Source organism: Dermochelys coriacea, chromosome 3, assembly GCF_009764565.3.
Source record: "Dermochelys coriacea isolate rDerCor1 chromosome 3, rDerCor1.pri.v4, whole genome shotgun sequence".
Classification (NCBI taxonomy): domain Eukaryota; kingdom Metazoa; phylum Chordata; order Testudines; family Dermochelyidae; genus Dermochelys; species Dermochelys coriacea.
This window is the reverse complement of record NC_050070.1, coordinates 186,970,814-187,114,662: the sequence shown is the minus strand read 5'-3', so window position 1 is coordinate 187,114,662 and position 143,849 is coordinate 186,970,814. Positions and strand designations below refer to the sequence as shown.

General features: G+C 42.1%; 2 protein-coding genes and 2 long non-coding RNA genes across 9 annotated transcripts in view; 3 read left to right on the top strand and 1 right to left on the bottom strand.

The window, feature by feature from the left end:
- Positions 1 to 28,903: 28,903 nt before the first annotated feature.
- LOC122459676 lies at positions 28,904 to 29,628 on the top strand. The gene is made up of 2 exons (XR_006280500.1): positions 28,904 to 28,955; positions 29,569 to 29,628. It is a non-coding gene; the product is annotated as an uncharacterized LOC122459676 (long non-coding RNA).
- A 17,615-nt stretch (positions 29,629 to 47,243) lies between these two features.
- On the top strand, positions 47,244 to 91,559 carry PNPT1 (polyribonucleotide nucleotidyltransferase 1). Its single transcript, XM_038395591.2, is given in 29 exon segments — positions 47,244 to 47,513; positions 49,726 to 49,786; positions 50,070 to 50,144; positions 50,394 to 50,499; positions 55,138 to 55,187; positions 57,351 to 57,414; positions 57,502 to 57,549; positions 59,427 to 59,540; positions 60,873 to 61,059; positions 63,669 to 63,729; positions 64,273 to 64,321; positions 66,063 to 66,089; positions 66,092 to 66,158; positions 66,252 to 66,354; positions 68,737 to 68,807; positions 71,092 to 71,128; positions 73,491 to 73,557; positions 73,652 to 73,741; positions 74,209 to 74,262; positions 74,369 to 74,478; positions 75,410 to 75,481; positions 75,587 to 75,644; positions 83,653 to 83,742; positions 84,289 to 84,372; positions 86,155 to 86,261; positions 86,350 to 86,405; positions 87,504 to 87,582; positions 88,857 to 88,904; positions 89,327 to 91,559. Coding segments are annotated over 29 exon segments (2,397 nt in total). The 5' UTR covers positions 47,244 to 47,307; the 3' UTR covers positions 89,483 to 91,559.
- A 5,689-nt stretch (positions 91,560 to 97,248) lies between these two features.
- Positions 97,249 to 102,452, bottom strand: LOC122459675. Its single transcript, XR_006280499.1, has 2 exons — positions 98,077 to 102,452; positions 97,249 to 97,996 (listed from the first exon to the last, which is right to left on the bottom strand). It is a non-coding gene; the product is annotated as an uncharacterized LOC122459675 (long non-coding RNA).
- Positions 102,453 to 116,355: 13,903 nt separating this feature from the next.
- The window catches only part of PPP4R3B (protein phosphatase 4 regulatory subunit 3B), an 85,620-nt gene continuing 58,126 nt past the window's right edge, over positions 116,356 to 143,849 (top strand). For 2 of the 6 annotated variants that reach the window (XM_038395590.2, XM_038395588.2), the window contains exons 1-4: positions 121,593 to 122,017; positions 123,320 to 123,375; positions 131,815 to 131,913; positions 139,691 to 140,314. In XM_038395590.2, coding sequence (XP_038251518.1) covers positions 121,876 to 122,017; positions 123,320 to 123,375; positions 131,815 to 131,913; positions 139,691 to 140,314 — 921 coding nt within the window. In that variant the 5' untranslated portion in view covers positions 121,593 to 121,875. Of the gene's footprint in view, positions 117,842 to 118,178; positions 118,219 to 121,592; positions 122,018 to 123,319; positions 123,376 to 131,814; positions 131,914 to 139,690; positions 140,315 to 143,849 lie in introns of those variants that run through there. The other 4 variants (XM_038395587.2, XM_038395586.2, XM_043512331.1 and 1 more) reach the window with 3 other exon arrangements.

The window sequence follows — 143,849 nt, the reverse complement described above, 5'->3', positions numbered from 1 at the left end:
CCTCAGTAATGCATAACCATCTATCTGAGTTCATAAATTAAGTCTACATGTTGTAGTACAGGATAAACTAATTTTCATGCATTAAATATGTTAATGTAAACTCATAAAATAATGTACTTGAAGCAACAGTGAATTTCAGTATGACACAACACTTGAGAGTTCTGCATAATTAAATTAACTAAATAAAACACATTGAACTAGACAAACTACAATAGAATCTCATTCAGGTGTTCAGGATTAATCTACTCATATGACTAATTTTATTCTCAGTCACATGACTTTCCTCCAGTCTACATAAGAATATGTTGCATTCTGCACATCTCTTCCAACTAATGTGTTATGAACGAGACACTCATTGTCACTTAACAAGTTCCCTGAATATTTATTTGATCTGAGCCTATGTTTTAAATGACAAAACTGAATGTAAAAGACTTATTTTCATTAGTACTTATAGACAAATCTGCTTTGCGTATTACCTCACACTAAATTGATTTTTTAATTTTGCACATGTCGAATGTGCACAGATAAAGATTTTCACAAACAGGTAATCTGCAGCAAGACTCTCTCTCTCTCTCTCTCTCTCTCTCTCGGCATAGCTACAGCAGCACAAAGGAGCCATTAAAAAAGTTCAACCAACCTCCTGAAAAGTCCACCTGTGTAGGTCTGGAATCTCCACATGCTGTAGAACCAACCAAGTGGCTTTATGCCACCCCCATCTCAGCACCTAGTATGCTTAGTGTTCCCAAAGAAAAAGGTGTGGCCATGTACACTACTAATCCCCAGCTGCCAGAACAGTCCTTAGGAACCATGGACAGCTGATTGAAACTCAGAGTCATCCTGGGGCTATTTTAAGCTGTGCAAGAGTTCAATTTATCCCCAGCTAGCTCCATAATCAAGGGAATACATGTAAGGACACTTTTTTTCTCTGTGGACCAGATGATCTAGCCCCTGTCTAATCAGTATCTGTGCATGTACAAATGTGAAAACTACATGTAAGCAGAGTCAGAATGAGCTCTATCCTGACATCTGGTGGTAAGCTGTGGAAAAGGACTTCAGGGGCTGATCTCTTTGCATGGGCACGCCCACCCAGCCTAGCATGATGGACTGCTTGCCCAAATGGTCACTTTGGCTGCTGTGGGATTCCCAGTCCCTTTGTTATTGGGACAGGAGTAATAAAGGGTTGTTATCCTGGTTATGTGAATCAAGGACAGTAGAACTGTACTTGGTATTTTATGATGGAGGGACTCACCCTCAACTAAGTAGCACTTGCTAGGCAAGGGACATGGGTTCCAAAACATAGTGAATTGTGTGTATGCATAACACTACTTTGACCCTGCCCCTCCCCACTATGTAATAACAGAGCTAATTTTTGCTCCATTAGGAATCTCATTACATGCTGCAGAGCTGAAATCACTGATACCTAGGTCTAAGCATTAGACCTACTTTGGGCTAGTAGTGCACCAGCACTGAGGCTCCCCTACTACCAGCTAAATATCACTGAGAGCTGAAATCACTAAAGAGCTGAAGTTGCTGAGAGCTGTGTTAAGTGGGGTGGGGGGGGGGGGTTGAAGACAAGTTGGTGAGTGGACAGCAGGATGGCCAGGCAGCTGAAGGAGAGCAGAGTGGAGCTGCCAGCAGGACGGCTGTGGAGAGGTGCAGGTGGTGGTGAAGACTGCAGCAGAACCCCATGGAGAGGTGTGGCACTTGGCCGTTGACCCGAGCAGCGGAGCAGGTAAGATGCCCCCCATACCTCCCTCCACTTCCACCCAGGCTGTGAGGTAAACTCTGCAGATGAACTCCTGAACTCTGGGGGGCTGCACTGACCAAGGACAGAAACTGCATGGGAGAGACTATAGGGTTGCTGGACTTAAGACCCTGAGGGGAAAAGGACACTGGCAAACTTACTTGGTGGTGGGTCTTTTGCTCATGGTTGGTGTTATGAATCCTGTTTGTGGTGTTTACCCAACATAATGCTGCATTGTTTCCCTCTTTAATTAAAAGGCTTTTGCTACACTCAGACTCTGTGTTTGCGAGAGGGGAAGTATTGCCTCTTAGAGGCACCCAGGGGGGTGGTATGTAATTGTCCCAGGTTACTGGGTGCATGCTCGAGACGGTTTTGAATTGTGTTATTGAAATGGAACCCCTAGATATTGAACCCGGTCCTTGTTGCTGCCAACTCTGACAGGCAGAAGGGTTACATACATATACAATATTATAGGCCAGGATGAAACCTACTAATAGTTTATCTTTTTTTTCCACCAAATATAATATGCCAAACGTATTTCTTGATGCCCTTTTGCCGAGTGATAATGGATCTGGGAGCTTTATATGTCTTTTACCCCTTGGGATCAGAAATCAGTGACACAGAGCCAGGTTATTTCCTTAGTGTGATTTATTTGCTAGGGATTCCACACTTTGTTGCTTTTGCTGCACACACACACACATACACACTCTGTGTACTTCCTGCCATCCCTATCTCCATGCCAGGTGCTGTGTGTGTCCCCCATCTTCCCCAAGCTAGGATACCCCATTCTCCCCCCATGCCAGAGGCTCTGTACGCCCCATTTCAAATTTCACTCATGCCCCCTTCCCTTTCATACCAGACCTCTGTATATGTCCTAGTCCCCCTTTTCCCCAAATACCAGTGTCCCACCATTTTCCTCCCGAGCAGGGGTTTGGTGTGCCCTCCTTGGCAGGAGCTCTGTAAGAAATCCATTCCCCTCACCCTTTTTATTCTCCTTTCTTCCTCTTTCAGGCTGTCAACATTTTAAAAATTATATTAGGAGGATGGGCAGAGCTAAAATGAGGAGTATTGTTATGCTGGAATGTGTTAATAGTTGCCATTAGCCAGCAATTACAGAGATGGTTGAAGTGACTAACTCTGCTAACCAGTTTCTGTGGGCTTTCTTCACATACAGTGCTACAGCAGCTGTAGTGCTTTAGTGAAGACACTACTATGTTGACAGGAAAAGCTCTCCCATCAGCATTAGCGCCGACTCTGCAGGTGCTCTGGGGCTGAAGCACCCACAGGGAAGATATGGTGGGTGCTGAGCATCCACCGACAGCCCCACTATCAGCACTTCTCCCTCCCCTCCCAGCGCCACCTTCCCCCTGGCATTCCCCACGGATCAGCGCTTCCCCCCCCCATCAGCTGTTTTGTGGCATGCAGGAGGCTTGGGTGGAGGAGGGAGGATGTAGCACTTTCCAGGTAGGGGGTTGGAAGAGGCAGGGTGGGGGTGGACTGGGGGTGAGAAGAGGTGGGGAAGGGTGTGGCCTTGAGAGAAGGGGTGGATTGGGGTGGGGCCTGGGGTAGAGCCAGGGGTCAAGCAGCCCCCTGTACAATGGAAAGTTGATGCCTGTGCCCGTTAAGATAGTTAATCCACCTCCCTGAGAGGCATTAGCTATGTCGATGGGAGAAGCTCTCCTTTCGACATAGCATTGTCTACACAAGGGGCTAGGTCAGTATAACTGCGTTGCTCAGGGGTGTGGCTTTTTCACACTCCCTGAGTGATGTAGTTATACTAATATAGATCTGAGGGGTAGACCTGGCCTATGGTCTCCCCATTTCCCCCTTTTGCTTTTCCAATTTTCCTCAGAATCAATTGGATGCTAGCCATTGATGCCTAGAACATTCCCTGAAATTTTGGAAGTGATCAGAAATGGTGTTTAAAAATTGTCACATTTCATACAGACAGAGAAATGCCATCAAGTTGAATGTCAGGCTTTGCAAGATCATCCAATGTACACACATCCTGATCCCTTGAATACTGGTAGTCACAAACTGCACACAGACATCTCCCTGTCACAAAAACCTCAGCTACCACAGCACTGCTCGGCCTTAAGAAGCAGCTGTTTTAAGTCTCTGCCTCACTCTTGGACTCTTACTCACATCTTAACGCTTAACTAACAGTTCCCTCTTCCTGCTTCAGCCCCTGGGATTTTCACCTGGGGAAACTCCATCCAGCTCATGGCTCTTCACCTGGGACCATAGGGCCCGAAAAGATGAGCTTTGGGCTCAACCCTTCTAAGTGCAGCCACCTTGCAATACAAAGGTACCTCAAAGGTTTAACCTTCAGCCAAAGAAAAGTACTGTAACCTACACAATCTCCTCAAAGGAGATCTGGACTATTACATCAGTGACCCCTCAGCATACAAGCCATGAGCACCTTTCACCATAATGCTGTGTTCGACTTAATCAGTAGTATGTTGTGTGAGCATGGAGAACTGGGAAATAGTTGTATTATTTTTTTTATAAATACCATATGCCCCTCTGCTGCAGTTCATAGCTAGATCAAAAGGATTTGTTAAAAGAAACCAGGCAGGAAAGGTAAAACAATGGCCTAGATAAGAAGCATTCCCTCAAACAATAGTCAGGGCACGGCTATACTAGAGAGGTGTACTGCTGTAAACTCTCCAATGTAGTCATGATAAGCCGACGGGAGGGAGCTCTCCCATGGGCTTAACTACTCCAGTCCCCACGAGAGGTGGTAGCTATGTTGGCGGGAGAAGCTCTCCCACTGACATAGTGCTGTCCACACTAGAGCTTATGTTGGCGTAACTTATGTCACTCAGGGGGTGATTTATTCATAAATTATGTCAACATAAACTGTAGTGTAGCCTCAGATTTATAACTGTGAAGAGGGCTTCTCAGCCCCAGGTCTGATGGCAGAGCTGTATGCCAAGACTGAGAATCTGGAGATCAAAAGACACTGACCTGTAAAAAGGATCTGCCCTAGAGAAAGGAATGGAGGTGGGGAGAATTGTCAGCTGCTACAGACTGACACAGGTGGATTGAAAGCTAGGATCTACAGCTAGCAGACTATAATTTGGACCCCAGGGAGAACAAAGGAGCACCAGGGCTAAGTCACGTCTATTTAGGGACTCCAAGGGAATGCCAAGTATTGGCAGATGTGTCTATATCTGTTTTGTTTTAAGTCCACTTCTCTAAACACTGTGGTGTACCTTTTGGAAAAATAAATCACACTGTTTTGGAGAAGCTGCTTCTGTGTCACTCCAAACTGTTATAGGCCACAGGTTCCCACAGGGAAACTTTTGCAGTACCAAGCCCATTGAGCCTTCTAAGTGACACAGTTGGCAACTGGGGGGGTGGGGGAGAAGGTGTAACCCAGAAACCCAGTTGACGAGTGATTCATCTGTGAGGCCCCACTGGAAAGAGAAGTGGAGGCACAGGACTGCCACTTGAAATGGATGCACTCACAGGACTGGAAAAGGAGCCTCAGCCAGGGCAATCTGCACAGGGACCATGAGAGTGAATACAGTTTACTCTGTACTTCCGATACAGACAGCATTCATGAGCTCAGTCTGGCATGCACTGAGAAACAAAAATGTAAAAGATGCTACACATAGAATCACAGTATCATAGAATATCAGGGTTGGAAAGGACCTCAGGAGGTCATCTAGTCCAACCCCCTGCTCAAAGCAGCACCAATCCCCAACTAAATCATCCCAGTCAGGGCTTTGTCAAGCCTGATCTTAAAAAATTCAAAGGAAGGAGATTCCACCATCTCCCTAGGTAACCCATTCCAGTGCTTCACCACCCTCCTAGTGAAAAAGTTTTTCCTAATAGCCAACCTAAACCTCCCACACTGCAATTTGAGACCATTGCTCCTCATTCTGTCATCTGCTACCACTGAGAACAGTCTACATCCATCCTCTATGGAATTCCCTTTCAGGTAATTGAAAGCAGCTATCAAATACCCCCTCATTCTTCTCTTCCGCAGACTAAACAATCCCAGTTCCCTCAGCCTCTCCTCATAAGTCATCTGTTCCAGTCCCCTAATCATTTTTGTTGCCCTCTGCTGGACGTTTTCCAATTTATTCACATCCTTCTTGTAGTGTGGGGCCCAAAACTTGACACAGTACTCCAGATGAGGCCTCACCAGTGTCGAATAGAGGGGAACGATCACGTCCCTCCATCTGCTGGCAATGCCCCTACTTATACAACCCAAAATGCCATTGGCCTTCTTGGCAACAAGGGTACACTGTTGACTCATATCCAGCTTCTTGTCCACCATAACCCCTTGGTCCTTTTCTGCAGAAGTGCTGCCTAGACATTCAGTCCTTAGTCTGCAGTGGTGCATGGGATTCTTCCGTCCTAAGTGCAGACTCTTCACTTGTCCTTGTTGAACCTCATCAGATTTCTTTTGGCCCAATCCTCTAATTTGTTTAGGTCCCTCTGTATCCTATCCCTACCCTCCAGCGTATCTATCTCTCCTCCCAGTTTAGTGTCATCTGCAAACTGGCTGAGGGTGGAATCCATGCTATCCTCCAGATCATTAATGAAGATATTGAACAAAACCGGCCCCAGGATCGACCCTTGGGGCACTCTGCTTGATACCGTCTGCCAACTAGATATGGAGCCATTGATCACTACCCATTGAGCCCGACAATCTAGCCAGCTTTACATGTGTAGCTAAGGTTTTAGAAAATACTATTATACTGCAATAGTAAAATAGTTTGTGACCGTGCAATTCCAGACTATATCATAATGTATATGCAAGGAGACAAGGATATGTTTACAGATGTAACCTTAAATTATGTTTGGATTTTTTGACTTTTGAGTGCTTAACCTTAATATTCTCAATGTAATTTTGAATGGAATTGTGTGTATATGCGTATAATATTTCATACAATATATATATTAAATATATTTGAAGATGATAGCCATGCTGTGAATTGCAGAATTAGATGATAAGTTTTGGGTGGCATACGCACTTGATGTAGTATAAAGATTTTATTAGCACACATTTAAAACTACCTCTCTTCCTCATAAACAGCTAAGTACAGCAAACCAGGATAATTTTGCAGGGGGAAGGGTAGGTAAGGAGAGAGATATTTTCATGGCTGATTGTTTCTATTAGTGGTGGTCTTTTTAAAGTGGCAGCTACCTGAAAGGTGCTTAAAGGTTAGGAATGGTGACAGTCCCAAAGGACAAAGATTAGTAGTTAGAAGGCAGGTGAAGTGGTCAAAGGAACACAACAGATATGCTTATCACATGGGATATTGCCATCATGCATTTTGTATATACACACTTTCAATTGATCCAAGGGCACCAATAATAAAACATATTCCCTGACCCCTGCACATGTCTGTCTCCAGAGCTGGGAGGCAAGCTCCCAACATTAATGTATACATACCCTAATATTCCCCAACTTTAGCCCAGCCACAGAGGCTTATTGAGAACTTATTTCAAGTGATAAGAGTGACAAAGTAGGGGATTTTCTTATGGTTCTGCATGAATACTATGTGTGTCTCCATTTCCCCTCTGTGCTGCATGTTTAACAAGGCGGTGGGAGAGGATTGCAACCTCGCCTAGCAGTCAGGACTCCAAACAACAGCCTGGGTACCCTAGCAACCGGTGACTGGGAGGCCCACCCCATTTTGGAAGTCAGCCAGTTCTGGCCAGTGGGAGAACAAAGGGCTGAGGAGAGAGGACCCAGGTGACCTGTTTGCCTGGGATCAAGAACAAAGGGGGGGTTGTTGGGGAAGGAAATATAGGATGATCGGCTGGAAGGAGGGAGGGGGAGCAGGCCAAGTAGTCCCTTCCCCACGCCTGTCCCTCATGCCAGTTACTTCCGTTACCTCAGAGCCTCAGCAATAAAAGACTCCACATTCCCTTCTGTCTGTTTGATTTCTGGAGCAGTCCATTGGGAGCATGGCCCCTGGCCCCTCAGATTTCTGAAAGGTACTGTAGTTTTCCCCACTCAATTTCCTGCTGCCCTCTAAAAGTCAGCTAATTAAGTTCCAGCCCTTTCTCTGGTGCAGTGGCGGTGTTAATCAGCCAGCCAGCCAACCACTTGAAGGCCTCTGACCCAAGAGGAACGGTATTCCTTAGACCTTCACATACCAGCCCCCGCCCGCCCTCCCCCAGGTGGGCCTTACCACCGGGCCCCCTGACTTCTGTAGTTCTTAAAGGAAGTCTGCACTCAGATGGTCTTTCCCAGGCCAATGCTCTATTTGAAATTGAAAGAGTTGTAAGGCCAAGTACCAATGTGTCACACAGTCATTTGAGTCCTTCATGGTTTGGAGCTACCTTAGTGCTGCCTGCTCAGTGACCAAGATAAAAGGTGTTCCAAACAGATAGTAACTCAGTCCCTTTGTGGCTCATTGCAAGGCCAAGTATTCCTTGTCAGGGACAGAGTACTGGGTTTCCCAGTCTATGAATTTTCTACTTATATAAAGGATAGGTGCTCTTGTTCTTGGAAAGTTTAGGACAGTGCTGCACCCATGGCACAGTGGAAGGCATGTGTCTGAAGAATGAATTATTGAAAAATTATATCTGTGCAATACCGGCTTATTACAGAGAATCTGCTTAATTTTCTGAAATGCTTGATTACACTGGGGGGGATCATGTGTCTTGTGAAGGTGTGGCTAATAAGGCAAAGTCAGGCACAAATCTTCTATAGTACTCTGCTAGGTATAGGAAGGATCAGACCTGCTTTTTTGTTCTTGGGATGGGGGTGTTTGCTAGGTCCTAGGTAAGGCTATACTCTTACCGTTCCCTGCTAAATACCCCAGATATTTCATTTCTCTTTTCCCCTCTTTCACTTCTTTGGGTTTGCTGTTGAATGGGCATCCCATAGAGTTTGAAGGACGGCTACTAGGTTCTGAAGGTGTGTGGCCCAGGACTGACTATAGACCATAGCCATCAAAGTAGGCCATGGCATCGCGATGGTAGAGCCAAAACACCTGGGCAATCAGACTTTGAAAGGTGGCCAGGGTCCCATACAACCCAAAGAGCATGGTAACAAATTGGAATAGGTTCACCAGTGTAGAAAAGGCAGTTTTTTCTTGGAAGTCAGGAGTAAGCATAATTTCCAACAGCCCTTATTTAGATCTAATGCTGTGTAAATTGAACTTGACTGAGACAATCCAACAGATCATTGACTTGGGGCATCAGATATGCCTCAAAGTCAGAAATGATATTTATCTAATGGAAATCTACACAAAATCAGATGGTCACATCTAGCTTTGGTACCAAAAGAACCACACTACACCACAGGTTATGGGATTTGATACCCCTTCTGGGATTTGATATGATTTCCAAATAGGCTCAGCCCCGGCGAGTCACCAAGAAGGTTTGTCTCAATAGTGGGGAGAACACCTCTTTGTAAGCTCTCACGAGGTTGTTTATTTGCATTTGCTACAGATTAGACAGCTCCTCCCCAAGTGGCACCTCCTTTATCCCACTTTCAGCCAGTTTAGGAAACTCTTTTCCCTTCACTGGGTGAATGAAGAATCTTTGCTGTTCTTTCCAAGGTTTTAAACAGATTTACACGATAAATCTGCTTTTGTTTTCAACAGTCCAGGCACTAAATTTCATAATCTATCAGTCCCACCTGACTGAGTACTTCATACAGGCCCTGCCATTTGGCCAGGAGCTTGCTCTGAGCTGGGGAGGAGTAAGGAGCACTCGGTCTCCCAGCTGGAATTTCCTGGCTCTAGCCTCTTTATTATATTGCCCTATGTAAATCATCACATCCACATGGTTTGGAACTACTGTTTATAGGTTAACTTCAACATTTAAAAAATACATAAATATTCATGCTAAAAAGGGGAAAATATTGACTATAAAAATTCTAAAAAATTTCTAAACCTTCTTTTTAAATTTTCCTTATTTCAAGCCCTCTGTGCATCACCCCCATAGTATTGCTTCCAATGCAGATTTTAAAACCAACAGGACTTTTAAGTTCTGCTATTTATTCCACTAAAATCAAAATGGTTTTACTTTTCTTAATTGTGATTTTAAAAAGTTTAAAATGTGAAGTTGCAAAGACTGAGATCCTGTTATAATCCCTGAGGTAACGTCCATGCTATATAACATTCACTCTTGTTAAAAGAAAAGGAGTACTTGTGGCACCTTAGAGACTAACAAATTTATTAGAGCATAAGCTTTCGTGAGCTACAGCTCACTTCATCGGATGCATCCGATGAAGTGAGCTGTAGCTCACGAAAGCTTATGCTCTAATAAATTTGTTAGTCTCTAAGGTGCCACAAATACTCCTTTTCTTTTTACGAATACAGACTAACACGGCTGCTACTCTGAAACCTGACTCTTGTTAAAGGTTTATATTCCTTATTTCTTTTACTAGTTAACAATTTTCTTAAGAGGGTCTCAGAATCACTCCTTTCCAGAACCCCACAACCAGGGCATTCACATTGTTACTGTCTGCCCTCCTGAGTGGTTTCAATCAAGGTTCTGCAAGTAAGCAGCTTTAACGTATAGCTGATGCTTCATAGAAACCCTGTCAGAGGACATGCACTCAATATACCCCACCCACAGCTTGCGCTATTCACTCCCGTCCTGCACCCCATAAAATTACTGCCTACTGTAAGAAGAGACTGCAGTCACTTTCTGCCACCATAGCCTTTCCATACCTGTCTATTTAGGTATATGCCCCCCCGACCTCCACTTGCAGTATCTGAGGACCTCACACTCTTTATCATCACAACACCCAGGAAAGAGCTATTATCTTCATTTTAGAGATATGAAACTGAGGGACTAATTGACTTGCCCACTATCAGACTCACCCAGAAAGTCTGTAGCAGAGGAGGGAATTAAATCCAGGTTTTCCCACTCTCAGACAAGCTCCCTAACCACTGGACCATCCTTCTTTGATGGATGTTCTACTATAGATGTTCCACCAAATTCTACGCAGGCTGACCCCATGATTAGTGGGACCTGTTGTGTGTATATGCGTGGTTTTGCCTCCTTGCCCTTTGTTTATTTTTAAAGCTTTTTAAAATAAAATATCAGGAAAATTAAAAACAATACCAGCAGCCAAATCAATTGGTTACTTTAAGAACTGTGTAACTATTTTTAAACACATTTATATGATTGAATAATTCTGGCCTGACACTTCCACAAATGTATTTCAAATATTTAAAACAACAACTTTTACTTTAAACGTCCTTTTTCACCCCAGACCAGGATGTAATGCTGATTAATTACACTTCTTTGGTGCATTGGAATCACTGGTCTTTACCTCATGCCTCACTAACCACCTGAGTCATGTCATTAATCATTATTACTGCACATGCATGTCCTATCATATTGTTTAATTACCATCTCTGTTACTAATTCATCTGGTACCTTAATCCCAAAACAAAAGCCCTTCCATAAGTGTTTTGGCCCTGGAACAACATGTGACAATACTTCTGAATAAATTAGGAGTGAGACTGCTAATACAAAAGGTACACATCTCATTACCAGTGAAGGAATGATTGCTCAGACTCCACATTCCCTTGTTCTTTAACAAAACCATTCCCAAATAGGTTTTGATTGGACAACAATAATTCTTTAACATTAGCAGCAATAGCCATCTATCAATATTTTTCTCACATTCACAAGAGAAAAGAGTTGAAGAAAACATGTACAAAATAAAAATAGGCCAGGCTACGTTTTTTTGTAATTACCTTTAATATTCATCAGAAATCAAAAGGAACATTGAAATGAACTCCTGCTATCTTGTTGGCTTAAATATTCTAGGAAAAGAGGTGGCAGAGCAGACATTCAAGGCAATGACTGGTTCAACTTTTAAATTCAAAGACAAATGAATTTTCCACTTTACATGTTTATATTTTCATAATATATAATGCCCTTAATGATCACTGGGTCAGTTAATTATTGACTAACTAAATGAAGGACCCTTGGCTTCACCTGGAGCCTTTACCTCATCCAGCTGGTCATTAATCATCCAGAAAGTTACATCATTAAAAACCCCTTCAGCTTCAGTCATGAAGTGCAGTAACTTGGGACCAATCTGCAAGTCAGGTGATCTGGCTTTGAATCCTGGCTCTGCTACTAACTCAGTTTTGGACCTTGAATAGGTCACTTAGGTCAAAACTTCCAAGTGCCCACTAATACAGGTGCCTCTACTTTTGGATGTCCAGCTTGATACAACTTCACTTGAAGTTCATGGGAGCAGACTGTCCTCATCACCTCTAAAGAAATCAGTCCTTAGTTATATTCTGTTGAAAGAAGCAGAACGTGGGGCCGCCGGGCGGTCTCACCTCAGCAACTCCTCTGGTGCAGCTGTACTGCCCCCAGCCCTGTACTCTGGAGGGGTGTACAGACCTCGGAGAGGAGACGCAGTTGAGTGAAAGGGTTAGGGGTGAGACTGAGGGTGGTACAGTTGCAGGAGTTGCAGGAGTTACAGGAGCTGCTGGCATAAGTTCACCTGGTGACCTCACATTCTGCTCCTTTCGCTGCTGCAGTTCACGGGAGAGCCCTGCAGTTCAGCGGATACCAATTTCAGGGGATATCTGCATCCACGGATATAAATCTATATCCATGCAGGGTTTTAATCACAAAACATTTTTTGTGAGCAGGGGGTGGCTGGTGGGAGGGGCACAAAGGGTCATAGAATCATAGAATATCACGGTTGGAAGGGACCTCAGGAGGTAATCGAGCCCAACCCTCTGCTGACAGCAGGATCAATTCCGAACTAAATCATCCCAGACAGGGCTTTGTCAAGCCTAACTTTAAAAACCTCTAAGGAAGGAGAATCCACCACAATGCTCGGTAACCCATTCCAGTGCTTCACCACCCTCCTACTGAAAAAGTTTTCCAAATAGCCAACATAAACTTCCCCAGCTGCAACTTGAGGCCATTACTCCTTGTTCTGTCATCTGCTACCACTGAGAACAGTCTAGATCCATCCTCTTTGGAACCCCCTTTCAGGCAGTTGAAAGCAGTTATCACATCCCCCCTTATTCTTCTCTTCTGCAGACTAAATAATCCCTGTTCCCTCAGCCTCTCCTCATAAGTCATGTGCTCCAGCCCCCTAATCATTTTTGTTTCCCTCTGCTGGACTCTTTCCAATTTTTCCACATCCTTCTTGTAGTGTAGAGCCCCAGACTGGACACAGTACTCCAGATGAGGCCTCACCAATGCCAAATAGAGGGGAATGATCAAGGCCCTCGATCTGCTGGCAATGCTCCTAATTATACAGCCCAAAATGCCGTTAGCCTTCTTGGCAACAAGGGCACTCTGTTGACTCGTATCCAGCTTCTCGTCCACTGTAACACCTAAGTCCTTTTCTGCAGAACTGATGCCTAGCAACTCAGTCCCTACTCTGTAGGAGTGCATGGGATTCTTCCATCCTAAGTGCAGGACTCTGCTCTTGTCCTCATCAGATTTCTTTTGGCCCAATCCTCTAATTTGTCTAGGTCCCTCTGTATCCTATCCCTACCCTCCAGTATATCTACCACTCCTCCCAGTTTAGTGTCATCTGCAAACTTGCTGAGGGTGCAATCCACACCATCCTCCAGATGATTTATGAAGATATTGAACAAAACCAGCCTGAGGACCGACCCTTCGGGCACTCCACTTGATACCGGCTGCCAACTAGACATGGAGCTATTAATCACTACCCGTTGAGCCCAACAATCTAGCCAGCTTTCTATCCACCTTATAGTCCATTCATCCACTCCATACTTCTTTAACTTGCTGGCAAGAATACTGTGGGAGACCATATCAAAAGCTTTGCTAAAGTCAAGGAATAACACGTCCACACACTCTCCCAGGCAGCTAATGTGCTGCACTGGGCAGCATCCAGGAGTGGCTCCAGGCCTGGCCACCAGGAAGAGCAGCCGAATGCCAGGGGGATGACAGAGGACAGATAATGTGGGATAGGTAGGGAACGGGGAGAGCGTGGGGCTCCTGGGCTGGAGAGGAGTCATGTAGGGAGGTGTCAAGATGTTAACTCTAGGGTACAGATGTGGGGACCTGCATTAAAGACCCCCTAAGCTTTTTTTTACCAGCCTAGGTTAAACTTCCCCAAGGTACAAACTGTTTTACCTTTTGTCCCTGGACCTTATGCTGCCACCACCAAAGTGTCTAACAAAAATAACAGGGGAAGTGCCCACTTGGAAATGTCTCCCCAAAAAATATCCCCCCAAGCACTATACCCCCTTTCCTGGGGAAGGCTTGATAAAAATCCTCACCAATTTGCATAGGTGAACACAGACCAAACCCTTGGATCTTAAGAACAATGAAAAAGCAATCAGGTTCTTAAAAGAGAATTTTAATTAAAGAAAAAGTAAAAGAAAAACCTCTGTAAATTCAGGAAGGGAAATACCTTACCGAGTAGTTAGATTCAAAACATAGAGAATCCCTCTAGGCAAAACCTTAAGTTACAAAAAGACACAAAAACAGGAATATACATCCCATTCAGCACAACTTATTTTATCAGCCATTTAAACAAAACAGAATCTAACGCATATCTAACTAGATTGCTTCCTAACTCTTTACAGGAGTTCTGACCTGCATTCCTGCTCTGGTCCCGGCAAAAGCATCACACAGACAGAGAGGACCCTTTGTTCCCCCCCCTCCAGCTTTGAAAGTATCTTTTCTCCTCATTGGTCATTTTGGTCAGGTGCCAGCGAGGTTATCTTAGCTTCTTAACCCTTTACAGGTGAAAGCGTTTTTCCTCTGGCCAGGAGGGATTTAAAGGTGGTTAGCCTTCCCTTTATATTTATGACAGGAGGTCACATGGGGAGGTCATATAACCCCCCGTAGCTAATGCGTGTCCCTCCCATGAGTCTCTGTACCGGTAAGAGTTAAGTTCTACTTGCACCAAAGAGTGCCCAGCACTACTAGACCTTACTATGATGGTGCCCTTTATGCGATACCAGATTATAAATAGTCATCATGAAGATGGGCACCCAAACACTGAGGGATACCAAATAAGCAGATATGTTTGAAAATGTTGGCCTTCTCCATCTGTACAATGGAAATAGTTATGTTTACTCATCTTTATAAAGCACTTCGAGACTGATGGATCAAAAATTATATGTAAGGACTAAGTATTATAATTGTTTACATCTCTGGCCATATGATCTTTTACATTTAAAGAAGTTTTATGACTCTTAATTTGTGAAGATGATAATAATTAACTAAAGGAGATGCAAGTATCCTCTTAAACTTAAAAGAACTTGACTAGCCATGAAGATACCCGAATTTTAAGACAGTAGCCCATTCTAAAGCAAGAGGTTAAAAATGTAAACACAAAGTGAAAAAACATACACCAAGACTTTCAAAAATAGAAGCCTAACATGAGGCCCCTAATACCATAGCCTGATTTTAGAGAATGCTGAATGCCCAACAGCTCACACTGAGGTCACTTACTTAGGTGCCTAAATATGGACTTAGGGCAGTGCTTCTCAAACTGTAGAATCATAGAATCATAGAATATCAGGGTTGGAAGGGATCTCAGGAGGTCATCTAGTCCAACCCCCTGCTCAAAGCAGGACCAATCCCCAACTAAATCATCCCAGACAGGGCTTTGTCAAGCCTGATCTTAAAAAATTCAAAGGAAGGAGATTCCACCATCTCCCTAGGTAACCCATTCCAGTGCTTCACCACCCTCCTAGTGAAAAAGTTTTTCCTAATAGCCAACCTAAACCTCCCCCACTGCAACTTGAGACCATTACTCCTTGTTCTGTCATCTGCTACCACTGAGAACAGTCTACATCCATCCTCTTTGGAACCCCCTTTCAGGTAATTGTAAGCAGCTATCAAATCCCCACTCATTCTTCTCTTCCGCAGACTAAACAATCCCAGTTCCCTCAGCCTCTCCTCACAAGTCATGTGTTCCAGTCCCCTAATTATTTTTGTTGCCCTCCGCTGGACTCTTTCCAATTTTTTCACATCCTTCTTGTTGTGTTGGGCCCAAAATTGGACACAGTACTACGGATGAGGCCTCACCAATGTCGAATAGAGGGGAACGATCACGTCCCTCCATCTGCTGGCAATGCCCCTACTTATACATCCCAAAATGCCATTGGCCTTCTTGGCAACAAGGGCACACTGTTGACTCATATCCAGCTTCTCCTCCACTGTAATCTCTAGATCCTTTTCTGCAGAACTGATGCCGAGCCATTCGGTCCCTAGTCTGTAGCGGTGCATGGGATTCTTCCGTCTTAAGTGCATGACTCTGCATTTGTCCTTGTTGAACCTCCATCAGATTTCTTTTGGCCCAATCCTCTAATTTGTCTAGGTCCCTCTGTATCCTATCCCTACCCTCCAGTGTATCTACCACTCCTCCCAGTTTAGTGTCATCTGCAAACTTGCTGAGGGTGCAATCCACACCATCCTCCAGATGATTTATGAAGATATTGAACAAAACCAGCCCGAGGACCGACCCTTCGGGCACTCCACTTGATACCGGCTGCCAACTAGACATGGAGCCATTGATCACTACCCGTTGAGCCTGACAATCTAGCCAACTTTCTATCCACCTTATAGTCCATTCATCCAGCCCATACTACTTTAACTTGCTGGCAAGAATACTGTGGGAGACCGTGTCAAAAGCTTTGCTAAAGTCAAGGAACACTTTGCTAAAGTCAAGTTTGGGACCCCAAAAGTGGTTGCATTTTAATGGGGTCACCAGGGCCAGCATTAGACTTGCTGGGATGTGGGGCTGAAGTTGAAGCCCAAGCTCCACCTCCACCCAGGGAGGTGGGGCTCTGGCTTTCCCCTGTCCCCCAGGGTTATGTAATAATTTTGCTGTCAGAAGGGGGCTGCGGTGCAATGAAGTTTGAGAACCGCTGACTTAGGGGCTTAACCTTAGGCTTCTATTTTTTGAAAATCGTGGCCTTTAGTAATCCTTAATTTAAAAAATTCTACTTGTATGCAAGAAACAAAAAAAAAAGGTAGTAGTGATATTTTATAGGTTTAACTTTTTCTTTAAAGAAATATCTCATTAAGCCTTCTTTTCTGATTATCACTCAGTTTGGTCCGTTCAAGTGAAAGTCATCCACTCCTATTTTGCATCAAATAGGAAAGTTGTTCACTTACCTCTACAATTTACATGTAATATGTCAGGGCTCTCAAATGAAAAGCAAACAATTGGTTATAATTATTCCACAAATATTCACTATGTTTTCAGAAGCTTCAAAAGAAGCTTTGTGGCAGAGGTCTCCAGGCAGCATCTTGCCCTTTGAGTATTACCATAATAAATAAGAATAAAAACTTAACAGTTTAAATACTGCATTTGGTTAGCTAATTAGTGCCATCTAATGGTAGAAAGTGGAACATTTTCCATGAATTTCACAGTAGCAGCCGTGTTAGTCTGTATTCGCAAAAAGAAAAGGAGTACTTGTGGCACCTTAGAGACTAACAAATTTATCTGTTTCTTCACTTCAGCAGGTGGGTATTGTAGTTGTAGGAATGCATGATAGAGATCTTGTAGGTGTTTGTCTCTGTCTGAGGGGTTGGAGCAAATGCGGTTATATCGTAGCGCTTGGCTGTAGACAATGGATCGAGTGGTATGATCTGGATGAAAGCTAGAGGCATGTAGGTAGGAATAGTGGTCAGTAGGTTTCCGATATAGGGTGGTGTTTATGTGACCATCGCTTATTAGCACCGTAGTGTCCAGGAAGTGGATCTCTTAGAATCATAGAATCATAGAATATCAGGGTTGGAAGGGACCCCAGAAGGTCATCTAGTCCAACCCCCTGCTCAAAGCAGGACCAAGTCCCAGTTAAATCATCCCAGCCAGGGCTTTGTCAAGCCTGACCTTAAAAACCTCTAAGGAAGGAGATTCTACCACCTCCCTAGGTAACGCATTCCAGTGTTTCACCACCCTCTTAGTGAAAAAGTTTTTCCTAATATCCAATCTAAACCTCCCCCATTGCAACTTGAGACCATTACTCCTCGTTCTGTCATCTGCTACCATTGAGAACAGTCTAGAGCCATCCTCTTTGAAACCCCCTTTCAGGTAGTTGAAAGCAGCTATCAAATCCCCCCTCATTCTTCTCTTCTGCAGACTAAACAATCCCAGCACCCTCAGCCTCTCCTCATAAGTCATGTGCTCTAGACCCCTAATCATTTTCGTTGCCCTTCGCTGTACTCTTTCCAATTTATCCACATCCTTCTTGTAGTGTGGGGCCCAAAACTGGACACAGTACTCCAGATGAGGCCTCACCAGTGTCGAATAGAGGGGAACGATCACGTCCCTCGATCTGCTCGCTATGCCCCTACTTATACATCCCAAAATGCCATTGGCCTTCTTGGCAACAAGGGCACACTGCTGACTCATATCCAGCTTCTCGTCCACTGTCACCCCTAGGTCCTTTTCCGCAGAACTGCTGCCGAGCCATTCGGTCCCTAGTCTGTAGCGGTGCATTGGATTCTTCCATCCTAAGTGCAGGACCCTGCACTTATCCTTATTGAACCTCATTAGATTTCTTTTGGCCCAATCCTCCAATTTGTCTAGGTCCTTCTGTATCCTATCCCTCCCCTCCAGCGTATCTACCACTCCTCCCAGTTTAGTATCATCCGCAAATTTGCTGAGAGTGCAATCCACACCATCCTCCAGATCATTTATGAAGATATTGAACAAAACGGGCCCCAGGACCGACCCCTGGGGCACTCCACTTGACACCGGCTGCCAACTAGACATGGAGCCATTGATCACTACCCGTTGAGCCCGACAATCTAGCCAGCTTTCTACCCACCTTATAGTGCATTCATCCAGCCCATACTTCCTTAACTTGCTGACAAGAATGCTGTGGGAGACCGTGTCAAAAGCTTTGCTAAAGTCAAGAAACAATACATCCACTGCTTTCCCTTCATCCACAGAACCAGTAATCTCATCATAAAAGGCGATTAGATTAGTCAGGCATGACCTTCCCTTGGTGAATCCATGCTGACTGTTCCTGATCACTTTCCTCTCCTCTAAGTGCTTCAGGATTGATTCTTTGAGGACCTGCTCCATGATTTTTCCAGGGACTGAGGTGAGGCTGACTGGCCTGTAGTTCCCAGGATCCTCCTTCTTCCCTTTTTTAAAGATGGGCACTACATTAGCCTTTTTCCAGTCATCCGGGACTTCCCCCGTTCGCCACGAGTTTTCAAAGATAATGGCCAAGGGCTCTGCAATCACAGCCGCCAATTCCTTCAGCACTCTCGGATGCAATTCGTCCGGCCCCATGGACTTGTGCACGTCCAGCTTTTCTAAATAGTCCCTAACCACCTCTATCTCTACAGAGGGCTGGCCATCTCTTCCCCATTTTGTGATGCCCAGCACAGCAGTCTGGGAGCTGACCTTGTTAGTGAAAACAGAGGCAAAAAAAGCATTGAGTACATTAGCTTTTTCCACATCCTCTGTCACTAGCTTGCCTCCCTCATTCAGTAAGGGGCCCACACTTTCCTTGGCTTTCTTCTTGTTGCCAACATACCTGAAGAAACCCTTCTTGTTACTCTTGACATCTCTTGCTAGCTGCAGCTCCAGGTGCGATTTGGCCCTCCTGATATCTTTCCTACATGCCCGAGCAATATTTTTATACTCTTCCCTGGTCATATGTCCAACCTTCCACTTCTTGTAAGCTTCTTTTTTATGTTTAAAAGCACCTCTGAAAATCAGTTCCTATATTGGGGTGAGGAAGACAGGGGTGAGCAGGGTAGTAATCTCCTCCTAGACTGTAGCTTCAACATGAGAGCAATGGAACAGCTGCATGATCTGCTGAACAAAGAAAATACATATGTACTTAAATCACTAATGATTCTTTTATGATGTAATTTTAAATTATCCTTTTGTGTTTATAATTAGATGGCAGAACAGATGGTGAAGACAGCCTTAGGTGATGTGTCCATTAATATATCCCAGGGACTCATCACTATACCAGGGGACTCATTTCATTACAGGGTTTTATAGAAAAAAACTGTGATATAAGGAAATGTTTACTATGCCAGGGGATTGATTCTGAGTTCACTGCAATAGGGTTCCACGCTGTGGCGCTGTCAACTAAAACATGTTGCATCTCTACTTCATTGAACTTGATGGTGATCATTCAGGCTTGTGGCTGGAGGTTGTTTGGGGCTTTTGACAGAACATTCTTTTGGGTAGCCATATGTTGTGACACTGGGGGCTGCATCAGCAGTGAGCTGGAAGCCCAAAGTCTGGACTTAATTTGCATAAAAGTTAAAATTATACATTTATCATTAAAATTAATGTGTACAGCCATAATTTTTTCACTTGTGTCTCTCTTCCTTTATATCAGGCTAGAAATTGCTTGTTTGAGCTCACCAGTAATATAAATCTGCAGTTGATCAGCATTGTCCTTTCCTTATAATAATAGAGAGGGCAGCTACAGGCTACATTTCAGGAATATGAATAAGTAATTGGCTAAAAGATAGGAAACAAAGGGTAAAAATAAAGGGTCGTTTTTCACAATGGAGATTGGTAAATAGCAGCCTCCCCCACTGATCTATACTGGGATTGTGCTATTCAACATATTCATAAGTGATCTGGAAAAGCGGATGAACAGTGAGATTGCAAAATTTCCAGGTAATACAAAATTACTCAAGATAGTTAAGTCCAAAGCTGACAGCGAAGAATTATAAAAGGATCTCACTAACTGGGTGACAAAATGGCAGATGAAATTCAATGTTGACAAGCACAACATTATGTACATGGGATAATTTTTCCGTATGATGCATACAAAATGATGGGGTCTAAATTAGCTGTTTACCACTCAAGAAAGAGATTTGGAGTCATTGTGAATAGTTCTCTGAAAACATCTGCTTAATGTACAGTGGCAGTGCAGTCAAAAAAGATAACAGAATGTTAGGAACCATAGGAAAGGAATAGATAATAAAAACAGAAAATATCATGACACTATATAAATCCATGATACACCCACACCTTGAATACTGTAGGCACTTCTGGTCACCCCATCTCAAAAAAGATATATTAGAATTGGAAAAGGTGCAGAGAAGGACAATAAAAATTATTAGACTTATGGCCAGGCTTCTATACAAGGAGAGATAAAAAGACTGGGGCTGTTCAGTTTAGAAAAGAGACAACTAAGGGAGGATATGATTGGGGTCTATAAAATCATAATGGTATGGACCAAGTGAATATGGAAGTGTTATTTACCTCTTCACATAACACAAGAATGAGGCATCACCTGATTAAATTAATAGACAGCAGGTTTAAAACAAACTAAAGGACATACTTCAAACAGTGCACAGTCAACCTATGGAACTCATTGCCATGGGATGTTGTGAAAGGCAAAAGTATAACTGGGTTCAAAAAAGAATTAGATAAGTTGATGGGGCATGGGGCCATCAGTGGCTATTAGCCAAGATGGTCAGGGACGCAACCCCATGCTCCAGGAGTCCCTAAACCTCCAAACCTCCTTCTAGAAGCTGGGACTGGACAACACAGACCACTTGAAATTGCCCTGTTCTGTTCATTCCCTCTGAAGCATCTGGGACTGGCCACTGTCAGAAGATAGGATACTGGGCTAGATGAACCATTGCTCTGAGCCTGAATGACTGTTCTTAATAATTATATATAGCTTTTATAAAGACCTTTCATCTGTAGATCTCAAAGTGCTTTACAAACGAAGTCAATATCATTATCCCCATTTTACAGATGTGGAAACTGAGGCATAGTGACTTGCCTCAGGCCACCCAGTTGGGCAGGAGCTGAGTCAGTACTAGAACCCAACTCTCCTAGCTCTTATTCCAGTGCTCTGTCTATTAGGCTACACTGCTCTAAATACCCTTGCTTTCAAACTACATAAATAGTTTGCAGATTCCCTTTGGCAATTTTCCTCAAAGAGCCACTTTTCACCTAAAAACATGATATTTGGAATGATTCTCTTGCAAATTTCTAGAGTGGCATTTACAGTGTCCAAGGTCAGCATTTTGAACTATTTCTTATTGAATCCAGGTCACTGCATTTAGCTAGAATGGGTGAAATGAATCTTGCCTATCACCCTAATCATGTGCTAGCTATATATCAGGATGAACCAGAATCAGCCTCTTGTTTTATATGTGGAAGGCTCTCCAGCCACTAACATGTAGTTTGGCATCCTGTGGAATTTCATACTAGTCACTTAATTCTAGATGTGATGGGGAAAAAACATAAAACAGGGCAGTCAACTCATATAAGTGACTAAGCCAGGGACACATAACATTAAGATTCATTCAATATATTCATACGGAGCAAAAGATTAAACATATTTACTACGATATTGAAGGATGTAAATGACTTTCCAAAGAAAGGGTTAAAAACCTTACAGAAGCTGCCATCTCACTAGTGAGAGTGGGTAATGTCCCAATATTTATTAAAACTATTGAAATCAATTAGGTGCCTTTGAATTTGATGTTCATTTACCACAGGGTTGTTTCACAACCACAAAAGAAAGTTGGTTGAATTTAAGTAAAAACAAGGACTGCCCAGCTCCCAGAAAAATGTGACTAAAAAGGTATTGTGATGAGCTGATTTGGTCTAGGACTGGGAGGGTTTAAATCCATTGTAAGTGTTTTGTAATAGAAGCATTCTAGGAATGTAGTGTGGCTGGAGATCAGGGCAGAAATGTGTGAATTATAAATTTCACTTTGTATTTGCTATCTAATATCTCTGTTCAAGAGTGTACCCACATGTAAATAAATTAGATTAAGATACAGGCTCTTGTATCAGTATCAAATCTTTTCTCATCCAGCAAAGAGATAATTCACTAACATAGTCAAATTCAAGCAATTGGAAGCAAGCAGGTACAAGGTTTGTGGATTTTCAGTTTTGGAAATCAGTGGGGGTTGTACCTGCTTATTTCAGGACTAACTCTGGCTGCTAGAGTACAAATCTTCCTCGCAGTTCTGCATCAGGGAAAGAGGGCTTGGTAAATGAGGAAGTGAAACAATTCTAGAAAGAGGTTTCAGAGTGGTAGCTATGTTAGACTGTATCAGCAAAAACAACGAGGAGTCCTTTGTGGCACCTTAGAGACTAACACATTTATTTGGGCATAAGCTTTCGTGGGCTAGAACCCACTTCATCAGATGCATGGAGTGGAAAATACAGGAGCAGATATAAATATATGAAAAGATGTGAATTGCCTTACCAAGTGTGAGGTTAGTCTAAGGAGACAATTCAATTGACTGAAGGATATCAAGGGAGGAAAAATAACTTTTGAAGTGGTAATGAGGGTGGCCCACTTCGGACAGTTGACAAGAAGGTGCTAATAACAGTAGGGGGAAATTAGTATTGGGGAAATTAGATTTAGGTTTTATAATGACCCAACCACTCCTAGTCTTTATTCAGGCCTAATCTGATGGTGTCCAGTTTGCAAATTAATTCCAGTTCTGCAGTTTCACATTGGGGTCTGTTTTTGAAGTTTTTTTGATGAAGAATTGCCACTTTTAGGTCTATTATTGAGTGACCAGGGTGATTGTGGTGTTCTCCTACTGGTTTTTGAATGTTAGGGTTCCTGATGTCAGATTTGTGTCCATTTATTCTTTTGCGTAGAGACTGTCTGGTTTGACCCATGTACATGGCAGAGGGGCATTGCTGGCATACGATGGCATATATCACATTGGTAGATGTGCAGGTGAACGAACCTCTCATGGTGTGGCTGATATGGTTAGGTCCTACGATGGTGTCCCTTGAATAGATATCTGGAAGAATTGGCACCGGGGTTTATTGCAGGATTTGGTTCCTGGGTTGGTGTTTTTGTTGTGTGGTGTGTAGTTGCTGGTGAGTATTTGCTTCAGATTCAGGGGCTGTCTGTAAGTGAGGACTGGCCTGTCCCCCAAGGTCTGTGAGAGTGAGGGATCATCCTTCAGGATAGGTTGTAGATCCTTGATGATGTGCTGGAGAGGTTTTAGTTGGGGGCTGTAGGTGATGGCCAGTGGCATTCTGTTACTTTCTTTGTTCGGCCTGTCTTGTAGTAGGTGACTTCTGGGTACCCTTCTGGCTCTATCAATCTGTTTCTTCACTTCACCAGGTGGCTATTGTAGTTTTAAGAACACTTGATAGAGATCCTGTAGGTGTTTGTCTCTGTATGAGGGACTGGAGCAAATGTGGTTGTATCTTAGGACGTGGCTGTAGACAATGGATCGTGTGAGGTGGTCTGGAGGAAAGCTGGAGGCATGTAGGTAAGTATAGCGGTCGGTAGGTTTCTGGGATAAGGTGGAGTTTATATGACTGTCACTTATTAGCACTGTACTGTCTAGGAAGTGGACCTTTTGTGTGGACTGGTCCAGGCTGAGGTTGATGGTGGAGTGGAAATGGTTGAAATCTTGGTGGAATTGTAGGAGTAGGATTTTATATTTGTATTAGAGATTATAATGATTGACGGTTATAATAATGTAGTATGTATTAAATGTATTAATGTATGATTTGAATGTATGATTTGATTTCATCCTGCCAGCCACCCTTTTTGATTTCAAGGTAGGAATAGACCAGAATAGTCCTTATGGCTGATTATGGACACCTTTTGTTTTAGGATAAGATTTCATTACAGTATTTTCTATAAGGTCTTACTTCTTGTAAGCTGTCATAAATATAAAGGGAAGGGTAACCAACTTTCTGTATACAGTGCTATAAAATCCCTCCTGGCCAGAAGCAACATCCTGTTACCTGTAAAGGGCTAACAAGCTCAGCGAACCTGGCTGGCACCTGACCCAAAGGACCAATAAGGGGAAAAGAAACTTTCAAATCTTGGGGCGGGGGGAGGCTTTTGTTTGTGTTCTTTGTTTACGTGTTTTTTCTCTGTTGGGATTGAGAAACCAGACAGAAATCCATCTTCTCCAACCCATCCTAATCCAAGTTTCCAATATTGCAACCAGGCAAGGCGGATGAGTTTATCTTTTGTTTTATGTGAATTTTCCCTGTGTTAAGAGGGAGGTTTATTCCTGTTTTCTATAACTTTAAGGTTTTTACCAGAGGGGGATCCTCTGTGTTTTGAATCTAAATACCCTGTAAAGTATTTTCCATCCTAATTTTACAAAGATGATTTTTACCTTTTTTTTTGTAATAAAATCCTTCTTTTAAGAACCTGACTGATTTTTCCATTGTTCCAAGATCCAGGGGTTTGGGTCTTTGATGATTTTGTAATAAATTGGTTAGGATATTATTCTCAAGCCTCCCCAGGAAAGGGGGTGTATAGGACTTGGGGGGATATTTTGGAGGAAGACATCTCCAAGTGGTCTCTTTTCCTGTTCTTTGTTTAAAACGCTTGGTGGTGGCAGCATACTGTTCAAGGCCAAGGCAAAGTTTGTACCTTGGGGAAGTTTTTAACCTAAGCTGGTAAGAATAAGCTTAGGGGGTCTTTCATGCGGGTCCCCACATCTGTACCCTAGAGTTCAGAGTGGGGAAGGAACCCTGACATAAGCATTGCAAACTAAGTTGTGTAAGGTTCTTTTGTAATCCCTTTAGTAACCATATAATCCTTTCCAAAATGTTATCCTCTCTGAAAGTCTCTGTAAAATTGTTTGTTGTGAGTAAAGGATGTATGCATGGTTAAGGATGAGTGTGAAAGCCATCACAAATGACCAGTTGGTCAAGAAAAAGTGAGAGACTTGGAAACTCCAGGAGACAATCAGAAAACATCCATTTTATCTGATGCTAAACATGTTAGCAGCATTGACAACCTCAGAGGTGAGGCAGGTATCCCCGAAGGCAAGACAACAAATAGGAGATAATGATGGGAAGCCCCACAATAGCCATCAAATGTTAACAGCAGAAAACCCCAAGATTAACACCATTTAAGGACTAATGATTACAGGATGAATTTGCAAAATGCATGGACTCAAATGGGAATTTACAAGTATAAACCTGGGGTGTTTTGCCATGAAACTCTGGGTTCGATCCTGCAAAGCCTCGGAGCATTGGATCGCAACCAACAGAGCCCAGCTCCTCACTGGTGCTCAGTCTAACTGGCCATTAGATTGACTTGAGCTACCACAGACTGGTAACTGTAAAGACCATCTGCAGGACTTGTGTGTGTGTGTGTGTGTGTGTGTGTGTGTGTGTGTGTTGTGTAATTGAATGCATATGCTAACTGTTGTATATTCAATAAAATGCGGCATATTACCTTTTTCCCTGAAAAAGTTCCTGTGTGCTTCTGATAAGCATAACAGAATTCCTCAAGGGCCTCCTTCCCATTGGTCCAGATAATGAAGATGTCATCAATGTAGTGCAAGTAGAGTAGGAGTGTAAGGGGACGAGAGCTGAGGAAGCGTTGTTCTAAGTCGGCCATAAAAATGTTGGCATACTGTGGGGCCATGCGGGTACCCATAGCAGTCCTGCTGACTTGAAGATATAAGTTGTCTCCAAATCTGGGTGAGGACAAAGTCACAAAGTTCAGCCACCAGGTTTGCCGTGATGGTATAGGGGATGCTATTCCTGATGGCTTGTAGTCCATCTTTGTGTGAAATGTTCGAATAGAGAGCTTCTACATCCATAGTGGCTAGGATAGTGTTTTCTGGAAGATCATCAAAGGATTGTCGTTTCCTCAGGAAGCCAGTGGTGTCTCGAAGATAGCTGAGAGTGCTGGTAGTATAGGGCCTGAGGTGAGAGTCTACATAGCCAGATAATCCTGCTGTCAGGCTGCTAATGCTTGAGATGATGGGGCATCCACGATTCCCAGGTTTCTGGATTTTGGGTAGCAGATAGAATACCCCTGGGCTCTAGGGGTGTGTCAGTGTAGATTTGTTCCTGTGCTTCTTTAGGGAGTTTCTTGAGCAGATGTTGTAGTTTCTTTTCTTTTGGTAATCCTCAGTGGGGTCAGAGGGTAATGGCCTGTAAAACGTGGAGAGACACTTAAAATGGGTGAAGATGTATGCCTCTTGCTTGAACAATATATATAGCTGTCATATGAGCAGAAATTAAAGCAGGCTGGGAAGAAATAAAAGGTGGCTCAGAGGAACTTAAAAATAAGATGGAAACCTCCCATAAGGAATCAAAAGATGTTCTTAAGGCAGTAATAAAATACAGGAATATAGGCTCAAATTCTGCAATCTGATGCATACAAATATACCACTGTGTCCATGCAGAGTCCTATTGAAGCCATGAGGCTCCATGGTGGGGTGAAGGTCATGGATGCACCATGTTGAAGATTGGGGCCATAAAATGCACTAGAGAAACAGATCACTAGAATTCATATGAAATCTCCCCCACCCACTATAAGCTGCAGAAGAATAATTTATTTCAAATATCATCTGTAGTAAATGTTCCAGTTTTAAGGAACTCTAAGCAGTTAAGCAATATGTATTCCAGTATCTATTGGAAAAGCACTACAATGCATGAAGGCAGATACAAGACAGGGAAGGCACACACCATATATCTATTATCACTGATAACGGGTATCCAGAAAAATCAGCATGCTGCAGGACACAGACAAAGGCTCATGTTTTAGCCAGGTTCTACAAGCAGTCAGGTTGTTTTGACAAATGCTTCTTAGCACAAAAATCAAAAGAAATCCAGATCAAATTTCATTAGGATTTGTTTTTTGGTTTGGAGTTTTGTTTTATTTTATTTTTTTAAAAGGAGGAGTTGGGGGGAGGAAGGATTACTTTTTATTTCCATTTATACAAAAGAAGTTATGTCTTTCAAATATATTTAAAACAAGTTGTGAGGAAATGAAATCCGTTTTAAAAAAAACAAATCCTGCATCACATACTTGTCTGTAAACAACCCTACTTTGACAAAAATGCACAGTTTGCCTGTATGGCCCAGGAACACTTGGCACAAGTCCTGAGGTGGCCTTACGCCCCCTCTGCAAGAGCATGAAAATGAAGGTGTATTTCCAAATGAAATTCTCTTCATACACTTCTAAAGGGAATATCAATATTTGCCCTGTTCTTGTTCATATGTAATTTTTGTTTTGCAAATGATCTACAAGCTAATTTATGAGTAAAGACTGCAGGATTTTGAACAGTCTATAATGGGCCAAATCCTGTTTGACCAGGTATCTCAATGGGACTATTTGCATGAGTGAAGCAAAACAGGATTTAAAACGTCAGTTGAGTAAAAAATTTGCTGTAATAAACAGAAGCTCAGAAGAACATCAAATTTTTTTGCATTCCTATAGCTTAATGATAGCCAAAAGAAGAAAAGAGACGTATTGGTTTCATATGCCAAATTATGTACCCCTGGAAAAGATTTATAATTAAGAACAGACAGAGAAATATTTAGCAGCCAAAATAGGGTTTTGACCTATTATTAATATGTTTGCATAAGGACAGCTTTCAGAGTGGTAGCCCTAGTAGCCCTGGCCTACACTAGGAGTTAAGGTCAAATTTAGCAGCATTAAATCGATTTAACCTGCACCCGTCCACACGATGAAGCCCTTTTTTCTGACTTAAAGGGCTCTTAAAATCGATTTCCTTACTCCACCCCCGACAAGGGGATTAGCGCTGAAATCGGCCTTGCCGGGTCGAATTTGGGGTACTGTGGATGCAATTAGATAGTATTGGCCTCTGGAGCTATCCCAGAGTGCTCCATTTTGACCACTCTGGACAGCACTCTCAACTCAGATGCACTGACCTGGTACACAGGAAAAGGCCCGCAAACTTTTGAATTTCAATTTCCTGTTTGGCCAGCATGGCAAGCTGCAGGTGAGTGCAGACCTCATCAGTAGAGGTGACCATGATGGAATCCCAGAATCGCAAAAGAGCTCCAGCATGGACCAAACGGGAGGTATGGGATCTGATTGCTATAAAGGGAGAGGAATCAGTGCTATCAGAACTCCGTTCCAGTTTTCGAAATGCCAAAACGTTTGTCAAAATCTCCCAGGGCATGAAGGACAGAGGCCATAACAGGGACCCGAAGCAGTGCTGCGTGAAACTTAAGAAGCTGAGGCAAGCCCACCAGAAAACCAGAGAGGCAAATGGCCACTCCAAGACAAAGTCCCAAACATGCTGCTTCTATGATGAGCTGCATCCATTTTAGGGGGTTCAGCCACCACTACCCCAGCCGTGTTGTTTGACTCCTTCAAGGGAGATGGAGGCAACACAGAAGCAGGTTTTGGGGATGAGGAAGATGATAATGATGAAGTTGTAGATAGCTCACAGCAAGCAAGCAGAGAAACCGGTTTTCCCAACAGCCAGGAACTGTTTCTCACCCTGGACCTGGAACCAGTACCCCCCGAACCCACCCAAGGCTGCCTCCCGGACCCGCCACGCAGAGCAGGGACCTCTGGTGAGCGTACCTTTTAAAATAGTATACGTGGTTTAAAAGCAAGCATGTTTAATGATTAATTTGCCCTGGCATTTGCAGCTCTCCTGGATGTACTCCCACAGCCTTTGCAAAAGGTTTCTGGGGAGGGCAGCCTTAATCCATCCACCATGGTAGTTATTCCAAGGTTATTCCAAGCACTAGTGGTACTTTACCACTCCAGGCCAGTAGCACGTATTCGGGAATCATTGTAGAACAAAGCATTGCAGAGTATGTTTGCTGGCATTCAAACAACATCCGATCTTTATCTCTCTGTGTTATCCTCAGAACAGTGATATCATTCATGGTCACCTGGTTGAAATAGCATGCTTTTCTTAAGGGGACATTCAGAGATGCCCATTCCTGCCGGGCTGTTTGCCTGTGGTTGAACAGAAATGTTCCCCACTGTTAGCCACAGGGAGGGGAGAGTGGTGAGGGGCTAGCCACATGGTGGGGGAAGGCAAATGTGACCTTGGAACGAAAGCACATGTGCTATGTATGTAATGTTAACAGCAAGGTTTACCGTGAAAGAGTGTACCCATTGTTCTATAAAATGTGTCTTTTTAAATACCACTGTCCCTTTTTTTTTCTCCACCAGCTGCATGTGTTTCAAGGATCACAGCATCTTCTGCTTCCCAGAGACGAGTGAAGATTAGAAGGTGAAAAAAAAGCACTCGCGATGAAATCTTCTCTGAGCTCATGCTGTCCTCCCACACGGACAGAGCACAGATGAATGCGTGGAGGCAGACAATGTCAGAGTGCAGGAAAGCACAAAATGACCGGGAGGAGAGGTGGCGGGCTGAAAAGAGTAAGTGGCGGGCTGAAGAGAGGGCTGAAGCTGAAAGGTGTGGCAGCGTGATCAGAGGAGGCAGGATTCAATGCTGAGGCTGCTGGAGGATCAAAATAATATGCTCCAGCATATAGTTGAGCTGCAGGAAAGGCAGCTGGAGCACAGACCGCCGCTACAGCCCCTGTGTAACCCTGCCCTCCTCCCCAAGTTCCATAGCCTCCTCACCCAGACACCCAAGAACGCGGTGGGGGGGCCTCCAGCCACCCAGCCACTCCACCCCAGAGGATTGCCCAAGCAACAGAAGGCTTTTAAAGTTTTAAAGTTTTAAACTTTTAAAGTGCTGTGTGGCCTTGTCCTTCCCTCCTCCACCATCCCTCCCAGTGCTTCTCTGATCCACCACCCCTCCCGGGCTACCTTGGCAGTTATCCCCCTATTTGTTTGATGAATTAATAAAGAATGCATGAAGGTGAAGTAATGATGACTTTATTGCCTCTGCAATCAGTGATCGAAGGGAGGAGGGGAGAGTGGTTAGCTTACAGGGAAGTAGAGTGAACCAAGGGGCGGGGCGTTTCATCAAGAAGAAACAAACAGAACTTTCACACCGTAGCCTGGCCAGTCATGAAACTGATTTTCAAAGCTTCTCTGATGTGCACCGCACCCTCCTGTGCTCTTCTAACTGCCCTGGTGTCTGGCTGTGCATAACCAGTGGCCAGGCGATTTGCCTCAACCTCTCACCCCGCCATAAACATCTCCCCCTTACTCTCACAGATATTGTGGATCGCACAGCAAGCAGTAATAACAGTAGGAATATTGGTTTCGCTGAGGTCTAACCGAGTTGTTTAAAAGTGCGCTGGTGCAGTTTACAACATCCAAATGCACATTCTACCACTATTCTGCACTTGCTCAGCCTGCAGTTGAACAACTCCAGAATACTGTCCAGGCTGCCTGTGTATGGCTTCATGAGCAATGGCATTAAGGGGTAGGCTGGGTCCCCAAGGATAACTATAGGCATTTCAATATCCCCAACAGTTATTTTCTGGTCTGGGAAGAAAGTCCCTTCCTGCAGCTTTTGAAACAGACCAGAGTTCCTGAAGATGCAAATGTCATGTACCTTTCCCGGCCATCCCATGTTGATGTTGGTGAAACGACTCTTGTGATCCACCAGTGCTTGCAGCACTATTGAAAAGTACCCCTTGTGGTTTATGTACTCGCCGGCTTGGTGCTCCGGTGCCAAGATAGGATATGGGTTCTGTCTATGGCCTCACCACAATTAGGGACTCCATTGCAGCAAAGCCATACACTATGACCTGCACATTTCCCAGGGTCACTACCCTTGATATCAGCAGATCTTTGATTGCGTTGGCTACTTGCATCACAGCAGCCCCCATGGTAGATCTGCCCACTCCAAATTGATTCCCGACTGACCGATAGCTGTCTGGCGTTGCAAGCTTCCACAGGGCTATTGCCACTCGCTTCTCAACTGTGAGGGCTGCTCTCATCCTTGTATTCATGCGCTTCAGGGCAGGGGAAAGCAAGTCACAAAGTTCCATGAAAGTGCCCTTACGCATGTGAAAGTTTCGCAGACACTGGGAATCGTCCTAGACCTGCAACACCATGATGCTCACATTGCCACGTGCTTTGAGACAAGTCTGTGTCCATGTCCTCATCACTCTCGTCACCGCGCTGACATCGCCTACTCGCTCAGTTTCACTTTGCCAGGTTCTGGTGCTGCATATACTGCTGGATAATGTGCATGGTGTTTAATGTGCTCCTAATTGATCTAAGCAGGCTCCATGCTTGCCGTGGTATGGTGTCTGCACAGAAAAAAGGCGCGGAACAATTGTCTGCCATTGCTCTGATGGAGGGAGGGGTGACTGATGACATGGCTTACAGGGAATTAAAATCAACAAAGGGGGTGGCTTTACAACAAGGAGAAACACAAACAACTGTCACACAGAATGGCCCCCTCAAGGATTGAACTCAAAACCCTGGGTTTAGCAGGCCAATGCTCAACCCACTAAGCTATCCCTCCCTCTGGTATTTCAGGCAGGACTAAATCTCCATTAACGTTTTCAAGGTGCCCCTGACAGACCACACCGAAACGATTGTCGGTCATTGATTTCACAGAGGGAGGGAGGGGGGAGCAAATGAATACAAAACAAATCTGGTCTATTTCTTGTTTTGATCCACTCCATCTATCTTTTACATCTTTGGCTGGCAGCAGACGGTGCAGTAGGACTACAAGCCATCTGCATCTCCTGGCTGCTTGGCAGAAGATGGTACAACAGGACTGCCTGCAGGACTAAAGAGAATGACCTGGTCGAGTCACTCCTAATTTAGTCCCTGCGCCCATATCTGCCCAGGCGCTCCTGACCGACCTTACTGAGGCAGCCAGGAGCACCTCGGACATGATGAGGATCGTTTTCAGGCCTACTGCACCATCTGCTACTGTGTAGCAATGCAGTACCGCGTCTGCCAGCACCCAGGAGACATACGGTGACAGTGAGCTGAGCGGGCTCCATGCTTGCCGTGGTATGGCATCTGCACAGGTAACTCAGGAAAAAAAGCGCGAAACGATTGTCTGCCGTTGCTTTCACAGAGGGAGGGAGGGAGGGCCTGATGACATGTACCCAGAACCACCCGCGACAATGTTTTTTGCCCCATCAGGCATTGGGATCTCAACCCAGAATTCCAATGGGCAGCGGAGACTGCGGGAACTGTGGGATAGCTCCCCACAGTGCAACACTCTGGATGTCGATGCTAGCCTCGGTACTATGGAAGCACTCCGCCGAGTTAATGCACTTAATGCACTTAGAGCATTTTGTGTGGGGACACACACAATCAACCATATAAAAACAATTTCTAAAAAAATGACTTCTATAAATTCGACCTAATTTCGTAGTGTAGACATACCCTTAGTCTGTATCAGCAAAAAGAATGAGGAGTACTTGTGGCACCTTAAAGACTAACAAATTTATTTGAGCATAAGCTTTCATGGGCTAAAACCCACTTCACCGTTTTTGCATAAGGATAGTTTGAGAAATATTTTCAACTAGACTTTAAAGTATAGTTATATGTACTAAAAATATTACATTGAAAAATGTAAGTATTGACCTGTTTCTGCTCCCACTGAAATCCTATGTATATCTGGAGGCACAATAAGGGTCTGATCCAAGACCTATTGAACTCAGTGAAAAGACTCCCTTTGATTTTGAAGGGCTTTGGATCAGGCCATAACTGATTAAGGGTTAGATACTCTTTATACAAAACATAAGCAGCAAGTCTGATTTTAATAGCTTATTACTTGTTTTAGAGGGCACAACAAAATCTGAAATACTAAGATCCTACTGGAAAACTTTAAAAACAATTTAGAGACTAACAAATTTATTTGAGCATAAGTTTTCGTGAGCTACAGCTCACTTCATCGGATCCAATGAAGTGAGCTGTAGCTCACGAAAGCTTATGCTCAAATAAATTTGTAGTCTCTAAGGTGCCACAAGTACTCCTTTTCTTTTTGCAAATACAGACTAACACGGCTGCTGCTCTGAAACCTTTAAAAACACTGTCATTCTCTTTTTGGAACTTTCTGGCAATGTCTTTTTAACATGGGCTGCTTGCCATTGTGATCTGGATGAATTAATACAGGTTTGGGAATCAGGAGATTGTGGATTCTAATCCTGGCTCTGTTGTTGACTCACTATGTGGCCACTTTTCTGCCTTAGTTTTCCATCTGTAATATGAGAATAATATTTACTCTAGGATGTTGTGAGAATAAATTGATTAGTGTCTATATAGTGCTTTGAACATATAAAGCACTGTATAAATGTGAAGTATGATTGCTCTGCAACTTTCATATCTCAAACCTAGAAGATCACAGGCCTCTCTCTCAGCTTTTTTCCCCCATAGAATGTAAAAGACTAATCACCCTGACATCCTGAATGTAACTGTTAGCTACCCTCTGCCAGCTCTTGTTGCTAGTAAGCAGAGCCCATCATCTGCCCAGAATTCTGTTTCCTGGCAATATCTACAATTCTACCATTTCTACATACTATAAACTTCAGTGTAACAGGAGGAGAAAGGAAAAGTACCAGAGTGTGTGCCAATATAAGCAATCTATATTGACTGAGCTGATTCAAAGTCCCTCTGCTGAAACAATTGTGGGAAGAGTTCTTCTTTCTGTTTTGCTTTTTATTTCTGAACATGGATAGTATCAGATTCCTTTCTGAACTCCAGATCTGTCATGGTTTGCAATTGTTTTATAACGCTTTGAATCTCTGTAAAAACTGAAAAAGAATCTAGTTAATTGCTGCATTTACTGATAAAGACACTATCAGTTTCTTGGCTGTATGTCAGTCAGGATTTGAAAAAGCACCAAATCCAAGCTTTGTTTAACATCAGTATATCATTATTATCTAATGTAGTTCAAATATTGTAATATCTTAGCTAGGAAAGAAACTAATCAGTAGTGGATTCTTTTAGATATTTGATTTCCAAATGATTATGGAATAAAATCAATAGTGTAACGAGAGATTTTGCTTTTAGCTGTTTTGAAAAATCTTGCAATACCTTGAAGGGAAAACCTGAAAAAAGGGGTTTAAATATCTTAAAAATGTCACCTTTCCACATTGATATAATTAAGGTGGTGACAATATAAGGACACTTTGATTTGCATAAAACAGTAATTAGTTCTAAGACTAGGCTTTAAATAAATAGTAATTGGTGATAATTTAAAGTTAGAAATCCAAAATGGCAGATGCAATAATCCTCTATGAATGACACAGGGTTAGGGTATGGAAAGTTCCAGCAACTCATAGGGAGGAGCTTAGCTATCTAAAAATAGGATGACATAAGAGGGGAGAAGCTAGATAGGAAGTACAAATATGCTAATAAAAAGGGGAGGATCTAAATAGGAAGAGGAGTTATGCTAATATCTGGACGCTGATTGGCTGAGCCAGGGTAATAAATGATGTTAATGAGCAAACCTTGAGAGAGCAACCATTATATGAGGTGACAGCCAGCAGGCTTATTTGTGGAGTTTTTGTGAGTATGAGCTGAGAAGAAGGGAACAGACAAGATCAAGCAGGCCTCCGTATCTATGACAACAACAGCAGTGAGGACCGAAGATTCTGGAAGGCAGCAGCTTGTGATGCTGGATTTATATTTTTCCTCTCTACCCTAAAAAGACACATAGAAAAATGGATTAATAAATAAGCAAACTATTCAAAAGGTCCACATGGTCATCAGGTTAATAGATAAAATATATGGAACAGAAGCACGCAAAGGGTTATTTTTACCACAATTACAAAATATACAAGCATGCTCTCGATTTTAGGTAATACTCACATTCTTTTCAGAAATGACAACAGAAGATATCTAATAATCTAACCGCTACACTCCCTCAGGTGGCACCAGCAATTTCTCCAAAAACTGCGGGAGACTGACTTTGTCTGAGAGGGAGAACAAGATTTCACATGTATGCTGAAGATACTACAGTATCTGATTTATCATATCTAATTATAGATAGATAGAATATTTGACAGGCAATCCATTGTGACGAAGTGGGACTTATACCTTGTTCTTAATGTTTTCTCTGAATATTGTGGGGGTGCCTCAGTTTCCCCTATGCAGTTCTTACATATCTAGGTGATGGCATAAGGGTGTATGATCATTGCAGAGCCCTAGAGGGCAGGTGTGTGCAGGGGTCTGGACACAAGAAATGGCCAACACCATGTTTCCTGGCAACTGATGGCCTGGCTCTTCCCCCCTGCAAGGTGAGAGCTAAAGGGTTGAAGACAAAGAGATCAGGTGACCTCCTGGCCTGGGAAAGGGAAAAAGCCCAGAGGAGGAGGGGCTGGAGAGAGTTTCAGTTTGGGGCTGGCTGGGGACATGGAGCGAAGTGCAGACGTGGTTGTCTGGCTCACTGCCCCCCCAAAATGGACCCGGCTGAAGGATCCTGTTCTCTGTACCTACAAGCTCTGTTTTAGACCATGTTCCTGTCATCTAATAAACCTTCTGTTTTACTGGCTGGCTGAGAGTCACGTCTGACTGTGAAGTTGGGGTGCAGGACCCTCTGGCTTCCCCAGGAGCCCACCTGGACGGACTCACTGTGGGAAGCGCACGGAGGGGCAGAGGATGCTGAATGCTCTGAGGTCAGACCCAGGAAGGTGGAAGTTGTGTGAGCTGTGTGTCCTGAAGACAGTCTGCTCACATAAAGGAGACTTCCCCAGAGTCCTGACTGGCTTCATAGGGAGCAGTTCCAGAGCATCGCCCGGGGACTCCGTGACACCCATGGAATACAAATATAATTCCACTGATAGGTCCTGGGTCAATATAAATCATGAACCCTATGTTTGCCTTGCTCCAGAACTTCAAGGTGGAATTATCTGAATAGAATGGCTGATTGCATATTTTCTGAGTATTAAGTAGGGATCCTCTCTTGATTCTTCTTTTTCTTCTTCTGACACCTGAGGTTTAATCATCTTTTTCACTTTGAATATGAAACATAGTGTTTGGTTGGTTGGTTTTTTAACAAATTAAAATGTGAATCAGAATGTCTAAGTACATCACATTGCTCTGTGGAAAATAATTCAAATTACTATTGCTGTCAAGTGTGTCATATTCATATTAGTGCAAGATTATTATGGAAACTACATACTTTTATGACTGTATTGAAAGATTCTAAAGTTTTACAAAAACAATGAGGAGTTCGGTGGCACCTTAAAGACTAACCGATTTATTTGGGCATAAGCTTTCGTGGGTAAAAAACCCCACTTCTTCAGATGCATGGAGTGAAAATTACAGATGCAGGCATAAATATACTGACACATGAAGAGAAGGGAGTTACCTTAAAAGTGGAGAACCAGTGTTAAAAAGGCCAATTCAGTCAGGGTGAATGTGGACCATTCCCAGTATTGATGAGGAGGTGTCAATACCAAGAGAGAGAAAATTGCTTTTGTAGTGAGCCAACCACTCCTAGTCCCCAAATTATTCAACCCCAAATTAATAGTGTTAAATTTGCAAATGAATTGTAGCTCTGCAGTTTCTCTTTGAAGTCTATTTTTGAAATTTTTCTGTTGAAGGATGGTTACTTTTAAATCTGTTATTGAATGTCCAGGGAGATTGAAGTGTTCTCCTACTGGCTTCTGTATGTTACCATTCCTGATATTTGACTTGTGTCCATTTATTCTTTTACGTAGCAACTGTCCAGTTTGGCCTTCATAAAATATGCCTTCTGCCAGACTGAATTTTAGGAAGTGCACTGTAGTGAGATGGAAATCTTGTCTCCTTTCCCCACAGTGCAGCAGAAGCTTACCAGTTATATGCTATAATATACATTTCTGTATGTGCTGTTTTTGTATGTGCCTCTGTTTGCCAGAAGCTGGGAATGAGCAACAGGGGATGGATCACTTGATGATTACCTGTTCTGTTCATTCTCTCTGGGGCACCTGGCACTGGCCACTGTCAGAAGACAGGATACTGGGCTAGATGGATCTTTGGTCTGACCCAGTAGGGTCATTCTTATGTTCATATTTAGCCAATCATAACTTTTGTACTGATGCCTCACATGGCATATCATTGCAGTTTTGCAATATTGGTATCGATAATGTTATAAATGATCACCCATATTCCATGCAACATCATATGTTGATCTGTTATTACAGCAGAGGAGTACTTGTGGCACCTTAGAGACTAACAAATTTATTAGAGCATAAGCTTTCGTGAGCTACAGCTCACTTCATCGGATGCATTTGGTGGAAAAAACAGAGGAGAGATTTATATACACACACAGAGAACATGAAACAATGGGTTTATCATACACACTGTAAGGAGAGTGATCACTTAAGATAAGCCATCACCAGCAGCAGGGGGGGGGAAAGGAGGAAAACCTTTCATGGTGACAAGCAAGGTAGGCTAATTCCAGCATTAACAAGAATATCAGAGGAACAGTGGGGGGTGGGGTGGGGGGGAGAAATACCATGGGGAAATAGTTTTACTTTGTGTAATGACTCATCCATTCCCAGTCTCTATTCAAGCCTAAGTTAATTGTATCCAGTTTGCAAATTAATTCCAATTCAGCAGTCTCTCGTTGGAGTCTGTTTTTGAAGCTTTTTTGTTGAAGGATAGCCACTCTTAGGTCTGTAATCGAGTGACCAGAGAGATTGAAGTGTTCTCCAACTGGTTTTTGAATGTTATAATTTTTGACATCTGATTTGTGTCCATTCATTCTTTTACGTAGAGACTGTCCAGTTTGGCCAATGTATATGGCAGAGGGGCATTGCTGGCACATGATGGCATATTGGTAGATGTGCAGGTGAACGAGCCTCTGATAGTGTGGCTGATGTGATTAGGCCCTATGATGGTACCCCTGAATAGATATGTGAACAGAGTTGGCAACGGGCTTTGTTGCAAGGATAGGTTCCTGGGTTAGTGGTTCTGTTGTGTGGTGTGTGGTTGCTGGTGAGTATTTGCTTCAGATTGGGGGGCTGTCTGTAAGCAAGGACTGGCCTGTCTCCCAAGATGTGTGAGAGTGATGGGTCGTCCTTCAGGATAGTTTGTAGATCCCTGATGATGCGTTGGAGAGGTTTTAGTTGGGGGCTGAAGGTTAAAGCTTATGCTCTAATAAATTTGTTAGTCTCTAAGGTGCCACAAGTACTCCTTTTCTTTTTGCGAATACAGACTCTATCATGCATTCCTACAACTACAATACCCACCTGCTGAAGTGAAGAAACAGATTGACAGAGCCAGAAGAGTACCCAGAAGTCACCTACTACAGGACAGGCCCAACAAAGAAAATAACAGAACGCCACTAGCCATCACCTTCAGCCCCCAACTAAAACCTCTCCAACGCATCATCAAGGATCTACAACCTATCCTGAAGGACGACCCATCACTCTCACACATCTTGGGAGACAGGCCAGTCCTTGCTTACAGACAGCCCCCCAATCTGAAGCAAATACTCACCAGCAACCACACACCACACAACAGAACCACTAACCCAGGAACCTATCCTTGCAACAAAGCCCGTTGCCAACTCTGTTCACATATCTATTCAGGGGATACCATTATAGGGCCTAATCACATCAGCCACACTATCAGGGGCTCGTTCACCTGCGCATCTACCAATGTGATATATGCCATCATGTGCCAGCAATGCCCCTCTGCCATGTACATTGGCCAAACTGGACAGTCTCTACGTAAAAGAATGAATGGACACAAATCAGACGTCAAGAATTATAACGTTCAAAAACCAGTTGGAGAACACTTCAATCTCTCTGGTCACTCGATCACAGACCTAAGAGTGGCTATACTTCAACAAAAAAGCTTCAAAAACAGACTCCAACGAGAGACTGCTGAATTGGAATTAATTTGCAAACTGGATACAATTAACTTAGGCTTGAATAGAGACTGGGAATGGATGAGTCATTACACAAAGTAAAACTATTTCCCCATGGTATTTCTCCCCCCCCACCCCACCCCCCACTGTTCCTCTGATATTCTTGTTAACTGCTGGAATTAGCCTACCTTGCTTGTCACCATGAAAGGTTTTCCTCCTTTCCCCCCTCGCTGCTGGTGATGGTTTATCTTAAGTGATCACTCTCCTTACAGTGTGTATGATAAACCCATTGTTTCATGTTCTCTGTGTGTGTATATAAATCTCTCCTCTGTTTTTTCCACCAAATGCATCCGATGAAGTGAGCTGTAGCTCACAAAAGCTTATGCTCTAATAAATTTGTTAGTCTCTAAGGTGCCATAAGTACTCCTTTTCTTTTTGCGAATACAGACTAACACGGCTGCTACTCTGAAACCTATTACAGCAGAGTTTCTCATGAAAGTGTTGCGTAAGTGTGAGTTGGATGAAGTTGGGGTATGTATTGCTTTTCAGTGGCAGTTGGTGTGACATTGCACTCCATATGTTTTATGGAAATATGCTTATGAGTGTGAATATGATGTAACTGGAATATGCTTTATGCAAAAGATCTCTTGTAAGGTATCATAACAAAGGTTATAACCTACTGAATATATTCCTCCTATTTGTATGCATGTATCATTCTTGTATCTGAAGCTAGAAATATGAAATATAACTTTGAGGTCCTACTGTAATTATACAAAGTGTGGGCCATTAATGGTGGTTTAGAATCTTGATGGCTACCATTGACTAGGACAATTGGTTGTAAATGGTTTATTTATCTGCAAACCTTCCAGTGTAGGTGCGGGCCAACCCAGAAAGAATGGAGATTAGGGGTTTTACAGTGATATGTGATCATGTCAGATGATACTGGAATCCATCTTAATCCTTGTACTTTTCCATTGATGAGGCGGGGGTGGGAACAAGCACAGGCAAAAGATTCCCACCTTATGCCAAAGCTATAGAAGGGGGTGGAGCAGGACAAAAGGGGCTGCCAGTCATGAGAAAACCCCTGCTTATCACCTGAAATGTCTGTTGGAACTAACAAGGATTGTACCCGGGAAAGGATTGGGCCCAGACTAGGAAAGTGTCTAGTCTGCGAAAGAAGCTTATTGGAACATCTTTGAGGGTGAGATATTACCTGTAATCAATTTCTTAGTGTATTAGGCTTAGACTTGCATATTTTGTTTTATTTTGCTTTGTGACTTACTTTGTTCTGGCTGTTATTAATTGAAACCACTTAAATCCTACTTTTTATACTTAATAAAATAACTTTTGTTTATTAATAAACCCACAGTAAGTGATGAATACCTGGGAGAGCAAACAGCTGTGCACATCTGTCCATCAGTGATATAGAGGACGAACAATTTACAAATTTACCCTGTATAAGCTTTATACAGAGTAAAACAGATTTATTTGGGGTTTGGATCCTATTGGGAACTGGGTATCTGGGTGCTGGAGATAGGTGACTGCTGAGCTGTTATTAGTTAAAGTCTACAGCTTTGGGAGCATGGCCCAGACCCTGGGTCTGTGTTGCAGCAGGCTTGTGTGTCTGGTTCAACAAGGCAGACTCTGGAGTCACAAGTTGGCAGGGAAAACAGGCTCAGAGGTAATTTCAACACATCAGGTGACAGTCCCAAGGGGATCTCTGTGACCGAACCCATCACAGTTGGAAATGGAAGTGAATACCTAATGGAGTGCTGGAATGTGTTACCAACAGCTTTGTAGGGGATGCGAAGGAATCAAAGAATACTTGAAACTTTTTAAACGTATTTTCATTCTTTCCAGCTGTCTCTAAACAAAGTTTTTGTTTGTGTTAATACTATATTGTATATGTTTATGCATTCTATAGACACAAAGTGACTATGATCTTTTAACCTTATTTCCTAAAAATGAAAAGTTAAGTTGCTGTTGTTTCCAATTTTTTAATGGTGCAATATCTAGAAGAGAATTCACATGAGCCTAGTATTAGAAATTTGGGCTTCAATCCTGCAAAACCTGAAGCAGGTGCTTATTTTTATGTATGTGAATAGTCCCATTGAACTCAATGAGACTATTCATGTGTGCAAATGTTTTTATAAATGTGGACTTTGAAGGCACAATTTAGCCCCTCTTAAGGGTTTCATAAACCCACCCATAGCACCTACAAACTGTGGGCAGGGAGAAACAACCACATGACTTGGCTTCTTCTAAATGTAATCACTATAAAATATTGTTGTAACAGTGTTCAGCTTTAGACAAATTGTTTATTATAGAATCACCTGCAATGGACTAAAGGCTGGTGATTTTAATGAGAGATAATGATGAAGATTGAAAAATCACCTTTCAGATAATGGGTCATTCATCTGCAATAGAGCTAACATGATTCAGGAAACGTGGCGAAGTTTCTTGCTTTGCCACCTAAATGCATTTTTGTATCAAACTATAATTATACCAGTGAATCCTGAATTTGGAAGAAGATAACAATCCCTTGCTCAGGTCAAATCACAAGTTTATGGATTGTTTATCTTCTGATATGCCTTCTGCATGACTTGTCAAAGGATAAGAAGCATGCTGGCACTGAAAAAAAATTAGCAGTTGGGACAGTTTTCCCAGACAGTAATTTTGATTTTTGGAAATGCAGCCCTAAGATAGAAACATCGTGTTGAGACAATGCAGAAAAACATTTGTAAACAAGTAAAATAAAAAATAGTATCATGACCAATCTTGGAATAATCTGCATTACATTTCTTATAAAATCGCCTCCAGATTTTAATTCATGTTAATGCTAGATGACAAATGAAGTTAGGATAATGCACAATAGTTTGTATTAATTTAGTCATGCATGAATTTCAATGGTGGCATGATCATGCCTTTGTGCTCACACTACTGTTCATTCATGCTCACATTAAATAATAATTTTGTACAAGTGAGCAATAATTTCACTGTCCAAAGAGCAATTAACAGATGTAAAACTATATATCTATTCACATGGGTATACTATTTTGTTGTATTCTGAACACACACAAACATACAGCAAATGCTTTCTCTGGAAAATGTCTGTGTTATGCAATAATATATATCATAGTTTTTAATATAGCACTTTTTATGCACTGCTTTTCAAATGAGGCTAAAGCCATGTCTATACCAGGAGCACCAGGAATACCAATATACTATACTGGCAAAATGCTGCAAGCATGGATGCAGCTTATATCACAGCAAAACTGCACTCTTGCTGGTATCACTTATTCCAGCCCTTCTGAGTGAAATCAACTATACTGGCAAAAGTGCAGTTTTGCTAGTATAACTAGGAGATCTACACTAGTAACTTTTAGCAGCACAAGTATGTTGGTCAAGTATCACACCTCTTGTCAAAGCTAAATCCCCACTCTGTATTGAGTGCAGGAAGTAGGAGCCCGCAAGGATTTTAAAAATTAATACTTGCCACTCCAGGCTTGTATTACACTCCCAAGGTTACAGCTTTTCTCCGACCTTGGCTTGGTAAATGCTGCCACCACCAAAATGCAAAAAAACCCCTTTGAACCCAGGAAGGAGCACTTGGGAATTCCTCCCTGTGGGGTACCCTTAGCGCTTTCACCCCACCCCACTCCCGGGAAAGAGCTGAGAAAGAAAACAAATGAAATTAGCTGTGCTAACAGCTAATCAAACTACATGCACAAACCTCTTTGGACATCAGAAATCCAATCCTGTTCTTAAAAAAGGTAACTTTTATTAAAAACAAAAAGGAAAAAATTACTTCTGGAACTTAGGCATTTTGCTAGATCTTAAAAGGAACGATTACAAAAATTAAGCTTCCAAAATAATTTTCTTGGGGGTTCAACTTAAAGCAAACAAAAGCATCAGGGGTTAGGACAGAGGAGATTCACAAACCAAAATAAGGGGTTAGCACAGAGGAGATCCACAAACCAAAATAAGAAATAAACCTAATAGCGTATAACTAAACATTCCCTATCCAAATTCTTTCTCTAGGTATGGAAGATACTTTTTCATACCTGGTTCAAACCTTACACAGCATTTCTGCTTATAGCATTGCTGCTCCGTGTCCTTGCAGCCCAGAGAACAATGGAGAGACAAAGGGAAAGATATTTTCCCCATTTTAAAAAGTTCTAGTCTTCCCATTGGCTCTTTTGGTCAGGTGCCCACTACCTTTTCTTTACCTGGGGACCTTTTCCAGGTAAGCCAGCAGCCACCAAGAGGAACTTTATAGCTAACTGGCTGGCTGGGTGGCCATAAAAGGAAGTTCTCCCCCCCCACACACACTTTATTTATCACACCTCTTCACACCCCGACCAACATAGTTATGCTGGCAGAAATCAGTAGTGTAGACATGGCCTAAGTATCATTATCTCTGTTTTATAGATGGAAAAAACGAGGAACAGAGAGATGAAGTGACATGCCCAAGTCACACAGCAGCTCAGTGACAACTGGAATAACACCCAGGTCTCTTGATACAAAATGCAGTGCCATGATTGCTAGATGATGCTACTCCACCTTTTGCCAATGACAATTTTAAGAAATGAATGATTAATGAAAATCATTAGGAGCTTGGTATTCTAATTTTTATAAATAATGTCTTCTTCAGGTTCACATCAGGAAAAAATAACTCAAAAAGATGCATAGTTTTTTCCTTTCAAGCTTGAGTTTAATCTACAGACACTTAGCTTGCTCAAAAAAGCAGAGGATATGAACTCTTCTGACAATAAAGTAGGTATATTATTTTAGTCCTAGATTGTATCTACATTAGGCTCTGCCAAAAATATCCCACCATTGCTACTATTGGTCAGTGACAGCACTAGTATAGACAGGATCTAAGGAAGCCACTGGCATTTTAACCATAATGTCTTCTAACCATGTTTACAGTAGTCTAGATGACCTGGGGATTAAAACGTCAACTACCAGCACCTTATTTATACTAGGGCTCCAACAGTTATTGCCACCAGTGGAGATGAATCAGCAATAGCAATGGTACAAAAAGTCTCATGGTACGGTGTCCTCTTTATATTAAATATTTGTGTTTTTCTTTACAATCAGTTTGCATTTGTCCAAACTGAATCTCATATTTATTTATTTTTACCCACAGAGACCTGTTCCTGAGAGGTGCTGAGGTTCTGCTGTTCTTATCAACATCATTGTGATGTTTAGAAGTTCTCACGCTCAGGTCAAGATTAGTTTATTAAACAGACGTGAATTCTCTGTCCTCACTATCTGGTATCTTTTATGATCTTCAGCCCAAAGGGAATAAGCTATAGCATTATACGCACTTCTAGATTGGTACAATTGCATTCATGCTAGGGGGTTGTACTGCTTGAACTATACTAGAACAGTGGTTCTCAAACTTTTGTACTGGTGACCCCTTTCACATAGAAAGCCACTGAGTGTGACCCGTTCTTATAAATTAAAAACACTTTTTATATATTTAACACCATTATAAATGCTGGAGGCAAAGCGGGGCTTGGGGTGGAGGCTGACAGCTCGCAGCCACCCATGTAAGAACCTTGTGACCCCCTGAAGGGTCCCAACCCCCAGTTTGAGAACCCCTGCACTAGAACCTCAGAGTTACAAATTGACCAGTCAACCACACACCTGATTTGGAACTGGAAGTACGCAATCAGGCAGCAGAGACAAGACCAAAAAAAAAAAGCAAATACAGTACAGTACTGTGTTAAATGTAAACTACTAAAAAAATAAAGGGAAAGCAGCATTTTTCTTCTGCATAGTAAAGTGTCAAAGCTGTATTAAATCAATGATCAGTTGTAAACTTTTGAAAGAACTTTTGAAAGAATAATGTTTTGTTCAGAGTTACGACCATTTCAGAGTTACGAACAACCTCCATTCCCAAAGTGTTCGTAACTCTGAGGTTCTACTGGTTTCTGAATCAGACAAGTTATAGCTATACAAAAACTCTGAGTGTATGAGCCCTAAGTGGCAAAGACCAAGAAGATTCTGTCCGCTCAGAAGTCATTTTCCTTTGTGAAAATACAGTAATAATTTCTTTAGAAATTAAGGTTACTTGAGGTGTCATGGGGAGAGCTGCCCTGTGCATAGAAGAATGCTTCTATCCTGGCTGAGATACAATTTAATGGTGATGGTGACAATTGTACCTCTTGGTAATGGGCAAAAGCTCTTATTATTTACCTAGTAATTTGGGCAAAAATTATTTAATAAAATGTAACTTTACAGTGCGCTACATGGAGTGGTTTAAACTTAATGTGATAAATAAAGGTGGAGGAGGGTTAGCTATAAAATCCCTTTTAGTAGCTGTTCACTACTTGCTTTACTTGTAAAGGGTTTAAAAAAAAGCCCATAGGTAAAAGGAAGGGAGTGGGCACCTGACCATAAGAGCCAGTGGGAAGGAAAAATCTTTCCCTTTATCTGTCTGTGGTTGTTCTCCCAGAGAGCAGAGACAGGGCTGGAGCTATGCTGTAAAAAGCTGTAAACCAGGTATGAAAATCACCAGATCATACCTAGAAACTACTCAATTTGAAACCCCAGATATGTAAGTAGATCAGGAAATGTCTAGAAAGATGCCATTAGGTTTATCTCTTTTATTTCTTTATGGCTTGTGGACTCCTCTGTGCTAATCCCAAATGCTTTTGTTTTGCTTGTAACCATTAAGCTGGACCTCAAGAAAACCATTATTGATGCTTAATTATTATATTTGCTCTCTTTAAATCTGGCAAAAAGCCTAAGTTCCAGATGTAATTTTTTCCTTTTTGTTTTTAATAAAATTTACCTTTTTTAAGAACAGGATTGGAGGGTTTTGTGTCCTAAAAGGTTTGTGCACACGTTGGTTAATTAGCTGGTGGCAACAACTGATTTCCTTTGTTTTCTTTCTCAGCTCTTCTTCGGAGGGGATGGACGGGTGAAAGGGCTTGACGGTACCCCATAGGAGGAATTCCCAAGTGCACCTTCCTGGGTCAAAAAGGTTTTTTTGCAGTAGGGTGGTGATAGCATCCAAGGTCAGAGAGAAGCTGTAACCTTGGGAGATTAATATCAGCCTGAAGTGGCCAGTATTAATTTTTAGAATCCTTGCAGGCCCCACCTTCTGCACTTGAAGTGCCAGAGTGGGGAATCAGCCTTGACACTTAAAAATCCTGTAACACTCCGGGAATGATAGGGTACTGACAGACTCTGAAACAAAAAAGCCTCTTTCACCACAAATGCTAAATCAAGGAAATAACCTTATTAGTAATAAGCCCCATGTACATATAATTCATCTCACTCTAGAATCCCTTTAAAAGAACAGTGAAAATTAACCGTAGTCTCTATACTGGAGATAGATGGGTGATTTTTCTGGGGGAGGGTATCTGTGTTTGGGGGCATATGGGCGATTTTGCAGGGGGTCAGCTCCCTCCCAGAGCCTGCACCCTGCAACCCCTCACGCACCTAATCTCTGCCCCAGCCTTGAACCACTTCCCACTCCCAAAACCCCTCATCCCTGCCCCCCCAGAGTCCACACTCCCAGCCCACAGCCTGTACCCCCTCCCACACCCCGACTCACTGCCCCAGCTCAGAGCCCCCTCCCATACTCCAAATCCCTCAGCTCACCCCGCAAGTGGAGCCCCCTCCTGTACCATAAACTCCTTATCCTCCGCCCCACCCCAGAGCCCTCACTCCCAGCCGGAGCCCTCACCCCCTCCCGCACCCCGACCCCCTGCCCCAGGCCAGTGAAAATGAGCGAGTGAGGGAAGATTCAAGACGGAAAGAGGAGGACGGAGTGAGCAGAGAGCAGGGCCTTGGAGAAGGGGTGAGGCGGAGACGAGCATGTTCAGTTTTTTGCAATTAGAAAGTTGCCAACTCTGTCTCTGGGGGAAGTTAGTGTTTGGCAGTGGGTCTGCGCTTAGTACCAGGGATCAACGCTGCCCGATGGCAACAGCCCAGGCCGCAGGCCCAGAGCAGACTGCGGTTGCTGAGCCCGCCCTCAGGGGATGTCCCTCGCTGTCCGCCATAGCAAGGCGCTGCCACCAGGGGGCCCTGGCCCCGGGATTAGTTCCGAGTGGAATCGAAGCTCGGCCGACTGCGGCTGGCGGCCCCGCGCTCACGGGAGCCAATGGAGCTCGGCTTTGCTCCGCTAGAGCTCAGCCTCTGAGCCAATCGGCTGGGGCCTTGTAGCGCAGCTGCCAGGCCGTGACCCTGGTGTCATGGCCGCCTGCAGGGGGTGCCAGGTCTGCTGCCGCGCTGGGCTCAGGAAGCTGGCCGCGGCCGGCAGTTTCCGCCTGCTGCTCGGCACCATGAGGCGTTGGCTGGGACCGGGCGCTCGGCTGGTACGGCTGGCCCAGGCCCGAGGCTTGCAGGGCGGCGCCGGAGCCGGAGCCTACAAGGTGGCGTCGGTGGACGTGGGGAGCAGGTAACGAGGGGGCCGCCGGGAGAAAGCAGCGTCCGCTCGGGGGACTCAATCCCCGCTCTTCACCGGACCGGGGACCGTCTCCTTTCTCCCTGTATCCTGGGGCTTGGGCCTGGCCGCCGCGCCAGCCACGTCTTCCCGCTGCCCCAGAGCCCTCTGCTCTCTCCTAGATTAGCAGCTCTCCTCTCTGTCCTGCGGCCTCCCATCCCGAGCCCCCGCCCCCTCTCAGAACAGCCCTCCTCGCTGCCCTGTGTCTTCCACCCTCCCTCAGAATATTCCCCCTCGCTGCCCTGCGCCCCGAGCCCCCTGCCCTCTTCTAGAACAACTCCCCTTGCTGCCCTGTGGGGTCAGCCCCACTCCCACCCGGAACAGCCCCCCTCGCTGCTCTGTGGCCTGCTCCCCTGCCCCTTCCAGAACATCTCCCTTTCACTGCCCTGCTCTCTCCCAGAACAATTCCTCCTATAGGTGTTCTCTCCTCCCACCCCCCACCATGGTTTGTCACTTTCTTCTTCCTCTGACTCCAGGATCGCTTCCCATCTGGGTATGGCCCCTTGATTTCTGCTCCTCACTGCCCATTCATGTCCAATGTCTGCTGAGAAGTGTGTGTTGGTGGGGAGAGACGGGTCTGTGTAGCTTTATTTCAACCATCCCTTTTCCAACCCACAATCTCCAATATGCGGCTAGAGGAGCCAGAGATGAACAATAATTGCTAAACACATTGTTTAAAATCCACTGGTCTCCTTTCCTTTTTATGCCTGGCCTTATTGCATACAGTTGATGCACTGCTTTTCAGTAGCCCTTGCAATACCTTGTCATGGCGATAAAGTGATTTGCAATTAAAATCCTCCCATCACATTGACTAAGGAGGTTTATGTCATGGTGGTATTGGTGCTGGGTTATGCTGGGTACCTTTATAAACTAGGAAAGTATTAAGGTTAAGTATTAAGCCATTTAAGGTAAAAGTATTTCAGAAATAACCATCCAGATGTGGACTTTTCCTGCAGTTTAAAATTTAGTGGCTGACTCCCTTTCCCCACGTTTGATTGATAAATTTCATCAGAGGAGCTGTTTGAAAGTTTTAGAAATAACTAGGGGCCTGATACAAAGTCCACGGAAGTCAGTGGAAAAGCTCCAGTTGATTTCAGTGGGTGTTAAATCAGGCCCTAAATCAATTGAAGTAAATAAGAAAATTGAATGTCATTTGAACTTTTTTTTCCACTACACTCTCCCATACATAACTGCCAAATAATGGGCATAGTCTTACCTGTAAATGTAAAAATATGTGTATCAGATCTTCCCCTGCACTTTTTCCATTAAAGTACTGTCTACTGTCACTGAGAAAAAGTGTTTGTGTGGGGTGTAAATGTGTTACTTTTTGCCTTGCATATATACACCCTCTCATTTTGTGTTGATTTTTTTTAAACATTTAATACATACTCCATGAAGAATAATAGCCCTTAATAGAACTCTTAAAACTCTGAAGTGTAGGGGAGACTTGCTGGTTTCCAATAGAATATAGAGCCTTTCATCTCTAAATCAGTGGTTCAAATCTAGCCAAATTCTGTACAGAGGAAGATGTTACTTTCTGGCTCTTACTTTGCAGATATGAGAACTCTTGTTCCACATGACTTGCTACCTGTTGCAGATGGCAGTCATAGCAGAGAAGTATGGGATGGAATTAGTTTGGAGATTAAGGGTTTGTCAACATTCCCCTGCAGTTCAGAGGAGGGTGGGGAGAATAGCAGTGCACTCCAAAATGTTGTGCTGTAACTCCCCCATGTAGCCTACTTCAAACAGGATTACATTAATGCAAGCTAGGAACCTCTTAGTTCATGCCCACAGCATCTGCACAGAACAGTTACAGCACGGAACTTCGGTGCACACTCCTATTCACACCCCACCCCATTGTCCAAACTACAGGGCAGTGTAGATGTAGCTTCAATTTTCCTTTCATCATAGAAGGCGGTCACTTCGGGAATTGAGGCAAAATTGCTGAACATTAGGGAAGCTTGTACTCTTATTTCCTATTCTGTGGATAGATAGAGGGCTTCAGCATCCAGACTTGTCAAAGCCAGTTTCTATCATGAATAGTAAATATAATCAATATTTTCTAAAAATATGAAACATAAAATATGAATGTATAGTAGTTAAATAGAGAGGTGTTGATAAACTGATCCTCATTTGTCACTAATGGCAGATATCTTCTTTTTAACAGAAAGTTGGAAATTTCCTCTGGAAAACTGGCCAGATTTGCTGATGGATGTGCTGTAGTGCAGGTAAAAAAATCTATGCAAACTCAAAATGTGTAAGTCAACTTGGATAAATGTACAGTTTTTCGTTGAGATGTCTCAGCCATGTATGGTAATTGGACTCCCTACTGGATCCACAGCTAGCTACTGCATAGAAAAAAAAACTTTATTAGGTTTCCAGAAGCCTCACCAGTGCACTGTAGATTCATGTTTTCTCTTCACTTGGAAAATTCTCTACTGAGAAATGAAACTAAATGATACATTTATGAAAATATCTTTTCTAAAAGTAATTTCACTGTTTTTAATCAAGTTAGGTGATACATCAGTGATGGTCACAGCAGTCAGTAAAACAAAGCCTTCTCCATCTCAGTTCATGCCATTGGTGGTGAGTACTAATTGTAATTACACAAACTGCCCAAATTGATAACTATAAATAATGGTAGAGAAGTAGAACTTGAGTCCTCAGATATTTCAGTTGGATTTTAATGTAAATTGTTTTGTCTCTGGTTACACCAAATAGAATATTCAGCTATTAAATTCAGATGTGTTGTCAACTCTTACCTTTTTTATAAGTATATTTAAGAGAGAGCAGTAATTACAGTTTTGTTTATTAATCCCTTTTTTGTTGTATAAGGTTGACTATCGCCAGAAAGCTGCTGCAGCAGGAAGGATTCCCACAAACTACCTTAGAAGAGAACTTGGTTCCACTGATAAAGAAATTCTTACAAGCAGAGTAATAGGTATGACAAAAGACTGAGAAGACAGTGTCCAGTACTTTTTTTGTTGTTTGTAATATCCTCATTGAAAGTTTGAAAAGAGAGGGCTACCTGTAACCATTGTTTTCAGTGAATATTGCCTCTTCAGGAGTTTTGAGAGAAGCTCATGCCTTAAAGAGCTGCAAATTTCAGAACCATTTAAAAACAATGTCCGTTGGGCTGCATATACATTCCCTATATGAAAGCCCAAAATACAGTAAAAGCTGTTTTATCCAGCATGTTGGGGAAATGGGGGGGTGCTAGTAAGTGAAAAATGCTGGTTATCTAAGAGGGACGGAGTTTGGGAGGGGGCATGGAGTGCCAGATCCAGGGGGCACTCAACTCCAGCAGCTCCACGCAAGCGATGACCTGTCCCAGCTGCTCCTAGGCAGAGGCGCGGTAGGCAGCTCTGTGCGGTGCTCCTGCTCTGCCTGAGCGCTGGCTCCACAGCTCCCATTGGCTGGGAACTGTGGCCAATGGGAGCTGTGGGGGTGATGCCTGTGAGCAGAGGCAGCAAGCAGCTGGGTCAAGTCACCACTTGCAGACCCCCCCAGGATCCGGCACCTCGAGCTCCCTCCCATGCCCCAATCCCCTGCCCCAAGCTCCCTCCCGCACACAAACTCCCTCCCAGAACCCGCATTCCCTCTCCTCCCATGCTGCAAACCCCGGCCCCTTATCCCCTCCTGCACTCGGAACCCCTCATGGCCATTCCTCCGCCTAGGGGCAGCAGGGACATGTCGCCACTTCCGGGGAGCCAAGAGGAGCCAGGTAGGGAGCCTGCTGGTCCCGTGCCAACTGACTATAAACTGAACTTTCTATGAAGATTAGAAATGCTGGTTTATAGAGCTTTCCGGTTAGTACAGGCCATGATAACACAGCTTTTACTAAAAAGAAAAGGAGTACTTGTGGCACCTTAGAGACTAACAAATTTATTAGAGCATAAGCTTTCGTGAGCTACAGCTCACTTCATCGGATGCATTTGGTGGAAAAAACAGAGGAGAGATTTATATATACACACACACACACACAGAGAACATGAAACAATGGGTTTATCATACACACTGTAAGGAGAGTGATCACTTAAGATAAGCCATCACCAACAGCGGGGGGGGGGGGGAAGGAGGAAAACCTTTCATGGTGACAAGCAGGTAGGCTAATTCCAGCAGTTAACAAGAATATCAGAGGAACAGTGGGGGGTGGGGTGGGAGGGAGAAATACCATGGGGAAATAGTTTTACTTTGTGTAATGACTCATCCATTCCCAGTCTCTATTCAAGCCTAAGTTAATTGTATCCAGTTTGCAAATTAATTCCAATTCAGCAGTCTCTCGTTGGAGTCTGTTTTTGAAGCTTTTTTGTTGAAGTATAGCCACTCTTAGGTCTGTGATCGAGTGACCAGAGATTGAAGTGTTCTCCAACTGGTTTTTGAATGTTATAATTCTTGACGTCTGATTTGTGTCCATTCATTCTTTTACGTAGAGACTGTCCAGTTTGGCCAATGTACATGGCAGAGGGGCATTGCTGGCACATGATGGCATATATCACATTGGTAGATGCGCAGGTGAACGAGCCTCTGATAGTGTGGCTGATGTGATTAGGCCCTATGATGGTATCCCTGAATAGATATGTGGACAGAGTTGGCAACGGGCTTTGTTGCAAGGATAGGTTCCTGGGTTAGTGGTTCTGTTGTGTGGTGTGTGGTTGCTGGTGAGTATTTGCTTCAGATTGGGGGGCTGTCTGTAAGCAAGGACTGGTCTGTCTCCCAAGATCTGAGAGAGCGATGGCTCGTCCTTCAGGATAGGTTGTAGATCCTTGATGATGCGTTGGAGAGGTTTTAGTTGGGGCTGAAGGTGATGGCTAGTGGCGTTCTGTTGTTTTCTTTGTTGGGCCTGTCCTGTAGTAGGTGACTTCTGGGTACTCTTCTGGCTCTGTCAATCTGTTTCTTCACTTCAGCAGGTGGGTACTGTAGTTGTAGGAATGCATGATAGAGATCTTGTAGGTGTTTGTCTCTGTCTGAGGGGTTGGAGCAAATGCGGTTATATCGTAGCGCTTGGCTGTAGACAATGGATCGAGTGGTATGATCTGGATGAAAGCTAGAGGCATGTAGGTAGGAATAGCGGTCAGTAGGTTTCCGATATAGGGTGGTGTTTATGTGACCATCGCTTATTAGCACCGTAGTGTCCAGGAAGTGGTGATGTTGTTGGTGATGGCTTATCTTAAGTGATCACTCTCCTTACAGTGTGTATGATAAACCCATTGTTTCATGTTCTCTGTGTGTGTGTGTGTGTGTGTATATATATAAATCTCTCCTCTGTTTTTTCCACCAAATGCATCCGATGAAGTGAGCTGTAGCTCACGAAAGCTTATGCTCTAATAAATTTGTTAGTCTCTAAGGTGCCACAAGTACTCCTTTTCTTTTTGCGAATACAGACTAACACGGCTGCTACTCTGAAACAGCTTTTACTGTATCTGATAGCTTGTGAGATTTCTTCTTTGCTACTAAGATTGGGATTTCTCGTGCCTCAGCCTAGAGGGACATCATCTCCTGGAGCTAATCATTTGTCAGGAGAGATGAAAGAAGAGGCAACTGAATTGTTTTCTGGAAAGGTAGGAAAAAAAGGAGACAGACAGTTTGGCCCAAATGTATCCTCCTCGCACCTTCCTCATTGTCTGAAAAATAGTGTCCAAGGTGCCCAAAACTTGTCTTTTGAATGAGATAATGGAACCATGAGGCTCAGTGTTTTCTAAAACTAGCAGGACTTAATAGACAATCTGAAGATGGGATAGGGTTCTGAATAGACTAAGCCCCAATCAGTGTGCAGAGGTGTATTAATAAATCAGGTTGAAAATCAAAATAAAAAAAAATGCAACATGTGCTTAACTTCACCATTCAGTTGTGTTGCTTTTCATTACATGTCATCTTATTACAAGCTCTCTAGAGCTAGCACTTTCTCTTTTATGTCTGTAAAGCATCTACACATTCATACTGCTACTAATAAATCATCATATTTTCAAAACGTTTTCTTTTCAGCAGCAGGAAAAGAACCATGAGAGCATTATTGAACTCCTTATGCTTCCATCCTTCAAAAGTCAGTTTGGACATGTGCATGGTTACTGATTTTTAGTGTTTTCAAAGCCCATGGCACTGAGATTCATCCTCTTAAATAGGAATCCATAGAGGCAGTTCTAACTGGACAAAAATGGCAATTTTTCATATTGATGTTGTTTTAATGGCTTTTTTAAAAACTTCATTATTGTTGCCTGGATCCTTGATGCAGTTTCTGGAATAAGATTTACTTTACGCTGACCGTAAAGCAGCAGAGCAAGGATATTGTAGGGTTATTTCTGTATAAACAATTTATTTTTCTTGGTTAGTTTAAAAAAGATAATCTAGGTGAGACTTCCAAGTATAACAATTTTTAGGCAGGTCAATTTGGTTTTAATCTGAAGTATTGTAATTTAAACCATTGAAATGTATTTATTATTTTATATAAGGGGAAGCTTAGCTATGTACAAAGTTTATTACTAACTGTGACAGGAATAGCATAGTAGATCAGACCACTGGTACATTGTCAGGTATCCTGTCCTTGTTAGTAGCAGTTATGTGCTTCGGAGGAAAACGCTAGAATTCGCTATACCGGACAACTGTGAAATAACCTGCTCATAGAGCAGAGGTGGGCAGACTACGGGACCGTCCTGCGCAGCCCCATAGCTCCCGGCTGGGGAGGCTAGCCCCCGGCCCCTCCCCTGCTGTTCCTGCTCCCTTGTAGGTCTCTTGTAGGTGGCTTGCACCCGCCCACCTCCCAGGCTTTCCAATAAGCCTTCCTGCTGCTCTGAGTGGCATGGTAACGGGGCAGGAGGTCCCAGGGGACAGGAGGCGGTCAGATGGGGCAGTCAGGAGACAGGGAGCAGGGGGGATTGATAGGCCTTGGGGTTGGGGGTCCTGTGGGGGGGACGATAGGGAGCAGGGGGGTTGGATGGGGGTGGAGTCCCGGGGGGGTGGTTAGGGGTGGGGGGTCCCGGCAGGAGGTGGTCAGGGGACAAGGAGAACAGGGGGTTGGATGGTTTGGGGGGGGCAGTCAGGGGGCGGGAAGTGGGAGGGGGCCAGGCAGTTTGCGGAGGCACAGCCTTCCCTACCTGGCCCTCTGTACTGTTTCGCAACCCCGATGTGGCCCTCTGGCCAAAAAGTTTGCCTACCCCTGTCATAGAGGAAGCTTCTTCCTAATTCCCATTGCTTAGTGACTGGCGTGCATCTTGAAGCATGAAGGATTATGTCCCTAATATTTTATCGTATCTAATGTGACAGTGAATATTATCACTATCCATGTACATGTCTAATCCTTTTTTGAATGCTGCTCAGGTCTTAGACTCAATATCCTTTGGCAAAGAATTCCACAAGTTAATTAGGCGTTGTTTCTAAACATTTTAAATGGGTTGGTTGTCAGTTTCTTTGGATAACTCTCTTGTTTTTTAATATGAGGGGAAAATAAAGATTTCCCAAATTTTGTCTTTGTCATTTATTACTGAATATATGTCTATCATTTACTTCTTTCATCCACTTTCTCCTATAAACAGTCATAATCTTAATCTCTGCATTTATGAAAGTTTTTAAATGTTTTTTACAGATCGATCAATTAGGCCACTCTTCCCAGCAGGCTACTATTATGATACACAGGTGGGTTCATTATTTTTAGTGATAGTCATAGTTCTGTGGGAGCCAAAAGAAAACTGTTTTGGGCAAGCTTCCAAATTGGGTTAATGTTTTGCAAAATAGTGTTAACTGTTGGTGCAGTTGAAGGATTAACAGCAGCCTTCTTTAATCGTTCAGTAAATAATATTGCTTAACACAGACCAACTACTCATTGCTCCAAGGAAAGCTTTTCTTTGGAACTGATCTGAATTCAGACTCACTATCACAAAGAAATGAGTGGGATTTATTCTCTGGGAGAAAGTAATTTAACTAGCTAGGAGTCGTAATTCCTGCTTGGTAATATTTTAGATGAAACTATATTTATGTTGCATGTCAAGTAGAAGAGGCTATTCAACAACCTTAAGTCAAAAAGAAAAGGAGTACTTGTGGCACCTTAGAGACTAACAAATTTATTTGAGCATAAGCTTTCGTGAACTACACCTCACTTCATCGGATGCATTCGGTGGAAAATACAGTGGGGAGATTTATATACATAGAGAACATGAAACAATGGGTGTTGCCATGCATGCTGTAACCAGAGTGATCACGTAAGATGAGCTATTAACAGCAAGAGAGCGTGGGGGAGGGGGAACCTTTTGTAGTGATAATCAAGGTGGGCCATTTTCAGCAGTTGACAAGAACGTCTGAGGAGCAGTGGGGGTGGGGGGGGATAAACATGGGGAAATAGTTTTACTTTGTGTAATGACCCATCTACTCCCAGTCTCTATTCAAGCCTAAGTTAATTGTATCCAGTTTACAAATTAATTCCAATTCAGCAGTCTCTCGTTGGAGTCTGTTTTTGAAGAATTACCACTTTTAGGTCTGTAATTGAGTGACCAGAGAGATTGAAGTGTTCTCCAACTGGTTTTTGAATGTTATAATTCTTGACGTCTGATTTGTGTCCATTTATTCTTTTACGTAGAGACTGTCCAGTTTGACCAAAGTACATGGCAGAGGGGCATTGCTGGCACACGATGGCATATATCACATTGGTAGATGTGCAGGTGAACGAGCCTCTGATGGTGTGGCTGACGTAATTAGGCCCTACAATGATGTCCCCTGTTGGAGAACACTTCAATCTCTCTGGTCACTCGATTACAGACCTAAAAGTGGCAATACTTCAAAAACAGACTCCAACGAGAGACTGCTGAATTGGAATTAATTTGCAAACTGGATACAATTAACTTAGGCTTGAATAGAGACTGGGAGTAGATGGGTCATTACACAAAGTAAAACTATTTCCCCATGTTTATCCCCCCCCCCCCACGCTCCTCAGATGTTCTTGTCAACTGCTGGAAATGGCCCAACTTGATTATCACTACAAAAGGTTTCCCCTCCCCCCATGCTCTCTTGCTGTTAATAGCTCACCTTAAGTGATCACTCTGGTTACAGTGTGTATGGTAACACCCATGTTCTCTATGTATATAAATCTCCCCACTGTATTTTCCACTGAATGCATCCGATGAAGTGAGCCGTAGCTCACGAAAGCTTATGCTCAAATAAATTTGTTAGTCTCTAAGGTGCCACAAGTACTCCTTTTCTTTTTGCGAATACAGATTAACACAGCTGCTACTCTGAAACCTTAAGTCAGTGTCCCAAAAGATCTTCATTGTAAGTCCATGCTCCATTTTCTCTTGTAGAAGGTGGGGATAAAAAGCTCAAACTCTGCATATTTGTGCAGCAGAACAAAAGTATTGCTTAAAACCCAGGAACCTCTCAATCTATTTCCTGTGAATATATTAACATTGTTTCACTTTGGAATTTTCTCTCACATTTGTTACCTCTTAGATGTATTTCATTATTAATCTAAGAGGTAACAAATGTGAGAGAAAATTCCACAGTGAAACAACCTTAATATATTCACAGGAAATTTATTAATATTTCTGAAGTATACAAAGTGTAGATAAAGATAACTTTGTCACATTTTAAGGGCCTGTGTTTGCCCCAATTTAGTGGTTCTTGGTATTAATATCATTTTTCTCCGTCAGTTTATTGATTTAGGTACTTGAACATTTTTTTTTCTCATATCAATTCATATAATTTTTAGGACATTGTATTTGTTGTTCCTTGCAGGTGTTTTGATAAAAAAAAACAAAAAAAAAAACCATATAGCTCAAAATTCTTCCATTGTCTTTTATATTATACCAGATCCTTTGTAATCTTTTAGCAGTAGATGGTGTTAATGATCCCGATGTCCCGGCAATTAATGGAGGTAAAAGTAACTTTAAATATTTTGTAAACTTTATTTAATGTTTGTATTTATGTAATCATTTTAAAAATGTAACTCTTACAATTTTAGCATCTGCAGCACTTGCGTTATCAGATATCCCATGGAATGGTCCTATTGGTAAGTAAATATTTTTGCTCAAAAGCGTGTCTCTTGCCAACAGAAGTTGGTCCAATAAAAGCTGTTACCCACCTTGTAAAACTCTAATATCATGGGACCAACACAATACAACAACAATGCATATAACTTGAAATCTAGTCATTTTAAAATTAAAGGCAGTTTCCGGTACTACATCTGTCCCAAATTCCACTGCCAGTTTGTATGGTTTTATTGTCATGTTTTGTTTTTCTTTTCTCTCGTGCTGTTAAGCTCCACACAAACAAGGAAAATGATTATTAGAGCAAATAGTGAAACTACATAAAAAGATGCAAATGTACAAAGTAAAACTGAAAAATAGAATAGATTTTTTTTAACAATAGTAGCTACAGAACGACAGACAGATGTGATCAGTAAAATGGATTCCCTTAACATTCAGTAATTGTTTATAGTAGTTTAAACAAAATTGTAAGAATACATGATAGCATTGCAACTACTATCTAAAAACAAGGCATAGTGCTCAGGTCAGATACTTTTTTTTTAAATAGACTTCGTCTGCAACAAAGTGATCAGGAATATACCTTCTAATTTTCATATTCTGAGGAAATATCCCCATGACTATGAAGTATATGGAAAAAAATACTTTTTAAAAGTGTCCATTTAATTATATTTATCAAGTTAATACACTTCTATGAAAGCTTCTTCTCCTGTAACACTACTTCAGATTACCTCTAAAGTGTTTCTTTAGTTTATTGGTGACATTAAAACAATTCTCTTTAAGGTTTTGGTGGGGAGGGTAGACATTCTACAACCATTTATTTTTTTATTCTAAGGCAGGGGTCGACAACCTTCAGCACATCCCTGTGGCCCACGACTTCCTGCAGCTCCCATTGGCTGGGAACGACAAACCGCAACCATTGGGAGCTGCAGGGTGGACGGTGCCTGTGGACGGTCAACGCAACAAAATGTCTCTTGGCCCGTTGGTGGATTACCCTGATGGGCCACGTGCTGAAGGTTGCTGACCCCTGTTTTAAGGAATAGTCTCAAGCATAGAGCATTCCTTGAAGCATCTCCTATAAGTTGCAGGAAATGTTCCATTAACAGGCAAGTCTTACTGTTTTCAAACCAATTGGTAGCCTTTTCCCTTCAACAATATATGCTTGTAAAAGAAAAAAAAAAAGAAACTTATGAAATTCTGTATTGACGTGATTGCACTTCCTGGGTTTCTAATGTGTTCTTAATACTTGTGTGTTTTAATCCTTAAACTGTTGATCTGTATTTCTGAGTTTAACTCTAGATTAATGAAAGTTTTTGCCTGGGGAACTTCTTTAGTTTTTCAGATTTTGGAAATACTTATCCTTGAAGGGCCCCAGGTAGAGGAGAGCAGAATAGGGGCTTTTTGCTTTCTAGACAATGCTTTCCCTCCCAACCTTTACCCCAACAATACTAAAAGGAGCTCTTTTTTGCCATCCTGAATGTCTCACAGGGAATAATTTAAATTTCTCAAAAAGAGATTTCACTTAGTAATTTATTTTTCTTCAACTGATTCATGTTTCAGGAAACCTGTGTCAAACTACCAACAAAAATAAGCTTACAACTATTGCAGTGTCACTGATAACATTACTGTCAGTGACACTGCAATAACAGCACTGCCCCAATAAGCCTGAATTTTTCAAGTGTAATGGACTTGACTTGCAAATTGTCTGCATTATTTAAAATAAACTTGTTTGTTCAATTTTATAACTGTCAAAAGGTCATCTGGCACAAACACACATAAATCCCACTATTTAAATAGAATTAGTAATTTTAATAATTACCTCTGAAAGCAAACCAAGTAAAAATTATCCTTTGAACGAAATCCTACTTAGATGCAAAAATTAACTTCTGGAGTTTCTTCTTAGGTGCAGTAAGGGTAGGAATGGTTGATGGAGAAGTTGTTATTAACCCAACTCGAAAAGAAATGTCTTCTAGTACCTTGAACTTATTGGTCACTGGAGCTCCTCATAGTCAAATTGGTAAGTGGTTAAAATTATTCAACTTTGATGTTTATTTAAAAATAGAGTACTTTCTCATATGAAAATCATAATTCTCTTGAAATACTACCTTTGTAATCAAGACTAGATAGAAACAAATAGTGAGGAAGTATTTTTTCTAGTTTGATTTCTTTCGAAGTCATTAATATATATTGGAATTTCTTTACTGTATTAATGAGATTTAATATCATTTAGATAAAACTTATGTTGTGCTCCCTGCTTATTCAATTGAACTGAAACTTTGGAATACAGTATCAATAAATAGTCTAAATGTTTTATTGTAATACAGTGAAACTTGTGTCCTAACAGCCAGTACAATTTTCGTCCCCACAGGATCCAACTTTGTGATGCAGAGTTGTTCTGAGAGAATTTAGCTCTCATTTAAACGCACTGGAAGCCTTAAATTGTAAAGCTGCTTAAAAGAGAGAGAATTTTTCTTAAACTGGTTAAATTAATTTCCCGAGCCCTGGCAGGAGCCATGGGATAGAAGCCCTGAACTCCAGCAGGAGCCGCAAGGGCAGAAGCCCCGAGCCCAGGCACCCCAAGCCCGGGCAGGAGCTGTGTGTGTGTGTGTGTGTGCGCCTCGAGCCCAGGCAGGACCTGGAGGGAGGAGAGGGGAGCTCTGGGGCACTTCTGCACTGCCTGTGGAGGTGAGGTCTGATCTCCCCCTATAACAGCCATGCACGGGAAGGACAATCTGTCCCTCCCCAACCTGGCTGAACTAGCAGATTTTGGGGAGATCAGATTTCATAGGGAAGGGCTTATTTCATGGTCCATGACACATTTTTCATGGCCATGGAATTGATAGGGACCAATTCATGAGTGGCCACAAAATTCATCATATATTTGTTTATAAATTGAATTTCCTGTTCCATATTAATGTAATCTTACTGGTTGAGGAAGTGTATAATGTATTGTATTCAGTCTGTGGCACGTTTATATTTAAATGCACATTCTAACCATTTATCTATTTTGAAGGCATTAGTTTGACTTCCTTTCAGTTGCATCTTGGGAAATTTTTCCTAACTAGCTTACTTTTGCAAAATCATTCTGAAATCCTTCCAATTAATTTTTCTTCCATATGTCCATCTCTTCAATTTGCATTATGAAACTGTTTCTATGATTCTGTGACCTTTGAAATAATAAAATCAGCCTGGCAGAGATCAAACGGATTAACTGAGCTATTGTCTTAAAGACCCATGTAGTTTTGGTAAAATTAGGTTTCCTTTGTGATAGATATATTTTAACAACTTGTTCTATATCAGTTGAAAAACATGATGGTAACTGACTTACTATTTGACTCTGAATTAATAGTCATGTTGGAAGCAGCAGCCGAGAATATGTTGCAGCAAGACTTCTGCCATGCCATCAAAGTGGGGGTGAAGCATACCCAACAAATAATTCAGTGTATACAGCAACTGGTAAAAGAACAAGGTGCTGCCAAGAGAACTGTTCAGAAGTTATTTAGTGCTCCAGCAGAGATTGTTGAATGTGCAAAGCAGTAAGTACAAAAACAAATGGTTCTAATGAACAGCATTAGTGTGACCAACTTCTGTCACTAATTGATCTTCACTTCTGGGCTTTTTTCACACAAAATATTAATTTTTTTGAACATTTGAGTCCCTGACTTATCCTCAGCTTTTTCTTCCTTTTGATAGTCACAAGCCCTGGCCCTCTCTATCCCTTCTTTGCTTAGTCACAAGGGCAACGCTACTGTGGCAGCCCGAAGACATGAGGATGGGAAAAGAGGACTCAGAGAACCCATCCCAGGCCCTCCTCTCCCACAAAAATAAGCGAGAGGTTCTCATTTCCCCCAAATAGAGGAGGCATCTTCAGGCTGAAGCACCTGTGGTCCCCCCTTTTTAGAAAGAAAATTGGGGAAAAAATGGAGCAATCTTGAGTGCGGGAAACCAACGGGAGGTAGCAGAGAAATTCAAGGCGAGGATGAGACAGATCAGATCAGTACTGGGGAAATGCTGCATGGCTTCCCACTCTCCCTCTGGTGTTTAGAGAGCTGTTACCCTAAGCATCTGTACAACCCTCCTAGCAATTCTTTCATCTGTCCCTGCTGGGAGAGAGAGCCAGCAAGTGGGGGCAAATACCTCCCCATGAAAGAGGGCTGGGGTGGGAAATGCACAAGATCATGTCTCTCTTCTGCCTAACAGCAGCACGTCAGAACTACTGAGGAAGGGAATACCAGTTTGCCCACTGGCTGCTTTGTAAGGGAACTGGGAACTTGGTGCTCAAGACCAGCTTAAATGTAATTGACGCACTGAGCTTCCTTGTAGTGCTCTCCCAGCATGCATTCTCCTCTTCCTCTCCCCAGTTTAGAATGTTGTTGTCTCTCAGTTCTCTCTGCCATCTGGGTGGGGTTCCCCAAAGATTGACCCACATATATCTAGTGGGACACATAAGTTTCCCTATCCCTTCAGCACTCTCACATATCTTTGGTGGGAAGGAAAAGGAGTCCTCTTACCCCCTAACTACTGTGTATTCAGGGAGGAGGGCACACAGGTTCTTTTCTCTAGCCCCATCTCTGAGGACTTTGGGATTGCTGCCATTTTGAAGAAGCAGCTGTAACTTCTTCTCTCCATGTAGTCTCTACTGGTCTACCCCATGTTGATGTACAAACTTTTCCCCAAGTTACGGGCGGGCAGACAGGACTTCTGTCTGTAAAAGAGAAAAATGAGGAAAGCATCAGTCTGGGGCCCCTAAACATCCAAAACCATAGAAATATATATCTTTTCAAAGTTCCAAATTGATCGCTTGTTGGCATCCTTTTTTTTTTTTATAAAGGTGGCATCTCTGTGTAGAATTGCATTGTAAGTTGTAAGAAGACAGGCTTATGGATCTGTCAGCGAAGCCCAACTTCCAATAATATAAATGGGGTCTGTGTGTGTGATTGCTGGGGAGAGGAGAATTTCTTGGGCACTAATTTCATATTTAGACAATCTATTGCTACAAACAACCAAGTATTAACAATGGTGTACTTAATGTAAGGCTAATTAACTGAAACCTCCCGCTTTTCTTCCCATCTATCCTCAGTACATGCTTTGAAGGGATCTCTCGTAAGCATTATAACTGAGAACTAATAGAATGCAGCCAACAAACTCTGAATGTTTCAACAATTAAAAGAGAGAGAAAAATCAGAAAATGATTGCACACATGAGAAAGCAGAATTCAGAAAACTACATTGACAGTGATAGCACAAGTATAGGAAATAAAAGCAGTAAATTGGGCAATCAAGGATTAAAGATAATTTAATAATGCTTTTTAGTGTATCAAGATGTATAATTCTTTCTCTGGCATGAGCTGAAGACTGTGCATGCTTAAATCTAAGTGTCTTGGGTCCTGTTGGCTTTCAGTCAGGTGCTTATTAATTCTTTGTACATTTCCTTTATAGCAGAAAATTCTAAATATATCTTTTAAAAATGTCAATAACACATGCTCTCCCCATTTTATGCTTGCAGTGTCTGGCTCAATATACATTGCACCATAAAAGTTTCTTTATAGTAGTACTATGTGAAGGTTCCTTAATTTCTTAATGTATCAGGCAGTCTGTGTGGGTTTTGTGGATTAATATGTTATAACTGTCAGTTCAGATAAACTGTCACTTAAAATAAATCTTAGATATTTTTGACTAACAGTGAAACTTAAACTGTGCAATACCTGGTTAAATAAGAACTTCACCAGTTTTGTTTGCTCCAACCTTTATAGATGAATCCCCTTGAAAATGTGTCATTAAAAGCCATTTAATGAAATACAAGGTGGATATGAACATAACTGCTTTTAAATTTTATTTCAACAAAATATCAAACCATTTTCTAAAGAATAGATTATGTACCAAGTTTCAACATAGAACAGTATTTTTCTGGCCATATTCAACTCTTGAATATAGGATTTCGTATCAGACAAGTTAAACTTTTATTCTATATAATGCTGCTTATGAGTATTGCTATAATACTAATATAAATCTTAGATAGTCTAGCAACCTTTTTAAAGTCACCATTTTCTTTAGAACACTAAATGCATTTATGATGGTGACTTGTTCAAACTTTGTACAGGTAAACAAATACTAATCAAGTTAAATACTTTTTTCTCTTCAAAAAGGCTTGCCTCTGACAAGGTCCGTGCTGTATTTGCAGATTTTAGCCATGACAAAGTGAGTGTTGCCATCAAATCTTGTGGGTTTTTTTAATGTCATATTGAATCAGTTCTCTGAATTTGTTAATTCTCTGAATTAGTCCATGTTTAGATTTAGTTGTATGCTATCCCCATGACATTTCTTTAAAGAGCCACTAACACTTGACTGTTTCCTCCTGTTCTGAAAGATGTAGTGTAAGAGAGACAAGGTGGGTGAGGCAATATCTTTTATTGGTGAGAGAGACAGGCTTTTGAGCACACAGAGCTCTTCTTCAGGCTTTAAAGTTGTCTGTCTCACCAACAGAAGTTGGTCCAATAAAAGATATTACATTGCCCACCTTGTCTCTGTAATATCCTGGGACCAACTTGGCTACAGTTACAGTGCAGTAGTATAAATAAGTCATCACAGGCTCTTCTCTGGAGTTCTGTTCAGTATGTAATGATTCCTTGTGCTTAGATTCATTGCTATGATTATCTCATTGCTAGACAACTGTGCAGAACTTCGAGATTGTTGCTTTATTGTTAGTCTGCAATATCAGTGGTAATGTAAATCTTATCTAGATTTCTAGAGGATGAAGCAGTTAACAAGATAAGACTTGAAACAGAAGAACAGTTGAAAGGTATTGTACTCTTGTGTAATATTTGTACAATTTTAATAAAATTGGGCACTGAACGTGAGGCCAATATCATAACATAATATAAATACAGTCCTGTAACATTATTTTGAAAAGAAAGATTGTTGTTTATGGAGACCTGCAAAGGGTGTAACTTTTTTTTTTAGATTGGTCTGGTGCCCTTTTTTTGATGTATAAGTGGGCCTGAACATTTTTTGCTATATATATATATATATATATATATATATATATATATATATATATATATATATATTTCTGTTTGTAACTTAGAAACACCAGAAATTTCTGCTTTGGGTTCCTTGGTTTTGGTGAAATGCCTGTTTGAGATCTCAGATGTTATTGTAAGCCCTTACAACTTCATTGAAGGGACATAAGGTGCTGAATCTTGAACAAAGGCTTCCTTTATCCAAATGTTAATTAGTCATAAGTTAAATAAGTTTAAGAAAACCTGTTTTAAATTCTTTGGACCCCAGGTTAAAAAACAGTGGTATAGCACAAAGATGAGCATAGTATTTTGTTACTGAAGTTCCAATTTAAAACTTGATACAAATACTGAATTATAAGAACTAACACTGAAATAATAATGCATTGCATGAAATGGTCATGTGTAGTATATAGCACAGGACGGGGCCCAGTACATGTGTATGCTTTGGCTTAGCTCTGGCCAGTTTACCTGAAGATATGTGTTCTTGGCATGTAGGGGAAAGATGGGATTGCCATTCCCCTGTTCAACAGGTCTATTATAGTGTCTTTATACTTCCAGTCTCCCACATGAATGCACAGTCCCATTTGAGTTTATTAAAGTGCTTACTCCAAGGAAGTACAATAAGTGCTCTTTGTCTTGGAGCTGGCAAACTCCTGAGCTCTGCTCACTTTTGCATAAATAGTTGAGAAAGAAAAGACTCTTATAAGTCTGCTCCCCTTGCCAGGGGAGCAGAGTACTGAACATATAGCAGTTATCGCTGAGGTAGTTGGAAGCTATATCACTGCAGTATCAGCCTGTGTCTACCCTCAAAATCCTAATGGTGAGGAGGAAAGATATTGCCACTGAACACCCCTTTCCACATGCTGAGGGGGGACATAATAGAAAAAGGCTTACTTCTCCTCCTGCCCTACCTTCACATTGTAAAGAAGCACAAGAAAAAACTAATGTATGTGAAGGGGTTGAGGATGCACCTCAGATTCTCGCCTCCACATCCCCATTGCCCTGGAAAAAATAAAGCTATGTGTCTCTGTAAGCGTTCAGCCAACTGTGAAATCCTCCAAACCCCAGGGTGCAAGGGTATGGAAGTCTAAAGCGGCTTGGCGATTCGTGCATGTCTTACTGACTTAGATCCTGTACATCTCCAGGATTGGCACTGTTGCAGTCCATTAGTTTTTACTCTTTTGAAATGTGTATGTTTCAGCAGCAATAGAAGCAAGTCTTCATTCCTCTTGGTCCTACAGTCTGAGAGTAGTGGAGCACCGACTTCTGTAGCTGCCAGTATTAAAACTTTGTGTTAATTAGAAGGATACTCTTTGAGCAGTAGACCTGGTAATAGATCTGGAACCACCTATGTGATTTACCCAATTTCCAACAGTTTGGAGAGTGCTCCCAATTGTGAATAACATGTATAGCAATACAACGGGCTTCTGTTGTACCCTAATGCTGGCCACAGAGCTTGTTACGGAGCTTGTTTTCCAACTTTAGAAGCTTGGAGTTCTAATTTGTGTTTGGTATCTCTAGAGAAATTTCCAGAGGCTGAGTCTTATGAATTATGGAATCCTTTAATGTTATTTCAAAGGATATTTTTAGAAGCTTTATTCTGAATGAATACAGAAGGTAAATGTAAAGAATCCTTTTTGAATAAACTCTTTGCAAATATTTCCCCATAATTATGTTTTTCTGACTTTAAGTTATATTTTATTTCTATAGGTGTGATGGTAGAGACTTGACTTCTCTCAGAAATATCAGTTGTGAAGTGGATATGTTTAAAACACTTCATGGATCAGCATTGTTTCAGAGAGGTCAAACACAGGTAATACTTTCAAACATCAGAGTTGTAGTTTTCCTAAGCTGAAAGTTTCCATTAACCATGACATTTGTTATTTCTCAATCAAGTAATTATTGAAAACACCTTGCATACCTTCCAGTGTAAGAAAGTATAAATGCTTTGTGTGCTATTCACGTTCAGTTTAATATTGCCTGGCTCCCATTAGACGAAACAATGTACAGAACTAAACTGTTTGCTGTTCCAGTGGAAACTTCAAAATAACATTGCAAAACATAGTTGCCTGGAAGTATTCCGTTAAGCAGAATCACATGTCCACTTTCAGCCTTTTTAAAATTCCTGAAGAAGGCCCAGCAACCAAAACTTAGGCCTGCAAACATGCTTTTCTGTAATTCCATTTAATAAATTGTAATTCCTTTCAGAGTGGTTCACAATGATACTGCTTATTACTTGCATTAATACATAAATACTTATTTTTAACCCTCTCTATGCATTACTTATAAAAAGAAAGTATGTGAGTTTTACATTAAAACTATGCTTTGCTGAAAAACAGCAGTGTGTGTGCGTTGTTTAGTTCAATGATCAGCTTCACTTAAAATAGAATTGTCTAGTTTATCTGAACTACTACTGTATAGGAGACTGCCAAGCAGTTTTTCTGCAAATCTTTATAAAAGTTATGTATTCAGATATATTTTATATCAAAGTTCCTGAGTGGTGTGGAGGGGAGAGGGAGTCCTTTCTAAAACAGGCTAGAGGATCTGCCTGTTGAGTTTCTGATCTGAGACCTCTTACTAGACCTTTGTTTCACTGCCATCTTTCTTATGGGGATAGATTGATTCTCATCTGTCTAGCTCAGGGTCAACCTTTTAGAAGTGGTGTGCCAAGTCTTCATTTATTCACTTTAATTTAAGGTTTTGCGTGCCAATAATACATTATAACGTTTTTTAGAAGGTCTCTCTATAAGTCTATATATATATAACTAAACTATTGTCGTATGTAAACAGGTTTTCAAAATATTTAAGAAGCTTCATTTAAAATTTAAATTAAATGCTGATCTTACGCCGCCGGCCTGCTCAGCATGTTGCCGGCCTGGGGTTCCGTTCACTAGGCTGGCAGTAGGCTGAGTGGGGCCTGCGGCCAGGACCCGGCTGGCAAGGGGCAGGTAGCCAGAACCCCAGACCGGCAGTGGGCTGAGTGGCTCAGCCTGCTGCCGCTCAGCCCACTGCCGGTCTGGGGTTCTGTCCGCTGGCTCCTATCAGCTAGGGTCCTGGCTGCTGGCCCGCTCAGCCCACTACTGGTCTGGAGTCCTGGCCCTGTCCACATAGAGTAGGTACCTACCTTCTCCCTGGTTCTAGCCCATTCTCTTCCTCTCTCTGCACTGAGATGAGGGTGGGAGTGTGCTGAGAATAGGGCTGGGGGTGAAGGAGCAGGCTGGGGATTGGGGTGCAGGGTCTGGCCAGGAGCTAGAATGACGGAGGGGCCTCAGGGTTGGGGCAGGAGGTTTGGGTGTGGAGCGCTTACCTGGGCAGCTCCCATTTGGTGCTCAGGATGGGAGTCGAGATGTGGGGGGTGCAAGAGTCAGGGCCTCGGGTGTGGGGGGGCTGGGTATTTGGGGGGGTGCCAGAATCAGGGCTGGGGTTGTGGGGGGAAGGGGTCAGGGCGAGGGCTGGGTGGTGTGAGGAGGGGTGAGGGGTGGGGGGGGGGTTAGGGGTCAGGGCATGGGGGCGTGAGCTGGGTATGTGTGGGGGGTGCTGGAGTCAGGGCACGGGGCTGGAGTGTATGTGTGAGGAGTGTTCAGGGGTGAGGGCAGAGGGCTGGGGGTGTGGGCTGGGATCGTGAGGGTCCTCCTATCCCCTGCCCTGAGCGGCTCATGGCAGGGAGCTGGAGGGGATATGTCTTGATTCCACCCCTTCCCCAAGGTCCCCGGAGCAGAGCGCCTGCGGCTCTGCTTTTACCTCCCCGCTCCCTCCGTAGCAAGGGCTGTCCTGTCAGCTGATCGGCTGCCCGCAGGGAGGGAGCGGAGGAGGGGCAGGAACCCATCACGCTGGGGGAAGAGGCGGGGGGAGGGGAAGCCTGGTCTGCCTCTTTAACTGGTTAATAGGGGAGTCATTAACTGAGAATTCCTATTTCTTAAGGTGAAAATGCTTAAGTAATACTCCATACTTTTGCTAGGCCAGGCAGTGAGAGCCAGGAATCAGTCCATTTCCTTACGGACTGGTGAACATTTACAAGACCAAGTTCTGATTCTATCAAAATCTTTATTGTAAAGAAACCTATTGAGAATTGATGTTTGACAAAAATCACAATAGAAACTTTCCGAATCAACTCTCCTTAAATCTTTGTGCCCAATATAAATCGCTGTAAATGATCATAAACTCTGAGTTTTCATTGTCCCTTTTTTTGTTCTAGGTTCTCTGTACAATTACATTTGATTCACTAGAATCAAGTGTAAAATCTGATCTTATCACAACAGCTGTAAGGTATGTACCTTCTTATCTTCTATCGCTTTGTTGCCTTTATAATAAATGAGCATGGGTAATTTAAACAGTTGATAAATGGTACTTGAACTGAATATATATTCATCAAGATTTTCAAAAATGGATGTCTAAAATTAGGCTTCTAAGTGGCCTGATTTTCAAAAGTGCCAAATGCCCAGCAGCTCTTTGGAATTGCCTTTAGTCATTGGTTATGATTATAGTGGCTCAGTAGTTACAAACAATAAATCAGAAAATATTCACTCTTCTAAATAATGAGACCATGTAAAAAGATTACTAAATGTGTAAAAACTCTACATAAATGTGCCAAATTATAGCATTTTTAAAAACAGATTTATAATTTTTTCCAAATATTAATGTAATAATGAAAACAGTGTACACTTTTTACGCTTTCAATGTATGTTCTCTACAGATTTGTGCAGTAATGTGCTGTTGTGTAGATTCAGTACATGCCACACATGGAGCAACATATTTGTACATGTTTGCAACTACCTTTCCAGTGACTTTAGGTGGTGCTAGCCAAGCATAATGTAGTTTTGACTCACCCAGAATAAATAAAATTGTCAGATGAGTGACAAGTATGTAGATTACTTCAAGTAATCTATTCCAAAGACCCTGATTTGTCAGAAGAAAAATCTTTTTAGCTGGTTGAGAAGTTGGTCATACTTCAATTTTAATTACCTCACTGATAGGGTTGCCAGTTTTGGTTGGAGGTTTCATCACATAAAGATTAATCCTTAATTAGTAGAGATTCCAGGACAATCCTGGAGGGTTGGAAACCCCACTCACTGAAATGAACTGAGAGTTAGTCTACATTGTGGGGTAATGTGTACTACAGAGGTGTGATTTCTAAAATGCACTAACATGCTGTGTATTAATTGGTCCATAGTGGTGTCTTATACTGATATAGTTTGTTCCCCTCCCCCACGGTAGATCTTACTCCTTGGGGAATTCTGCGCCACTGCACACAAACAGAATTCACATCCCTCGCAGATTCATACAGCGCCCCCCCAACCCCGATAATACATTCTGCAGGAAAGGCAACAGAAGAAAGGGCAGTTAGCTGTGAAGAGGGAGGGGTAGAGGCTGTCTTCCTCTCAGCGCTTTTCCCACGGGGCCAGGTGAGAAAGCATGGGATATGGGGGGGGGAGGGGAACAGAGTGGGGCACACGGGACTGGGGGGGAGGGTGTCACACAGATTAGGGTTCAGAAGGCCTAGTGTGGGAGCAGACTGGGGTGGCGACACAGGAGCTGGTGGGGTGACAACACTGAGCCAGGGTCTGAATGGAGTGGGGAGGAAAGTTGGGAGCAGGGACATATGGGACAGAGGAAGTGGGGTGTCTGAGTGGGAATGCAGGGACACTTGGGGAGGGGGGAGGAGGGATGGCGGTGGGTGTGTGTGCTTGTGTGTGCAGGGATACTTGGGGACAGTGGCAGATGTGCCTGACAGAGGCTGGGGGTCAGCCAGGGTCTACATAGGGGAGGCTTGCCAACTCCCTAACAATGTCTCTGCCCCACACACCACAAAAAACCAGTTCCATACTTCTCCCACCCACACCAACAACTCTCCAAGTTCACTGCCAGGCTCGTTCCCAGCAATTACTTCCCTCTCCCTCAACTCCTGCGTTATTCTCCCTCCCTCCCCCAGCCTTTGCACTGCTTCTGAGGGATGTGGGAAATACAGTTCTGTAATTGAGTAATAATTCATTTAAACTACAAGTTCTGTATTAACATGCCTAGTATAGAACCTATTTGTCAAAAACTTTCCTGAATCTTTTTAGTTTCAAACATACTTGCTGACAGGTATTTTGAAATAAATTACCAAAATAATTGAAATTGTCATGATTATACTGTTGTTTTGACAAATAAAATATGCAGAATTTTAATATTGTGTGAAGAATTTGTAAATATTTGCTGCAGAATTTTCCCAGGAGTAAGGAGCTACACGAGAAAAGCATCTCTTATACCAGTTTAACAGTGTCCAAACTGGGAGGGGGACTTTTTACTGTTTTAACTATAGTAGTGTAGTTAAAATGGTACAATTTTTGTGTGTAGACAAGGTCTTTAAATTCATGTACTACTGGGAAAAAGCAATAGAAAACGGTCTTGGTGTTCAGCTGGTTCATTGAAATACTTCCCCTGCTTCACTTTCATGTTTATAGACATCTGTATTTAGTGATAATGGAGCTATGTAACCTTTTAATCCTACTCTAAAGGGAAGCTGATGTCAGTTGCTCCTGTATGATGATGTCTTATTTTTAATTTCTAGTGGAATAAAAGATAAAAACTTTATGCTGCATTATGAGGTAAGATAGCTTTGCTGTGTTTCACATGTTTTGTTACATATTTCACACAGATTAATATGCCTAAGAGTTTATTAATAAAATTTTAAGCAAGCTCTCTTATACCATAAGCAACTCTCATTCTTTGGGATTTGCTAAAAATATTTCACAAAGCAGATATAATTTCCAAATCTGTTATATTGCAAGTGCCTTTAGTTATTTTTGCTTTATGAATAAGTTTGTGATTATAAGATAGAAAAATGAAGATATAGTTTACTTGTGGTTAGCTTGCCTCCCTTGATCCTCTGTTATTGCAACTGCGTTACAGTAGAACTTCACAGTTATAAACGCCTTGGGAGTGGAGGTTATTTGTAACTCCGAAATGTTCCTAACTCTGAACAAAACGTTGTGGTGGTTTCCTTAATTTTTAGTAGTTTATGGTTAACACAATGCTGTACTGTTTGCCTTTTTTTTTTCTTTCTCTGTGCTGCTGCTTGATTGTGTACTTCTGATTCCAAATGAGGTGTATGGTTGACTTGTCAGTTCGTAATTCTGAGGTTCTGCTGTATTCTTTGACCACAAATGTTGTTTTGCATTAATAAAATGCAAATCCAGGATATATCTGGGGTGGTCAACTATCAGGGAGTAATGGTGCCGGAGAGGAAATGCTTTCGCTGAATTTTCACTGCCTCCTAGCACCTACTATTAAAAGTAGAGAGAATGCAGAAAAGGAAAAAAGAAAGAAGGTGGTGGAAGTTTTTAAAAAAAAAAAAAACAAAAAACAAAAAAGTTTAGAGATGGGAAGAAACAAGACTAGTGTAGGGACGACAAAGGTAAACACAAGAATGGGGGAGAACAGTTAAGGCATTAAACATTGGTGATCATACATAATAAATTTAAGTTTGTGTAGTTCAGAAAATTAGTATCATTTTCTTGGTGGAGTGAAATTGACAGCAGACTAGATCATTATGAAGTAAATCAGATTATCCCTGCTAACTAAAGCCATGGAACATAAATTGGACTAATGGTCTATCTAGTTCATTATTGTGTCTCCAACAATGTCTAGTATCAGACACTTCAGAGGAAAGTGCAAAAATCCCCCAAACAGAAAATGTATAAAATGAAATTTCTTTAGTTGATAAAGAATTTTACAGTTGATGACTTCAAAAGTTTATACAAAAACTAGGAGTCCGGTAGCACCTTAAAGACTAGCAGATTTATTTGGGCATAAGATTTCGTGGGTAAAAAACCCTACTTCTTCAGATGCATAGAGTGAAAATTACAGATGTAGGCATTATTATACTGACACATGAAGAGAAGGGAGTTACCTTACAAGTGGAGAACCAGTGTTGTTAAGGCCAATTCAGTCAGGGTGGATGTGGTCCACTCCAGTAATTGATGAGGAGGTGTTAATACCAAGAGAGGGAAAATTGTTTTGTAGTGAGCCCGCCACTCCTCATCTCTATTCAAGCCCAAATTAATGGTATTAAGTTTGCAAATGAATTGTAGCTCTGCAGTTTCTCTTTGAAGTCTGTTTTTGAAGGCTTTTTTTTTTTTTGGTTGAAGGATGGCTACTTTTAAATCTGTTATTGAATGTCCAGGGAGATTGAAGTGTTCTCCTACTGGCTTTTGTAAGTTACCGTTCCTGATGTCCATTTGTGTTATGTATTCTTTTGCGTAGAGACTGTCCCGTTTGGCCAACATACATGGCAAAGGGGCATTGCTGGCACATGGTGGCATATATCACTTTATTAGATGTGCAGGTGAATGAGCTCCTGATTGTGTGGCTGATGTGGTTGGGCCCTTGATGGGGTGTCTAGAGTAGGTATGGGGATAGAGTCAGAAACAGGATTTGTTACAGGGATTGGTTCCTGGGTTAGTGTTTCTGTGGCGTGGTGAGTATTTGCTTCAGGTTGTGGGGCTGTCTGTAAGCAAGGACTGACCTGCCTCCCCAGGTCTGTGAGAGTGAGGGATCTTTTTCCAGGATAGGTTGTAAATCATTGATGATGTGCTGGAGACGTTTTAGCTGGTGGCTGTGCACGATGGCCAGTAGTGTTCTGTTTCCTTGTTGGGCCTGTCCTATAGTAGGTGACTTCTGGGTACCCGTCTGACTCTGTCAATTTGTTTCCTCACTTCCCCAAGTGATACTGTAGTTTTAAGAATGCTTGATAAAGCTCTTGTAGGTGTTTGTCTCTGTCTGAGGGATTGGCGCAAATGTGGTTGTAAAAGTATACATGCGGTTTATACAAGTGACTAATGTATTTTTTTTTTTGATACTCGTGCTTTTGGGAGGGTATTGATGCTTGTTTTAAGGCAAACAAGCAATCAAAGAAGGAAAAGGTACCACATGCTACTTTACTTACTATATGAAAATTACATTTTTTAGTTTCCTCCTTATGCAACTAATGAGATTGGCAGAGTTACTGGTGTGAACAGAAGAGAACTTGGACATGGTGAGTGATACCTAGAGAAGTTAAACTTGATTATTGTAGTACTTTGTTTCATCACTTCTTGTATTGATATAGTATTTTGTACCTTTTAATACAGGTGCGCTTGCAGAGAAAGCTTTGAAGCCAGTTATTCCTCAAGATTTCCCTTTCACAATAAGGGTTACTTCAGAAGTCTTGGAGTCAAATGGTATTAAAATTTCGTTTTTAATTTTTTTACCTAATGGCACAGACCAAGTATGCTTCTTTAAATTCCTTGTATTAGATGAACTATGCTAGAAGTTCTAGCTAATTAATTTTGGTTTTCTATTTAATGATGCTAGATGGATTCTTAGTTGAAATTCTGAAAATGACATGGATGCACATGTTTCTGATCCTCAGTTATGGTTGTTAGAGAATTGCTTTAACTTGCAAAGCGGTAGACCTCAAATAAAGAGGAAGACATAAACTGAAGATTAATAAATTCCCCACAAATTTTTCTGATGAAGTTCACTTTTCTAAACCGTTTGTGATAGCAAGTGTATTCCATTGAATTTCTGGGGAACCCTGTCACCTGCCCAGTAAGGGGTTTAATTTTAGAATTACTGAAGAACTTCTCTTGCTAGTTTTTGCTTGTTACTTTTGATCAATACATCTCCATTGTCTGACTCTCTGTAGGATCTTCTTCAATGGCTTCAGTATGTGGTGGAAGTTTGGCATTAATGGATGCAGGTACAATATGTAAAATGCATACAGAGAATAAATTCATTAATTTGTTAAATGGCTATAAATTTGAGCATGACAGGATAATACAAACAATTTAATTTATTGCTATTAGGAGTCCCAATATCAGCTGCTGTGGCAGGTGTAGCAGTAGGACTGGTTACCAGATGTCATCCTGAGAAAAATGGAGAAATTGAGGATTATCGTTTGTTGACAGACATCCTAGTGAGTGTTTATAGTAGGTTCCCTTCCCCACCCCTCGCCTTTGTTTCCTCCTGTCAGATAAAGCTTCCAAAATCTCTCTTGCAATATTTCTCCAGAATACTTTGGGAACATATAATACCAAATTACTGAATAGTTATGGATGTATTTTCTGTTTGGGGGTTTTCCCCCCTTTTGGGGGAAGATCTCCTTAAGCATATCTGTTAACCATATCTTATGGTTGTATGCGTTTCCTTTAAGCTCAATTATCTTCTCCACTTCTAGTGAGTTCTGCCTCTTCCATTTGGGGGAAGAAGAGGCACAACTTAGGCAATGCCTACACTAGCACTTACATCAACAAACTTTTGTCACTTGGGGGTATAAAAAAACACATCCCTGAGTGACATTCATTTTGCTGACATAAGCGCTCATGTGCACGGTGCTATGTCAGCAGGAGATGCTCTCCCATGACATAGCTATTGCAGTTCGTCGTGCTGGTTTATTGTCAACAAAGAGCTCCTCTCCTATCAGCTAAGCTATATGAGCAATTTTGCAGCGGACAACTGTATGGAGTAGCTGTGCCATTGTAAGCTTGTAAGTGTAGACATGGCCTTAGATACCTACCTTCAGTGCCACTCTGTTGACTGACAAGCAGTGTATTTTGGGTAGGCTTCTACCTTTCTTCTCCCCAGATAGCTGGTTATTCAGTGAGTCTGGAATAGCTCATAGAATGCAAGGGGGAAATGTTCAGAGTTAATAAAGAATAGTGAAATAGTAGTAAAGAAAGGCACTGAAGTCTTACAAGAAGCAACTTTGATCTAGCAAACAAAAAACTCTGTGGCTTATAGGTATGAGGGTGTGACCTAGGAAATGTTTAGCATGGCCCTTTACTGCAGTATCAAATGTGGATTTAATTTGGCTTGTTTAAAGTACTTGTTTTCATGTACCTCTATAGGGAATTGAAGATTACAATGGTGATATGGACTTCAAAATGGCTGGTACTAATAAAGGAATAACTGCTTTGCAGGTATCTTAATTTATTAAATCCCCTTAAAATGAAATATAGAAAATATCACTGGACAACAGCCCTTCCTTACATATTGATGTCACTTAACTCTTTTTTCCGCATTAGGCTGATATAAAACTACCAGGGATACCATTAAAAATTGTAATGGAAGCCATCCAACAAGCCAAGGTAAGTCCATATTTATATGTTGTACAATTTTAACAGACTAATTCCTAACTTTTTAATATTTTCATGCATACAAAACTCTCATCCTATCTGAATGATCAGTATGCTGTGGATTGCTAAGATTGAAACTTCTGTACATGCTCCTGTATAAAAAGTGTTAAAATACTTGAACTCACATATTGTCTCCAGAAAGTCTGGCAGTTCCCAGCTCTCTTATAAGTTCCAAATCCTGTCAAGAGCTAGGTAAAATGTTGTTACTTATTCACATAGGCTGCAATTAATAAAACAGAATGTAAAAGTGCACTGCATGCAGACAATGGGATACTAATGGTTACCAATCCATCACAATATAAATCATATATTGTGACAGAAATTCAATGATTATATCAGACTATTAAGCTAATACTGAATTTGAAATATTAATTTTTTGGCTGGAAGATCTATGATTAAACAGTTGCAGCCTACATTTGAGTTTGGTTGTCTAAATAAAGGCTTTAGGAATCAATATTTCTCCTACTTTCAATTGGCTATACGAAATTAACTTTCCTCCCTTTATTTCAAAACGACTTGCTGGATCAGAAAAATGCTAAATTTGTCTTGAGTTGGCCATATATCAATGGGGAAAAATGAAAGTTTTGGTAACCAATTCCATTTCAGACCCTACCACCCAGATACCAAAAGGAAGGCTAAAGGAATTTCAAATAAAAATTGTGTGGAAGAATAAGTTCCCAAGAGTAAATAAGAAAACTCTTTGTGGACCCACTCTCAAAGGCGGAATATGATATTCTAGTTTAGCTTATTTGCAACTAAAATCATTATATCAACTCCCAGAGCATTATATCAAATCGCATGTAGTAAACCCAAGTTCAGGAGACAATTAAGAAGGATAGAAATGCTAATTACGGGAAAGGCTATCTCAGAGGGAGATGCAACAAATTCTTCATGATTGATCTGGAAGGCTACCATTAGGTGTAAATGGGAAAAAAGCTCTGAAAACAGATACCTCTTTAGAGCAGTGTAAGATATCTGAAGAAAGGACAAAACTTCATCTATTTTGTAAATGTTAGGAAATTTGTTACAAAATACCTTACTCCATTTAAGCTAAAAAAAAAAAAAATTGGATTAATAAATGCTGAAGAGAATGTGGATGAATAGGGACCTTATGAAGGGAATGCCCTAAGATATGATGATTTGGAGGAAAATAATATATAGAATTTCAAGGTAACTAAATTAGGCTACATGTAGAACCCATAGTGATTCTGTTAGTTTACGATCTGAAGGAGATTATTGATTTTGGGGGAGGACCTATTGATAACACAGTTACTATGAACAGCCAGGTGTGTGATGGCTTATTTTTTGGAAAAGACAGATCCGCACTCCAAACTGGCTTTAAAAGATGTGGCTCCTGCTGCAAGGCAGTGCCTAGATCCAGTGGTCACTCTCAATGTGTGAGGTGCCTTGGACAGATGTGCATTCATTGCAGCAACTTGAAGGCATGAGCCCGCTGAGACCGGGACCTCTGCCTGAAGATGATCCTAATGGAGAAATCGCTTCTCCCAGGATCAGACAAGGATGACCACAGGTCCTCAGGAAAGTGTTCACCAAGCGGTCTGATAGTCAGGGAGCACGGCTCCATCCTCCTAAAAAGAGGAAGAGAGCCTCGATCTCTCTGCAGCGGGAACCACAGAAAAAGAAACGGTTCCCTGCGTGGTCTCTACCCCTGGTGCCAACGGCTAAGAGAGTGAGTACATATGACTCTCCATGCTGCAGAACCGAAAGACAAGAGTAATTGAGGACCTAAACCACCAAATGTCTCCTTCAGGGCACTGATGCATATGGCACCGACAACTGAACCGGCACCAACCATGCTCCCGCCCTCAGTACTGTCCACGTCGTTACTATCAACATCTACCTTGGCACCGACATCCATGGCCGGCACTGCCCAAATCAAACCACAAGCCTCCTAGTCAACAAAGCAATACGACTGTGCTGACACCATCAGTACCGCAGCACTTCCCTCGCACACGCTGACATAAACCATACCATCGCTACCACAGTCAACCCTCAGCACTGAGGGATCGCCAGTTTTAATGCAGCCAACCTCCAACGGCCCTTACGGATAGTGAGTCAGATAAGCAAGAGGAAGGAGTCTTCTCTCCACACCTCTTACCCATATCCCAAGGGAAAGAGGCACGGGGCTCACTGACAACCAAAGAAAACAAGTGAAACCACCCTTTCCATTATAGGGACAACCATGGATGCACTCCCCCCATGCCTTTCCCCTTTCAGTGACTTACGTGGAACTCATGGGCAGCATATAAGGCCCAATACACTCTCCTCACCACGAAGGGGAGAATTACAGTCATAGATTCATAGATACTAAGGTCAGAAGGGACCATTCTGATCATCTAGTCAGTCCCCACCAGGATCACCAGTTCCCGCTACATCACTGAGACCAGACAACATAACACAAGAACCCGAGGAGGACATGGGCAATGAAGATACCTCGCCCGCATATAACTCATCCTCCTCTCCGGACAAAGCCATCATGCCACCTCCACTATGATGATTACGTCAAACAATTCCAGGAATTGCTTAAAAGGGTAGTAACCAGTCAGGACATCCCCCTGGAGGAAGTCCAGGAAAACCAGCACAAACTACTGCAAATCCTACAGCTATCAGCCACTTCTAAGATAGCTCTTTCTATAAATGATGCAATTCTCGAACCTTCCAACACAGTATGGCAAACACCAGCATCTACCCCTCCAACATGCAAACATGCAGACAGGAAGTACTATATACCAGCCCAGGCCATGACTTCCTATACACTCACCCACAACCTAATTCATTGGTAGTGGACGCCGCAACCCACAGGGTGAAACGCACCCAACAGTGTGCAACGCCACAGGATAAGGAACACAAGGGACAGAACTTACTGGGCAGGAAGGTATACAGCTCATCCACGCTACAGTTTCGCATTGCGAATTATAGTGCCCTTCTCGCTAAATATGATTATGATAATTATAATAAACTCTTTGAATTTGCCTCAGACCTCCGTGAGGACAAGAGAGCAGAACTAAAGACAGTATTTGTAGAGGGTTAGTTAGTCTCCAGGATGGCATTACAAGCTGCCCTTGGACATGGCCGATATTGCTGCACGTACAACTGCGACGACCATTGCAATGTGGAGAACATCATGGCTCCAAGCATCCGGCATACCTAAAGAGATGCAATTAAAAGTGAAGGACTTACCATTTGATAAAGACAAACTTTTCTTGGCGAAAACTGATTAAGTCCCTCACACAATGAAGGACTCTTTTGCCACACTACGCACGTTAGGTATTTATATTCCTCCCCACAAAAAGGAGATACCAGCCTTAGCAACACTCACAAGACACTCAATTTAATCGCCCCGCAATCCAGACCTTCCAAGGCAAACAGACAGAAGAACAGACCGCCACGCTGGAGATAGACACAGCCACAACATGCAAAAGAAAAGGAGTACTTGTGGCACCTTAGAGACTAACAAATTTATTAGAGCATAAGCTTTCGTGAGCTACAGCTCACTTCATCGATGAAATGAGCTGTAGCTCACGAAAGCTTATGCTCTAATAAATTTGTTAGTCTCTAAGGTGCCACAAGTACTCCTTTTCTTTTGCGAATACAGACTAACATGGCTACTACTCTGAAACCACAACATGCAGCATCCCAACCTTCAGGCAACAAGCCTCTTCAGGGACCTCTCTCACGAGCACCTTGTCAGACTGGAAGTAGAGCGCCTACTACAGTTAGGAGCCGTGGAACCCGTACCAACAAATACAGGGGGAAGGAATTTTACTTCCATTATTTTTGACACAGAAGAAAAGCAGGGGATGGCTCCCAGTTCTAGATCTCCAAAAACTCAACAAATTTGTTCCCTCCAAAAAGTTCAAGATGGTCATTCTAGGCACGATAATTCCTACGCTGGAACAGAGGAACTGCTTTTCATCCCTCGACCTGCAAGAAGCATATTTCTTCATCACGATTCATCCAGCCCACAGATGATTCCTCTGATTTACAGTCTGACATGAACATTTCCAATACTGTGTACTCCCATTTTGCCTTTCCACGGCACTGAGGGTGTTCTCCTAGACCCTAGCAGTTGTCATAGCACACTTACACAATCATGGGATCATAATCTTCCCCTGCCTCGACACCTGCCTTCTCAAGGATGTACCGATGCAGAGACAGAAACATTCACCCAACTCACCTTTGAACTTTTTCCTGAACCTGGGACTCCAAATAAAGTCCACACTAATACTGACTTGAACACCAGGAATTCATTGGGGGATGCCTCGACTCAGTACAAGGCAGAGCATTTCTTCTGAACGCCAGAGTTCTAACCATAAAATAATCTGGTATACACAATCTCCTTCTGTTCCCAAATTGAAAAAAGAATTTGTCTACAACTATTGGGACACATGGCCGCTACCACATACATTGTAAAGCACACCAGGCTACACATGTGGTGCCTTCAAAGCTGGCTGAACTTGATGTACAGACCCACTAAACACAACATACACAGACTAGTCAAACCACCCCGCAAGATCCTGGATTCTCTCAGATGGTGGACGGCATCGGCAAATCTAACGACAGGTATTCCCTTCCAACAACACACAACCTCAGTACTGATCTATTGGGCTGGGGAGCACACTTAAACACCCACGCAGCACAAGGCAAGTGGTTACCAGCCGAAACACACCTCCATATAAATCTCCTGGAACTCAGAGCAGTGAGAAATGCCAGCTGTCACTTCCTCCCTCTAGTAAGGACCAAATCCATCCGAGTCAACGTAGCATGCATGTTCTACATCAACAGACGGTGGGGGGGTGATCACCAAAGCCATGATGCTGTGGAACTGGTGTATCTGCTACAATATAGACCATCTTAGGCTCTTACCTTCCTGGATGCCAAAACACCACCGCAAACACCCTTAATAGAAACTTCTCATGGGAACACGAATGGGAAATGAACCTCACAGCCCTCCACAGAATATTCAGACATTGGAGGTTCCCTTCCATTAACTTATTTGCCACGTCCCAGAATTGCAAACATACCGGGTTCTGTTCCAGAGCAGGACTCTGCCCCGATCCATAGGGGATGCCTTTCTATAATCCGGTGGGACACATCACTTATGTACAGTGTGACGGGGTCTGCTTACCCCGCATTAGCCCGGACAGGGTTAAGCCCATATTATTGACAGCGGAAGTCATGCTCCAAATGCTGTAGCAGTATAAAGGGGAGAAACCAGCTCATTCTGGGCTGGAGGCTGCAGGGGAAGGACCTGTTTGGGAAGCTCCTGTGGAGGAACAGCCACAGCCCCTTGTCTGCACAGGGAACCAGAGCCGCCCCAGGCCCGCTTGAACCCCTGCAACTGGAGGAGCCACAGGAGGCGACCGGCACAACAGACAAGAGAGAAGCCGAAGCCTCATGGGAAACCTCAACGCAGATACTGGTAGGAAGTGACCCAGGGAGGGTGACGGAGCGGTACATCCCGCCCGGGAAACCACAGCATGTTTTGGTAGGACCCCCTTGCTGAGTCAGTGGCAAATTGCTCCGCCACTGTTGGAGCCCTGGGTCGGGGCCCGGTGGAGATGGGTGGGCCTACTGGGGCCGCCACACCCCTTGGTGGGCGTCCCCCCATTGAACTACGGCCATTATGCCACGCTATCCTGCATTCCAAGGGTGGTTCTGTTGAACTTTGGCTGCTAGGCAACGCTGTCTTGCATCCCAAGGATGGCTCTATTGGACTCCGGCCGCTAGGCCATGCTGCCCTGCATCCCACGGGTGGCTTTATTGAACTCTGGCTGCAAGACCGCACTGCTCCAATCCTAGGGGCGATCACCTGTGGTTTGGACTTTAGATCCTGACCCGGTGATCTAGAAAGCCTGGGAGAGGTCTCATAGTCAGTGTGCCTCCACCGCCTACCCTCTGTTTGTGTGACGAGGGGGGGCATAGACCACCACACTTGGTGGAGAATGTGGGTAGCGACCAGGATTTGCTGAAAGGTCCAGGGGAAGGAATCTAGGCGACGAGTGGCCCCACCACCGCCCAAAATGGATACCAAGAAGCTTCTAAAGTGGATGCTGGAGAGTCAGCAAGAGCAGGCGGCCCAACAGCGTCAGCAACAGGCTCAGATGCAGCAGATGGCCAGCCAGCAGCAGCTGCAGATGACCCAGCATCAGGAACAACAGCAGCAACTCCTTCATGAGTTGGCTGCCCAGCAACAAGTACAAGAACGCCTGGTCCAGCAGGTGGCAACTCTATAACGCCCGCCGGGAGCCCCAACCCCCCGCACCCACAGGGGCAGGATCCGGAGAGACTGGTAGGACTGCCGATATGCCTCACTAAGATGGGGCCAGGGGACAACCCCAAGGAGTTCCTGGCCATTCTTGAGCGGGTCGCTACTGCTGCCCAGTGGCCCCCGGATCACTGGGCCACCTTGCTAGCTCCATATTTGACTGGACAGGCACAGACGGCCTACCATAACTTCAACTCCGGGAGGCCCTGGAGTATCCCCGGGTGAAAGTGGCTGTATTAGACCATACTGGCAATAGCCCGGAGACTTACCACCAGTGCCTCCGCAAAGGACAGTATGCCCCTGGGGCTCGACCACGGGCCATAGCCCAACGGGTACGGGACCACTATCGTAGGTGGTTGGACCCAGAAGGCTTAACCAGGCCCCAGGTGGCGGAGATGGTGGCGCTGTAGCAGTTCACCAGATCCTTCCCGCAGGAGGGAGAGAATGGGTGCAACGTCACCGACCGGCAACCTTGTCCTTGAGCAGAAGGGACGGGCCAGGTAAGGGAAACCCTCGGGGAGCAGAGACCCAGGAACCCCCGCACTAGCCCAGACAGGGTTAGGCCACGCTGCCCCAATCCTAGGGGCCATCACCTGTGTTTGGACTTCTCTGGTCGTATGAGACAGGGCAAAGAATCACTCTAAGTACTTGGCTGCAGAAGACTGTATTGATGTTGGCATTGGGAATATAAATAACATAGAGATCCATTCAGTGGAGAGCCTGAGAGGTTTCTGGGCATCAGAAGACATGCCCCTTTACAAGGATACTGACTGAAACTGCTAACTCAAGGTTTTGAGAATCTGCTTTTAAAGCTTAACCAAACACTTTGCGGAAAGTGACTAAATCATGTTAACTGTTACACATGGCCTGTGAACTGTGCCACCCAGCCTTCCTTCTTCCTAAAGCATGAAGCCAGGACTCTCCCAGCCTCCTTGTGGAAACCTTCACTACTCCACTTTGGATGGATAGTTTTTTGGAAAATATATTGTCAAAACAGAAATGTTTGCTTTGGCCTAAAGGTGTGACACATGCTGAGAGAACATCTTTATTAAACTCGATTGCTTTCTGTGAAAGGAATTTTTTAGAGCCTCTTTATGTAGCTCATGAAAGGTTAAAAGCATGGTACTGCCTCTCCCAAATGGAGTATCTTATCTTTCCTGACTAGTAGCTTGAATTAAACAAAAAAGTACATTTTTAAAATATCATCGAAACATTTTATTAACAGATAATACAAAAAAAAAATGGCAGGGTAAGTGTTACACAAACAACATGAAGAGAATCGAACAAGAACATTATTTTTGGGGTACACCAGAGCTTCTATAATCTTTGAAGGTATCTAGTTCCTTTGACCTGAGGATCTTTATATAATTTTAGCACACTGTGCTATTTTGGACACTTCAGATTTGAGGCTGAGTGTACCAATAAATTGTGCTGAAGGTGCAGGGCTCTTATAAAGAAGAGACACTACAGAAAAATTTCTCTAGAATAAGAGGTCATTTTGAAGCCTATACTATCTCTATAATTTATGCCACATCAGTGGCGAATACTACATTTCTAGATGCTCACATTAGGTTAGACATCCTCCTTGTATCTACCTCTCAAATTTAAAAGCAAACATAATGTAAGTTTATTTTCACTTTAAACATAGTACTGTCTTTTTTTTTTCCCACAGTTGCAAAGAGAGAAATCTTGCAAATTATGAACAAAACAATTGCGAAACCCAGACCAAACAGAAAAGAAAATGGACCAGTTGTAGGTAATATTTCATGTACATAATTGTGTATTGCTAACTTTTAAGATGAGATTTTGAAATAAGCTTCTGTTTAAAATATTTTGTTATAATGGTTTTCAGTTATGAGTGTAGGTGGTTCTGTTTTTGTTGGCTCAATGTTTTCCTCTCTCCCACCAAGATTTGTGAAACTTGGTTAAATTTAAGGATTTCAAATGTTTTGAGGGTGGGAAAATATTGCATCATTCTAACTTTAAACTCCCAGTTCTATCTGTTTGTTCCACTCTCACTAAATCTGTAAGTTATGCACATGTATATGAGAGCTGGCTTTGACCTTTTGTGTGTTTTTATATCTGCTAGAATTCCTGATCAAAAACTTATACTGATATAGGTTCTGATTTTCTTTGTAGTTAAACTTCATTCAGTCATTGAGAGAGAAACATATTTCATTAGCATATTTAGCAAATATTTACAAAGCAGGCCACTAAAGTTAAAATATCACTTGATTTTAGAAATACCACAAAAATTTATAAACTCTGCATTTCAGACTGTGACTTACATGCTATCTTTCAGAAACTGTTCAGGTACCCCTATCAAAAAGAGTGAGGTTTGTTGGCCCAGGTGGCTATAACTTAAAAAAACTTCAAGCTGAAACTGGTAAGAGAATGTGATTTTTTTTTTTTAAATTGAAATTATATAGATGTGATATTGGCTCTCTTCAGTTTATGGGAAACCCTTACTTCGTGGGATTTCATTTTGTTGACAGTAGTAGCACACTAGATTATTAAATGCCTAAAGACTTTGTTAATGCAGAGTTAACATTGCCCAGTGAGGTCTTGTGCCCTTCTGGTATCTGGGAGTGGCTAAAGGTAGACCTCAAAAAAACAGGAATCTAATGAAGGTACGCTTCTCCCCCACAAGGCAACCTTAACTCTGCCCCTGGAGTTGGCAATAGTCTCTGGGAATGGTTGTTAGTGGATTGTTTTGTCATAATAAGTACACATGATGAAATTCTAAGAGAATGTTCTATAGTGTTATGCTTCCAAGATTTGAATTTCAGCATTTGTGCACATTCCAACTACCTTCACTGTTGTATAACTGGTGGAGGGACAAGTTGGAGCATCATAACAGAGCTCTTAGTGTGAGAGGAGAGGTGCATGTGTACTTTGAAGGATCAAGTGTGCCTTATTTCAGTGTTGAGATTTGTATGTTGTGCTACAGAGGTGCACGAGGGTGTCTTTTTGCTATGGTGATTGTCAGCAGTCCAGCAGCATTCATTCCAATGGACTCCCAGGCTCACTGGGGGATAATTGAAGGTAGTGTCACAGAAGAAATCTTTGGGGAAAAGTTGAAGGGAAGATAAAATTTAGCAGGTTTGGGGTGGGGTTTATTTAGTAGGCTCAGGGCATGTATTGACTACAAAATTATGTCAACCTATATTCAGTTCAACTTACAGCCACCACAGTAATTACTACGGTTTTTCATGTCCACACTACCTCCTTATATCAGTGATGTGCTTGCCAGGAGTGTTTTCACCAACTTAAATGGAGGCAATGTGGTGGGCTGAGAGTCCAGGCTCCCAACTCTGCACAGAGCTAGGTGCAGGGAGACAAGTTGCTGCCTGGGCTCTCAGCTCCACTTCCTACACTGACATAAGCCCTATGCTTCTTGTGGAGGCGGAGTTATGTCAGTGTAGTAGGGCTCTAACATCGCCTGGAGCAAGGCTGTCGGGTAGACACTGACACAATTTGGTCGACATAAGCTTTCTTACATCTACCTAACTCTAGTGTAGACCAGGCCTCAGTGTTTTATGTGTAAGCAGCCCCTGTTTGCTACACCTGACCTAAGCCCAAATTTTGCTGTAGCAAAGAGAATTTATTACTGTGTCCTTCAGTGGTCATGTTCTCTGTTCCTAAAATGTTCTGTAAAATATGTAAGGGCAGAGTGGTACTGTGTATGGTGTTGGCATACTGGGTGTTGCTGAAACATGACAGAATTTAGATTGTGTTGCAGGATAGCACGTATCTAGGCTCAGACTCACAGTACCTGGGTACAGCTTGGATTCTATGACCACAGCATAACACTCTGAACCACCCAGTTACTGTGACTACAGCCTTCCTGGAAATCTGTTGCTTCAGCAGAGCAGTTCTACACAATGTTGTCTAATCCAAAATATAAACAAATGAGTGTAAGCCCTGATTAGGGTGTTAATATTCTGATGACGGTACATTGACATGATTTACAGTTTTGGTGTAAATGAAGCTTTCAGGTAAAATTCACTATAAAACACCAGGTCCACACAAGATCACATGCCTCACGTAAGTTTTAATATGGGTCTGCAGTGATATGAATTTCCTCCTTATTGGGTTAGCTGTAGTGGAAATTCTAATTTCATATTTGTCATCAGTGTTTAATTCCATGTGCATTTTTATTTTTAAGGGGTAACAGTGAGTCAGTTGGATGAAGAGACGTTTTCTGTGTTTGCCCCAACACCTAATGCTATGCATGAAGCACGAGAGTTTATTAATGAAATCTGCAAAGATGATGTAAGGACAGACTTTCATTATTTACTTTTTATTTCTTTATTTTATGAACCTTTGTCTTACACCTTTTTTTTTTTTTTTTTTCCTGCAGCAGGAGCAACATTTGGAATTTGGAGCTGTTTATACAGCCTCAATAACTGAAATTAGGTAAGATATACTTGACTTCTGAAGTGGAGATGAAATCGTACATATGTATATACAGTTCACTATTTCAGGAAGTCTAATTGATATCTGGGATATTTTTTTAAATTGTCACTTACAATATAATTAGAGAGGCTTATGTTCATTCATTACATATATCTATCCCTTTAGAAACCAGAAATCCAGATTCTAGGGTTATCTTACAGCTATATGAAACTGAAAAGTTCAGTTAGGCATTGGCCTTGAGAACTTGCGGGTCGTGGAAGGATTATTGTTTGGGAAGAGTTTGAACTGTCTACTAATTCTTTAGGAAAGGAGATTTGAAGTCCTACCTTGCATACATCTTCTTGTGATACCACCAGAAGGGGACTCTCTTCCCAAGGAGCAGGCGAGCCGGGCAGACCTGAATGTAGAGTAACTTAGTGCCGGTTCATCTATGTACACCTATTGCAGAAGATTGTTAGGCAGTATTAAGACGTAGAGAAGCAGACCCTTTTTTTTTTTATAAGTGGGAACCCTTATAAAACTAGATACTGTTTGATAATATATATTTCTTTTCTGACAAAGTTGTTACTTTAAAAAAAAAAAAAAAAAAAAAAGTTGTATAAGCACTGCAGGACAGATGTACTACTCTCCAAGACTTGCGCAGAAAATCATTGTGCTGCTGGTGAGATTGCCGTCAGTTCCTCTCCTAGAATTTTTCTATTGAAAAAATTATCCTCCTCTTCTTTTCTCAACAGAGCTTTTCTGTACACTTTGCTGTATCTGTCTTACGTATTTTTAAGGCCTCTAACACTTGGCACTCAGATGGAGTGGGAGTTTGCCTTTCCTTTACTACAATGGTATATATTGATTTAAAAGATAAACCTAGAAAAATATGTACTAGTCATTTGTTATTGAAAATGAAGCTTGCATTTCAGGACAGACAGTTTAAATAAATGTGTGCATCTCCTCTGTTCTGGTAGGTAAACAACAAAATAAAAGGACCAATCAAATCTTACTCAGGAAATTCAATTTATGTTTCCATTGGAACCATGAGCCAGAATAAATGTACAGCTGTCTAGACAAATTATTTTGAAATAACCAAAATTTTTTATGATGCAGAGATATTGGAGTGATGGTAAAACTGTATCCGAATATGTCTCCAGTGCTACTTCATAATTCACAACTTGATCAAAGAAAGGTAATAAAAGTTGTTCAAGTTAATAGGAAAATAGGGAGGCAAAGTTCTGGGTTTCCAATCAAGATTTCCTCCCCCTCCCCTTTTTTTTTTTTAAATTAAGTTGTTCAAATAAGCTGGGAGAGGGGGTAATGTAGCAATCTATCCTCGTTGTAGCGCCGGTCTGTAGGGTTAAAGGGAGATTACATTGCCTTTCCTAACAGCAATCAGATGTAAGGAAATGCATATGGAGAGGAAGAGGGTAAGGGCTTCAAATTTCAGACTCTTACTAGCTGGAAGCTCATCAGAAAGACAGAGGCTCAGCCAAGGTCCAGGGACATCACCCTAGTAAGAATCCCAGCAATCTGACTTTTACCTGTGAATGGGTATGTATGGGTGGGGGAGGCTGGCATTGCCCCTGGATAGTAAATCTCCTTCCCTGTCCTTCATGCTAGTTTTGACCTGTAGGTTTTGTGTATGAGGGAAAAGCGGGTTTAACAAAAACGGACGTAGTAAGTAAAATGTTAAGGGATTATATAATATAAAATTAACAATAGTAAAAATCAGTATAGTATGATAAACTGTACATTCTGATTTTATTTCATTTAATTGCATGTGGTTTACCTTGGGGCATAGCAGCAAAGTTATTCTCTTCCTAACTAATAAATCTTGGGTACCTCAGGTTAGTAGCTGGCGGATAAAGATCAGTCCCAGGTCCTATGCGTGATATACTGCTGAAAATCTTGTCTCCTGCATTGGCTACCATGAAAAACTGTTTCCTTATTTTCTGAACTTTCTATGAACTGACTGCATGGAAATAGTTTTACTTTGGGAGTGGATGTATCATTACACAATCTTTATTCAAACCTAATTTAATGGTGTTCAGTTTTATGTATGTGCTGAATACCTCTCTTAGACTGGGTAGTTCAGTATTTAGGACCAAGTTTTTGCTCTATACTGAAGTACAGTTCCATTGAGATCAGCTGTTACTAGAAAAGTGTATTGCCCTTGGAGATACTGAATGTTTGGCATTTAACTTTTGCTTTTCACCATAGCATATTGTAAAACAAACGTGATTCTGCTAGGGTATCCTGAACTGTTTAAACCCTCCATTGTAGTTGGAAAACTTGACCCCATTTAATTCCTGTTAAGTCACAATGCTATATTTTAAGTAAAACAGAAACCTTTACAAAAAGCTTTTAGGTACCCATTACTCTTAGTAAAGCTAACTAACTCTTTTTCTATAACTTTCTTCATTTAAGAACGTTTTGTTTAATTATGTACATATTGTGTTCTAGATTAAACATCCTAGTGCCTTGGGATTAGATGTTGGCCAAGAAATTCAGGTATTTATTTAAACCTTGAAAGTGTTTGAAAAAAATCATTGTAGATTTTGGTTCATTATCTGAAGGTGTAATAGTTTGCATATCGTCCTTGTTTTGTGTTTGCATAGGAGGAATATGGCTACATCTGCTTTTAAAAAAAAAAAAAACAAAACTTCAGTCCATCATACTTGATAGCTTTGTGCCCTGGTTAAAAGCCTGATCCTGCTCCCTTGGAGTAAATGGGGTTTTAGCCATTGACTTCAGTAGGAGAAGGAATTGATTGTGCAAAATAAATTTAATGGTGCCCATTTTTAATAAACTATAAAGACTTATGTTCTAGCATTCACCTTAAATTTTGTTTCTTCAGTTTGATGTGGTTAATTCTTACACTGAAACTTAATGTAACCTTGTCACAGTCTGAAAGCAATCTCATTTCTTCTTAGGTGAAATACTTCGGTCGTGATCCAACTGATGGCCGAATGAGGCTTTCACGTAAAGTACTTCAGTCACCAGCCACAACTGTGGTTAAAACTCTAAGTGACAAAAACAGTATTGTAATGGGAGCTGCAATTCCGGAGTCATCTAGCTCATCCTGTTGACTAGTAAGATCATAAGAACTGTTATGGACATATTAGTTCTGAACTTTTTAACGATTGAAAACATATTGTGAAGGACAAGTTTGTATATTGTACAGATAACATTTTAATTTTGTATAAATACTGTTTGATGCTGGTTACTACTGAAATTTTCATCACTATCTCCTTGGCTATTTCATTCTGTGTCACAAAAAGCTTAGTTTCGTTGTAGTATTGTTACAAATTATATAATTGCCAAGGAAAAACTGACAATTCTGGACTTTGGGTTGGCTACCGTATATAAACTATCAGAAAAGAACTATCTTTATTTTTAAGAAGTCTTACTCATAATGCCATAGAGCAGATACAAACTCTGTTAAAGAAATGTAAAGTTTGCTGCTTTCTTGGAAGTTCTGACCCACACAGTGGAATGCCTGAAGCTGTCACCCTTACACAAAAATGTTTTCATAATGTCTCCCTAACGTGCATTTGACTGTAGTCTTAGTTTAAGATTTCTCAAAAGAATATTATGTGCATTTTTTCTACAGAAGCCAATGGGATAGTAGACAAACCTGACTGTTTATAAAATGGAGGCAAAAGCATGCCATGTCATTGGCAAATCAATTGTTTTAGTAGTAATCATTTAAGATATTGTCACTGGTTTAGAACAATCTTATTCTCTAGATTGGTGGAGCTATATGCTGATTTAGAGGAATGCAAAAAATAAACTTAATTTAGTGCATTTTTAACAAACATTTGTGAATGTGCAACCTTTTTGATTTAACTCATATTTTGTCAATTGATCCCTGGAAAAGAATGGTATCTTGCATTTTCTTTGGAAGATAACATGGTAACCAAATAATCTAACTTTAATAAAAGCATACTGTGCTAGAATCTATAGACTGACAGTGAATCAAATAAATATGTAGACACGCAAACTATCAAAGTTAAGAGGTGATGTAAAGTCTCATAATTTTAAGATGCTGTTAGAAAATTTCGCTAAAATTCCATCAGTATCTTATGCTACTATTCAGAGTAAGAATGGTGAGAATCTAAGACCCCCCAGTTGCATAGGTTGGAGAGCAGACCTTTGTAGCTCCTTAAAATACACATTTTCAAAGTTAATGTTTCAGGAATATCTGACAGCATTCCAACGTAAATGGTAAAAGTGAGAAGCCCTCTTTCACTGATAGTCCTTTACATAAGGCAAAACTAATTCCACAACTTCTGATTTTTGGGATGTTCCACTTTTAGTTTAGCACTTAAATTAGCACAATCTACCTGTTAGTCAAAGCCCAACTGCAGGACACAACCTATAATGAAGGATATAAAGAAAAAAATTTCAGCAGTCTGCAAGATATGTAGAATTCACTACGTTAGCATTGGTAACATTTAAACTCAGTTTCATGGTTCATCATTTCAGTTACAAGTATTGTAATTCACAATAATTTAAAGTGAGAGCACCACATTTATATAGAACACTAGCAATTTTATAGTACTAAAATGGATATTGGGAAAGGAGTGGGAAAACACAAAGAGAATCTAAGACCTGATAATTTAGAATTAAATGCTGATGAACCCTCCCAAAATAAACAAATATAAGAACAAATCGGAGTATTGAGATTGTAATACATTTGTTTTCCAGCTCTGAGTTAAACCATTGTGTCTGGTATACTTTTCAAAAATCTTGTCTTAATTCGGTGGAGGAATTTTAACATTCTTAATGTTCAATCAATATGATTTCATCAGATTCTCTTAGACTTAAAGGGACATTTTTAAAAGGTTATAAGAATTAACCAACACCATGTGTGGAGGCTTCCAAAATCAGTTAAGAATGCACCCATTCCCATTCTGGTCTCAAACTTTGTCTAACAGTAGAAAACCAAGCCTTCCGTCAGTGACAAGTAGGCTCGGAAGCTCTGGGAATTTAAAAAAAAAAAAGTGTGGCGTAACATACAGGGAATATTTATCTCTTAGTACAAAATAAACACTTTTGTATTTTGGGGAGGATAAATGTGAACATCTGAGTGTGAATGTACAGCCACAATTATTTTGCTATTTTTTATTCTTAGTAAATATTAAAAGAACATTGACCCAGTTATATTTGTAGTCTTTGTTCCTCACAGTATAAGCTTGAAATATAATTTTTTCCCTACCAATCTTTTGCTTGTCCACTTGTCTCACTGTTATAGTATTTCCAGTGAGATACCCTTTCACTTCACTGGTTTTGTTACTACGAATTATCAGCACAGGTAACCAATGAGGTCACACTCAATGGGTAATATTATTGGGGTAATATATGCTAAGGATCTCACATCAACCCTAAACAGAATCTGAGCAGAGAAATGTTTTAGCTTTTCATTTACTTCCTTTAGGAAATATAACCTCAGTTTAAATGTGCCCATAATTTCTAGTACAGTCTATGTTTGATGGACACAAAAAGTGGGAGTGTTCTAATAAAGTTTGCAGATGATACAAAGCTGGGAGGTATTGCCAATTCAGAGAAGGATCGGGATATTATACAGGAGGATCTGGATGACCTTGTAAACTGGAGTAATAGTAATAGGATGAAATTTAATAGTGAGAAGTGTAAGGTTAGGCATTTAGGGATTAATAACAAGAATTTTAGTTATAAATTGGGGACACATCAATTAGAAGTAACGGAAGAGGAGAAGGACCTTGGAGTATTGGTTGATCATAGGATGACTATGAGCTGCCAATGTGATATGGCTGTGAAAAAGCTAATGCGGTTTTGGGATGCATCAGGAGAAGCATTTCCAGTAGGGATAAGGAGGTTTTAGTACCGTTATACAAGGCACTGGTGAGACCTCGCCTAGAATAATGTGTGCAGTTCTGGTCTCCCATGTTTAAAAAGGATGAATTCAAGCTGGAGCAGGTACAGAGAAGGGCTACTAGGATGATCCGAGGAATGGAAAACTTGTCTTATGAAAGGAGACTTAAGGAGCTTGGCTTGTTTAGCCTAACTAAAAGAAGGTTGAGGGGAGATATGATTGCTCTCTATAAATATATCAGAGGGATAAATACAGGAGAGGGAGAGGGATTATTTCAGCTCAGCACCAATGTGGACAAAAGAACAAATGGGTATAAACTGGCCACCGGGAAGTTTAGACTTGAAATTAGACACAGGTTTCTAACCATCAGAGGAGTGAAGTTTTGGAATAGCCTTCCAAGGGAAGCAGTGGGGGCAAAAGATCTATCTGGTTTTAAGATTCTACTCGATAAGTTTATGGAGGAGATGGTATGATGGGATAATGTGATTTTGGTAAGTAATTGATCTTTAAATATTCAGGGTAAATAGGACTAATCCCCTGAGATGGGATATTAGATGGATGGGATCTGAGTTATGCAGGAAAGAATTTTCTGTAGTATCTGGCTGGTGAATCTTGCCCATATGCTCAGGGTTTAGCTGATCGCCATATTTGGGGTCGGGAAGGAATTTTCCTCCAGGGCAGATTGGAGAGGCCTTGGAGGTTTTTCGCCTTTCTCTGTAGCATGGGGCACAGGTCACTTGAGGGAGGCTTCTCTGCTCCTTGAAGTCTTTAAACCACGATTTGAGGACTTCAGTAGCTCAGACATAGGTGAGGTTTTTCGTAGGAGTGGGTGGCTGAGATTCTGTGGCCTGCGCTGTGCAGGAGGTCGGACTAGATGATCAGAATGGTCCCTTCTGACCTTAGTATCTATGAATCTATGACACTGAAGTTCTGTTTTACATTTTTCTTTTAACAGTTGGCCAAGGAAGTAGTCTGGTTACTAATGTTAATATATTGATTTTGTTTGAGGCACCGAATTGTGTCTCAACATCAGAGATTTAATAAGGCACTCCACTAGATGTCCAGTGAAGTTGATGGTTTACAATCTGACCTGAATCCAATTCTTCACCCAGTTGTGAAGGTTAATAATTAGATCATTTGAATGGCTAGGACTGATGTGCTTTTATTTAATATGAAATGTTAGTCTATTGTAGATCATTTAATTCCTCAAAGTATGGTTATATTCTGAAAAATGACACTGCAAAAATGGCATTAGCATTCCAAATTTGCTCACTTCTTATTTTTGTAATTGTTAGCCCTGCAAACTCAATGTGTGGGGTCAATTTTAAGTTCTTTCTGGCTTGAACACAAACACCAATAAAGAATTTGCATTTGGAGCACAGATAACAATTGATGATCCATGAGCCAAAAAGAACCCAACTCCTCCTATAGCTGGATTGGCTTTTGTGGGCTAATAAGAGAAAAAACATTTACGTTTAAGTAAGCAGATATAAAACTAAATATCAGCATGGACCAGATCTTTTGAGTATGGATCCGGTGAGGTTTTTTTTTACGTAGTCACTTTTATGACCATAACTCTAATTCAAATAAATAACATAGATACAAAAAGTGCCTAACATTTTAGGCATCTGATCCTGTATGTCTGAAAACTAACTTTTTTATTATTTATTTGTATTATTGTAGCACCTAGAACCCTACTACTAGTCATACCCAATAAACCCATTGTGCTACGTGCAGCACAGACAATAGAATAGATGGTCCCTGCCTCAAAGAGCTTACAGCCTAAGTATAAAACAAGGCAGTGGGTGGGTATGGAAGGGAGTACAAGGAAACAGAGACACAGTATTGGTCAGAATAATAGGCAGTGGTCTCAGTATACCAGCCTATACTGTTGTCCAGTTTTTTTGTAGGTGTCACAGGAAAGGAGAGTTTTGTATGTGTTGCAGACAACTCTTGGTATCTTACAGATTCCAGTATGTGGATAGTGTATATTTTGTTACTGTAATAGAGGTTCTTGGGTGTGGGTCTCAACTTCCTAATATTAAAATCTTAAAAGGAGAAATTTCTTATTTCTGAATTATTGATTTTTATGCTAGTTGAAAGCACTGTGGTCTCTGTTTATAGCAGAGGCTTAGGAGCCAGGACTCCTGGATTCTTTCACAACCATTTGCTGTGACCTTGGGGAAGTTGCTCAACTTTCTGTGGTTCAGTTTACTCGCTTGTAAAATTAACATTACCCATCTCTCAAGAGTGTTGTGCCTGAGAATCAGTTAGTATTCATAAAATGCTTTCAGATGCATATAGAAGTGCAAACAAAATGTAATTTAAGAGTTCAACCAGCTAGGTGTACAAAGGCTGCACTGGGTGCACATACAGATTCAGAAGATGGTGTGCAAGCTGAAATGTTAAAAATAAACTTAAATGCAATATAAAAATCAAAATTAGTACTGAAAACTTGAACCTAATTCTCAGAATCAGGGGAAACCACTGTTCTTGCCTGAATAAAGGGGTAGCATCATTATGTGAAATACTGAAGATTAAACTATTTAAATTTTGGCTGGATTGTAAACAGGTGGTGACTGACCAATGAAGGTCCAAATTCCCTTGATCAAGTCCTCAAAAGGGAAAAGCTACCATGTCCCATCCCAGTTTCTTCAGCACGTAATAGTGATTGAGCAAGGAGTCAGATGTCCTTTCTGACTGTACTTCCAAATAGGAATATCTGGACTCTTAGGGATGTTTCTCTCTCTGATGGGGCATCTGCCCATAAGGGGTTAATAGCTCTCTAGGGAGGCTGCATGGGAGGCAGCCAATCAGGGCCAGGCAGGCTCATATAAGAAGAGCTGCAGGGCTGAGCAGCTTCTGTAGCTGCCTGGAGCTTGAGGAGGGAAGATCAAGGCTCCTAGCAGGAGGAAGGAGTGCCAGCACCCTGCACAGAGCAGTGCTGCTAGCAGCAATGGGCGGGTGGAAGTGAGGATGAGTTAAACACTGCTCCTAATTGGCTACAGGGATTTGCAGACTGGGGCCCTGATGCAAGGGCAAAGAAGGTGCTGGGGGACCACAGGGAAGTGGCCCAGGGAAATGAATTGAGGAGTCAGAGGGGATGCGGTAAGTGGTGGCCATCTTGCAGAGTCCCTGGGCCAGGACCCAGAATACGAATGGACAGGCCTGGGTTCCCGTCGTGTCCGCCATTGAAGAAGTGACCAGGCAATGGGCTGCAGATGCTACTGCGGGAAGTGGCTGGACAGCAGACTGCAGTCCCCCCAGAAAGGGAAGCATAGACTGTGGCACAGCTGGAGAGCTTTGTCCTGAAGAGGACTTTGTGGTCCTTGGAATTACACTGGTTTGGAGCAGAAGTGACAGCAGCAAGATATCACCAGAAGAAAGCGCACTGGCTAGTAGAGCTAATCCCTAGGACAGCCAGCAGGAGGCGCTGAAGTGGTGAGCGAATCCCATCATGTTCTCCAATTGTATATGTGAAAGAGATCATGAGACCCATCTCCACCTCAACTGCAGGCTAAAATCCAAAAGTGAATAAGACAAGAAAAAAATCAGTCCTCTGGGGATGACCATCCTCTGCCTCTTGAAAAGGCAGAGAAAAACCCACTAGAAAACAGAAAAGTGCTCCAGAAGTAGGCCTGGAGGCAGAATATTCTAGTTATCACGTGGATGGTTCCAAATGACTTCAGGCAAGGGAATTTGGAGGACAGTGCGGCATAGATATTCTCTAACTTTTCAAGCTCCTCCACATCCCTTTGGAGATTGCTCTGACAGGCCAGGAGCCATTCCAAGCAAAAGATGCAAAGAAAATTTGGAATGCTTTCTGCCAACAGTGGAACAGGTTCAGAATCCCAGTGGTAGTCCATGATGGTAGGATTTTCCCATCACAATCCAAACTCCCACGGTCATGATTACAGATGTCATCCTCTCACAACTGAGAGCTCAGCTGGGGCACCCAAAGTATGCAGGGGATATGTTCAAGGTCAGAGTGGGCTCACAGCATCCACTTTCCAGAGTTGAGAGCAGTCAGGTTGGCTCTGCAGACCAGAGCCCATGAATGAACTTTGTGTGCCCTGCTTAATTTAATTCTAAATATTGAAGAGATGCAGATCACCTCCTGAGCAAGAGGTCATATTGGCACAACTGATATACAAGGGATACCGAATGCAAAGAGACTGGCTAAGCCATGAGCAGATACAAAACCCAGAACCAGGAAATATTCCAGCTGTTATCCAAGGAACTAAGTCAGCTTCAGGTGAAACCATTCACATCAAGTTGCAAAACAAAGGTGAACCTTTTCTTCCCCATGGAAACAGACTAAAAATGACTGTGAAGAAACGCTCTGGCTCAAAAATAGCTGAATCAGCTTCTCTATGACTTTCCCCACATCCCCTAATAGATCTGTCAAAGAAGTCTTCACTCATCTTTTCAGCACGCAAAATCTTTATTTTAAGTGTATTATGACCTGGCTAACTGATAAAATTCAATGATAGTCATAAATGGGGAATCATCATCCAAAAGGAGGTGTTTCTAATGGTGTGTTCCAGTGATCTATTTTTTGCCTAATGCTATTCAATATCTTGGTCAATGGTCCTGAAAAAAAATAAAATCCGTGCTGGTAAATAATTGCATATAAGTCAGTATGACAAAGTGATCTGGATCACTTAGTGAAGTGGGCTCATTTGAACAATATGCATTTTAATATAGCCAAATGTATGAACTAAGGATCATCTGAGTGTCTAGTTGATCACCCCTGGTGTTGAGGCTCCTAAGAGCGGTATATCTATCCGGACCAACAATTTAATATGGTCTTTTCTATCTGTGGTCAGCACTCAGTGCTGCAGGCTGTCACAACTCATCTATTCCAACCAATGACATCTATTTCTTTTTATTTATATACGTCCTTGTTGCAATACACTAGCAAGAAGTCTCCTCAAAAGCTCTGTTCTCAAAAGTTGCCAGCTTTTATTGCACATTTGACAGGGACAAGATGTATTCTTCATATAGTGCAGTCATTAATAACAAAAGTTAACTCTCATTTCCGTACTTCACAGGAAATAATTCTCCCATAAGTTTGCTCAAAGCCTCAACACCCAAAAAAGAATGTGAGGCACTTTCTGGATGTGAGAAGAACTGTTAAAATACAGGTTAATAGGATCACTTCAGGAAAACTGTTTTCCTTTCTTCATGTCTGTACCTAAAAGCATCCAAATCCTCCATTGCTAAGTGTCGTAACATTTTCCCTTGCAGATAAACCTATTCCAGGAGGGATCAGAGCCCCCTCAACCCTTTTTCCATTGGGGAATCTCTTGGACAGAAAGGGGGGCAGCCATCACAGAGGAAGTCTAAGTAAACTGCCACCTGCTCATTCATCAACACATATATAAAGCACCAGTGGCTTGACCTTTGCTTCTCTGCAGAAACATCCTTTGGCAGGAAGGTACTCTAAGTAGTATTCCCAAAATAGATCAATGCTTCTAATTTTAGGGAAGGGAGGATGGGATCTTATGTCTGTCCTGCTTATTGCTCCCTTAATTTTTTTTTTTTTTTTTTTTTTACTATTCGCTATGTGCCAAAGGAATCAGGCTCGGGAAGAGGAAAGAATCTAAAATGGAAAACATGTTACCTGAGTTCATTTCTGAGAAGTCTTTCGACTATCTTCATGATGGCATTTTGAGGTTCCAGATACTGTATATAGTTAAAACAGTTGAAAACATCACTGTTTATTTCTTAAGAGATTATATAACTTTCATAGAATCATAGAATATCAGGGTTGGAAGGGACCCCAGAAGGTCATCTAGTCCAACCCCCTGCTCAAAGCAGGACCTTTAAGTGTTTCCATACTGCTTTGTGAGTACTTGTCTGACTCAGGTGGCAGAGGGGTATAAGGCCATGTCTACACTACAAAATTAGGTCCATTTTATAGAAGTCGATCTTTAGTAAGCAATTTTATACAGTCGATTGTGCATGTCCCCACTAAGCGCATTAGATGGGCAGAGTGTGTCCTCAATACTGTGGCTAGCATCAACTCAGAGTGATGCACTGTGGGTAGCTATCCCACAGTCCCCACTGCCCATTGGAATTCTGGGTTAAGCTCCCAATACCTGAGGGGCAAAAACATTGTCGTGGGTGATTTTGGGTACAAGTTGTCAGCCTCCCTCCCTCCTTGAAAGCAACAGCAAACAATCATTTCGCACCTTTTTTCCTGGGTTATCTGTGCAGAGGCCATAGCACGGCAAGCATGGAGCCCGCTCAGCTGCACACTGCTTTTGTGAGCATTGTAAACACCTCACGCATTATCCTGCAGTATGTGTAGAGCCTAGCTAGGAGCCACCTGCATGAAGAAGATTGGGAGGAGGACATGGACACAGATGTTCCTGAAAGCATGGGATGTGGCAATTGGGATATCATGGCAGCATTGGGGCATGTTGATACAGCGGAACGCGGATTCTGGGCCCGACAAACAAGCAAAGACTGGTTGGAGCGCACAGTGTTGCAGGTATGGGATGATTCCCAGTGGCTGAGAAACTTTTGAATGTGTAATGCCACTTTCATGGAAGTTTGTGAGTTGCTTTCTCCCACCCTGAAGCGCAGGAATACTAAGATGAACCTGCCCTGACAGTTGAGAAGTGAGTGGCAATAACCCTATGGAAGCTTGCAATGCCTGACTGCTACCGGTCAGTCGGGAATCAATTTGGAGTGGGCAGATCTACCATGGGGGCTGCTGTAATCCAAGTAGCCAGGGGAATCAATATCCTTCTGGGAAATGTGTAGGTCATAGTGGATGGCTTTGTTGCAATGGGCTCCTTAACTGTGGTGAGGCAATAGACGGAACACGTATCCCTATCTTGGCACCGGACCACTTTGCCAAATAATACATAAACCCCAAGGGGTACTTCTCAATGGTGTTGCAAGCACTGGTTGACCACAAGGGCCATTTCACCGACATCAATGTGGGATGATCGGGAAAGGTGCATGACGCTCACATCTTTCGGAACTCCAGGCTGTTCGGAAAGCTACAAGAAGGAACTTTCTTCCCAGATCAGAAAATGACTGTTGCGGATGTTGAAATGCCAATAGTTATCCTTGGGACCCAGCATACCCCTTGCTCCCATGGCTCATGACGCCGTACACAGGCAGCCTGGACAGCAGAAAGGAGCAATTAAATTATAGGCTGAGCAAGTGCAGAATGGTGGTAGAATGTGCCTTTGGATGTTTAAAAGGGCGCTGGCACTGTTTGCTGAATAGGTTAGACTTCAGCGAAGCAATATTCCCATTGTTATTGCTGCTTGCTGTGTGCTCCATAATATCTGTGAGAGTAAGGGGGAAACGTTTATGGCGGGGTGGGAGGTTGAAGCAGATCGCCTGGTGGCCAATTTTGAACAGCCAGACACCAAGGTAATTCAAAGAGCACACCGAGGTCCGCTGCACATCAGAGAGGCTTTGAAAAACAGTTTCATGACTGACCAGGCTATGGTGTGACAGTTGTCTGTTTGTCCTTGTTGCAAAGCTGCCCCTTTTGGTGAATGTACTTCCCTGTAAGCCAATCCCCCGCCCCCCTCGACCACAGCTGGCACAGGAAATAAAGTCCCTATTGTTCTGAATCCATTCATTCTTTATTTATTAAAAAGAAAACTTGAGATCACTGACAATGCTGACTAGTAAAATGTAGCACAGGTGTACAAAGGGTTTGATAATGGGGCGGGGTGGGGGAGGAGGGAAGGACAAGGCCACATTGGTTATTGTAGCCACACTACAAATCAAAGCTGTTTGAATGACAGCCTTCTGTTGCTTGGGCCATCCCCTGGAGTGGCTGGATACCCAGAACCTCCACCCCCCTGCGTTCTTGGGCGTCTGGGTGAGGAGGATATGGAACTTGGTGAGGAGGGCAGGCGATTACACAATGGCTGCAGCGGGGGTCTGTATTCTAGTTGCCTTTCCTGCAGCTCCACCAGATGCCTCATCATGTCCGTTTGTTCCCCCATTAGCCTCAGCATCTCCTCCTGTGTGTTCCCATCACGCTCACTGTATGCTTTCCTGGCCTCTGCCACCGACTGCCTCCATGCATTCAGCTGTGCCCTATCAGTGCGGGAGGACTGCATGATCTCTGAAAACATGTCATCGCGAGTACATTTTTTTTTGCCTTCTAATCTGCAGTAACCTCAGGACGGAGTTAATGTGGGGAGCTTAGAAGCATTTGCAGCTGCAGCGGGGCAAAAGGGAGAGTAGACTTTTAAGACGACACATTTCTGAGAACAAAAGGGAGATTCTTTCACAGTGAATCAAGCAATTCACAGTAGACAGCAGGTGTATTTTAGGTACAAGGTCACATTTTGCCTTTTGTATTGAGCGCCTGCTGGTATGGTGACACATCACACATGGCTGGGCAATAGAATTCGGTATCCAGGCAGCCATGGTAAGCCAAAGGGTAGGTGGAGTTGGCTTCTTCCACGTTCATAACATGTAGGAATGGTTTCAAACTGCAGCGCCCTCCTTTCCGGGAGGAACCAGTGCCAGGTGTGTTTGCCGTTCAAAAGGAGGGGCTGCGGTTTTGGGGTGGATGTGCATCACACCTCTTCCCCCCAGCATGGCTATTTTCTGGGATGATCCCTTTTAGCCAAGCACAAACAGCCTAGCATGCCTAGGGTCTGATGTGTCAGGGATCACCAAATAGGGGATTACTGTTCCCTTACAAAACTTCCCCTATTTCAACCAGGTGACTATGAATGATATCACTCTCCTGAGCCTGACACAGAAAGATAAAGACCGAATGTTGCATGAATGTGACCAAAACTCAGGACCATTGTGCTGCAATGATTCCAGACCATTTGCTACTGGCTTGGCGTGGTAAGCGTCCTACTGTGTAGGACAAAATAAGGCAGCCCTCCCCAGAAACTTTCTGCAAAGGGTTTGAGTACCTCCAGGAGAGCTTCAGGGAGATGTCCCTGGAGGATTCCTGCTCCATCCCCAGACACATTAACAGACTTTTCCAGCAGCTGTACTGGCCGTGAATGCATCCCAATTGTTCAGGGCAAATCAAACATTAAACACAATTGTTTTTAACTCCTGTAGTGTCATTACACATGTGCACTCACCAAAGGTGCCTTCTCCACCTTCAGGGTCCGGGAACAATAGGCACTGGGAGGGTATTGGCTCCAGTGTGAGGAAAAGGTCCTGGCTGCCAGGGAGGACGGGTTCTCTACTTGCCTGCTACACATTCTCCTCCTCCTCCTCCTCTTCTTCATCCCCAAAATCCTCATCCGTGTTGTGTGAGGCTACCACCTTGCAGGTGTCCACGGAGAATGTTGGGGTACTGGTAGGATCCCCCCTTAGAATCGCATGCAGCTGATAATAGAAGCGGCATGTCTGGGGATCTGACCCAGAGTGACCGTTTGCCTCCTTTGTCTTTTGGTAGGCTTGCCTGAGCGCCTTAATTTTCACATGGCACTGCTGTGCATCCCTGGTGTAGCCTTTCTCCACCATGCCCTGTGTGATTTTGGCATATATATCAGCATTTCTTTTGCTGGATTGGAGTTCTGCCTGCACAGATTCTTCTCCCCATACTGCAATCAGATCCAGTGTCTCCCGTTTGCTCCATGCTGGAGCTCGTTTGCAATTCTGGGACTGCATGGTCACCTGTTCTGCTGAGCTCGCCATGCTGACCGAACAAAATGAAATTCTAAAGTTCCCGTTGCTTTTCCTGTGTACGTGGCTAATGCATCGGAGTTGAAAGTGCTGTCCAGAGCAGTCACATTGGAGCACTCTGGGATAGCTGCTAGAGGCCAATACCATCAAATTGCACAATCCTGCATCTACACTACCCCAAATTCAACCCAGGAAAGTCAATTTTAGCACTACTCCCCTCATCAGGGAGGAGTACAGCAGTCGATTTTAAGAGCCCTTTAGGTCAGCAGAACAGGGTTGGTTGTGTAGACACATTCATTATAAACTTGACCTAAATTGGACCTAACCTTGTAGTGTAGACCAGGCCTCAGATAATTCTGAATAGTCTCAGGTATCTGCAGGACTATCAATGTCCAGCCCATTGTCTCTGACTGGGGGAAGAGGCCAATCTAAGAGAGGATGTCAAGTAACCATTTTTCCATTTGGCCAAAAATTTGCTGTGGATTGAAGAGGATACAAGGTATCTGGTATGGAAACATTTACCCCCTAGATTTAAATGTTCAGTTTATATAACTTGTATAAAATAAAATTGTCTTTGCAATTGAGTTATCATGCTTACAGATCTTAAGTGGATTATTTTTTTCCTTACAAAATGTTGTCTATATTGAGAAATTACATGGTCTCTTTAAGAATATTGTTTTCTATTTCTCATCTCATTTCAAGACACAGGCATAGAAAAGGCCCAGAGAAGGGCATGTTTACACTTTAGGTGTAGCATGTATTGATTATATGGAAGTGTTCAGTTTGCCATTTGAAATGGGGAGATGAAGGGAGGAGAGAGTGAAGACCTTGTAAGCAGCATCTATTCTGAGAATACTATGTGAATAGCTGACACTTTATGTATCCTAAAGACAAAAACTTACTCTTCATAAGGGTAGTTGTTTTATTTTTTTTGTTTTTTGCATTGGAGGAATGCAATATTTGTGCCAATAGTGGGGATTGGCCTTGACCATCCCTTCATTTTGGTGTAAAATGTTTATAAAGAACTTCTGAAAGCTTTCCTCCAGTATATTCCTGGCTACCCAAAAAAACCCCCAACAAAACAAAAGTACAATTTCTGTGGTGTGTGTACAGTATTGCTAATCTGCCCTTTTCATATACGTCCTGCAAGAGCACCAGGACATGAAGAGCTTCTTTCCAAATAACACGGCTACTTTCACTCTAGGGAAAAATGAACTTCTTTTTGACAAACAAAACCTGATCAATAGAGACTGCAGCCATGTCTACACTATAAACTTTGGTTAACTCAAGTTACATTGGCGTTCAGCCACCGACGGTTATATATTGCTGGGACAGGTGAATACTTGGCTGCTTGCACTGGAAAATGCGTCTGCTCATCAGGAGTGCTTGTGTCAATATAAAGTGTGGTGGAAGTTACCAGAATGTAGTTTTCTCCAGCTCATGATACCTTCCACATCTCGTAACTTTTGCATTGCTATTTAAAAATCGCACAGTCCCTTCTGACACTTTTTGTTCTCTGCCATCTGACAGAAGCATGGAGCCCATAGAGCTCAGTATTGTTCTCATTAACATTTCAAATACAAGACACATGATTCTCCTGAATATGCAGACCTTCAGGAAGTACTGCAATACGCAGGATCACAATGAGAAAGACATCTCATTGTGATATCTTTGAGGACAGTTTGCTTGGGTACATAACGGGGAAAAAAATTCCAGGTTGCTTGTAGTGTTCACGGAGCAGTTGCAGGTGGAATGTTTTTGGGGCTGAGAAACAAGCACTGACTGGTTGGATCGCCTTACAGTGTGGGGTTGGGACAATGAGCAGTGGCTGCAGAACTTTTGGATGTTAAAAGGCCACTTTCTTGAATCTGTCAAGCTCACCCCAGCCCTCCAGCACATGAGCACCAGACTGAGAGCTGCATTGACAGTGGAGAAGTGAATGTTAATTGCACTCTGGAAGCTTGCAATGCAAGATTGCTACCAGTCAATGAGAAATTATTTTGCAGTTGGAAAATCTACAGTGGGGGACCTTGTCATGCAATTGTGTAGGGCCATTAATTGTCTCCTGCTGCTCAGGACTGAGACTTTGAGCAAGGTGCAGGAAATAGTGGATGGATTTATAGCAGTGTAATCCCAAAGTGCTGTAGGCAATAGATGGCACCAGCCCACCTTGCCACAGAGCACATCAACAGAAAGGGCTACTTTTCTATGGTTCTGCAACCAGTGGTGGATCACGGTGGATACTTCACTGATATCAATGTGACTGGTCAGAGAAGGTGCATGATGCTCTCATCTTTAAGAGCTCAGGACTGTTCAAGAAGCTGCAAGCAGAGACATTATTTCCTGACCAGCAGCTTATCATTGGCAATTTGGAAGTGCCTGTTCTGATCCTGAATGCAGAATGACAGCTGAATGTGCTTTTGGTAGGTTGAAGGGATGCTGTCAGGGTTTACTCACTAGATTGAATCTCTGTGAGAAAAATGCCCCAATGATTATAGCTGTCTTGTGTCCTGCATAATTTCTGTGAGGAAAAGGGGGAGAAAGCTGCCATCAGGGTGGAGGTGGAGCCGGCTGTCTGAGTTTGAATAGCCTGATTTAAAAGAGCCCAATATGGGGCTATGTGTTCAAGGGTGTTTTTCAAAGTCATCCACAGTAGTGTTCTCTCTTAATGGCTTGAGATAGTGTATGTCTTGTGTAACTTAAGTCATGTGTATTTGGTTTTTGCCTTCTGCTATCCTTTTGTGCCATCTGCAAATTATAAATACTGCTGGGCCTGTAGCTTTGCCTGCCACTATGTGCACTCAATGTGCAGCGACAGTCAAAAAAGCCAACAGACTGTTGGGAATCTTCAAGAAAGGGATAGATAATAAGACAGAAAATATCATATTGCCTCTATATAAATCCATGGTACCTGAATACTGCATGCAGATGTGGTCACCCCATCTCAAAAAAGATATATTGGAATTGGAAAAGGTTCAGAAAAGGGCAACAAAAATTATTAGGGGCATAGAAGGGCTCCGTATGAGAAGAGATTAATAAGACTGGGACTTTTCAGCTTGGAAAAGAGGCGACTAAGGGGGGGGATGTGATAGAGTCTATAAAATCATGAGTGGTCTAGAGAAAGTAAACAAGGAAATGTTATTTACTCCTTCTCATAATACAAGAACAAGGGGCCACCAAATGAAATTAGTAGGTAGCAGGTATAAAACAAACACAAAGTATTTTTTCACACAATGCACTGTCAACCTCTGGAATTCCTTGCCAGAGGGTGTTGTGAAGGCCAAGACTATAACGGGGTTCAAAAGGGAGCTAGATAGGTTCATGGGAGATAGGTCCATCAATGGCTATTAGCCAGGATGGGCAGGAATGGTGTCCCTAGTCTCTATTTGCCAGAAGCTGGGATTGGGTGACAGGGCGTGGATCACTTGATGATAACTTGTCTGTTCATTCCCTTTGGGGCACCTGCCATTGGCCACTGTCAGAGGACTGGATACTGGGCTTGGTGGATCTTTTATTTGATCCAGTATGGCCGTTATGTTCTTATGAATTCTATGGTTCTTGCTGCACATATATAAATATGGCTGGGTTTTTCATGATCTGAATTCTGTGGTGCTACATGTGCATTTATAAATTCTGTTTGATTTCTTTGCTGCCACATTGTGTTCTGTAATATTTGTTGTGAACTAATAAAGGTACTTTGATTATCAAAAAATTAGTACACAAAATCAAAGTGCAAATAAACACATACATACAATATTTTACCAACTTAACATAATAGGATGAAACTTTTAAAATTCCTATTGAAAAGGAAGTAAACATTAATGTCTATTTGTGTAAACAAAAGGTAGTTCAGTGTACTCCATTGTGGCTACAGACACCAATCTGTGATTTTTTTCACAGGTCAGTGTATATGCAGCTGTGGCTTTGTTTGATGAGAAGTAGAGGGGTAAAGATAAGGATGTGGTCTGTGATGCTACGTAGTATGCTGGATGGAACAATGTAGGGAGCTGCAACTGTGGAATTCTCCAAGGACTGCAAAGGCTGATTCCAGGATTTTTTGACCTGTAGGTTAACCAAGATCTGCATCATTTAGGTTTGCTGCCTGAGAAGATCAATGAGGTTCTGGTGCATTTCACACTCCTTGTCCTGCTGGAACCCTGGGCCTTTTGCTGGTCCTCTGTGTTTTTCTCCATGCTCTTGATTATATTGGCCTTCCAAACAGTCTATTCCTGGTCCAGTGCAGCACTCGCTTGTAAGATCTCACCAAACATATCTTCCTTTTCCTCATGATTAAGTATTCTGTGCCCCAGAGGGGGCACCTAAGGCCACCAGTCCAGAAGCTGCTGATAAAAATACACAGATATGCCATTAGATTTATAGTCACAACAGACATGGAAAGGTAAGTTTCAAAACACCCTTCCCTTATTCCATAGAATTCCAGCCCCGGTTCAATGATGTGGGGCAGTGGCATGTGACAGGGTGCTCCAATCACTGCATGTATGATGCCACCTCCTGGGCATTATGGGGATTAGCTCTGCAAGGTCGACACCCCTTCCTGCTGTTTTATGCCATCACTCCATCTCTCTCTCTGGTCTTCAGCCTCATTCTCACTCTAAGAACTGCAGTGTCCTCTTCGTGACTTGGCCCTCTGGCCAGATCACTCTGTGTGCCCCCCTTCAGGGATTCAGTCCTTCAGATTCTCTGACACTCCCACAGTAACCCAGGTAGTCTTCCAGTTTATTGCCCCACCAGTGCCACTTCCCCAGTGGCAGATAAAGGAACCCGGGCCTGCCCTCTACCCCGGGTTCTAATCCAGGGATCTTCAACCTAGCAGTTCTGGGCTTTACTCACTGCTCCTTCCCTGGACTGCTTCCTACTCTTCTGGTTCTCCCCTTTGTCTTGATGTACTAGGTCCAAACCCTCTTCCTAGGAAGTGACTGCTGTCCCTGTCTGTTGCCAGCTTCCTGGCATTATAGGCCACACGTCTTCCTGCCCATCAGAGTGTGCTTGCTATCAAATTCCTGCTCCCAGCTCTTCCTTCAGATGCAGCTTATAGAGTTAATAGGTCTACCTGGCCGCCTTAACCCCTTCCCGTCCTGTGCGGACATCCCCATCCCAAGGCAATATATATTGGTATTATTTTTCATACAGTGGTGATTTTGACTGATTTCTCACTTCTGAGGGGCACAAAACCCAGCTGCCGGTAGCATCCGAAGCCACCCATGATCATGTGCTGCTGGCTTGTTTGCTATGATGGTGCCAGCCAAGTTGTTTGCAGAGTTAGGGAAAGTATTGTAATGTGGAGGAAGAAATAAGGTCGCCGTCCCTAGAAATCTTCAGAAGATGATTGCAGAGTATTTCCAGAGAAGTTTGAGATTTTTCAGGAGGATGAAAGAGAAATCCCTACTCCCCCAAATAAGGTGCTCCACAGTTCTCCCACTGTCTGGCCCAACAAGGGAATTAAAGGCAGATAGCAACTCTACTTTTCTTTGTTCTACTTCTGCCTAAGCACAAGAATTGTTTTTAATATATTTCCTAACTTTTTATATTCTCTCAATGTACCAGTAAAACAATGAAAAGTCAATACCTTTGTCTGGTACTCTTTGAGGATGGTCCGGGTACTGTTTTTTAATGGCCGGGCAGGAGAGAAAAGCAAATAAAATATTGTAAGCACAAATTCGTATACACTATCCAAGCTTCTTCCCTTTCATCAGCAATCTAATCTGTGCTTGCCTGGGGAGACTGGCTACCCTCCTGCAGTTTCAAACAGGCCCTAGCTTGTGTCACGGTTGGAGTCCCCTGCCACCTCTCCCTCTTGTTCCATGTTGTTCACAGCAGGGTTCTCCTTCTCAGGCTCCTCTAAGGTGTCCACAGTAGTCGGTGGGGTGCTGGTGAGTCAATGCCAAGGATGTCATGCAGTTCATTGTAAAAGCGGCAGGTCTGAGCGCACACCAGATTTCTTGTTGCTTTCCCTCGCCTTTTAGTATCCCTGGTGAAATTCCTTTGTTTTCATGTTGCTGTTCCCTTCATACATCCTGCATCCGTGTGAAATTTGCTTATAGATATCCATCTTTCTACGGCTGTTCCGTAGCTATTCTTTCTTGCACAGCCTCTTGTCCTCACAGACCCAGGAAAGCCAATAAGTCTTGCCTGCTCCAGGCAGTAGAGTGTCTAGTACCTCTGTGTGCATAAAGCCATGGTTGGTTGCAGGGCTGTCCTTAGGATTTATGGGACCTACGCAGTATTATTAAACTGGTGCCCCTATGCCTGATGGCAGCCCCAGGGTGGGGAGGAGGGATGAGGCAGCGAAGGATACCAAGTTGCCCGGCCCACCTCACTGTGTCGGAGAATCACAATTCCTTGTAGAGAACCCCGTACTCTCTCCCTCATGCAGAATGTGAGGTGCCGGCACATTTGGCTCTGTGAATACGGCCCCTGCCTAAGGAGACTGCAGCGCACACTGGGTGTGCGGGAGCAACCCGCTTTTACCTGCTATCATGGGCAGTGGGTGAAGCTGCCGCTTCAGGAGGCTAGCTCCCTAGCCCACCTCTTCTACCTGTGGCCCTGCCCATACTCCACCTAGGCCCTGCCCTCTCCCCACTGTCTCCCTCCTCTCTTCCCTCCCCCTCTGTGCTCACCTCCTTCCAGCCAATCCCTGAACCCAAATGAAGCAAATGGCATTTGAAAAAAACACTTTTCTGTAATTTCTGCAAATGGAACATGTTTTCCACTGCATGCCCCATGGTGAAGACTGGACATGCAGAAGGTACCTAATTAAAAGCACTAAACTTGGGAATAAAAAATGTCAGTCACAGGTTTTTTGATATACCCTGAAGTTTGTCAGAGATTTATTTGCAGAAACTTTGTAGTACGGGCAAATCAGCTGTCTTGCTGAATACAACATTAAACATTATGGAATACACGAGGCAGCTCTTCTCTGTTTCACATTTTCTTATCAGTATTTCTAAGCTGATTTTATATTTTAAATGTACTCTTAAACCTTCAGAAAGTAATCATTCCAGACTACTACATATTTAACTCACTGAAACAAAGACATTATTTTAAATTAATCAGTCACAGAGGTTTAGTGTGTTCATAACAATGTTCATTGCTTTTAGAAAAAGGGAACACTAATTTACTTTGCATGATCTCCATAACAGACATGTTTATGAAATTTCACCAACTTTAAAAAATGTTTCCAAAGATTTTAGGCATAACAAAGGATTTTATATCTTACTAAGGTACTGATTTTGCTAGAGGCTTCTCTTAAAACTAGTTTATCAAATAGTCAGAAGTAAAGAAAGGGAAACTCTTTAGCCAGGTATCTGGCAGGGAAGGGGTGTTGCCCCTTCTCTTCAACAGCGGGGTGAAGGTAGAAAGGGATGGACAGAAGGACAGGAAGACTTTGGAAGCAAGTTTTTTGTATTATAGTAATTAAAATTAAAATGTGTATTTTAGATAAGAGTGATCCTTTGAAGGATTTATTTAAAAACTATATGTCTGAAGATCCAAGCATTTAAGGCTAAAGATGAATACTCAGACTGTGCATCTAAAAATCTATGCAAGGATTTTTTTTAGAGGTGTGATTTTATCATCTTCACCAACACACTAATGAAATATTTTTAAAGCAAATTTTAAATTAAGGTCCTGTAGACTAACATGTTCTGAGTAAATATTACAGTAATGCACAGCTGTTTTTGTCAGTAAATTCATATACCTGAGGGTTGGCAAATGGCTGTTAAATGGCTTCATTACCACTTGAATGGCTCTTTAATATTTTCAATGTGCTAATAGGTCTGTCAGCCTGGAAGGTTTTTTCACTTTTAAGTTACTAGATACCCTCTGAAGGAAGACTCACCAGGCTGCAGCAGCTAGCTGTGGGAGTCTGCAGGATAGGTCAGAACCGGGATAGGAAGAGGTGGGAGGATGGACACTGAGGACCCAGGGGTGCCCCCAAATTTTCAGGTGCCGTATACAGCTGCATATGCTGCATATGCCTAAGGACGGCCCTGGTCGTTTGGACACAAACAAAGGTAAGCTGCTAGGTGTGCTTCCCAAGGTGGGCAACTAGGAAAGGGCATCACTGAAAAGGGTTGTGTATGCAAAATTTCTGGCTGAAATATATAGGGAAAGTGTGGGTGAGGGAGCAGAATTTACACATCTTAAATTGCTACACAAATTTTGTTCACATTTTCCACACACATGGAAAATTACCTCTGAATTAATACCAATCTTGGAAAATTTTAGTCCCCAAAGCATTTGTTGACCAAATTTATGAACAGCTGTAAAAAAGATTTATAATAGAAATTGACCTTCAACCATAGTTATGGTAAATACATAACTTCTCTGTACATAATTAGATTCAAAATAGTTTGAAGAAAAAAGGTCCATTTTGCTTATTTCAGAATCCTGAAATTTCCAAAGATGAGCCTAGATTAAATTTTCAGATATATAATGTGAAATTTCTGTGTTAATTCATTTCAACAGGCTGGTCTGAGGAAAATGGTGACTTTAAAAGTCCATGAAACATGTATAATAAGAGAGAAGTTGTATATCTGTTTGAAGCTGCCAGTATTTATATGTAACTTAAATTCTTCAGTATCCGAAATTTATATCTTATTCTTGAAAACTAATATCTGCAGTAGAATCTTGACATTTAGCCGATGATTTTGGATACATGTACAGGATCTGTCCAGTTCCCTAGTGGCACCCTTTTGAAAAGGTGGTTGCACATCTATTATTCCATCTGAAGGTAGGGATAATTTCACCTTAACTGGCTTATATTATAAACTAGTCTTTGGCTATTTGAATCCAAATTAGTGGGATAGGTACACTGATATAAAATTTTTGCTTTTTTTTGATCAAACCCTGCTTTTTAGAAATTCGTTTGGTCTGCTTTAGTACAGATAGAGCCATTGAAAAATACTCCAATCGATAGGAGTCTGACAATTACTTTTTACATTTTGCAGTCAAGATAATTAAGGTAAGCTGCTTATGTGAGATCTACACCGTGGATCTAATGAAATAATTTAACCTTAATGCTGTTCAGAAAATGTATGCAGATACCATGGTATCTTAGTATTTTGTGTTAGTATTCATGTTATGGTACCTCCTTATGGAGCACCATTGTGCTAGGTGCTCCAATAAATCCATGGTATGCCCACATCTTGCATACTGCATGCAGATTTGGTTGCCCCATCTCAAAAATGATATATTGGAATTGGAAACAGTACAGAAAAGGGCAACAAAAATGGAATGTCTTCTATATGAGGAGAGATGAATAAGACTGGGACTTTTCAGCTTGGAAAGAGACGACTAAGGGGGGATATGATAGAGGTCTATCACATCATGACTGGTGTGGAGAAAGTAAATAATGAAGTGTTATTTACTCCTTCTCATAACACAAGAACTAGGGGCCACACAATGAAATTAATAGGCAGCAGGTTTAAAGCAAGCAAAAGGAAATATTTCTTCACAAAATGCATAGTCAATCTGTGGAACTCTTTGCCAGAGGATGTTTTGAAGGCCAAGACTATAACAGGGTTCAAAAAAGAACTAACTAAATTCATGGAGGATAAGTCCATCAATGGCTATTAGCCAGGATGGGCAGCAATAGCGTCCCTAGCCTCTGTTTGCCAGAAGCTGGAATGGGTGACAGGGCATGGATCACTTGATGATTACCTGTTCTATTCATTCCCTCTGGGGCACCTGGCATTGGCCACTGTTGGAAGACGGGATACTGGGCTAGATGGACCTTTGGTGTGATCCAGTATAGTTGTTCTTAGATACTGTAGAAACACAGAATAAAAGATGTCACTTGCCCTGAAGGAGCTTGCAACCTAATACAAGATGCACTATATGGGTGTAAATAACAATAAAAAGGAACAGAGGAGGATTGACACGGATAACAGCAATAACATGTCTTACATAGGACAAATAAGATAAATATCAGAAATCCCTCCTGGCCATCTACCCAGGGTAGTCTTTGTTTGCATAAAATGAGAATTAGTTTCTTATTGTTTCATTAACGTTAAAATGAGTACTATAACCTGTAATTTTTGTGAAATCTTTATTTCAGCACCGGTAACATAGACATTCACACATTTCACAGGGTTATATTGGAATAAACAATTTTATTCCTTCAAATGTTAAGAAATTTCAGTGTAGATTTCAAAATGTTAATGCTTATTTTAAAAAGCCTTATGGCTTTGAGACTCCAGGGTTAACACTTTCAAACATTTCTCCACCATGAATCCACCAAGAATCAAAGATTCTTATGTAGGCACAGTACTCCATGAGTTGGAGCTTTAAAAAAAGATATCAAATATCATGAGGCTCTTGATTAATTTGTGAGAGCTGGCAATAGTGCTCTTGTGGATTTATATACATGCCAGGAATGATATGGACCAAAATTACTTCACCCCAAGAATTTCAGCTACATTCAGCAAAAGAGTTAATTGCTTGTTTTTTAGAAATATTTTAGAAGTTAGAGCCCCCTACTGCTTAATTGCTTGACAGTTGACACCCTGTCCTGCTGCTTTTGAGTCCACTAAACCAGAGTTCTTCCTCTTGGTGATTGGCAGTAAGTACTCCATGTGATAGATACAGCTCAGTGGCAGCCAGAGAAGTGGGTTAGTTACATCAAGGGAAATAGATTTGTTTTTAAACCATGTTCCTCTTGCTTCAGCGAACCTCACTTTGTGTGCAGCATTTTACAGTTAGACACCTTCTCCATCCTCTGCAACCCATTCCTATTACAATGATAGATTTATAAAAATCTTTGGGGCAAATCTTGCAGACTTACTGTGGCTAAATTTTTATTCCATACAATAAGAGTTTTTGCCAGAATAGGGACTTCAGGAAAAGGCCTCACAGTTTTTAATAAATTGGGGGCAAATTCTGGCCCCTCCCGTGAAGAACTATTTGGAACTAGTGCAGTTCTGCTGTGCAAAGAGGAGTAAAATTTTAGGGAGCATATAGTAAGAACATCTACACCAGCAACCAGTGTGGAATTTCCCCTTGGAGGGGGTTGCTTTGGGGCCACAGGGCCTAGCACAGCCTCAGGATTGCTGTGTCAGCCCTGGATTCTCTCCACAATCTAAGGTGAGGGGGCATAATTCCTCTCTCCATTTCCACCTTCTTTGTCCCTGTGAATCTCCCCCTTGCCCACCTCAGCTATTCAGGCTGCCACTTTTATGCCCCTATATGTTTTGGTACACTGCTGAACTCTTCATCATAGCACATTATTACATATAATTACCATATTTAAACTGTAGCAGGGCTGGTCAGATCTGGTATGCTACAAGCCTCTGCTTCTACGCACTATCTAAGGTAATGTGGTCTTTATTCAAAGGTTACAAATTATTTGTTTTATATTTTGCTTATACCATCAAACATGTTCTCATATTCTTTACAGCTGACTACAAACATATTCTTCAAAATTGAGCATTACATTTGTACTCTTTTACAGGAAAAGGCAGAATAAATTAAAAAACTTAATGACTCCTGCATCATGGCCCTTCCTTTGAATATACAATAAGGCCTTGCAGACGCCCTGTTTTGAAAGGCAAAAGTGTGGTTTTGATTCATGTTAACTCAGTGAAGTTAGTTTAAACACAATTTAAATGCCCTTTTAGTGCCCGTTAAGATGAAGGTAAACACATGTGAAGACACAAGATGGCCAATTACCACTTCTTCCAATGTTTTTGCCTTCATCTTAACGGGCACAAAAGGGCATTTAAATTGTGTTTAAACTAACTTCATTGAGTTAACTTAAACACAATTTAAATGCCCTTTTTGTGCCCGTTAAGATGAAGGCAAACACATTGGAAGAAGTGGTAACTGGCCATCTTGTGTCTTCACATGTGTTTGCCTTCATCTTAACGGGCACTAAGAGGGCATTTAAATTGTGTTTAAACTAACTTCATTGAGTTAATATGATTGAAAACCACACATTTTTTGCCCATCAAGAAATTGCCAAAGGGCTAGACAGAAACCCACCATCTCAAACGATTAGTTACAGCATTTTAGACTATGTCTACACCAGCACTTTTGTTGGTAAAAATGTGGTCAGACAGGTGTATGAAAAAACCACACCCCTGACTGACAAAAGTTTCACCAACATAATGTGTGGGTGTTGATAGCACTATGTTGGTGGGAGAGCGTCTCCTGCTGACATAGCTACCGCCGCTCGTTGGGAATGGTTTAATTATGCCAGTGGGAGAGCTCTCTCCTGCTGGCATGCAGTGGCTACACAGGAGACTTTACAGTGGCACAGCTGTAGCCCATAGGGTAGACATAACCTGAGAGTATTTAGAGCATGGAGGTGGGTGGGAGCTAAAACATAGTTGCTGTACGCATAAGGAAGGTATGTCAGAGCAGAAAGGATAATATTACCTGAACATCTAATTAAGATGGTAGATATTTACTACAGAGCTGCTACTAAGGTGTTATCTACATGGATTTTTTTTTATAAACTAAGGTGTGAATTAAAGCCAATATACTTATGCCACGTAGACACTTGTATAGAGTGGCTTTTTTAGGTTGGTCTATATTTAAAACTTATATAGCCATAACTATGTTGATCGGTTTTTTTGGGAAGGTATTACAGGGAGGAAACATTGTGAAATAGAACTATTTTTTAAAATTAACTCTAATTTCTGGTAACTTCAGAATGTTTCAGGCAATTTGAGACTTTTCAGTGATGAAAACAATTTTTATATAGACTGAATAGACCTGTCACTACTTAAGAGAACACATTGTATTTAAGTAATATATCTATTTTAAAAAAAATCCAGAGGCTATTCTCATAGTAAGAAAAATGTAACTAAAAGTTGTATTTACAACTTGTTTTAATAAAGAAGCTGTTGTACAATTTAATTGTGCTGTCATGTACAATAACACTAAATGAGCAAAAAGAGAAGTTAGAGGAATGACATGCAAAAGAAAAAGTAGTGCCCTTTTTTGCTGCTATATGATATATAAAAGAAGGTCTGAACATTTATTTCAAAACAATTATTTTGTTACTTTAGAACTTGTCTATACTAGAAAGTTGTACAACTTTAACTATATCAGTGAAGTTAGTGGTATAGTTCACCTAGTGCAATTGCAGTTATATCATTATAAAGGTGTTTTATCATTATGTATTATTTATTTATACTATTGTAGCACCTAGGAGCCCCAGTTGTGGACCAGACCCCCATTGTGCTAGGTGTTGTACAAACAGAACAAAAGACATTTTCTTGTATTTGCAGACCCTCAGGAAGTACCTCAACAATGGAGGACATAAGGATTTATTCAAGGACAGTTGCTGAGGGACATAGCAAAAAACAATTAAAGGTTTTTGGCATTCACGGAGTAACTGCAGACAGTGGAGAACCACTTCTGGGCTTGATAAACAAGCACTGACGGGTGGGCTTGCATGGTAGTGCAGGTTTGGGATGATGAGCAGTAGGCTGCAGAACTTCTGAATGCTAAAGGCCACGCTCCAAATCTGTGTGGTAAGCTTGCCCCAACCCTCTAATGCCACAGACAGCAGAATGTGAGTTGCACTGATAAAAGAGAAGCAAGTTGCAATTGTGTCTGGAAGTTTGCAACACCATATTGCTACCAGTCAGTGAGAGATCATTTTGGAGTTGGAAAATCCACAAAGGAGGGCATTGTCATGCAAGTGTGTAGGGCCATTAATTGTCTCCTGCTATGCAGAACTGTGACTCTCTGCAGTGTATAAGAAATAGTGGATGTGTTTTGCCATAATGGGGCTCCTGAAGTGTGATGGGGGAATTAGATGCCATACTTAACCCTATTTAGCACCTGCCCCCTATGGTATAGAATACATCAACAGGAAAAATCTAGTTTTCTATGGTTATGCAAGACTGGTAGATCACTCAAGACACTTCATTGATATCAATGTGGCTGGTCAGAGAATGTGTATGATGCTCTCATCTTTAAGAACACCAGATTGTTCAGAAAGATAGAAGGAGGAGCATTCTTTCCAACCAGTGGATTACCATTGGTGATGTGGAAATGCTAATAGTGATTCTGGTGGGCCCAGCTTACCCCTTGCTCCCCTGGCTTTTGAAGCTGTACTCTGGCCATCTCAACAGCACCGCAGAAAGATTCAGCTACTGGCTCAGCAGGTGCAGAATGACGGTTGCATGTGCTTGTCGTAGATTGAAGGGACACTGGCAGTGTTTACTCACTAGCATGGGCGGTGGGTATAAAAGGCCAGGGGAGGCTAAGCCTCCCCAAACAGGATGTGGTTGCACCTCCCTTTGGAGGCGCGCTGGCCCACTGCCTTTGGAGCGCTGCCATCCCGAGGCCCTACTCCCTCTCGTCTTCTTCCCCTGTGGCCCCACCTACACTACTCCATTTCCACCCCTGCTCCAACTTTTCCCCTGAGGCCCCACCCTTGCTCCGCCTCTTCCCATCTCCCTTTGGGTGGAAGGGGTGGGGAGGAACAGGCAGGGGGAGACAAACAGGAGCGGGGCCTGGGGTGGAGCAGGGGTGGATTGTAGGCGGGGGTCTCAGGGGAAGGAGGCCAAGCAGGAGTGAGCCTCAGGAGGGAGTAGAGTGGCAGGGCCACGATTCGGGTCATGGTGCCCACCCCCTTCTAGGGAGCTTCCAGCGCTCAAGCCTAGCTTCCCCAAATGCAGGAGTCAATTGCCGCCCATGCTCATTAGTTTGAACTCAGTGAGAAAATATCCCAGACTGGCCTATTGTCCTGCATATATCTGTGAGGCAAGGGGAGAAGCTGTCATCAGGGTTGAGGTTGGCGATTGGAGTGGAGGTCTGAGTTTGAATAGCCAGACCACCAGGGTTATTACAAGAGCCCAATGTAGATTATGCAGTTGAAGGAGGCTTTGAAAAGAGCACTTTCACAATCAGCCACAGTAGTGTTTTTTCCTGGATTATTTTCTGGGCCTGGAGTTTTGGGTGCTGAAAAGAACTATGTAGTGCTTGCTGTACCTTTATAAATGACTGAGTGTTTCCCTGAAGCTATGATTCTGTGGTGCTTGTTGTGCATTGACAAGTATTGTTCGTTTTGACTACTGCTGTGCATTCTGTAATATTTGTTATGAACTAATAAAGATTATTTGATTCTCCAAAAATAGTTTGGGTGGAAGAAGAGAGTGCAGAAAATTAACATGCAAAAACCCCATAGGCAATGTTATACAAACTTTTAACATAGCTTAATGGCATGAAAATTTAAAATTATAAAGGAAGTCAACATTGTCCCTCTGAGCAAACAAACGTAGTCCCGTGTGGCTTCACGTGCACCAATCATGGCTCTCGCAGGTCAGTGTGTGGTGTGTGTGGTGTGTGTGTGTGTGTGTGTGTGTGAAACTGTGGTTTTCCTTGCTGCCCCCAGATGTGGAGTTGTAGAGGTAATGATGTGGCCCCATGATGCCATGTGGTATTTGGTGGGGTGTAGAGAGCAGCAACCATAGAGTTATCCCAAGGAGTGTAAATGATTGGAGAGTCTGGGATTTTTGGACCCATAGATCAACGATGGTCTGCAGCATTTTGGTTTGAGGCCTGAGAATACCCCAAATTTCCTGCTCTTTGTTCTGCTGGGACTTCTGCCTTTTTTTTTCTGTCCTCTTTTTCTCATACTGTTGGTAATATTGGCCCTCCAAGCCTTTTGTTCACAGTATGATGCAGCACCTCCTTGCAGAATCTCACAGAATATGTCCTCCCTAGTCCTTACATTCTCTTCCTCATCAGGGTCAGGCATCCTGCAGCCATGGAGGGCGCCCGCCTCAAAGTCACTATGCTAGAAGGTGTTGATTAAAAACAGGTGTGCCCCTGGATTTACATCATAAGGGAAAGATAAGTTTTAAAATTCCCTTCCCTTATTCCCATAAATGCTTTTAATAAGAAATGCTTATTGATTCTTCAGCTGTGGAGCACCTCAGCAGAACATTGCTCTCAAGCCCCAGCCATGGTCAGTACAGCCTGGCAGGGATGAGGGGTAGGGGAGGATTTTGTTGTGTGAAGCTAATAAAATTTAGATATCTATTCCATGGATAGAAGTATAGAGCACTGAATATTGGCACTATTTTCCACAGGTGGTAGTGGTTTTAGCTGATATCTTACTCCTGAGGTACACCAAAGTCACAGAAAACCTAGCTGCTACTGGCATTACCAAAGCTGCCCAGGCCTGTATGCTGCTAGCTTGTTTACTGCAATGGTGCTAGCCAAACTCGTTAAAGTGGCATAGCAAAGTGTTCTACCATAGAGGGGAAAAAAAGCAGCCATTCCTAGAAAGCTTCAGGAGAGGATTACAGAATGTCTCCATGAAAGTTTATCAAGATCTCTCAGGTGGATAAAAGAGACATTCCTATGCACATAAACAAAGTGCTCTGTATGGCCACCCCTGCCTAACATAACGGGGGAATGAAAAGCAGATGCCAACTCTACCTCTGTTTCTTGTGCCTCTACCTCCTCCTCATATAAGTAAAAAAATGAAAAGTTGATACCTTTTCTCTTGTTAACTTGGAAATCGGCCAGACGCCATCTTTAAATGTAAACATTGTAAAGAAAGTGCATGAAAGCACTTCATGCATTCCTTTTGCCTTCATCAGGCTCATCCTGTCTTACCGGATGGGGACTGGTTAGATTGTGGCGGAAGTCTCACACAAGTCCCCACTCACAGCATGGCTGGAGTCCCCACCGTGTCTCCCCTCCACCTTTCTTCTTGCTGTTCGTGGCAGGGATCTTTATCTCAGGGTCTTCTGAGGTATCTACAGTGTCTGCTGGGTGCTGGTGGGGTCTCCACCAACTATGGCATGTAGTTTGTGGTATAAGTAGCAGATCTGTGGCACAGCACTAAGTCTGTTGTGCTCCCTTTTCCTTATGGTATCCAGGCCAAGTTCTTTTGCTTTAATGCAGCACTGCTGATGATCCCTTTCATGCCCTTTTGCCTGAATTCTTCATGCACTCTTCTTTGGCTGGCCCATAGCTGTGCTTGCACAGTCTCTTCTCCCCGTAGGCCCAGAAGATCCAATGCTTCCTGTCTACTCCAGGCAGGAGTCCATGTAATATCACCGCTCTGTTTGCATGGAACCAGCGTGGTCGGTTGGGTATTTGCACACAACAAAGGTGAGCTGCTAGGTGTGCTTACCAAGTTGCCAATCAGGAAAAGTATTTCAAAAACATTCTAGGGGATTGAAAGAGTGGCTTCTTGTCTCTGTGACCCTTGAGCAGTGGAATTTAAAATTATGACCAGATTGGTCACTGTGGCAGGGAATGGTCATTGTGGGACAACTGCTGGAGGATTGCTAGGGTCAACCCAGGATTGCAGTGTCTCTACATTTGCACTGCATCAACCTCAGTAGGTTGACTGTGGCTCTACCATTTGAGGAGGTGGTTTTACTGAGTCACTAGCAGAGCATTGGTTAGAGACAAATTTGAGTCTGGACATGCACAAATAGGTTGATGCAGGGTGACTTATGTAAATCTAACTTTGTAGTGTAGACCAGGCTTTAGTTAACAAACAGATTGGCATGTGGACAGAAGGATGCTACTGTAGATGAGATCAGTGGAGAGGCTCAAGCTAGAGCCTTTTGAGGAGCTGCCAGCAGCATGTTCTCCATGGAGGTTGTGACTTGCAATCTCTGACTATAACATAGTCAAGGAGATGCCAGTGTTTGGACTGAGGATGTTTCCAGGTGGTCTTAAATTTGTTACTCTGCCTAAAGACGGTATTTGTGATGAGCAAGTCATGCTTCACACATTTTCTGAGGAGGAGAATACCATTGGGGTTTACATTTCTCACCCTTTCTTTGCCTAGTGTGCTGTTCCAGAGTTGGGAGTCCCATCTGACTCTGGCATTGAAATCTCCCGAGATTGAGTATGTCTGCCTTAGGTGTGGCTGTGAAGACTGCATCAAGAGCACTATAAACCTGTTCCTTGTTGTCTTCCTCATCATCAGTGTTGGGGCGTATGCACTGATGACTAGCATATTGGCTATTGCCGAGCTTGAGATGAACAGTCATGAGACGCTTGCTGATTCCCCCCCGCCCCCCCCAGGAAGCTCCAAAAGCAGACTGGCTATATTTTTTTGGTGGCAAAGCCAATCCTGTGAATGCGCCTCTTTTCAGGTGGCTTTCCTTTCCAAAGAAAGTGTAGCCACCTCCGTCCTCTTTTAATTGGCGCTTATCAGCCCGATGGGTCTCACTAAGAGCTGCAATGTCAATGTTGAGTCTTGCCAGTTCTCTGGCAATTATGGCAGTTCTTCTTTCTGGGCATTCACTGTGCTGAGAGTCCATAAGAGTATGGACATTCCAGGTGATAAAATTCATTCTTATATCTCTTGTTTCGGCTGCAGAGTTGAGTGATCCCACTGGATGCATCGATCCAGTCGGAAGAGTATGAGACAGCCTATGTTTGGATGTGCAGAGGGGATTCTAAAAAGGCCTGTTCAGTCACAGCCTCTGCTGCCGAAATGCACTTCTGACTCATCCAAGCACGAGACTATTGTCACATGGCTGTCACCTATGTGCAGATTTATGACTAAAGACTCCCAGATCACTGCTCGTCTTCACCGCCACTTGTCCGTTGCTGCAGAGATTGTGTGGGTATGAGCCCTTTGGCAGAGGCCTGCGTGTGAAATCTTTTAATGTGGGGAAACTGGTGTGCAGGTGGTGACCACATGACTTGGCAGGAGGAAAACCCTGACCTAGGGGCAAGGAGATCCAAGACAACCTGGGGCCTCCCTCCTGCTGCAGCCCTCACTCACCTTCACAGATGCAGAGTACTAAAAGGTCCTCTATATGGACCACCGTTGGGATCTTGTTAAGTTTGGACAGGGGATAGGCAGGAGCCTTGCCTCCAACCTGCTCTCCAAGGGGGACTCTACCAGGAGTATGATTGCCCTGAGGGTCTTTAGCCCACACAACCCTCTCTACCACGACAAGGTTATGGTCCATCAGAGCCCCCATGAAGGGGAGAGAGGTGGGTCAGCAAGTGTCTCAGGGGCTGGTGTTAGATTCCATTGGGGTCCATGCTGGGGGGGGTGTCATTGGGGGACTAGTTCATGGGGACAGTGTGCTCAGGGGCCATAGAGTGGATAGGAGTGGGCTCAGTGACTGTTGGGGGGCGGGGGTAATGATTGCACTATGTCCATGGGTGCTGGAACAATTTGTATGGGTGTGTGTGTGCTGAGAGCCATTGAAGCAAACTGTGAACCCTCTGTGATGGAAACAAGTGCTGGGAATGGCCCACCTTGATTATCACTACAAAAGGGGTTGTTGTTTTTTTCCTCTCCTGCTAATAGCCCACCTTACTGATCACTCTGGTTACAGGGTGCATGGTAACACCCATTGTTTCATGTTCTCTGTGTACACAAAATCTCCCCCTGTATTTTCCACTGCATGCATCCGATGAAGTGAGCTGTAGCTCACGAAAGCTTATGCTCAAATAAATTTGTTAGTCTCTAAGGGGCCTCAAGTCCTCCTTTTCTTTTTGCCGATACAGATTAACACGGCTGCTACTCTGAAACCTACTTCAAGACGGGGTGCTACTGCATGCTTAGTTCCAGCACCTTTGAAGGGGGGACGGTGGATTCTGTCCCTGGACTTTGAAAGTGGGGGGGGGGGAAGGGGCTGAGATCTGTGGTGGGAGGTCGTTATAGGAGAGGGGAAGGCGGACTCAAGGGCGGGTAGTTATAGCCCGCCCCCTCCGTCCTCTGAGCAGCAGCGCGTGAGCTCTCGGCCACCGTAGCCCCTGCGAGTGGAGCCCGTGGCACGCGCTGCTGAAAGGAAGAGAAAACAGGAGAGTCGGGTTACAAGATGGCGGCCGCGCTGTAGTAGCTGCTGAGGCTGCGGCGCGGAGTAAGGGGGCCGGGCTGGGGGCTCAACTTTCCCCTCTTCAGGGAGCCATGAAAAGTGGAGTATTAAAGATCCCGCTCTGCCCGTGAGCGACTCCCGACCCCGCGGAGGCGGCGAGCCGGCGTGGAAGCCCTGGTCGGGCTCCACCATGTCGGACACCCGGCGGCGGGTGAAGGTCTATACTCTCAATGAGGACCGGCAATGGGACGACAGGGGCACCGGGCACGTCTCCTCCACCTACGTGGAGCGGCTCAAGGGGATGTCGCTGCTGGTGCGGGCCGAGTCGGACGGTGAGAGCGGAGCCAGGAGCTGCGGGGAGGCCTAGGCCCTGCCTGCTGGGAAGGGGGCCTGCGGCTTGGCCCCTGCGGTGCCCTTCCCACCCCGTCCGGTCGCTACCCGGCTTACACATTCACAGGGTTGGGCCTGGCTGCTGGGACAACGGGACTGGGGAAGGGGAGAAAATGTGACAACTCCCCCGTCCAGCGACCCGCAAACACTGACCCCACCACAGCCTCCTAGCCTGGCAAAGCCCCAGGCATTGACACTCCATTGCTCCATGGGTCGGGCTTATGAGAGGGAGTCTCCCTCGTTCCCTGAGAGGCAGCGTCTCTATGGCTTTTCTTCTTTCTGCCTCCAAACTTTCCTTCTCCAGTGAGGCCGAATGTGGTCTACACTGAAGTGACTCCAAACGCCTCCTTAACTTACCACCAGTGACTGAGTCTGCCAGCCCTAACCTAGCAGTGAGTGACGATGAAGTCTATTTAAGTGACACGGCTTGTTCAATTTTTTTTTAAACAAACATTCCCAGATTAATCAATTTCTGTGGGGGTTCCCTCCGAACCCCCCCCCCCCCAGTGGTTTTCCTTTTTTCTGGTCCATGCAGGGAATTTTTTTGTAAATAAATTCTGTTTTGGAAAGGTGAAACTCCTGCTGGTGTGTGTTTGTTTGTTTACTTGCTTTTTTTTTTTCAATTGTGTATTTAAGTTCACCTAGAAAAAAAATGTAAGAAAAAAAAATCATAGTGTCAGCTTTGTCAGCTGACAGGTGCTAATGTGCTAAATAAACCTTCTGAGGTCTGGTATAGATTACTCTGCACTTGTTGCCAGGATACATATGTTACTTACACAAAATAAAGTCTTTGGGTTTATAGAGTCTAGATTTTTCATTTCTGAAGGGCACCTCAAGGAGATATGAGCAAAAAATGCACATTCTTGTGTGGGCAAGTAAATTTTTATTATAAATTGCTTGTTATTTAGTACTAGTTAGCATTGATTTATAAAACGTTCTTCACAATTGTCAGATTACTGTATAGGATAGCAGAAAAACAGCAATACACAGAACATTGAGTCTATAGTAAATGAAATTGTGTTTTAAATTTAAATCAGAATATTTTATTTTGGCTTTGCCTGTTACCTAGCTTATTCAGAAGGTGTAGGGATTTCCATTAAAATGCAAAATATTTTCTTGGACTGTCTAGAAGATTTGGATTAATTAGAAAATAATATATTTATGGACACATGGCCAGTTGTAAGGGCCATGGAGATGTTTGTTTTGTTAAATGTCCTAAATATAATTCCTTATTACCTTTTCAGGTTCTCTATTGTTGGAATCAAAGATAAATCCAAACACTGCATATCAAAAACAGCAGGCAAGTACCAGCTTCCTTTGTCCTATCATTTTGTACTGAATTTGGCACAAAAATTAATGCTGATTTACAGAAAAGGGCAAAAGGTTCACCGTATAGATTTGCTGATGTTTGTTTTCTGTGCAGGTTGAAAAATTGTTTGCAAACTTTGAAAAATTGTACTTCTATTAATGTTATAATTTAAGGTGTTTGGAGAAAGGGGCTGTTGGTTGATAGGCATTTTGGGGACTATCTTGAACTCATGAATGGAAGAATACTTAAATATGGAGTAGACATATAATTGATTCCTTTTTTATGTTTGCTATTAACCCAATATGAATTAAGTGATTATTTCAAACAGGAAAATAAAGCCTCCACGAGCAGCGTTTCAGCATACTGGTTATTTCTTTAGTTCTTTCTCTGAAAATGACATCAAGGAATCTGACTCTACAATGTGGCTTTTTTTTTTTTTTTATTATTGTTCAGGCCCACCTTCTAGCCTGACCTAACTAAGCTGACTAGCCAGGGTTAAATACACTTGCACACCACCATCTTTTGAGGGCATGCCTTCTGTAAATCAAAAGAATAAAACAGTTTGGCACTGAATTTAACATATTGTCAACCTTCTAGTGATCCATTAAAAAAGTCATGTATTATGTTTTCTTGCTTTTATTACCTGTTCTTTCCCCTTCTATTACTTCCCTTTTTTCTGTTTGTCTTTTTCTATCTGTTATAGAAAATGTTGTCCTCATTGGTTTTCTGCTGCTTTTCTTTTTCCATCTGCCCCCTTTTTCTCCACAATAGATTCTCTACCTCTTTTTTCCAGGTTCTCATATTAGTATCCATTACCATAGTTTCTGAGCATTTCCCACCAGTAAAAAAACAATAATACTTTTTGACCCTTTCCACAAAAGGGCAAGCTGAGGTTTTCTAATTAATACAAAAATATCAGACTGTGGGGTACGGTTGCAAGAGAACTTGAGTGAACAGGTTTGCATTTAGTTCTGAATGTAGCAAGATTATTGATCAACATTATTTGATCTGGCAATGAGCTCCATAGTCTTGGCTCAAGTTCCCATGAAGGTTCTTCATCTCCCATGGTTACAAGTTTCTACCTACTGAATGGTGGTTTAATTGCTTCAGTGGAGTATAGCTGTCATGGGGAGGCCATGATTGCAGAGGAGAGGGATGGTTTCTAAGATAGTTCAGTCCATTTTTATGCTGTGTTTTGAAAATCAAGATAGCCTTGGAGTGGACTCTGTGTTCAGTAGAGACAGTGCACAGAGAATTAATACTGAATGCAATACCGAATGCAGATTGTGTTGCTGAAAAGGTGTGCTGGTTTGTTCTGAATTCTCTCTTTAAGATTTCATATTGTCACCTATCATTCTGGCGTCTGAGAAACTTCCATATAAATCAATAGGACTTCAGCCCTGGGGACTTCAGGTGGCAGGGCTAGGGCAAGTCTACACACCAGCCCACTTTGGGGTCCTGACCCACAGTTTGAGAACTGCTGGCATATACTGATGCACAATTATTTACTTCTTGTACAGTGAAAATATTTGCAAACTCTTAATCTGTTAAATACACAATAAAATATTTAATCTTCTGTCTCTTCTTCTAAGGGTATGTATGTACTGCAAATTAAGGTATAACTGTAGCACGGATAGGCATATCTATGCTAGCTTGGGTAACAATAGTAGTGAATGTGTGGCAGCATAGGCTTCAGTGCAGCTAGCCATTCTAACAGAAGCCTGACATGGACCCTGAGTAAGTACTCAAGTTGCAACCCCATGCCAGGGTCCACGTCTTCATTGTAATTATTACCTGAACTAGCTAGATTAAACTTAGCAGTGATATCTCTGCCCACACTATAGTTACACCTGCATTTGTGGTGTGGATGTACCTAAGTTTGTATTGACACATGGTGCAGAAAAAAATCTTCAAATTACAGTAAGCAAAACAAATTGTAGACTAGAGTTGAAAAGGCCCAATGCTTGTTTTGCTAAAAAAACAAAACAAAACAAAACAAACCACATGTAAACATGATTTTAAAATAAAATTTAAAAAAACGCTTCCAGGTTAATTTTTAGAGGAACTATTGCATTTAATTATTTAGGGATATTTTCTTACTATGAAAAAAAATTTGTCATGTGAAAAGTGCAGATTGACTACAGAATCGGAAACATCATAGGCTTCAGCAATGTAGTACACCACGCTGCTGCAGTAGTGTGTTTAACCATGATTTGGGGTATGTATTCCATATAGAGTTAAGTTGACTAATCTTCACTCAAGTTAATCCTCTCAAGTTAGCTCTAGTGAGAGCGACCACATTGTGAAATAACACTTGAGTTGTCATGTATGTAGTGGCACAGTATTCATGTGTGGTACTCAGGCTTCTGGGGGCACATCCTATGGTTCTTAGTGCTTCAGTATGCTGAGTCACTCTATAAATTCTTTTCCAGTGTATTGTAGAAGAACTTGTCTGTTCTTTCTGGGCATGTGCGCAGAAGTGGTGTTAGTCTGGCAACACTAAATTAAATTAGTTTATGCCAGAGGTTGGGCATGGGACTGTCATTTTGGAAGAAGGAGGCTGATGTAGGGTATGAGATGCAGTGATGAGCATTTTTTGTACTGACTTGTTCCCATGAGAAAGCAGCAGTACGTTTTTTGGTTTTTTTTTTTTTTTGTTCCCCCCCCCCCCCCCCAAGAAGAGTGCAGAGGCTGCGTACAGAGGTGGAGGGGAGATAGCTGGGGGATTGTGGAAAGTATTGGAAGACTAGCTGCATTTGAGTGGCGTTAGCACTCAAACGTTAGTTAGAAGTATCCACACTTTGAAGTGGTCATGTTAGCAACTGACGATTTGTGTTCATTTGGGTTTTAGCCTACACTCCCTGTTGAGTTGGCGAGCACAAGTTAAGGGCAGCACTGTACTGAGTGAAGGATTTTTTGTGTATGGATCAGGGTCAAATTGGGGGCAACATTCAAGCTTCAGCAGGAATTAACTTTGCATTGAAGGGAAGCCCTCTCTTAAAATGAGAAAGTAATTAAGTTTCTGTGCCTCTTCAGTCTTTGGCAACTATGCTAAGGCCTTAAAAGTTAGGTTGACATAGCTGGCTCTCGGGTGAGAAAAATTCATACCCTTGAAACCATAGCTATGCCAACATAACCTCTGGTATAGACACAGTTAGGAAGAATTCTTCTGTGAACCTAGTGACTGCCTCTCAGAGAGGTGGATTACGTACAGCAACAGAAAAAAAACATTCTGCATAGGAGTAGCACCATAGCTATGCCACTGTAGCAGTCACTGTGTAGACATGGCCTAAGTATGGTAGTTGTGCTCTCTTTATGTTATGAGGAATCTGTCTGTCGGGGACTAAATAGGTGGCTTTCAACATATTGAACAGCTGTTAAGTGGTGATGGGCTTGATCATTTTTCTATTCTATGCACTGAGGAGAGCTAGATCAGGTGCTTCTGAGATAAGGCAGGGAGGAGCAGTGCCAGCTCTATGGCCTTCTTTCCCTTCTCCTTTTTCATTCCCATGGAAGACTCTCCAGAGATGCACTGGGTACGTCTCCCCACCCGTTTTTTTAAACCATGGGTTAATTGCGGCTATTTTTGTAAGCTCCCTGGACAATTCAGACAAAAAGTGATCCATAGGAAGAAGAAAAAACACTTAGCGCCTCGCTCAAATGTGTTCGGGGTATCCACCCTAGCCTTTACAAATGTGTGAAGTACCTCAATTTAACTGGCAATGTCTGTCTTGTCTACACAGTAAAATTATACTGGTATAAGCTAAGGAAAGGTAAATTTAACTTAGGGTATGTCTGCACTGGCAAGTTTCTGCACCACAAGTTATACACTTTTATTAAAATGCTGGAACTAAACTGCTGTTGCGTGTCCATCCTGCGCTCCTTGTGATGCTGGAGCGCATCCACATTAGCAGCTCTTGAAACAGCAAAGAAAACGGTGCATTGTGGTAGTATCCCACTGTGCAACTGGCGGCAGGGTGCTTTGGGAAGAGTTTGCCATACCTCATGGGGCAGGCATAGTGTCACATGATGCAGGTTTCCCAATCCTTTTGTTCCATGGGTATCCTACTACTTTGCCAGCTGCTTTTCAACTGAAGAGTGGGAGGGGGAAGAGCGTGTGTGTCTATGAATGAACGAGCAGGGAGAGGGACAGTGTGTGTGTCAGCATGCTGTCTTGTAAGTTCAGACAGCAGCAGGAAGCAACCGGTCCTGGGGGGTGGGGGTACATACATGCATGCGCCTCTGTTCAACAGCAGGAGCATTCCATATTAATGCTTTGATTTGTGTCCCAGAACAAATCAGCAGACAAGGGTTGTCAGAAACGGTGCTTTGAAAGGGGAGAGGAGCATGTCTCCAGAGCAGCCAAGTTCAAAACAATGAGCAGAGCGGTTACTTGAGGCATTATGGGACAGCTCAGGAGGCCAGTTACAGCATGGAAAGCAATCAAGCGTCCACACTGGCAATAGAGCGCTGGAGCCTCTGCGCTAATAGCCTTACAACTCTTGTTGAGGTGTTTTTTTTTTTTTTTGTTTTGGTTTTTTTTCCTCAGCAGTGCAAGTGAGGAGTTTCTGCACGCAAAGTGGCTTGGCAGCATGTACATGTCTTTAGTTTGAGCACAAAAAGCTGCTTTACTGTGCAGAGACTTGCCAGTGTAGACAAGCCCTTACATAGCTATACTAGTATAATGCCGTGTGTGGATTCTCTGGAGCAATAGTGGTTTTTTGGGTTTATCTAACGTTACTTTGGAAGTGGTTTAAACCAAACAGGAAAAAGCTTTCAGAATAAGTGTGTCCATGCAGTGAGTTATACCACTATAACTATGTTGTTTAACTGTATTGGTCTGAATTAACTGGTAAACTTTCCCAAAAAGAGAAGCCCTAACTCAAGGCAATAAAGTCTTGTGAAGTCAAACACACTGTAGGCAGACCTCTGCTTCAGCCCTGTGAGAGTAGTGTACCAAAGATAATGGTGACGCACTCAGCAGTGTCTTGTGATGGCTCCACTTTATACTGGAACACCTCACAGATAGTTTTGGAAAGTGCTTGATGGCCAGAGGAGGGGAAGCTGCCATGGCTTCACAGGGATCTGTGCTGCCCTCTGATGGAGGCCAGGGCTGGGCTGGTTTGGTCTAAGACCTGGGGCTGGTACTCCACCTCTGCTGGGACATCTATTTGTGGGACAAACAATCAACCTGTTTTACTGCGAGAGACATCATGTTGGTTCACCCCAAGTAATTATTAGGGAGAAATGCTGTAAGATGCCTCAGTTTCCTGTTCCTGGCATGGATTTTCCCCATGTTGAGTTTTGGTCACTATTAATTCAGAGATGAGACTTTAGATGGTATTACCAACCTCCTGATCTATTCAGTTCCCTAAATTTTAGTATGTAGTGCTACTGCAAATTACTTAACTTCTTTGCATAAGTTTCTCTGTTTGCCTACCTTTAGAGGGCTTGTTTCTTTTTCCTGGTCTTTAAAGTTGCAATTTCTTAATATATATCTCCACATTATTAAATATATTATCACCACAGCATCCCCCCCAAAACCAAGAAAAACTAGGCATCGCCTCCTTATAAAGTAGCTAGCATTTTTGTAAATGGATGTCATTGGAGCTGAGCTTGATCCTAGCTAGGGCTGGACTTGGCCCTCTACAAAGGTTTGTCTTCATTGTAACAAGAAACTTTTGCAAGGATTATTTTTCCTTGAATCTGTCCAGTAAATTAAAAGAATCCCTCTACTTCTTTGGGTTCACTGTTTGCTAACACGAGTGGGTAATTACAGAGGAAAAAAATGAACTAGGGAACTTGTAGAGTACAGTAGCAGGGTCCACATGGGCACTTAGGGCATGGCACAGCTGGTAGTGTGAGGTAGATTTACACCGCAGACTTCCATGAACTTGTGTTTGTATATACAAGTCCTGAATAAAAATACATAACTCCAGTATCATCATATAGTAACTTAATGAATAACATGTTAAAAATATATTGTACAATATATAAACTTTATAAATTTGTAGTTCTAAAAGATTTTCCTCTTCACAGGTGGATTGATTTAAATCAAAGCAATTTTAATCATCATTTAAATAATTTGTTTTAATTGTATTTTGCATTTGTACTTTTTAGTTTTTTCCTAAAGAAAGGTTGGTTTTCTGAAAACCAGGAAGAAACACTATATTTGTACACATTTATTTAAGTCGTTAAACAGTTCATTTCATGGATTCAGATTCTTAATACTTTTGTTAGAAAACGGTGAATAATGCATTTCTAATTTATTAGACTAATTTTTTTACTTGTGTTGTGTGTCAGGCACCATTTGAATGGGAATTTTAATGAAATTAAAATGCAAAAAAAGGGGATCTTAAAGTTTAAAATTAGTTAAATGAAAATACCTTAAATGTGCTGGATACGTTTCAAAAAGATTATTAATAATTTTTAAATGAAAAACATGTTTTAACACAGTACGTTTTATCTGCAGTTAATTAATGGAACTGATTGTTTCTTGTCACTGTGTGCTTTGAGATTTTAGAACTAGTAGCTCTCATTCTCTCACCTAGTTTTTTATTCAGAAAGGAAAACCAGCTTTCCAGGTTTCTCAACTTATTAGTTTTCAACTTTGAATGAACTAATTGAACTGAACTAATTAAATAAACTGAAATGAAGAAAATATTCCTTTGAACCTGCAGAAGAAGGGCTGTTGCTGTCAAAAGCTGGTTTAGCACTTTGGTAGACTCTGGTTCCAGGAGCTTAGAGAGGGCTTCTGCTAGTTCAGTGATTTAATTGTCTTAAAACTTTAGCAGTAAACATATACTGCTTTTTTTTTTAAATTAAAAATTAAATTAATTAAAATTAAAGAGTGAGTTTAAACCATAACAAAGGTTGCTATAATTGCAACTTTAATTTTAAATAGGTTTATTTTAAAAAAGTTTAATAAGATTAAAATCCTTTTTTTTTTTAAAAAAAAAAAAAATCATTTTTATCCACCTTGTTTCTTTGAGTTACAGTTGATCTGTGTTTAAAATTATACATTTGGAACATGTGTGGAATTATTTCCCAAATTGTTACATTCATATTTTCATTTCAGAGAACATTTAATCTCATATTTGTGTATTTTTAAATATGGAAAAGGTTTTTTTTCATTACCATATTGTAAATAAGTTGTTTACTTTAATGTGTGCATTCATCTTTACGACTACCTTAAATTCCAGGGTATTTCTGTTGAGAGGAAGAATGTTAAGTCTTTTTTCATGTAAATTTATTCTGAATGTTTAATAAGATTGGATCAAATTATGTTTTGGGTGGTAGGACATGAAAGACTGTCCAGGCTGATTCCCCACTCAGTGCAGAAGGTGGGGGTCTGCAAGGATTCTAAAAATTAATACTGGCCACTCCAGTCTGATATTAAATTCCCAAAGTTTCAGCTTTTCTCTGACCTTGGATGGGTAGGTGCTGCCACCACCCAAGAGCAAAAAAAACCTCCCCTTTTGACCCAGGAAGGCACACTTGGGAATTCCTCCCTGTGGGGTACCCTCAAGCCCTTTCATGCCCCCCGCCTCCCTCCCACTACCTCTGGAGAAGAGCTGAGAAAGAACACAAAGGAAGTCAGTTGTTGCCACCAAGCTAATTAAACAACATATGCACAAACCTCTTAGGACACAAAAAACCCAATCCTGTTCTTAAAAAGGTAAATTTTATTAAAAACAAAAGGAAAGAAATACATCTGGAATGTAGGGTATTGCTGGATTTAAAAAGAGCAAATATAATTAAGCATCAAGAATGGTTTTCTTGAGGTCCAGCTTAATGGTTACAAGCAAAACAAGCATTTGAGGGTTAGCACAGAGGAGTCCGCAAGCCATAAAGAAATAAGAGAGAAATCCAGTCACGTCTACCTAGACATTCCCTTATCTACTTGCATATCTGGGGTTTCAGATAAGTAGGTTCTAGGTATGATTTTTCATACCTGGTTTAAAGCTTCTTACAGCATTGCTGCTCTGTCTCTCCTCTCTCCAGAGAACAACCACAGACAGACAAAGGGAAAGTTTTTTCCCAATTTTAAAAAGTTCTAGCCCTCACATTGGCTCTTTTGGTCAGGTGCCCCTCCCCTCCTTTTACTTATGGGCTTTTTTAACCCTTTACAGGTAAAGCAAGTAGAGAATAGCTACTAACAGGGATTTTGTAGCTGGCTGGCTGGGTGCCCCTGCCCTCTTCTCGCCCCCCCCCTTCATTTATCAGAGAGACTGTAAAGAGTCTTATACTCATAGCAGAACTGGTAATTTCATCCTCCTTGATGTGATATGTCATTCTGTCTTGACAATTTTAACACCCGTTCAAGTAGTAATTGCGTACTTGGATATATTACGTATTGTATGGCATTCAGTCTATTTTGTATTGCACCTGAATTTTTTTTGAAAATCACAAATATTTATTTTTAAATAGGACACCTTGATTGTTTGGTCAGAAGCAGAGAATTATGATTTAGCGCTGAGTTTTCAAGAAAAAGCTGGCTGTGATGAAATTTGGGAAAAAATCTGCCAGGTACAGTTAATTTTTAAAATTCTAATTTTCAAATTTTGATGTGTCCTGTCTGCTCATTTTGTGTGCCATAATTTTTAAAACAAATATAAAGTAAGAGCATGTTTATATTTTTAGGGTTCAGCTGCCTGATACAGTAATTCTGATTCTTTGCTGTTGACACTGATGCCTGTAGCTGCTCAGAGGCCCATTCAATTCTTAATAATTCCCAGAAGGCAGCTTCAGTTTGACAGAAAGTATAGGTTTTTTTTTCCCCCCCTAAGGACAGCACATATTGAATAAAATATAAATTCTATACTTTTCAGTATGTCTCTTCAGTGATTGGGGCTGTTGTCTCTTTTCAGCTGCCATTTTAATTATGCTTCCTAGAAGAGGTAAAGTTTGAAATTAAGACTGAAATAATCAATTTTCCCATTAGAAACATTTTAAATCTGTTTCAAAGTTCAACAAAATAAATGGGCAAAAACTATAGAACTTACCTTCCAACATTGAAACTCTGATTTTCAGTACTTTCTAATGTGGAAAGCTAACTCTTTCAGTCCTAGTTTGCATATCGGATTGTCAAACTGGAATCTTTGTTTAATTATCCATTATTATATTTGGCATTTAACTCTGGTCTTCAGTGGTTTACTCTACTTGTGATTAGATATGGTTTAAAATATCTTTTATATACCTAATTGTTGTTTGTTTTTAACCTGGAGTTTTCCTTAAATTTAGGAACCATTATTCCTGGGGGAATTCTGCATCCAAAATTGTCTGTGCACAATATTTTAAAATGCTGCATATTTTTTGTCAAAACACCCTATAATCACACCAGTTTCAATTATTTTGGTAATTTATTTCAAAATACGTGTCAGCAAATATGTCTGTAACAATACAGACAACAAAATGATTCAGGGAATGTTTTTTGAGAAATAGATTATGTAGTAGGCATATTAATACAGAACTCTGAATAATAATTCAAATTAAACACAGAAGTGTACATCTCACGCCCCTCAGAAGCAGTGCAAAGACTTGGGGGAGTCGGGCGTAATGGAGGAGTTGAAGAAGAGGAAGTAATTGCTGGAAAAGAGCCTGGGAGTGAACCTGGAGGATTATTGGGTGTGGATAGGAGAAGAATGGAATGGGTGATTTTTTGGGGAGGGGGGGGGATGGAGGGATTGTTAGGAGATGTAGAGCCTCCCCAGTGCAGACCCTGGCTGACCCTAGCCTCTCCCATTCAGTCAGCATTCTTCTCCCTTCCCCATGTGTCCCTGCACTCCCTTCTCCCTCCCCCATGTGTCCCTGCTCCCCACTCAGCCTCTGGCTTAATGCTGTCACCCCACTATCCTATGGCCCCACCCAGTCTGTCCCCCCTCTAACCCTTCTGAATCCTGGTCTTTGTTGCCCCCCCCAGCAGCCTTCTCTGTCCTCTTCCCCTCCCCCTCCCACCTATGTCCCTTGCCTCCTCACCTGGGTCCACAGGTTGCTATGAGGAAGGCAGCCTCTGTCCCTCCTTCTCCGCAGCTGGCTGCTGAGGCTGCCTTCTCTTCTGGTACCACAGCAGACCCTGGTGGGTGAAAGCTGTAATTGCAGCACCTTCCCAGCAGAATCTATTATTCTGTGGGAGACATGAAATCTGCACTTGCACAGTGGTGCAGAATTCCCCCGGAATACATTAATGTCAATGTAGGAAATGCAGCATTTTGACAATGCTGTTTACCACTTCTGGAGAAAGAAGAGAAAATAATTCTTGTAGTGACTGACTGTGGGTTGAGGGAGTGTGCTGTTATTTGAGGGAGTCCAAACACATTGCTGGATTAGGCCCTAAATATTACTGCAGAAGAGAATATTTTGGTGATGTAATCTTTACAAGAATTAGCAACCTTTCAGTCCACTTTCAGATTGCTTTTCAGTTCTCTTCTTGGAGTAAGTGAAACAATAACAAATAATGAGCCAACCGTGTTAATTTTTGGATCAGTTCAGTATGCTCATTGGCTTTTGTTTAACTGTTCTCTATAACAAAGATCAGAGGAGCTAGCCACTGATCTTCATCCAGATGTGTTCTGTGTATTACCTCATTAACTTACTTTCCATGTGTCTAATTTCTGTCTCAGGATCAGGCTTATAGGGGGATAGCCTCATATTATAATAATTCTTAATTATGACATTTATTTTTTAAAAACATTTCTGTATGTGCTCTTTAGATATAAAAACAGCTAAGCTTTCAGATTTTTAAATGCTATACTAACAGAAGTTATTTATGCCATTGTAACTTAACTCAAAAGTGTGTAACATGCTAAATTTATTAGGTCTTTGTTACTATTTTGAGCAAAGTGTCTATTTTTCATGATGGAAGTCCATATTTTTGTAAACTAAATGTAATGGTGAATGTTGCTGGCCCTACTAAAGGGAGATGGGTCTCTGTCTACCTGTGACACAGCTGATTTGCCTCTCCAGGTGGATCGAGTCATGTCACTAAACCAGGCCTGTGAGGTGGTAGCATAACATCCTTTTGGATAGCCAAGGGGGAACTACAGAGTGAGTGAAGCTGCAGGGAGAGAAAGTGTCCCCTGAAGGGGCTTGGGAGAGAAATAGAAGTTCCAGCTGGTTCTTTCTTCTTGGGACAAAGCTGGAGAAGACAGGCCAGGACCTGTCTTCTCCAGAGATTTAGAAAATAGAGGAAGAGACAGTATCTCATGGAGAAAGGGCTGTGCCCAGGCTAAGGCCTGTTTGTATTCATTTTGGAACTTTGTTAATAAAACCAGACTCCAGTAAGGGCTGCTGTTGGGCTTATGGAAGCCTCTTTTTGAGTTATCAAGGAAGCAAGGGGAAACTGAGTTTGGGCAGTGCAGAGCCACCTCTGGCCATTAGGGGGCATAGGGAAGGTGGCTGACCCTATTACAGCATTATTCAAATGTAAATGTAGAGTAAAACTTCTAAGGAGCCTAAGCTGCATTTTCAAAAATGACATAGACGCTTAGCCTAAGACCCATTTTTTTTTTCAATGAGACTTAGACTCCTAATTGCAGAAGTTACTTTTGAAAATGTGACTTAAGCACTTCTTGGTATTTTACTCATAATCCTTGATAGTGGGTTTTTAGCATACATAGATCATTTAGATTTTGCAGGACTTACTCTGGTCACTTCCTGACTTATAACTGTAATAACAAGATAATGGAATTGCACCATTGTAAAATCAATACAAGAGGAGAAGCAAACTTTACATCAGAAACCTGTTTTGAGATTGAGATTTACATTGGCCTTTTCAATTGCATCAATCTGATAAAGTTTAAGAGACCATGTTATGATCTGTGATTGGAATTTTATTAAAAGGATCTTTTTATTTACACTCAACTAGATGGTATTTCTCTGATGTAACACAGTAACTTTTGAATGTCGTATTTGATCAATTCTAAAATATCAGGGATTATTCTAGGCGCTAATAGGCAGAACCCTATTTTGATGAAAATCTGGGAGAAATGAGGGGCACACAGAATCCTTGATATCTAGTTGCACAACCACAATGTCAGCCTCTTCTGTAATTCTCTGTAAATCAAAGAATCAGTTGATGGTATAAATTAACATATTCCAGCATAAAAAACCCCTCATTTTATCTCTGTCCATGTCCCACTTGAGTTCCAAACACTGACACCCTGAAAGAGACAGACAGAAGAGAAGGAGAGAGGAGGAGGAGGAGGAGGTGGGGCACACAGAGCTTCAGCTTTGGAGGGGAAGAATGAGAGGCCCTGAAAGGGGGGGGATCAGAGCCCATGGCATGGAGAGAAATGGGAGACCTGGAAGGAACAATGGGGAGGTGTGCAGAAGCTATGGCATGGTGGGGAGGGGTGAATGGGGTATATTCAGAGGCCCTGGAATGAAGGATGGGGTTGGGAGCTTGCAGTGAGTCCCTGAAATAGTGGGAGGAGGGTGGCTCACCGCGATCTTGTCAGGGAGAATGGAAGGAAACTAGGAGTGCCAGGTTATGCAGTTAGCTCAGCCTACAGAAACAATAAAATGTGCAACTTCCTAGGTGCAGGTTTAAATCAAGATGGGATGTTTTTCCACAAAATATGCTCTAGTTCAATGTTAACTAATTTAGGGAGGTCTTATGGTCTGTGTTACCTGAGAAGTCATACTGACTGATGATCAATATACCTTCTGGCTTTGTAACTTGTGTTTCGCTAAAAAGTCAGATTACAGTGAAAATCTATAGAAATTCGTATTACAATGTAGAAGTGAAATAAAATGAGGGAAAGTTAATACACTAATTTAGAATAATGCTTACCAAGGTTTTTTGCTTGTGTAGGCATAAGGCTTACCTCTGTGCCTGCTATGACTACATATATGGAGTGAAAGGGAACTCTTCCTCCCCCTGCAATCTGACCACAGTGATGCATTGCTTAGGCAAATTGTGTTTAATGGGTTGGGTTTAGTTTTCTGAGCTCATTTTCTTCAGTGTTTTAAGGCTTATCCTCAGTATAATTATGGTTCTCAAATATTACTACAAGTACATCGGCAGAAATTAATATCTCAGTTCATTGAATAGGTTAGTGCTTTTGGGTTTTTCTTTGTTCATGGAAAGGGCAGGGGTTAGTGTACTACTGACTTTGCACTCTCAAAAATAGTAGAGGTACCATTCTTGGCTTTTGTTGCAAAGGAAATTAGTTACATGAGTGGGATCAGGTTAGTAGTGACTACAAAGTACTCTCATAAATGTTTAGTGGCATGAAATGGTTAATCCTGGGACAATTCTGCACCTAAAAATTCTGTGTACAATATTTTAAAATTCTACAAAATTCTGCATATTGTCAAAATTACACAATATAATCACTCCAGTTTCAGTTTGGTAATTTGGTAATTTATTTCAAAATACCAGTCAAATAAATTGCTGTGTGTCTATTCCTGCACCATCCCAAACATTCTATGCCAGTAAGAAGAGGAGTACTTTGTGGCACCTTGGAGACTAACAATTTATTTGAGCATAAGCTTTTGTTGAGCTACCCCTCACTTCATCGGTATGCAGTCATCAGAGCTGTAGCTCAAGAAAGCTGATGCTCAAATAAATTTGTTAGTCTCTAAGGTGCCACAAGTACTCCTTTTCTTTTTGCGAATACAGACTAACACGGCTGCTACTCTGAAACCTGTCATGTATGCAGTGGTGACCCCTGGTGGCAAGTAGGGTCAGACTTTGACTAATACCTTACTGAATGATTTATCAAAAGTTGAGGAATGGTCAGCATTCGCTCATCTGGGTTTCCAGGATCATAGGCAGAAAAAGTCAAGTTTGAATCACTGTGACCTTCCACTGGAAATAAATCTGGACCCACTGATTTAACATCAGTCTTTGACCTTTGAATGAGACCTATTAAACACAGAACTCCTGTCCATGTCTATCCATTCTCAATGAATATTAAGCATTCTGTGGCACTTTTTAAAAAGTAGCTTTCCCTGGTCTTCCTTCCTTCCTTTCCCTCATATTGTGTAGGCCTGTCTAGAAATAGGGATGACTGTCATGCTGATATCAAGTAAAACCAGTACAATGGTTGCTTTTAGATTGCCCCTTACCTCAGACCACCTCAAAGAATCCTCAGACACATTTGTTGAGAACAGTTCTGCTCCACCTTATTAGAAGACTTCCTCTCAACAACTGAATGTGTTGGTCTCTTTACTAGTTGCTTAACACATGTTTCAAAACAGTTTGTAAAACAATGCAGGAAGAATTGTGCTATGTTGTTCAGGTTTATTATAATTAGGTTTGGTACAAAACTGTTTTGAAACGTGTTAAGCAACTAGTAAAGAGACCAACACATTCAGTTGTTGAGAGGAAGTATTCTAATAAAGGTGGAGCAGAACTGTTCTCAACAAATGTGTCTGAGGATTCTTTGAGGTGGGTCTTAGGTAAGGGGCAATCTAAAGCAACCATTGTACTGGTTTTACTTGATATAGCATGAATAACATGTCATAGTGCTGCTGTGGTTGACCTTCCATATTTCTTTTTTAAACGCTGAGTTTTTAGGATTTACAGCTCTTCCATAAAACTTCAGTTTGTATAATCTTGGATACCCTGAGTTTGTTTAGCTAAGTATTTTTCAGCTCAGCCCCTGCTGAGGCTCTTTTAATTATTTATTTATTTAGTTAGTTAGTGATTTAAACTAATGGGATAAGTAGCTTGGTGGGTCTAGTCTCTGTAGCTGCCTCTCTACCCCTAGAATTCTACTAGGGCAGGGGAAGGCCTACTGCAGAACAGACTCTTCGTGTATGGGGAGAGCAAGAAATGTAGAAGAACATGTAACACTTTGCATATTTTCTTCATATTTTGTCAAAATAACACTCTATAATCATGCCAATGTCAGTTACTTTGGTAATTTATTTCAAACACCTATCAGCAACCATGTCTCTAACAATCTACACACAATTTCCCCAAGAAGGAGAGAGTTAAGGAAACCCCTATGACAGCTTAGTTCCTGCTTCTTTGCTCCCTCCCCTACAGAGCCCAGCAGGAGGGACAGATGCCCACACCTCTATCCCCCAAAGCCCAGCTGCAGGGACTCCCCCCTGCCCAGACACTTGCACACATCCCCTATCCCCTTGAACCCAGCTGTGCTTCCTCGCCCCCCAGCCGAGACACTTGCAGACCCTCCCAGACCCAGCTGCAGCCTGCCCCCCATCCCGACTCCCGCACACACACACTCCCCAGAGCCAAGCCGCAGGCCCCTTCGCAGCCCAGACACTCTCACCCCACAGACACCAGACCAGGATCCAGAAGAGAAACAGCCTGATTCTGGGTCCTGGGCTAAAATGGAGTTTCCTGCACTCCACTCCACTCCTTCCTTCAGGGCATGCTTAGTACTGCAGCTGCTGGGAATCCTCCAGCTCCCTTCTCCCCCCCCCCCCGAATTTCTGCACCAATTCTGCATTGCGCAGTGGTGCAGAGTTCCCCCAGGAGTCATGGTATTCACTTTAAATATTTGAAGTGTATTCCTAGTTATGTAATCCGAATGCTGTCTGAGCTTGCATTGTGTTTTTAAGACTTGTTTCTGTTTACTTTACAAGTCACTTTCAGACCAATGTCCAAAATAGGAAAGGAAACAGTTGTTTGTTAATAATTGGGTTTCCCTAGTGCTTCTGCTAGCCCAGTTTACAAAAAGGATTGTTCTTTTTACGGTATTCATTATATGCCTACTGTATAACTTCACTATCTCTATGTACTTGGACATTTTAATTACTTCTATAATATGACTTCAATGGAATTACGAAGAAGCAAAGAGCTTTAAAGTTTTAAAAGTTACCTTGTTTTGAAATAAATATAGAATTTTTAAATGATCATTATTTAAGGCCAGTGATTTTATTTCATACATGGCTGTGAAGTGACTAACACGCTGTTGGCACTACAGTAGAAACTGCACAGTTACGAACTGACCTGTCAATGACACACCTCATTTGGAACCAGAAGTATGCAATCAGGGAGCAGCAGACACACCAATAATAAATAAATTAAAAAAATTTTAAAAAGCAAATGTAGCACAGTACTTTGTTAAACATAAACTACTTAAAGGGGAAAGCAGCGTTTTTCTTCTGCATAGTGAAGTTTCAAAGCTGTGTTAAGTCAATGTTCAGTTATAAACTTTTGAAAAAAAAGCCATAGGCATTTTTTTTTTTGAGTTCCCAAGATGTTTGTCACTCCTGAGGTTCTACTATATATAATTATACGTGAGTTATTTAAATTACCAACTTGAATGTTCTCTGTATGTCTCTATATTTTGGGATAAGACAGTAATTGTTTACACTCCATTTTTAGGTTCAAGGTAAAGATCCATCAGTGGAAGTCACACAGGACCTTATTGATGAATCAGAAGAAGAACGCTTTGAAGAAATGCCTGAAACTAGTCATTTGATTGATCTTCCTACTTGTGAACTCAACAAACTTGAAGAGATTGCTGACCTAGTTACCTCTGTTCTCTCCTCACCCATCCGTAGAGAAAAGTTAGCGCTTGCCTTGGAAAATGAAGGCTACATTAAAAAACTATTGCAGCTTTTCCAGGTTTGCGAAAATCTAGAGAACACTGAAGGTTTACATCATTTGTATGAAATTATTAGAGGAATTTTGTTCCTCAATAAAGCAACTCTGTTTGAGGTAATGTTTTCTGATGAGTGTATTATGGATGTTGTGGGATGCCTCGAGTATGACCCTGCTTTGGCTCAGCCAAAAAGGCACAGGGAGTTCTTGACCAAAACAGCAAAATTTAAAGAGGTTATACCTATAACAGACTCTGAACTTAGGCAAAAGATTCATCAGACTTACAGGGTACAATACATTCAGGACATCATCTTGCCAACACCGTCAGTTTTTGAAGAGAATTTTCTTTCTACCCTCACTTCCTTTATTTTCTTCAACAAAGTTGAGATTGTCAGTATGTTACAGGTAAGTGAATCGAAGGAGGTGGGGCGGGATTGTAAATTGAGACTTCCAATTGTGATTTTGAGGTTAATTGTAATCTTTAATTCAGTATTGTGTAATCATATATATCTTTCATTCTGTTTGCACTGTATCCTTGGTGCTTCCCCACACTTCAAACAGATGTTAGTTTTATGCTTTTTATGTAATATAAATTGAGTTTAAAGTACGTTACAACCATCTGAAATGTATCATATACTTCAAAAACTGATTATAAATAGCAAAATGATGCAGTGGAAAATGGTGAATAGACTAGAAGTACCATAGTAACTTTCACATATCTATAGTGTAATCCTCAATCTGTGAGTGAATTACAATGCAATTTTAAACTGTTTTCGTCAGGCAGCATGCAGTTTTATTTCTCTGATATTAATGGATAGCAACACTTCAGTGTGACAAATATTTTCACAGCAGATCATTAATCCCCATTTGTAATAGGTATAGCAGGAATGTTCTGAGCGTGTTATCTACATTAGTGCTATTCATTTGTGGCACCAAGTAAGTGCTCTACAATAGTTGCTCTTAATTTTTCCCAACTACTGTACCTTTTTCAGGAGTCTGATCTGTCTTGCATACCCCTAAGTTACACCTCATTTAAAAACTACTTGCTTACAAAATCAGACAAGAAAATACAAAAATGTCACAGCATAGTATTCTGGAAAATTGCTTGCATTCTCACTTTTACCATATTATTATAAAAGAAATTGACTGAAATATAAATATTGTACTTACATTTCAGTGTATAGTGTATATAGTACAGTATAAACAGGTCATTGTCTGTATGAACTTTGAGTTTGCACTGACTTCACTAGTGCTTTTTATGCTTTTTTGTAAAACTAGGCAAATATCTAGATGCGTTGATGTACCCTCTGGAAGACCTCTGCATACCTGGGTTGAGAACCACTGCTTTACAACAACCAACTTAATTTGATTAGTGCTTCTTGACATCAATGCCCCATGGTGGTATTTAATAATAAAAGCAAAACTGTTATTGGGTAAAGGGCTTAAAAAAATTTATCAGACACTAGCCAGAAGTACTAGAAGAATAGCTTGGAGCATCACCAGGAGGTACCAGAGACAGTGCTTTGGTGAAAGGCCATTTATGCTTCACATAAAATTGTGGTTTCAGAGTAGCAGCCATGTTAGTCTGTATTTGCAGAAAGAAAAGGAGTACTTGTGGCACCTTAGAGACTAATAAATTTATTTGAGCATAAGCTGCATCCGATGAAGTGAGCTGTAGCTCACGAAAGCTTATGCTCAAATAAAATTGTGGGTAGTCTCTATTTTCCAACCCAAATTCTGTTGCTGTATTATGCTAGCAGCAGAGTAAAACTGACAGATACCTAATTGGTTTTATTCTGCTCCTGCTCTAGGCCATTGTGCAGAGAGGGTTTTCTCAAAGGGTGAAACTGGTTAATCTCTGGGCATGGTTAGCCTCCAGGAAAGGTGAAGGGAATCAGAAGATGTACTAATGAAAGTGAGGGATCAATAAAAATTCCAGAAAGAGAGCAGAGAAGAGGAAAGCATAAGGGATGGGATGAGGAGTGAAATTCCCAGAAGGTGCAGCAGAACACTTGGAGACAAGAATATATATATAAAGTGAATTGCTTGCTTTTAGGTTGTGGATTGTATGAATTTTTCATACTTAGTTAAGTTTGACATTTAGTTAACTGATTTGGTAGCCTAAAGAAACTCAAAAATAAAACTGTCGACTAACAACGTTAATAGAAGAACTTGGGTTTGATACAGGTTTCTCTTAAAGATACAGGTTTCTCCCTCATTTATTTTTGTGTATAGGGGATCTTGCTACAGATAAAAATGAAAGCTCTTGATTTTCTGAGACACCATCTCAGAACGTTGGGGTCATTGGTTTTGTTTTATTTCTCTTCCCCCCTCTCCCCCCACCTCCAAACTCTGTTTCAGGGTGCTGTTTTTCCAATTTAGGTTTCATCAACTTATTTGTGAAAGTCTGATTGCATCTTAACAGAAAACTCTGATCCCTGCGCTGATTAACTCCTTTCTTTACTGGCCCCTGAGGAGTGCTTGAAGCCTTGATGTGTTCTCACTTCTCTATTACTCTCAGCTACTGTAATGAAAATTTTGCAGTCTTGAGTTTACTTGATTTTTTTTTTCTTTAAGTAAAATTAGATGGTAGCTGTAGTTGCACACATTTCAACACCTGGCTACTTGTGTGAGTGGGGCATACTGACATGTTCATCTTTTAAAAACTACTTTCCATAGGCCACCTATTCCACATCAGGATGGCGACGGTGGCGGTGGCTGCTGCTGCTAAAGGTGTATGTGAATGAAAGCAGTCCCTTCACATGGGAGGGAAAATCTAAATTGTTGTATTACCCCCAGTAGTAAAGACATGCTTGTCTCAGTCCCTGGAAAAATCATGGAGCAGGTCCTCAAAGAATCCATTTTGAAGCACTTGAAGGAGAAGGTGGTGATCAGGAACAGTCAACCTGGATTCACCAAGAGCAAGTTATCCTTGACCAAGCCTTCTGTGATGAGATAACTGGCTCTGCGGATCTGGGGAAAGCAGTGGACATGATATTCCTTGATTTTAGCAAAGCTTTTGACACAGTCTCACACAGAATTCCTGCAAGCAAGTTGAAGTATGGATTGGATGAATGGACTATAAGGTGGATAGAAAGCTCGCTAGATTGTCAGGCTCAATGGGTAGTGATCAACGGCTTGATATCTAGTTGGCAGCGGAGTGCCCCAGGGGTTGGTCCTGAGGCTGGTTTTGTTCATTGTCTTTATTAATGATCTGGATGATGGGATGGATTGCACCCTCAGCAAGTTTGCGGATGATACTAAGCTTCAGGGTAGATATGCTGGAGGGTAGGGATAGGGTCCAGAGTGACCTAGACAAATTGGAGTATTGCACCAAAAAGGAATCTAATGAGGTTCAACAAGGACAAATGCAGAGCCCTGCGCTTAGGACAGAAGAATCCCATGCACTGCTACAGGCTGGGGACCGACTGGCTAAGCGGCAGTTCTGCAGAAAAGGACCTGGGGATTACAGTGGACACGAAGCTGGATATGAGTCAACAGTGTGCCCTGGTTGCCAAGAAGGCTAACAGCATATTGCACTGCATTAGCAGGAGCGTTGCCAGCAGATCGAGGGAAGTGATTACTTCCCTCTATTCGGCACTGGTGAGGCCACATCTGGATTATTGTGTCCAGTTTTGGGCCCCCCACTACAGAAAGGATGTGGACAAATTGGAGAGAGTGTAGCAGAAGGCAATGAAAATGATTAGGGGGCTGGGACACATGACTTATGAGGAGAGGCTGAGGGAACTGGGGTTATTTAGTCTGCAGAAGAGAAAAGTGGGTGGAGATTTGATAGCAGCCTTCAACTACCTGAAGGGGGGTTCCAAAGAGGATGGAGCTAAGCTGTTCTCAGTGGTGGCAGATGACAGAACAAGGAGCAATGGTCTCAAGTTTCAGTGGGGGAGAATATGGGGGGGGAAACTAGTTTACTAGGAGGTTG